General features: G+C 38.3%; 2 protein-coding genes across 3 annotated transcripts; both read left to right on the top strand.

Annotated features, from left to right (window-relative positions):
- Positions 1-4931: 4931 nt before the first annotated feature.
- On the top strand, positions 4932-89337 carry LOC102236070 (nucleolar protein 4-like). Of its 2 annotated transcripts, XM_023338332.1 has the most exons (11): positions 4932-5983; positions 16560-16712; positions 18666-18777; positions 21942-22057; positions 48373-48526; positions 74076-74491; positions 78229-78420; positions 79238-79426; positions 80140-80253; positions 81397-81634; positions 82657-89337. In XM_023338332.1, the coding sequence occupies exons 1-11, from the start codon at positions 5564-5566 to the stop codon at positions 82896-82898; spliced, it is 2346 nt and encodes a 781-aa protein (XP_023194100.1). In that variant the 5' UTR covers positions 4932-5563; the 3' UTR covers positions 82899-89337. The 2 variants fall into 2 exon arrangements, with proteins under 2 accessions (XP_023194100.1, XP_023194169.1); XM_023338401.1 differs by lacking the exons at positions 4932-5983; positions 16560-16712; positions 18666-18777; positions 21942-22057 and adding an exon at positions 30516-30697.
- A 1796-nt stretch (positions 89338-91133) lies between these two features.
- LOC102236328 (tyrosine-protein kinase SRK3-like) lies at positions 91134-112157 on the top strand. The gene is made up of 8 exons (XM_005801927.2): positions 91134-91883; positions 97356-97477; positions 98379-98545; positions 103441-103588; positions 104964-105122; positions 106225-106406; positions 107546-107702; positions 110939-112157. Exons 1-8 carry the CDS (start codon positions 91510-91512, stop codon positions 111136-111138), a joined length of 1509 nt encoding a protein of 502 aa, XP_005801984.1. The 5' UTR covers positions 91134-91509; the 3' UTR covers positions 111139-112157.
- Positions 112158-112717: the final 560 nt, after the last annotated feature.

Below are 112717 nucleotides of genomic sequence, written 5' to 3'. Positions count from 1 at the left end.
CGGTATTTGTATTAAATAAGAAACGCAATTAAAATTACATGTGAATAAGTTGCTAAATATATGCTGCGCCTCCAACTACTTCCGGTTGTCTTCTTCGTGGTTTACGCATATGGCAACTTCCGGGTTTTTGATCGTCTGACGCGAAACAGGTGTTTCCATTGTAGTTTTGTGAAATAAAGAATTTCGATACAAAACAACCAACTCATCTTAGCGCCAGAACTGAAAGAAAATCAAATGGGTTTTTTTTTTTTTTTTATAACTGTCGTGTTTCTGTTGAGCAAATTTATTTAAACTAAACGCTGGCACGAAGCTAGTCCGTAGCAAGCAGCTACTAGCTAGCACCAGCGTTTACCTAGCAGCTTCATGAGATGGAGGTAGTTAGGTAACTAGCAACTACCAGAAACTGGTAGTTGCTACCAGTAGTTGATTTTTTTTGCTGTATAGAAATAGTTTCTTTTTCCCCGCAAAACTGCAATGGAAACACGTTTTCGGATCTCACGAAGACAACAGGATAGTTGAATTATTATTTTAATAACTTGAGTGATTTTAATTGAGTTTTGAATTGAAATACCGCAGCTGCGAAATTATGTTTCTTTTCGACAGTGGCGGAATATAAACGACGTTTTGCGTGTATTTGTAAAGTGGCCGCAGTGATAACTACAGGTTCTGTCTCCGTTTCTCTTTAAATTGTGACTCAAACACATCAGGAAAACCTTCCGAAATGTTGCAAACTTTCCACCTGACGCTAACTGTAGCATAAACTGCGGACCAAACAGCCTAAAAATGAAAACAATGGTTTCATTTGTCAAAGAAACGCCAGCGGACAGGTGAGTCCTGTGAGTTTCTTCGTTTGGTCTTTAGTTCCTCTTTGTGAGTTTTTTCCCGTTGGCTTTCCTGTCCCAGTGCAGCTGATTAGACCAGCGGGACAAAGTCCGACCGCAGACTTCCTCCTGCTGGATGCATAGACATGTTTCCTCCCCGATGTATTTGCGCCGTTCAGCCATAAAACCCGCTATCTTGGTCGCACACATGAGCCTTGAGGAAACGCTCCGTTTGAGCCCAGCGGCAGATTCCGTTTATTTAACCTCCATTTTCCTTAATTTGCAGTATTTTGAGTAAAAAACACACCCAATTCCAGCCAAAGTTGATCACTTTTGTTTGTTTTGCTGATTGATAGATAAATCTGAATAAACGTAAATATATTAAAGATGGAAGGAAGAAGGATAAATGCATCAAAATAAAAATAAACGCAACATTCCACCAAATATTAGAGTAACACCACATGCTGCTACCACCAAAATGAAAAAAGGAAGTAATAAAAGAAGGGAGAAAAATAAGGAATGAACGAAAGAAGGAAAGACAAAATGAAAGGATGATGGAAGAAAGGCCAGAGTTTTTATTTCCTGTCTGAATTTGAAAATGAAGTCAAATCAAGAGCTGAAGATTGTTTTGAATTTCTAACATGGAGGAAATAAAAACTTTTCATCATCATTCCAACCTTCTTCCCGTTGAACCAAAACTTTTTACATCAGAATGGAAACTGAGAACTTCCGGCTAATTCTGCTGATCCGACCAGAACCAGAACAAACCACGCAGCGCCTGTTTGTGGCCATTAGATGGCGCCACTGACCAAAGGTTCTGAGATCAGAGCGGAAACTGCAGGACAAACTTGGTGAAACATTTGATTTAACTCAGTTAATGGAGAGCGTTGCATGTTGGTCATTTGAAGATACACTGTTAAAAATTATCAGCAATAATTAAGATTATTTAAAGAAAAAGATGGCGGTTAAACTTTCAAAATAATATATTTCACCATTTATAAATGTCATAGTATAAATATTTAATTTGAAGTTATACATTTTTAGTTAATCAGCTTAATACTTTGCCTCAAACTAAATAATTAACTCTAAAGTAAATATTTAATTTTTAAGCTAAATATTTAGCTCCAAACTAAATATTGAGTTAACAAGCTGGTTATTTTTTTGCTAAATTTACCCTCAAACTAAACATTTAACTTTAAACAAAATATTGAATTAGCATTCTAAATGTTTAGTTTACAAAACAAATTTTTGGCTCCAAACTAAATATTTAGCTACAAAGCTAAATATTTAATTTGAGCTACATTTATAGTTAGCATGGTATATGTTTAGCCATAAACTAAACTAAGCTAAACATTTAGCTTCATTAGCAAGCTTAATATTTAGCCTACTAGCTAAATATTTAGTTTAGACCAAAGTACTAAGATCTAAACTAAATATTTAGAGCTACATATACAGCTCTAACCTGAACAAATAGCTTGCAAACTAAATATCTACTTTGTAGCTAAATATTTAGTTTCAGAAATGTTTTAAAAATGTATTTTCATCCAGGCTAGCAGAGTTTGTGTTACGTTGTATTTTTACCCCAGGAAAACAGAAAAATCTGGTTAACTGGGAGTTTCTATAGATAATCTGAAATATCGTTTGGACTTTCAGCGTCGGATTCAGCTACTGCAAATAAAGATTAATTTATTTTAGGCGTTTTTACACACATTCACCTCATTATTGGTGAATGATCACCAATAATGCTCACTGGTTGTTATTAAATCTGTGGAAGAGTTGGTGATGTTATGTTTGCAGCGGTTTTTATTTCCGTCCCACTGCGTCTGTTTTGTTTTTGTTTTGTTGCGCGGCTGCATGTCGGTGTGTTTGCAGGTTCGGCGGCTCGGTTCGGGTCCCAGCCAGGAGTCACCAGCAGACCTCTTCACCAACGCCCACACACACTCCCTCCAGCTGACTGGCGCCATGGCAACCAGCAGAGCCATCCTGGTCCTGTGTGTGTGTGTGTGAGAGACCAGGTGTGTGTCTCATCGGTGCTTTTTTGTGTTCTCCATCGTTTCCCTGAGGGACACAGATGTGCATCAAGCTCCACATGCATGAGGCAGACGAAGAGCAGATGGTTGCTCTGCGTTTATGTTGCTAATGTGCGCAAATCTTTGTCTGTAATTCGCTAATATTGAACAAAATAAACACAATTTCCCAATTATTGTGTTTCTATTAAGTAAGAAATTAAGTTAAAGTCGCACATGAAAAAGCTTGTTGGAGTCATGGTTGTCCAAAGTGCGGCCCAGGGGCCATTAGTGGCCATTGGACTGGTTTTAAGTGGTCAAAAATGATCCAGATTTGTCCCGTTGATGCAGATCGAGACTGTTAATATTTTAACAATGTAAAATGTAAAGTACAACAAAATCTTTGTCTTTCTATAACTCTGAAATTTCCAAGTTTTTTCTAGAAAATGTCTAAGTGTAATCTCAAAATATCTGAGTTTTTTTCTAGCAAATGTTTGCCCTTTCAAATTTGGAAAATTTTTTCTTTTTTTTTAGAAATTTCTGAGCTCAATCTCAAAAATGTTAAATTTTTTTCTAGAAAATGTTCAACTTTTAAAACTCAGATATTTCAAATTTTTTTCTGCAAAATTTCCTTCACGTTTTCAACTTTTGAAACTCATAAATCTCCATGTTTTTTTTCTTGAAAATATCTGAGTTTCATGTAATTTTTTTTATCTGTAAGGCCGTTTGTGCCTCAGACAACGGAAAGCAGAAGGTCGCAGTGAAGGAGAAGGTTGGACTGTTTTGAAACTTACTTTCACTTCCTAAAGTCGAGTTTATTTTAATCCTGCTGATCGAGTTGCTCTTTTCCTGCCGCCTTTCTGTTTCTCCTTTGAGGCGTTTAGACACAAACTTAACGGATCACACTTCGTGGTCGAATGTGTTTCCAAGCACGTTTATCCTGGTCCCTGGTTTTTACAATGAAGATAAATCAGAAGAGGGTTTTATTTTGTCCGAAAATGCATTTTTACTTGACTGTGATGGTTTTACTGGTTAGGCAAAACACATTTAAAAACATAACAATCATCCTAATTCTTCTTTGTTCTCTTCATCCTTCTCATTTCTCTTTAAAATCCATTAAAATTATTCACACCTTCACTGTTTTTTAAATCTTAAATACAAAATGTTTATTTTTTTAAAAAAACTGTTTTGGCTCAATTACCACGCTGCCTGTGTTGCTCTTTCATCAAATAATTTATTTTAGCCTTCATGCTCCAGTTAGCTATTAATTGTCTACTAAATTAGTTGAAGATTATCTGATCAACTGTTCAGTCCTATTTTTTAAACCTTCATACCTTCTCCCAGTGCTCCCAGTGCTAACTAGAAACAACCAGTCAGATCCAGGAGGCCCCCCTTTCTCTCTGTTACGATGCAGCTAGCATAGCATGTTGTGAATGCTAATGCTAGTTAGCATAGCCACCGATGACGGCGGATAAACTGCTTTTCTGTATCAGTAGGTTGTTTCTCCGCCGTTAGCACATTTAGCAGCAGCCAGAGGACAGCAGAGTATCCAACCATTGTACTCAAGTAAAAGTAGCGCTACTAAAAGATATTTTTACTCTAGTGAAAGTAAAAAGTAGACTTCGTCCAAGAAACTACTCAGGTACTGATCAAATTATCACTTAATATTTAAAAAGGACATAATCAGACGGTACAAAATATAAGTGTAAATTTAGGTATTTTAACGACCAAAATAATTCATATTAGTAATAGAAATAATAAAGATTTTTTCCAATCAGTTTAATCAGTTTCAATAAGAAACTGATGAAACTTTAATAAAAACTGCAGGTGTGTGTTTGTGTCTGGTGAATTTTTGGTTAAAACGTGTTTTTCATTCAGTGGGCAGAAAATCCACAAATTTCACTCAAAATTACTCAAGTAAAAATAAAAATATTCCTAAAAGGAAACCTTATTTCTTTAATGCAGAATTAAAGATTAATTGCCTAATAGTTATTAGTTGACGATTATCTAAATAGCCGATAATATTTTTGATGTAAAAAACAAAACAGGAGGATTAATACGTTTGTCCCGAAGTCATTCATGGTCTAAAATTGGTCAATTTAAGTTTGTTTGTATCTTTTCTGTTTTTTTTTCTTTGTTTTTGTTATTTTTACCGAGTGAAACACAAAAACCTGTTGCATGTTAAGTTTTAACATCTGCCCACGTCTGTATGTTTCTTTTTGTCTTGATTATTTCTCTGACATCCACTTCCTGCTTCTGGCTGCCGCGTGCGGGTCCCGCCGGACGGTCCGGGTTGGACCCAGTTGGATGTGGACGGTACCTTGATCAGGACCCGCTTTCTGTTCCCACCTCCAGCCCGGCGGAGGGAACAATGAGGCGCAGCGGGACGCTAACAGGTGTCCGCCATCAGCTGGAGGAGGAGGGCCGAACCGGACCGAACGTGCGGCCCGTTCGGCTCCACTAGCAGAGTCTTCCTCACGGGAGGAAGAGTGGGAGGCGCTGGCTGACATCCCCCACGGGACCGGGCCGAGCGAACAGGTGTGTCCCGGTACCAGCTTCCCGAACCGAGCCGGGGAGTTTCACCGCAGCTGGTGCGTAAATACCAGAGAAGAGGAGGAAGAGGAGGGTCCAAACTGACTAGTCGGAACAAATTCACGGGTTAGATCTTTTTTAAAATTATTATTTTTTATATACATATTTCCCGGTTTTGGACGGACTTGCAGTTTTGTCGGAGAAATGTCCAAAAGTGGGTCATCTGGTCATTTCACTATGACAACGAGAAAATCCGCCGGTGCTGCTGGAGACTTGGATCCCATCTCCACCAGCAGCAGCACCGGTACCAGCAGGCTGCCGACCCAGACCCAGCAGAGCAGCCGGAGTCCCGCCGAAAGCGACCCGGTTCCGGGCGAGGCTCCGGAGATGGTCGGGGAATTCCGGGACTGGTGCCTGAAAACGTACGGAGACTCCGGGAAGACCAAGACCGTGACCCGGCGCAAGTACGACAAAATCCTCCAGACGCTGCTGCAGGAGGGCGAGGAGGACGGCGGCCATCATCACATCAACGCCAAGTTCAAATTCTGGGTCAGGTCCAAGGGCTTCCAGGTGGGCCGAACCGGCCCGGAGGGACCGGTGCTGTACGTCCCCATCAAGGCAACGGTTAGTTCCCCTTTCTGTCTCTTTGTGTTTGTCCCATTTCAGGTGTGTGTGTGTGAGTGTGTGTGTTTTCAGATGATGTGGATGAACAGATTGGTTGCCATGGTAGCGGCAAACACCTGTGTCATTAGAGTCCAATTGGACCTGTCTGTGTCTGTTTGTTTTACAGTTTGGTAGTAACTAGTTACATTTACTCAATTATTTTTGCTTGAATAACTTATTTTAAATGAACTTTTAGGAGTATTTTTGCTACTTTTATTTGAGTAATGTTATTATGAAGGATTGCTGCTCTTACTGGAGTAAAAGTTCTGGATTTTCTTCCCACTGAATGAAAAACCAAACATGTTTTAACCAAACAGCCACCAGACACAGACACACACCTCCAGTTTCCGTTAAAGTTTCTGAACTTTCTTATTGAAAGAAACTGATTTTTAAAAATGTTCTTTTGCCTGATTTTGTCGTGTTTTGTTACTTATATGATTTTTTGTCATTGTAGCTGCTAGCTAGCAGCTACGTTTCTACATATAATTGCGCAACTTGACATGTCGAAGCTAGTTAGCAGCTGCGTTTACACTGAATATATAATTGTGCAATTTTTATCTTGAAGCTAGCAAGTAGCTGCTAGCTGGCAGCTAGCATCCGTGTTTCCGTTGACCATATTTGACATTTGACATTTCGAAGCTATCTTGAAACAATGCCGCCACCTCGTGGTAGCAGTGAGACATGACAGCCAGTGGGACTCAAAAACAACAGTAAAGTTTAAACAAATCAGTTTGAATTAAGCTATTAAAGTGAATTTTAATGGCTAACAGGAGAGGAAGGTTAAAGAAAACAATAGTTTGGAGGATTGAGTGAGTGAGAGTCGAACTCTGCTGCTTCTTCCAGCTGTATTTATGTTTCAAATCATCGCTGTGTTTATTCTGTTTTGCTTCTTTATGTGTCACACTGAGAGGGATGTGACCTTCCTGCAGCAACTGTCTATCAGGCAGCCTGTGTGTTTACACTCCAGCGAAGTGTGTGTGTGTCTGCGCGGCTGGGTGTGAGACACGATGATCCATTTATTACTCAGCTGAGACGACAAAAATGCATCCAGAGACGTGAAACGAAAACGATGAACAGGCTCCGGACTGAATCACGAATAAAAGCAAAAACAGGGAAATTCACACCTAATCAGAGTTAAACAGTGAGAAAAGGTCAAGAAACAAACAGCTTCTAACTCTTTTGTTTTTAATAATAGTCACCTTATAGACATCAAGTCATTCTAACTAGTGGTAGGTTGTATTTATTTCAGTCTATAATTAATTAATTGCATTTTTATCTAGCTATATATCGATAAAACAAGCTAAATTTTTAATTCAAAACCCATTTTTGTTGCTAAATTATTGAATAATATATATGAGCTCAACAGAAAACATATTAATTGATTTTAGTCTGTTTGGGCAATTCTAAAAATGTGTTTTAGTAGTGCAGTCGGGAGCAGTCTGGCTGCAGTTTGTAACTTTTACAAAAAATGTTTTTTACATTTTTGTAAAAACTCTCAGCATGTTGTGACGGTTTGTTATGAGACAGATAATCTGTGAAAAGATCGATCTGCTCCACCTTCTCCCTGAGCTGCCATTGAAGAAATGAACCGCTCACGACCACCAACAACCAATCAGAGCTAGGTCTTAGCGCTGTCAATCACTCTCATGAACTCGCTGATAAATGTGCTAATTCCAGAGAAGCATCTGAAAGTTACAGGAAAACCATTTAACTGCTGTTGTCACTACGCTAACTCGCCTTAGCATTGTGGATCTGCTGGTGGCGCGCACACATGCCTGATTTACAGTGCCAAGTCCTGCCTCCAAGCTCTGATTGGTTGTTTCTAGTTAGCATTGGGAGAAAGCAGAGGAGCCAGATTTCTTTTTTTTCCCACAGATTAACTATCTCATAACAAACTGGTGATAGTTTCAACAAATATGTAAATAATTTTTATAAAAGTTGCTGCAGCTTTAACGTTGTCAGTAGATCAATATCTGTACCAGTCCCAATATTTACAACAAATTCTAGATCGGGTATCAGTGACGATGTGCCTGATCTAGAAGGCCAGGTTTATTCAGATCTCTTCAGTCTAATTCTATGTTTTCTTCTCTGAGTGACATTATGCTTTTTTTATTTATTATTATTATTAATTCCCAATTTCATTTTCTAAACCATTTCAAAAATGGTTTGTTGCAGTTTATTTTTACAAGTATGACTAAATAGTCGATCTGTTGTTTCAGTTTCTGTCTTATTTATTTTCCATTAGCTGTTTTATTCCTAACTGACTGAATAAAACAAATTAAAGTTGTGTTTTCCAGTTTCATTGGCAGATTATTTCACTCATAAAAACAATTTTTTCCTAATAATCTGCAGGTGAAACTTTTTTATTAATATTTAATAATTATTGACTTAAAACAAGCTTCTCTGTCTTACTGAAAAGTTATTTAATGTTTTCTAAGATATTTTACTGGAAACTAAACCAAAATACTTTGTAAGATAAATTGTTTTTGCAGTGAACACTTTTGATTTTGTGTTTTTTGCAGTGCAGTAGAGTTCTGTTTCTATTTTCTAAGTTTGGGTAAAAAAACAACAAAAGAAAACTCAACACATAATTAAATTTTTTTTTTTTACCCCTCCAGGGGGTCTTTTGTGGGCTCTAGTGTCCCTTATATGACAGTAGGCTGACAGGAAACGGGGAAGGAGAGGGGGGAAGACATGCGGCAAATGTCGTCGGCTCCGGGAGTCGAACCCGCGACGGCCGCATCGAGGGCTCAAGGCCTCCAAATACGGGTCACGCTAACCGCTACGCCACCACGGCACATCCCACATAATTAATTTTAACAGCTTCTCTTCTATTAAAGTTTACGCCTTAAAAATGAGATTTCAACATGGAGGCTGGAGAAATACATAAAACAGGAGAACGGAGGTAAAAAGCTGCTCCATTAACTGGTTTTTAGTCTCTAACTGTGACTGGAAGCTAAAATGTTTTTGTTTTATTTCTGAATGCGCTCTCTCTCCTCCCGCCTCCGTTTCCAGCTGTTGCCATGGCGACGAAGGTAAAAAGAAAATTAACGCGAGTCTTAATTAGACGCCAAGGCTTCAATTACCTTCGTTCCTCCGGCCCACTCCTCCTCCTGTGACCTTCTCCTCGTTTCGCCGCCGCACCCGAAAGGCAGCGTGGCGAATCACCATGGAGACGGGGTCATCACAGGTCACCGTTAACCCTTTAGGGGTCCAGATCCACAGAACAAACAAACCGGACTCAGGGAGGGATAAATGTGCTGCGCTTTGTTTTATTTAATTATTATTTAAGTATTATATAAAACTGACATTTTTTTTAGCTTTTTTATTGTATTAAAATATTTTTTGTCATTAAAAAAAAACCTGGAGTTGTTTTGATCCTCTCATTCAAGAATCCTCTAATCTCCATGGCAACCATTCAGCTGGATAAAATGCCTACTGATTCAAAGCTCCGCCTATTTCTACACAGCTCCTCCCCTATTCAGCTCCTCCAGAGTAGCAGCAGCAGTTAGCCAACACCTGGTCCATTCAGCTCCTAAGAGCGGTTTTAAACGGCATCATGGAGAAACATTGTCGTGATGTCAGAAAGGGTTGGAGATTCTTAAAGAGACAGAGGCCCAATTTCAAGGCGTCAGATAAATCTATGATGCAAAGTCAAATGTCTTAAGTTGTTTTTGTTGTAGAAAACATTTTTGTAACAACAACAAATATTTCAGCTCAGGGAGGAGGTCGGTCTTTTCACAGATCGTCTCATAACAAACTGTCACAACATGGAGACAGATTTAAAGGGGCAGTGTTATGTGTTGAAATGATGGCCATTTTACAACATAATGAAGTAACTGTGTTACATTCAGTAGTTATAAAAATACTGTATATAAGAAATACGACTTCAAAGAAATATTACTTTGTAATTTATTGCCTTGAAATTGACTGCTGTCCCTTTAAAAACTTTTCTGAACTTTCGGGAAGACATCCCAACATGGCTCCTCTGTTAACCCTTTAACGTTTTTACCAACGTAGCTTTGAGAAGTAGTTCCTACAATGAGTTCAGCAGTTCCACCAGGTGGTTGCTAATTGCTGCTGGCTAGTCTGAAGGAGCACAGAGGGGAGGAGCTTTCTCCTTGAAGGCGGGGCTAGGTCCACCCAGGTGTTTTGGACAGCTGAATGGTTGCCATGGAGATTAAAGCTTTTGATTGCATGAAAGAATCAAAGCAACACTCCAGTTGTTTTCTAAAGTGATGTAAAGCTAAAAAAGTTGATTTTACTTCAGACTTCCCCTTTAATAAATATAGAAAACACATATTCTGAAGAAGTACCGGTTTTTCTGGCGGATTATTTCACTTATAACTTTGTAGAAAAACGTGTTGAGAGGATAAAGTTTGATTTCCGGATGTGTTTATGTGTCAGTCTGACGCATTTCTGTTTGGATGAGGACGAAGGCCAGTAATGATGGAGGGGGTGGGGGGGGAGTCTGAGCGTATCCTAGCAACAGGCTGTTTTGGAAATGGACGGGGATAGTGGGTCAGAGCCAGAACGAGATGGGAAATGAAAGGTTGACGTGGTAATTTGTGGAGGTGAAAACAATCAGAGAGGAAAGAGAGGAGATCATTTTTACAAAAAGAGCAGAAATGGTTATGTTCTGGTGGTACTGGTAAGGTGGAGCGCTCGCTGCTGAAGGTTGTGGGTTTGAATCCCAGAAGGACACATCTCCCTGAGGATGTTGGTTTTCTCCGGGTACTCCTGGTTCACACGGCAAGATTTTAAAATTGTAGGTAGGCCTGTCGCAGTTGGTTGAAAAATAAAGGAATTGCATCATAAATTCAAACAACTCAATAATTTCCATTTGTGTAATTTATAATGTTTCTCTTTCTGCCAAAAATTGGATGATGAAAGTCTTCAGTCTGGTGCTTTGTTCCCAACTAGCTCTTCATTTGTTTACAGAGACTTCATATTTAGTTTTATTTGTTGTTTATTTATTTTGTTGTTTGTTTATTTATTTTGGATATTTAAAATGTTTTCCAGCTCCAGTATTAAACGTTCATTAGAATTTAAAGTTGTTTGATCTTTGACAATCTGCTCTTTCATTATTTTGCAAAAACGGCAAAACTTCGAACACGTCCCAGGGAGGCGGGGGACATGGAGTCTGAGTGGACCGTGTTCCATGCCTCCATTGTCGAGGCGGCCGATCGGAGCTGTGGCCGCAAGGTTGTCGGTGCCTCTCACTGTGGCAACCCTCGAACCCGTTGGTGGACACCTTCGGTGAGGGATGCCGTCAGGCTGAAGGAGTCCTACTGGGCCTTTTTGGCCTGTGGGACTCCGGAAGCAGCTGATAGGTACCGGCAGGCGAAGCGGCATGCGGCTCGGGTGGTTGCTGAGGCAAAAACTCGGGCGTGGGAGGAATTTGGAGAGGCCATGGAGAAAGACTTCCGTACGGCTTCGAGGTGATTCTGGTCCACCATCCGGCGTCTCAGGGGGGGAAGCAGTACGGCACCAACACTGTTTATAGTGGGGATGGTGTGCTGCTGACCTCTACTCGGGACGTTGTGGGCCGGTGGGCAGAGTACTTCGAAGACCTCCTCAATCCCACCAACATGCCTTCCACTGAGGAAGCTGAGCCTGGGGACTCTGGGTTGGGCTCTCCAATCTCTGGGGGCGAGGTCGCCGAGGTGGATAAAAAGCTCCTCGGTGGCAAGGCCCCGGGGGTGGATGAGATCCGCCCGGAGTTCCTTAAGGCTCTGGATGTTGTAGGGTTGTGTTGGCTGACGCGACTCTGCAATATTGCATGGACATTGGGGGCAGATCCCCTGGTTTGTCAGACTGGGATGGTGGTCCCCCTGTTCAAAAAGGTGGACCGGAGGGTGTGCTCTAATTACAGGGCGGTCACACTCTTAAGCCTCCCTGGCAAGGTCTATTCAGGAGTCCTGGAGAGGAGGGTCTGTTGGATAGTCGAACCTCGGATTCAGGAAGAGCAGTGTGGTTTTCGCCCTGGTCGTGGAACACTGGACCAGCTCTACACCCTCGGCAGGGTCCTGGAGGGTGCATGGGAGTTCGCCCAACCAGTCTACATGTGTTTTGTGGACTTGGAGAAAGCGTTCGACCGTGTCCCTCGGGGAGCCCTGTGTGGGGTTCTCCGGGAGTATGGGGTACCGGGCCCTTTGATACGGGCTGTCAGGTCCCTGTATGACCGGTGTCAGAGTCTGGTCCGCATTGCCAGCAGTAAGTCGGGCTCTTTTCTGGTGAGAGTTGGACTCCGCCAGGGCTGCCCTTTGTCACCGATTCTGTTCATCACTTTCATGGACAGAATTTCTAGGCGCAGCCAAGGTGTTGAGGGCATTTAGTTTGGTGGCCTTAGGATCTCATCTCTGCTTTTTGCAGACGATGTGGTCCTTTTGGCTTCATCAGGTCGTGATCTGCAGCTCTCGCTGGAGCGGTTCGCAGCCGAGTGTGAAGCTGCCGGGATGGGGATCAGTGCCTCCAAATCCGAGGCCATGGTCTTGAGTCGGAAAAGGGTAGAGTGCCTTCTCCGGGTCAGGGGCGGTGTCCTACCCCAAGTGGAGGAGTTCAAGTATCTCGGGATCTTGTTCACGAATGAGAGAAGAGGGGAGCGGGAGATTGACAGGCGGATAAGCGCAGCGTCTGCTGTCAAGCGGGCGCTGTACCGGTCCGTCGTGGTGAAGAGAGAGCTGAGCCAAAAAGCGAAGCTCTCGATTTACCGGTCGATCTACGTTCCCACCCTCATCTATGGTCATGAGCTTTGGGTCATGACCGAAAGAACGAGATCGCGGATACAAGCGGCCGAAATGGGTTTTCTCCGTAGGGTGGCTGGGCTCTCCCTTAGAGATAGAGTGAGAAGCTCAGTCATCCGGGAGGGACTCAGAGTAGAGCCGCTGCTCCTTCACATCGAGAGGAGCCAGTTGAGGTGGCTCAGGCATCTGGTCAGGATGCCTCCTGGACGCCTCCCCGGTGAGGTGTTCCGGGCACGTCCCACCGGGAGGAGGCCCCGGGGAAGACCCAGGACACGCTGGAGGGACTATGTCTCTCGGCTGGCCTGGGAACGCCTCGGGATTCCCCCGGAGGAGCTGGAAGAAGTGGCTGGGGAGAGGGAAGTCTGGGCCTCCCTTCTGAAGCTGCTACCCCCGCGACCCGACCTCGGATAAGCGGAAGAAGATGGATGGATGGATGGATGGTTTGGTCTACTTTAATTTGACTCCAGTCCGTTTAACTAGAAAGCCTGGTCCATTTGGGAAAATGTGAATGCTAATCGAACCAAACCAGCCTACAAACCTTATTCTCGGTTTGGTTTGAATGCAAATGTGAATGCCAAGCGGACTGGAGACCGCTTCAAAGGCAGGAAGTGGACTACAGCGTAGGGCATTCTGGGTAAATACAACCAAACCAAATGCGTTAGCATATTGCTAGTGGGAGAAATGACTTGTGGTGTTTAGACAAAGACAAAAGAAAAATCCTACAACCGCTAAAATCTGACACTTCCATTTTGTTAACATTTTGTGAAGAAGAAAGTTGTGCTTCAGAGGTTTTTGTGTCGTTTCCTTCAGTGGTTCTTGGGGCAGCGCCCCCACAGGTGAGGAGAGGAATAGGTTGCTTAGAGTGATGGATTGGTTTGACTCAGAAAATGTAAAAGATTTTGCAATCGAACCAAGTCTTTGAGGTGGGAAAACACCCTTAGAGTAATCATGATAATCAGACGTCATTGAGAAGAGTCAAAAGTCAATAAAAATCTGCGATCCAGGCTTTAGACCAAATTAATAAATATTTGTGAGTGTTTGCCTGGTCACGTGGTGCGGTGTGTTTGTTTGGTTTTCCATTCACTCAGTGTGTCTGACTCTGACCTCTCTGCAGGCCCAGTAGAAAGTCTGCGGGGGTTTCTGACTGCCTTCCCTGCTTTAAGACGTCCCTGAAACACAACCTCTCACACAACACCTACATACACACTACATACATCACTCTGTGTGTGTGTGTGTCTGCTGTCACATACGCTACAGTCCCAGGCCGTGATGTGCCCTGCAACAGGGGAGAGGCAGGGGGAGTCCGCAGTTGTCCGCCATCTTTGTTCCTGTTTGGAAAGGCTTCTGCTCATTTTTCTCTGTTTATTTTAGCTTTTGTTGCTAAACTCTGTTAAAATCTGATGCTGCTAGTCAGAAGCTAATTAAACAGGAGCTGGAAGATGACAGTCAGGTCTACTGAAGTCAAGGATGAACAGCTATGTGTTTTGGTTTAGCATCATATTAAGCGCTGGCATCAGGCGTAGTGAAGGACAAACATGCCCTCGCTTTTCATGCATCACCACCAATCTTTCTGCGTGTGTGTGTGTGTCCGTGTCCTAAGGCTGTGCTGTATGGTACTCAGGCTCTCATTTAGCAGGCAGATGGAAAAGGGCAGTGCAGACCCGTCGTACTGTAAATACAAATCAGAAGAAGCACCTCACTCTGTCTGAGGTTACATGTCACCACAACAAACCGTTTCATATTTAGTACCGGGATCAACGGTTTGCTCCCTGAGGTTTGTTTTTGTTCTGCTTAAATGTTTAAGATAATCAAACAAATCAGATTTAACCTGATTTTAGATCATGGTTTGCAGTAGATGGTAGCGCTAACCCTAAAGCACTAATCATAAATATTAGTTCCACTAATGTTAAAATGTTACAGCAATACTGTATTTATCAATATGTAAGCTAGTGCTTAGAATTTATCTGGAAAATAAATTTAGGGAAAACTAAATGCACTATACATTGTCAAAGTTAGCATGATGTCAGCAAAGTAAAAAAAAAATTGCTCTGCCAAAATTTACAAAACTGAAACTTCAACACAAATGTCAAACTTTATCCAGCGGAGAGTTTACAAAACATCCAAGTAAAGTAGCTACAATATATCTGGAAAAATAATTTAGGAGAAGCTAAGTGAGCTTTCAAAGTTAGCAAAAAATTAGCTCCGCTGTTAGCAAAGCGTGGCCACCACTTACCACTTTCACTTAAGAGAAGGAATCAGATCAAACTGACTGAACTTCAGTTCACTGAGTTTATATGAGATGTTTTACACCAAGAAGGTGAGGACAGAACTGGTTTCATTTTCACACACACACACACACACAAACACACACACACAGACACTGATGTTTGCACAGCTATCTTTGCGGGGACTTTCCATTGACTTCCATTCATTTCTACAGCCTAAACCTTACCCTAACCCTATTTCTAACCCTAACCCTATTCCTAACCCTAACCATTACATACCTAACCCTAACCAACCAAAACTCAATTCATACCTTAGTCCTAAATCTGACCCCTGACCCAAAAACAGCGTTTCCCCTTGTGGGGACCAGGCTTTGGTCCCCAGACTTCGGTCCCCACAAGGGGCAGTGTCCCCCCACAACGTAGTATATGTCAGGAAAATGGTCCCCACAAGGTATTAGAAACAAACGCACACACACACCTGCTGTCTCTTTTGTAGCAGACAGGTTCCCTGCTTGTTCTCCGCTGGATGTTTGACCCAGTTTACTCTCTACAGAAACACAACAGGAAGGCCTTCATGACCTTTAAACTCTCATCATCCGTCAGCCCAGAAACATGCATATTCTCATGTTTCCCACACGGATCCTATTATGGTTAAACATGACTTGTAGCTCACATGAAAGAATAAATCCTCAAAGATTTCTGAACATCCTGTGTGAACATTCTGGACTTTGATGAGATTTTCATAGAGACACTGATGTTAATTTTATATATTATTTGTTTTATTTCTTTCATTTACAGTTAAAAATGTTGGTAAAAAAAATCTTATATTTTCTCAAAAGTCAATTCACATCACCTGAATTTTATGGCATAAAAATAAAGTTTATTCAAATCTCCATGTTTATTTTTTTAAGCTTTGATTTGTCAACAGATGTGAGAATTTTCAGATTCATCTACCAAATTATAAAATCTTTACTTATTTGCTTAAGCACTTTTTGGTATTGCTAACTAAGAAGCTAGTTGCGCTAACCATGAAGCTCTAGTCATAAACAGTTCCGCTAACGCTACACGCTATACCAAGAAGCTAATGCTACAGCGATAGATTCCACCATGTTGATGCCAGACGTGTCAATGACACAACAGTATCGTATAATTCCCTCCACAATGTCAAACCCAGGCAACCGCAGCCTAGCCCCGCCCGTTACCTGGCAACCGCAGTGACACTCCACCTGTTACCTACCAACCTGAGCTGAGCTCCAGCATGTTTGGTCAGCTGGTTTTCCTGCTGTATTTGCTGTACAATGGCTGCTGGAAAAGAGAAGAGTGTATTCGCCGGTGAACGTAAATGCTCCCTCATTTTGTTATCGCCTGAATTTACCACAAATGTCAAAAATATTATTGTAAATACTTCATAGCTCTACGTTTTCTCTTTCACTTTACATGTTGTGGTCGGGGATCCAGCTGGTTTATCTGGTTTCCAGTGAACCCAGATTTTATCTCCACAGTGTGTTCCAGCTGGCTCTCTGTTTCTGGACGATGTTTTAAAGTCTGTCCTCTTCCTGTCCCCAGTGTGTGGACGGCGTGTCGGGCGGAGACCCGTCCCTGAAGCGGGTGGCAGTGGTGGAGGATTTCTTTGATATAATTTACGCCATGCACGTGGAGATCGGCACCGATCCGGGAAAAACCCCCAGACACGCCGGCCAGAAGAAGACCTACAGAGCTGTGAGTGACGATTTCTCTCCCGCAGATCTGAAGCTGAACCAACGTTTCTCTCTGTTTGCTCCCAATTGTTTTCTTTAAAAGTTTCTGCTGGAAAGAAAATGGATTACCAACTTATTTTATTTGTTTTTTCCATTAAGTAAATGAAACCTGGAGAAGTAGGTTTTATTAATACATATTCTACCAGTTATGATGGTTGATCAACACCAGAAATGTTCGAATGTTTGCTGGTAAAAACTTTTAACTTTTAACTTTAATAAATGTTTGCTTAGAATCTGAAAATATCTTAACTGTAAGAAATGAAAAAGTTCATGTCAGTAATAATTTAAAGTAAAATGTGCTGATGACTGAGAACTCATCCAGTCAGTTTGCATTATTTATACCTAAAATAAACATAAACAGTCAACTGTGTTTCACTCAGACAGCTGCTCATGCTGCCCTCTGCTGGTCAAAACATTAACGTACAGCTACAATAAACTCATTCCTTCCTTTTCATAACTTTTCTACATAATATTACCTTACATTTTCTTCCATATATATTCTGTTTAGAAATATTTTAGATACCTTCAATTAAATAAATGACACTATCAACAATTAAGTGACAGAAGACAGATTTTTGTCATCAGAATGTAAATAATGTTTTTAAATAAATAAACATAAAAGATCATAAGAAATGATCTTCTTCAACAATTTATTCAATATTGTATAATTATAATGACTGAGAGAGTCAGAAAGAAAGAGATCTGGTGCAGCTTTACACTCGTTCTATATTTTATCTTTTGTGTACAACGGCATATCAGGGCCATTGTAGATGGAAGAAAAGTTAATTTCTGCCAAAAAATTCTGGAATTTTGAGATTAATTTCCAAAATTTACTTAAAAAATACAAGAAACTTTCTGAGCCCAAAAAGTTGAAAATTTGCAAGAAAAAACTCAAATGGTTCCAGCTCTAAAAATATTTTACTAATCTTAATATTTTTGCAGTTTGTAGCTTTACACTTATTCTAGATGTTTTATCTGTTGACTGTATATTAGGGGAAAAAAAAGAAAAAATCTGACCTTAAAGTCATAAAGTTTTGACTTTTGAAACTTTTAGAAAATTTCTGAGATTAATGTAAAAGATTTTTGAGTTTTTTCTTGCAAATCCACTTCTTTATTTATTTATTTATTTTTCTGTCTGTCTCATTAGTGACCCTAACGTGCTGCCATAATTACCTGCCTCTGTAGCTTTGTGATTTGTCACTTTTATTCATGTATATTTTTATAAACTGAAGCGAAAGTCTGTCTCGTTTTGCTTTTTGTCTGAAGGAGAGTAAAAGTTCACTGCAAAAACATGAAACCTTACCAAATATTTTTTGTCTAGTTTCCACTACAAGTATCTCAGTAAGCTTGAAAAAGGACAAAACTAACTTGTAAGTAAAATTTCAACAAGATATAGGAGTTCATTTTAAGTCACTAATTTCTTTATAAAAATAGTTTTAATTCCATTGGCAGATTATTTCACTTATAACAACACATTTTTTCCATATTGTAAGTAAAATATTCAGCAAATGGAAGTAGTATTTTTTTAAATTCAATATTAAAGAATTATTGACGTAAAACAAGCTGCTATAGTTAACCTAAAAAGTTACTTGTGAGTTAGTTTGTCTTATTTCAAGAGCAGTAAGATATTTGCACTAGAAACCAGACAAAATGCTTGGTAGGATTTTGTGCTTTTGCAGTGTACTGACAGCTTGAGTGACAGGAAGTTGCAAACATCTCTGTTTGGAAACTAAATCCAATTCTTCCCCATCTCTGCTTTACATCAGGACCAAGCTGCATCCTGACTGGACATTTCCTACATGTATTTTTCTTTCTGGGTTCATTTTTGAGTGAAAACGACTGAAATCCTGTAAAGTTTTGATGTTTTTCCATCAAAATGAAACTTCTCTTCCACTTCTCTTTGTTTTTGCCTCAGATCGCTGAGACGTACGCCTTTCTGCCCCGGGAGGCCGTGACTCGCTTCCTGATGAGCTGCGGCGAATGTCAGAAGAGGATGCACATCAGTACCGCCGGACAGGATTACAAAGGTACACGCCCATGCACACACACACCCCCACACACACACGCACACCCCCGCACACACACACACACACACCCCCACACACACACGCACACCCCCGCACACACACACACACACACACACACACACACACACACACACACACACACACACACACACACACGCACACCCCCAAGTACACACAGACACACACACACAGAAAGTCCCTGCAGCTTCAGAAATAAAAAACTTTACAAAATATTTAATCACATCTGTTTTCTGTTCCACACTGAAATAGAAAATGTTCTGTTTGCTGCTAATGTTCGGTTTCAGTAGCTCGGATGCTAATGCTAACAAAGCTGCTCCTGTTAGCGCAACATGAACACATGAATAGTCTGATCAGCGTCCAATCAGATCGTTCTGAAGCAGAAATTAACCCCTGATAAGGCGAAAGACGTGGCTTCATCTGCCATTGCTGTTGTTAGTTGATGTGTGCGTCAGATTTCCAGGCCCCCCAGAAACGTGTCATTATAAAGGTTCCTAATGGAACCTTTGTTTGTACAAAATAATAAAATTTAACACAATTAATCATATTTTTAACGCATTAAAATTATGTAATTATGAGAACATCAATTCATAAAAAAAGAAAGAAACACAGAAATTTTGTAGAAAAACTTTGAATTTTTTTAGTTTGAAAAGTTAAAAAAAAATGTTTAAATTCCAGAAAATTTCTGAGATTAATCTTAAAAGTTGTTCTTACAAATTTTAGACTTTTTGGGTTTGGGTTAGTAGAGAAATTTCCACTTTTTTCTAGAAAATTTCTGAGTGTTTTGCCCCGTTTTTGTTCTAACTGCAGCGACTCCAACACGCCGTCGTAATTATGTGTCTGTCTGTGATTTGTATCACGTTTATTTACTGCTAAAACGTGACGCCGCTCCATTTCACAGCAGAGCGTTCCGGATTGTTCCACCTTGCTCCAGTCAGGTTTTTGAGTAGTTGTGAAGCGGGGAATCTGGTTTTATATTTTATCACTCAGCCTCACCGTAGCGACTAATTTTTCAGAAATTTTCCTCTCTAAACTCATCCGTCTCTGGTGGTTTTCCCTCTTTTTAAAATTTTTCCGTCCTTGAATCCTGAATCTGGCCTCCAGCAACTCTTTGTGTGTTTTTTCCGTTTCTCTCTTCCTCCCTCCTGTCATTATCTCTCTCCATCCCCCCCTGCATCCTCATCCCTCATTAGATAAAGGAGTCATTGGAGTGTCCCGTCTCTCCTCAATTAGCCTAATTAATGGCTTTAACAATGAAAATGGCCCAGAAAACAGGATCATTTTCCACCGGGTCGGAGCGACGCACGGTGTGGGGACAAAATCACAGAAAAAAAAACTCCAGAGGAATTTAACAAAGAATTAGTTTGTATTTCTGATGTTGATTTTGTCTGGAGCTCATATGATTTAAGGCTGGGCGAACATAAAATATCAGTTTTCTGATTTTTTTCCAATTTTTTCTTTTGCTCAGTTTCTTTTCTAAAGTAGAAATGTCAGAAAATATTTCAATTATTCCTTCTTTTAGTTGTATATTGGAGTATTAGCACCGGACTACGAGAATTTCTATTTAATTACAAGAACATAGTCGTAATATTAGCAGAAATAGATCACATTTTACCAGAAAAACATCTGAAAATTACAAGAAAAATGTTGTTTTAATGAGAAAAAAGCTTCTGAGTTGTCAGGACCAGGAGTTCAGTCGGTTTGGTTCTTTATTAGAAATAAACTCGTTTGCAGAACTATTACAAAGTTCCGGTGCTGATGATAATTTGACGCCAATTTGTTAAAAACATTTATATTACGTATTACTTGTAGAACTAGTATAACTTCACGAGATGCTCAACATTCTTCACTTTAGATTTATTTTTATTTTTTTGTGATAGTTCTCGTAATGTTGGGATTTTATTCTCGTATGATTTTTACGTTTTTGTCACGTGACTTTTTTCTTGTAATTAGAAATAAAAACCTTTTGCTCACACATTATTTTTCGTCGTACAGTTTTTCGTAGAGCATTGGTGCAAAAGAAGAATCATAAATTTTTATTAATCAATCAAATTGATTTTTTCACCCTGTGCTCGTTAGAATCAGTTTACATCTGCAATAATCAGTGCGTTTTCAGAAACACACACTGTGTGTGTCACTCAGACAGGGAGCAACTAATCATCTCAAACACTGTGGGGGTTCGCACACACACCCACACACACACACACACACACACACACACACACACACACACACACACACACACACACACACACCTATGCAGAGGGTCTTTCTGTAAAGTTCAGCTGTAAATTATTAAAAGCCATTAATTGGAGCGGACCGGTTCTGGTTAATTGGTACCGGCATCAGCGGGTCGGACCGCAGGAACAATACCATCAGGTCCACTGATGGATGGATGGAGAGCAAGACATTTTCCCACCTTGTAATTTAAATAAACTGATGGTACTTCTTCAGCAACATTAAGGAATTATGGACTTAAAACAAAAGTTAGAAATTTGTGAGAAATCTTTTTTAAACATTTGAGATTATTTTAAAATTTTCTTCAAACTAACTTTGTAATTTCTGAGCACCAAAAGTTGAGTATTTGCGACACAAGGCTCAGACATTTTGAGATTAATTTTCTATTTAAATAAACAGAAAATCTTTGAGCTCAATGTCAAATATTTGAAAGAAAAAATTCTGATATTTTGATTAATTTCTTTCGTTCAAACGTCCAAAATTAAGGAATTATTGACTTAAAACAATCTCCTACTTCATGCTGAAAAGTAACTCTTAGTTAATTTTTGAAAACTTTTTTTCTTATTTCAAGTGTACTAACATATTTGCAGTAGAAACTAGACTAAAAATACTTGGTAAGATTTTGTGTTTTTGCCGTGTGGAGTCTGGTTTTGCACGGCTATATCCAGGAATTAAATACCTCCTAAAGCAAGTCAGAAAAATCTTAATAAAACTTTTCTGCTGTTTCAAAAGTCCTTTTATTACATGAAGTGACAAAACAATAAGCAGACTGGAAAATTAAAGTTCACCTGAGAGTAGATTGTTTTCCTTCATCTTTTTCTGCTTCATGCTGTTTAGTTCTGCGCCCTGAGCAGCTGTTTGGTTTCTCTCTGTGTCTGTCTGTTAATTTTTTGTGTTTTTCCCACCAGAGAACGACAGACCCACCTCTCTGGTTTCAGACGCCATCGACTTCAACGTTCCTCTCACCACCACCTACATGAAACAGATGAAGCTGCACTTCCTCAACAGCAGCAACAACAACAAGGTGGGTTCTGGTTCCCTCCGGCCCGCCGGCGCCGGTTCTGGTTGGGGCCAATCAGAGAGCAGGTCAGAGGTCAGAGAAGTTCCTCCGTCCACTGAGGGATTGTTAGTGACAGATGAGCAGAAGGAAGCCAGGAAGGAACTAAACTCTCGGTTTAAAGGAGGAGAAGAAGAAGAACCTGTGTTTTTAGTCATCCAGGATTAGTTTTAGTATTTTATTTCTCTCCCATAAGTTTACAGGACGTGTGAAAAATTATTGGAAAACTGATGTTGGTTTGTTTGTTTTTGTTGCAAATGTTCAGACACCAAAGGATAAATTTAGAAACAGAAATCAACATCAGTCAGCAAGATAAATATTTAACCTAAAACTAAATATTTAACCTCAAACTAAATATTTGACTTTTAGATAAATGTTTAAAGTAGATCTAAATACAAAGTTAGCCAACCTTAAACTAAATATTTAGTGCTAAACTAAGTACTTAGTTAGCAAGATAAATATGTAGTTATCAAGCTATATACTTAGCTACAAGCTAAGTATTTCACTCCAAACTAAATATTTAGGTACCAAGTTAAGAATGTGACCTCAAACTAAGTTTTTAGCTATAAACTAAGTATAGACTTAGCAAGCTAAATATTTAGATTAGAGATAAATATATACTGTAGTTAGTAAGTTGCGTTCTTAGCTTCAAATTAAATATTTAGCTTAAAGGTTAGTATTTAGTTAGGAAGCCAAATATTTAGTTCAGAACTAAATATGTAACTTACAAGCTAATATTTAGCATGAAACTAAATACTTAGTCAGCAAGCAAGCACCTTTTTTTTTAGATCTAAACTAAATATTTAATGATCAAACTTAGTATTTAGCCTGAAACTAGTTAGTTTTAAACTAAATATTTAGTCAATAGACTGTGTACATCCCTGGGCTGTGAGTATTATAATAGATTTTCCATGGGAAAAATTATTAATGAAATAATGTAACTGGCACGTTAAATCAATATAAAGGAATTATTGACCTAAATCAAGCTGAAAAGTTATTTTTAAGTTAGTTTTGTCTTATTTGAAGTGAACTAGGACATTTGCAATAGCAACGAGACAAAAATATGTGGTCAGATTTTGTGTTTTGTTCAATCTCTATTATTTGGTAAAAACCAGAAGTTTTCTGTTTGAAAAAGAGATGTTGGGGTAAAATCACAGCAGATTGCTGTTTTAATAAATCACCAGATAAAATGGCGTCCGTGCTGATGATGCGTGGATCTGAACCATATCGTTCTGTGTTTCTGAGCCGTTTGTTCTCCGTCTCATTATTAAGCCAAACTCGGTGACGGTTAAAGACTTCCTGCCTGAAACATGTTGAAAACTCCCACAACTGAAGTTGGACTCCATGTTGGAGAGGGCAGAGCTGCTGTCGTTTCCTGCGCCGCTCTCCATGACTATCAGCGCGCCACACACACACTCGCTGCGGTCGCCGTGTGTGTGTTGGCGCGTTGGAGCCGCGATGTCGTACAGGGGAAGCGAGGGTTGAGCTCTTTCCAATTAAGCGAAGCCTCTGAGCGTCGAGTTAATTAGTCGAGGAGAGAGATGAACGGCGAAGTGCCAATTTACTCTGGAATGCCGATACGTCTTTCTGTCTGCATGTCTCACACACATAACACCCACAAACACATAAAATGTGTCTAAAACAGTGCCAGAATCCTCCCCTTAAATTTATCTCCCACCAATAAACACAGTTTGACCTGAAAACTCACCTGAACCACCTGAACCGAGTCGGATGTTTGACAAACTGAACATGTTGCTGCTGAAGTGGTTCTGGATCACCGGTCTGATTTACAGAGAGAAGCCGACCAGTTCTGCTGTATGTTACCGTCTTTTTAAATCATACTAAATGAAGCGTGACCATTTCTGAGATTTGGTTTAATTAACAGATATAAACAGATTTTATTCTCATTCAGTTGTACATTTAAAATGTACATATCGAGCTAAATTTTATTGCAAGGCTCCAATAATAATAAAATAAGTAATAATAAAAAGTATCAATATAAGTATATACATATAATAATATGGAGTCACAGACTCGTTGCCCTAGCAACTGACCACAACGCCATTATTTCACAGGATTCAACACGAAATAACACTCCAACATTTCCCACACAAACATTCAGTTACAGTTTTATGTTTTCAGGTTGATGGTTAATTTGTGATTATTAATAAGTGATCGCTGTGGTAGATTAGCTAGCGTTGCTATTAGTTGAGCTAACACAGCTGTGGTAGATTAGCTAGTGTTGCTATTAGCTGAGCTAACACAGCTGTGGTAGATTAGCTAGTGTTGCTGTTAGATGAGCTAACACAGCTGTGGTAGATTAGCTAGTGTTGCTATTAGCTGAGCTAACACAGTGGTGGTAGATTAGCTAGCGTTGCTATTAGCTGAGCTAATACAACGGTGGTAGATTAGCTGCCATTGCTATTAGCTGGGTTAACACAGCGGTGGTAGATTAGCTACTGCTGCTATTAGCTGAGCTAACACAGTGGTGGTAGATTAGCTAGCGTTGCTATTAGCTGAGCTAACACAGCACTGGTAGATTAGCTAATTTAATCACCTGCTCTACTGATGATCTGTCAGAGTTGGAGTTTAGGTCGCCTTTTTTTCTTATTTTTTAACTGAACTGAAACTCATTGAATTCCACAGCAAATCTACATGTTAAGTTTGCCATAGTCAAGCTAGCATAACTAAACTACTTTCCTCTCCTTGCTATTTTCTTGTTATCTAGTTGACGTAGTGTTGACAATTTGTAGCAACGCACTGCTTCCCTTTTTTTTAAAATTTATATATCACGCCTGCATTTAAGATTTAGCACGTTATGTTGACAACTTGATAACTAAAACCAATGGTAGCTATCGTTTCATCATCTAATGTTTTAGCAATATAAAAAGTACTTGAATTACTGACTTAAAACAATCTCCTATATGTTGATGAAAATATACCTGTAATTTAGTTTGGTCTTATTTTCAGTTTAAGATATTTGCACTAGAAACTAGACAAAATACTTCATAAGATCTTGTGCTTTTTTGCATTGAGGCATAGGAAAGAATGTCAAATATTTTGATATTTTGAGGTATAAATTGTATATGGAACATTATTTAATTCGGATGGTTAGTGACATCATCTGTGATAAAAACCACGAAAACTTAAATTGTGTGAACTCAGTAGAAGATATTCATATTCAGTCAGATGAAGTTCATCGTTACATAACTAATTTAAGCGTTATTTTTTTTAAAGACTGTAGTCGTCCTTCAGGATATTTTCTCTGAAAATCTTTTTTCTGTGACCTTAAAGCAGCTTTAACAGTGCAAGGATGTGCCGCCATGTGCAGTCTGTACATGTCCACCCAGACGCAGCCGTACAGAAACATGCAGTGTGTGTTTCAGCGTGCAGAGCGCTCTCAACAAGGGAAGGTCACCATCTTTTGTCAAAGTTGTTCTTATGTGGGAGTGAGGATAAAGTTGAATATCTCACCAGGAGAAAGACACATTCCTGCTTTTACTTCTACCTTTATTTTTTACTCTGGAAATTAATTTCCTGGCGCATTAAATCTACCCAGAAGGTTTTTTTCTGATCATTTCAGGTGTAAGGCTCACTGAGATTAAAATCTGAATAATAAAGGATTTAGTCTGAGATTGTTACATAGTGGTTAAGACTGCCACTCTAAACTGTATGTAAATCTCTATTTGCAATATAGATCTGGACATTATGGCTGAAAAACACATCATGATATTAGCGTTTCATATTAGTCGATATTGATAATTATTACTTAGTTTTTTGTTTTAAATATCTTAAATACAGCCAAACTGTTGTCATAACCTTTCCTGTTTTATCCACAGTTTTCTCTAAACTACGTTGTTTTTTATTTTTAAGCAGTAATGAGGCGAAACTTTAAACTGCTGCTGCTCCAGTTACTCAGCAGGTTGTTGCTAGGTAACCAAAGAGTGAGTGAGTGAGTTAGTTGAAGCCACCAACCTAGCTTAGCTAGCTGAGAGGTTGATCCCCCAGAATGCTGTTTGGCCTGAACAAAACACATATTCTGTTTTGTGGAGCGAATTTGCAGCATTTGATGCTTGTTGTTGTTTTTGCTATTTGCTTCCATTTTCTGTGGTCGCGTTATTTTTCATTTGCAGTGTTATTCTGTTGTGTCTTTATGTTTTGGATTTATTCACGTGTTTGCCAGTGATGAACACTTTCCAAGCAGAAAGCTTCATCTTTAGTTTATAATCATTTCTAAAAGTCCAAACGTGAGAAAACGCAGCTAAAATGAACCCAAACGTGGACTGAAGGTGTCCAAGTCCTCCACTATTTCCATTAAAACACATCCCAGGCCTCCGACATTCGGCCCATCCCTTTCTCTCCTGCCATCCGCCCCTCGTCCCAATTCAATAAGAGGAGGAAATTAGCCAGCGTGCTTCCTGGCAGTGGGGGGGATGCAGACGATGTGGTGAAAGGGTGGAAATGTTTGAGGAGCGAGAGGAGAAGAGACCATGAAGAGAGGGAGGTTCTGGTGTGGAGAAGAGGGATAAAGAGATGGATGTAAGGACATGGAGAAAAGAGAAAATGTGCCTCTGATTGTGAGGGATGTTTATTTTTGTGGGGGGAGGGAGTTCAGAGAAGGAATTAAAAAGAATGACATGCTTCATTATTATTTGTAGCCTCCCTCCGTCTGCCTATTACTGCAGCTACCTCCAGAGAAAAGACGTTTCATTAATTTAGGGAGGAGGGGTGTGTGTGTGCGTGCGTGGGGGTAGGCGTGTGTGTGTGTGTGTGTGTGTGTGTGTGTGTGTGTGTGTGTGTGTGTGTGTGTGTGTGTGTGTGTGTGTGTGTGCGTGTGGAGGTGAGACACACTGTTAGATTAAGGTCTGGTTGAAAGTCTGAAACAAAATTACAGGAACACGGTGGATCCTTGTAACCACAACGGTCTGCCAATGCTAAAAACATTGATAGCTGCATATCTTAATAATTCAAACACCTAAATCTGTCGCAATTAGCAGTTAATCAATTAATTGCATAATAAATTAAATTGAGCCTGATCATTTTCATTCTGATGATTAATATTTTGTTTACAGATGCATAATCCATTTAATTAAGAATTTTGGTTATGAGTGTTTTTTATTCTTGTTTTATTTATTGTTTTTGGTTGTTGTGTTTTATTTTGGATATTTGAAATATCCTCTAGTTCCAGTGTTAAGTGTTCTGTACTAAATTGAAGTTTATTGGTCTGTAAGAGGTCAAACTTGCATAAACATACATTAATGTGCACAAATACACACTGTAGTAACTGTCTGATTCTAGCGTAGAAGCCAACATGTTTCTTAGCTCCATTCTAGCCAATCAGCACCAAGAAAAACAAATGGAGCTCCTGGATTGGCTGCTTTGAAAAACGCCAGCCAATAGCATGCCAAGTAGCATACAAGTTTTACAGTATTAAAGTTTTCTTAGCTGCATTTTTGTTTAGATATTTTGATGTGCTCTACTTTAAAGATCCAGTGAATAGACAAATAATTTCGAAAAATCCACAAATTGTGAAGCGCGAATACACCTCGGCCAAAGTGCATGTTTAGTTTGTAAAGTTTCTTCGTGCAAAGCTTTAGTTGTTTTATTTTATTTTTTTAAAATGAACTTGTTTCAAAATGTTAAAATGTATTTAAAATAATGAAACTTTGAAAGACCTTTGTCAAAAAATAGATTTTGAGAGTAATTTACAATGTGTATATAATAGTTGAACATACATTTATGAAACTTACTATTTCTTCAAATTTTACCTTTTCAAATAATTTTAAAATGGTATTTTTTTCAAAGTATTTTTTCACTTTTAAATCTTTTAAATTTTATTTTGTCAAATTATTTTTTTCAGTTTTAATTTTTGTTGATTTTTATTTTTTCAGAGTTTATTTTTGTCTAATTTCATTTTTGAAAAGATTTTATTTATTTTAAAGATATTTTTTATGAGTTTTACGTAAATCTGTTTTCCGCTCTTCTGGGGGCGGGACTTCCTTCGTACGGTGGCGGGAAAACGCATTTCTGCTTGTCGAGCGGACGTTAGCAACAGCATTTCTGTTGGCCGGTGTGGGCCAATAGAAACGTTCGGGCGTTTCTATTGGTCAGATTGGATAGTTACGAAGCGCTGCTTCTCGTTCTGCGTTGACTGCATAGACAACGGCAGGATGCTGAAGAGAACGAGTGAGTATAATCAAACCAAAATAAAAATAAATTCCTGCTGTTCTAACAACAAGAAACGAAAAATTTCACGACTTCAGTATTAACACTTCATGATTTTAGGAATTGTATAAATAATATCTGGTTTTTCGTAATAAAAATTCCACCCAAAGTGTTGCGTTTCCACCAGGGGCGTGACCTTTGACACGCGGTATCGTCGCGGCCATCTGCTGTGGTCCTTCGGTGTTCTCCGTCTAATAAAGCAGAAACGCCATGGAAACGGTGCTGCAAGGGAAATCCCCTCTGTGCTCTAAGTTCTCCTTATTTACTGTTTACTGGCACAAAAAGCAACAGTAGCTTTGTTTCACTGCGGATTTTCCCTTTCTGATGCATCCTGGAGGTAAAACCGCTGCCCCTTCCCTGACCAGATGAAACATAAATGCAGAAATAAGGATTAGGATAAACAAACAGTTAACACTTGTGCAGAAGAGGTTGGCGGGAAACAGTGGATGAACTTAAAGCCCAGAGGAGCTTTAATGTGCGGCTCTGTTTCCATGGTGTTTCTGCTTTATTGGTCTGTGCTCACCAGAGAGGCAGCCATTTGGGGATTTTTTTTTGTTTCACTGTAAATGAACAATATATATGCGGCATAATTCACTGTTTTTGGGCACTGACTCATTTTAACCCAGCCTGTGCTTCCACCCTCCGCCTGTAGGGGGCAGCTGTGGTGCATACTTTAAAAACAATGGTCCATCCTAATGTTAAATATTTTCCCAACATGTTCCCATTGTATCTTTAAAAAATATGGAAATATTTCTTCTTTTACTGGTACAAATTAATGCTTTTTCCTCTTCAGTTCAACTATACCTTGGCAATAAATGCTTTTGAGTTTTTTAGTCAAGTAGCCATAATAAAAGTTGAGATTTAAAATAAAATGAATGCAACCAGAGACGCACAGAGCAGAAATATGACACATCTTAAGGAAAACTAAGCCAAAAATGCAGACATTTGCAAACTAAATAATTAGTTTTAAACCAAACACTAAATTAGCTAACTAAGTATTTAGCCTTAAACTAATCAGCATAAAACCAAATATCTGGTTAACAAGATAAATGCGTAGTGTGAAGTCAAATATTTCATTAGCATGCAAAATATTTTTGCCTCAAACTAAATTGTTTAAAACAAAAATATTTAGTTTGCATGCTAAACATTTCAAATTAAATATTTAATTCAGAGCTAAATTTGGAGATTGAGGTTAAATATTTAGTTAGCAAGCTAAATATTTAACCTCTAAAAATATTTAGTTGGAAATAAGTATTCACTCAACAAGCTAAATATTTAGCCTCAAACTAAATAACACTAAATGTTTAGTGAACAAGTTAAATAATTTTTAGAGTAAAAAGATAAGAAAAAGTTTTATTGTCCACCAATGTGGAAATTTTCCTTCAAACTAAATATGTAGTTCTAAACCAAATACATAGATAACAAGCTAAGTATTTAACCTAAAATTAAATAGCTTAAAACTGGTGTGCAAAACATTTATTTAGCTTCTATTGTTTGAATCAGAAATATTTAGCCTCAGACTAAAGAGCTTAAAGCATAAATATTTTGCTTCAAACTAAATATTTAGTTAATAATCTTAGTATTCAGCGTTGCATTAAATAGCGTAAAACTAAATATTTAGTTTGCATGTTAATATTTGGTTTGAATCTTAATAACTAGCTTAAAACTAAATATTTAGTTTGATGTATAGGTTGAAATTAAATATTTAGTGCGCAATTTCAAATTCAAAATTATTTTACTAATCCCAAAGAATTAACAAATTAATTAATTAGTAGGGCTAATTATTTAGCTTACTAGTTAAATATTAGCTTCAAGCTAATTACATACAAATATTTAATTTGAAGATAGATACTTAGTTTGGTAATTAAGTATTTAGTTCGAAACTGTGACATTTATAAATTAATTATTAACATGGTGAAAACATGACTTTGAAAAATTAACCTCCATTTAAAAAAAAATGTTATTTGCTAAATAACCAAAATTAATAAATTTTATCTGTAGTTTTATCCATAAATTACTTTGGTCTGTTTGTTTTTCCTCCTGTGTTTTGGACCGAAGAAGCGGAAGTAGCTGGTCGTCTCGTGCATTTGGTTTGTAGATAAATAAACTCCCCCCGCCCCTCCCTCCGCGTGTTGACCCCGCCCCCGTGATGTCATCAGCCGTGGCCACGCCCCTTCTGGTTGCCACAGAGTCTTGAGGGTCCCGCTGAGTGCGCTCACTCCCTGCCTGTGTACAGCAGCATATACTGTCCATTTAAATTCACACTGTAGAGGGAAAAACCCGCAGAAAGCGAATGAATAAACATTTTTAGACATAAAAAACAGATAAAACAGATAAAAACAGACGACGGAGGTTGATGATCGTAATTTCGGAGAAGTGAAGGTAAGAAGGCGTCTTCGGCATGCGCTTTATTATTTATTTATCAGTGTGGGCTCCGGAGTGTTTTCCTCCGGTCGCGGTGCTTCCCGCATGCCGGTGACTGAGCCGCTGGTTCCGCTCGGATCGCTCCCAGAACCGCAAACGGAGCGGTAATTAGCGCCGGTTTGTTTGCGTGAGGAGTTGCTGCTGGCTGGGGTCGATGTGCGGGTTCACCGGGCCGCTGCGTCCTGCGGCAGCCAGGCTCCGGGCTCATCATCATCATCTTCATCATCGCTATTCATGAGCGTGCTGCTGCCCCGCGTGCTCACATTGTTCTGGGTCTGCTCCGGCGCGCGCCACGGTGTGTTCGTGGGACGTCCGCGCGAGCTTTTAATTGATGCGCGTGCGCCCGTGGATGGATGCGGGGTGGATGATGGGTGGGTGGTTGCTAAGGAATGACCAAGCACCGCACTGAGGACCAATTGGCGCCGCGTGCCGAGCATTCAGACAGCTTGCGTGTTTCTGCGTGTTTCTGCGTGTTGTGTCTTTAGTTTCCGGCTGAATCGATGTGAATATCATGAAGGCAACAAGTCAAAATGAGAATAAAATCCACCTTCCGGCCAATTTAAGTATCAAAACATGATTAAATTTAATTTGATTTGTTGCCTTGGTTCTGAAACTATTTTAAGTTTGACACAAACAACCAGCAGATTTCTTTGAAAGAACTTTAGACCCAAAAAATTTAACTAAATCTATTTTTTCCCCCTTATAATTCTGACTGAAAGACAAACGAACACCTGGAGAAACCATATTTAATGACAGACAGGTGACTTGTTGAACACATCAGATTTGTTTTTTAAAATTGTATTTTATATAACATATTGAAGTCATAATTCTGAGGGGAAAAAGTCAGATTTGGGAAATTAAAATCAGAATTTGGAGATTATTTCTATTGTTTTATTATTTGGAGTCAAATTGAGATTAAAATCAACTGTCCTTATAATTTACATATCAAGACCTGATCAAATTTTATTTAATTTATTGTTCTGGAACTGCATCTGTTAGACTCAAAATAATCATAAAATTTTATGGAAGAGCAGTAAAGCCAAAAAGTGAAGCAAAAAACTGATTTTTTTTCTTAGAATTTTGGACACCTGTGAGAAACCAGGTATAACAGCAGAGATGCAATTTACTTTTTTACATTTTATTTTATGTAGGCTTTAAAGTCGTAATTCTGAGAAAAAAAGTCATAATTGGGAGATAGACGTAATAATTTGGAGAGAAAAAGTAAACTTTTTCTTCGACTGATGTGAGCACATTTATCTCTGTGAACAAAGAATAACCTGTGGGGTTGTGTGTTAATATCTCACGCTCGCTCAGTACGTGTCCTGGCAATCGCTAGCAACTTCATCAAATAAAGCGACAAGAGACACATAAATGATTGAATGAACGATGGAGGAGACGATGCGGTGGCTCGTTTACCTGCAGACTGAGAAAAGCGCGCCACAGTGACAACGTTTTTAATGTTAGCCTAGCCATGGCTAGCTGGCTAGATGAGGCAGAGCTCTAGCTAGCATGGATGTTAGCCTGTGGTACAAGCAACCTTTTGCGTGACTTTGTGCCACCAACCGGAGCGTGGTGAGATTGATGGGAGCGCATATTTCTCTGTGAACAAAGAATAATGTGAGGCGTTGTGTGTTTACACCTCACACACTCGCTCAGTATGTGTCCTGGCACGTTCTAGCAACTTAGCGAAGCCTACCAGCCAACCACAGACCGGTCTTTTTCATCCAATCAGAGTATTCCTTGTAAATCCTGGATAAATAACAACCAATAAATAATAATACTGCACCAAGCGGTAGGCATTACTAAACCAAATGGGAGGATTTAGGAATATACAAGAACATTTTATACCCAAATAATATATTATTCAAGCATACAAATACGCAGCACTGTCCATATTTCTTTTAAGTTAAATATGACCAACATTACATAGTTTATTGTAATATCTACTGATTAATTAATTATTGTTTAGCTAAAGTGCAAATATGCATTTATTTTAATTATATTTTATTGTACATGCCTCTTTTAAGACTCTATAGTTGGTGTTTTAGTATCATGTCTTTCAATAACACATAATTACCTGCTCATGTTTTCAGATTTCCTCTCAACGTTTAATTTTTTTTGACACATAAACTCCTCCACCAACATTTAGCTAGTTTTCTGAGGGAAAACCTTTAATCCTCTCAGAGCAGCGCTCTGCATCCCAAGGTGCTGAATTTGATCCAGAACTGATAAATTCAGTCATTTCAGCGACTTTTGGTGGGAGAAGTGTTTGTCCACACGGCAGAGCGGACAAACTTCAGGCTCCCTGCTGGTAAAAACGAGCGTTTCTCTGTGTTTATGTGTCGGTTCCCGCTCTAAACGTTTGATCCATTTCTGCGGTGAATATTCTCTGATCTGCCACTTTTACAACCGAAGGTCAAACGCCAAGTTCTGCTGATTCAGGCGTCTGAATATTGACGTGTGAAGTCAGCACATTCAGCTGAGAATTCAGGTTTGATTTCACACAGTGGAGGTTCCTGCGTTAGCGTAGGGATGAAGCTCCAGCCGGCCTCGGGGATATGAAAACCCTGCGGCACACGAAGGGTTAAAGTGCCCCTCCCTGCCGTTAAGGAGGACGAGAAGAGACGCTCCTCAGATAAATCCCTATGCGAGGATCGACTCGGTTTCCCTCCGCTCCAAAATAACTCCGGTTTTCCCTGACCTGGCCATATGCACGACAGGAGGCCGAGGAAGATGGAGCGCTAATCTCCTCTTCCTCTCTATCCTCTTCCTCGCTCCTCTGGACAGGAGGCGCTCTATTTCTGTCTGCAGCTCCTGATTTCGCTTTTCTTCCTCCTTACGTTTGAAACAATTCCCTCAGAGTTCAGATTATACGCATCTGGCTATTTTTATTTTCCACTTTTTAAAAAAATTTGACTCTGAAATGGACACGAAGATATAGAAATATTGTTTCCAGTATTAGAAATTTAAAAAATAAGCAGGAATTTGCTTTAAAGGTAAAAAATAAAGTGGTAATTAATCAATCATTCGCTGCTCTTTCATCCAATTGACATGCAGATTTTGAGAACTTTAAAAATGTTGCAAAAAAAACCCAACCAATTATGTCATTTAATTTTTGAGTAAACTTTTAAAATATTGAAAAAAAAATACAAATCATGTAAATGTGCAAATTTTGAGTGAGGAACTATAATGTCTCAAAAAAATAAATAAAAAAATGCGACTCAGCTAAATTTCGTGCCAATTTTGAGCAAACTTAAAATATTGCAAAAGATAAGGGATGCATATTATTTAATTTTTATGCGAATTTAGAGCAGACTTTTAAAATGACGCAGAAAAGAAAATCCAAAGTAGCCATGTTTCCATCCACAGGCTACGCAGAACGTAATTTTGTCAGAAGTTGACGCTGTATGGAGGTTTGGACTTTGAAACTTGATTTTCGTGCCTCTGGTAAGGCACAGACCCATCAGTTTATGGGAGCATTTTCTGATTCTGATTAGTTGGAAAATTTGTTTCAGTCATTATTAGTCAGTGGTAACTCTAGACAGGTGGATTTTACCTTTGACTTTAAGGAACTCTGTTCCGTCTCTTGCAGTTTTCATGAAGTTTGTTCCAGATTTGTGGTGCATAGAAGCTGAAAGCTGCTTTTCCATGTTTGGTTCCAGAGATGCAGATCAGAACCAGACACTGTTCTGCTCTGCAGTAATTGATGCGACTAAAGACAAATGCATGGATGAGTTTCTCTAAATCTTGCAGAAACTTTACTCCTTTAATCCTGGAAATGTTCTTCAGGTGATAGAAGTCCGACTTTGTAACCGTCTTTATGTGTCTCTCAAGGTCCAGATTTCAGGCAGATCTCTGGTTTCCAGCTGTAAAAACTGAAGCTGTGCATTGACTCTAGATCTATAACTCTAGATCGTTCCCCTTTAGGTCCAAAGATAATAATTTCAGTTTTGTTTCTGTTCAGATGGAGAAAGTTTGATTTGGGTTTGGAGTCTCCTGTAGAGCCAGAAGTTTATGTGATTTTTTCTATTCTCTCTTGTCTTGTTTCTTTAAACGTGTCCTTCTTGTGTCTCTCATGTTTGAAACAAGCAGAGGTTAAATCAGCCCTGAAACTGAAGCAGTTAGATAAAGGACTCTAAATGGGTCTGAGGAGCTTTAAGCCTGGAGATTTGTTCTGCGTCCTTTGACCCCATCTCTCTGTGTAAACCCTGGATAACGACAGTTTAAGGGTAATTCAGTGTCAGTTTACAGAACAGCAGCGTGGCATTCAGGTTCAGCTCCGTTACTGATCTGAGGTGAGAGTCGAGTTGGTGAGCAGCGAGTCGAAGGAGCTCAGCAGCGTTTGCTGGGCGACGCCAACATGGTCCAACCGTGACCTTTGCCTGGACTAATCCTGGCCGTGTTTTCCTCGGATTGCTTCCTGGAGGGGAAAGGGGTTAATCGTCGTGCTTCAGGCAGATTTGTGACTGACCGGATTAAGTGGTGCGCAGAGTGTTGGACACGCCGCTAATCTCCACTATCTGTGCCCCTGTTGCTGTTGGGACAGAGGTGACGGACTGACCGGTCACAGGCTGCCTGACGTAGCCGAGTTCCTCCACTGGTTCACCAACTAGTTGCTCCTTTTGATTGGTTGGATGAGTTCTACAAGTTTATGATTCAAACCACGTTTTATTCTGTTTTGGGACTCTACAGTCATTAAAAGTGACCTATTACACTTCCTTGAGCAGGTTATAATAGGTCTATGGGCTACACAAAACATTTTAATCACATTTTCTGTGGGGTTTTAGTCTGCTCACTTCTGCCTATGTTGAGCTGTTTAAGAGTTTCTGTCACTTTAAATCCAAATAATCTGCTGCTGGCCACGCCCCCTAAATTAAATGTTTACACTCGTACATGAAAATGTCCGCAAACAGATGCACAATTATTCAACCGTACAGTTTTGAAAAGCAGAAGTGGAGCCTCCTGCACAACCAACAAGAATTCAGCGAGTGGTTTCTGGATTATAAGTCAATAGCAACACTGTGAAAGTGTATTTTTGGTCTAGCCTCTAGTGTTAGTACACTTGAAACAAGACAAAACTAACTTACAGGTAACTTTTTAGCTTGAAATAGCAGCTTGTTTTAAGTGAAAAAGTCCTTAACATTGACAAAAAAGTAGTGGTTATAAGTGAAATAATCACTTAGTTTTGTCTTTGAAATAAGAAAAGCTAACATACAGGCTTATATTTCTTGCTGAAAAGTTGCTTGTAAATTAATTTGATCTCATTTCAAGTCTATTAAGATAGTTACAGTGGAATCTAACGTTTTTCCAGTGAAAACACTTTTGTTCCAGCAGCCATTGTACAGTGCATACAGCTGACCAAAAGTGTTGGAACTCTGCCTGGAGGCTAGGTAGCGGGCGAAGTTCCGTTGTGGTTCCTAGGTAGCTAGCAGAGTTCTGTTGTCGAATGTGACTTAATAATCGGGAGGTTTTTGAAACTTCTCATTTTCCAGACACCAAAATAATATAAAGTTATTGTCAGAAATTGGCTGTCTTTTATTCTATTCTATTTTATTTCTTTGTATTTCTTATAATTTAAATTTCATTTTCTTTTACATTATTCTATTTTGCATTTCAGTTGTTGTAGTTTTTTGTTGGTAAATAGTTTACCGTTTTATTTATCTCAGTGCACAGGTCTATTTCTCATTTCTGAAGTATTGAAATTGGCATCATGACTTTATGAGTTCATGTTTTGTAAAATTTGCTTCCTTAGGAATCAATAAGCATATAAAAACTAACTGGGTGGTTAGATGAGAACTCAGTAAAGAACGTTTCATTCTCGACTTTAACATCCCCGTTTGCTCTTTGCTCTCCACGCCCTATTATGTCAAACTGTATGGAAACCTTTGTTAAAGCCGAAGTTTTCTTGTTTGTTTAACAGTTTACAATAATTCACTCTCTTTATGAGTCACTATTTAACCAAGGTTGAGAAAGTTGGAACATTGTTTTCAATCCATTTATTTAGCAATACTTTGAAAAAATATAATTTATACACAGAAATATCCTCTATAGTCAATGCAAAGGTAGAGACGGATAAAAATCAAATGACATGCTGAACATTCTGTTTACTATTTTAGTTGTTCTGGTTGTCTTGAACAAGCACGTAGAGCCGTTTGATTGGGAACCAAAGTAGCAACAGTAGCTGCCTTTCCATTAGAAATATGCGAGAAATTTGGCCGATATTCCGCTAATGTAAAAAAATAACATTTTGCAATTACGGCGTTTCCATTAAATTTGAAGGGTAATTAAAATCACAAATGAATACGTTTGTTAATGTGATACGTTATTAAAAAATACGACATGCCATCATCCTCCTACTACTTCCTGTTTTCTTCTTTGTTGTTTCTGCCTGTAGCAACATCCGGTTATTGATCATGTGACTCGTTTCATGTGTTTCCATTGCAGTTTTGCAAAATATAATAATTTCAATAGAGCCTAAAAACCCACCTCAACCTAGCACAAAAACTTAACAAAAAAAATTGGCTTGTTGCCATTAAGAAAATTAATTTTTGTAATTCCAATTTGTGTAATTTTATTGTCAATAAAAATGCATCAAGTGATGTTTCAGCTCTTATTTTTAAATAATTTCTCATGTGATTTTAGTTAGTTTTCAGAACCTCAACATTCCCAGTGACAGTCACCTACAGCCGGTGTTCCCCAGGGCTGCGTCATTGGCCTGCTGCACTTTACAATTATCCTATTAGATCTTTTCTGTTTAGGTTTTGGTTTTTCATTTAAAAAGGTCAGTTAAAAAAACCTCCGTGTTTCCATAGAACAAATTTATTTTCATAATTTAAATCTGCGCAATTATTGTCAATATAAATGCAGTTATTGTTACATTTTTCGCTGCTGTCAAACCAACCAAACTTTTTGATCAACCTGTTCCCCTCCTCGCCTGTGGGGGGCGCTGCACCAAGAACCACTGAAGGAAACAACATGAAAACCTTTGAATACTCTGAGCGCAACTTTCTTCTTCAACAAATGTAAACTAACATGGAGAAGCTTCAGAGTTTGAAGATTTCTCTTTACTCTTTGGCTAAAAACCACAAGCCGTTTCTCCTGCTAGCGCTAGGTCTTTGGTTGTATTTACCCAGAATGCCCTGTACTGTAGTCCACTTCCTGCTTTTGGAGCAGTCTCTGTTCTGCATATTCATTAGAACCGCACCGGAGTTCACTTCAGCCAAACCGAGCCGTAGATTTGCAGATTGACCAGAGTTCGATTTTTTTCGTCACATCTCTGCAACCGAACCGGACTTCCTAGGCAAACGGACTGGAGTTGGATTAAAGCGGATTAAACAGAGCTGGTGTGAATTATTCACCCTCACTACGCTGTGAGGTGAGAAAGGATAAAACACACACACACCTGACCTGCTTACTCTACATAAAGGCAAGGTCAGGATCTGTGTGTGTTGACAGAGATACAGCAGTCTCTGTGTCACCGCTCCTGGGCCACACACACACACCCACACACACCCATACGCGCACACACACACAAACGCGCACACCCACACACCCCCACACACACATTCAGAGGGTAATGACCTGCATCTTGTTGTTTTGACTAATCAGAGAATGTTTAATCCAGTGTGTGGCTGTGTTGGATGTTCTGCTGAAATCGTAGCTGCGCCTGGTTCTGCTGCAGATCCGAGTTTTACTCGCATTCAGAGTTTATTTATATCTACTAAAGTGAACAGATTCATATTAAAGTGAACAGATTCATTTTTATGCCCCTCCTGTTCCTCTGTTGTTGGGATTTAACTTGAAATGTTGGAAAAGTCTCAGATTATCTGAAATGGAAGTTTTACTTCTGTTTCTTTTCCAAAGACAGTTTTGACCTGAACAGATGCAGAAAATGCCGACGTTCTCAAATTTCCTCTTTACTGTCACAACGTTAAATATTATAGTTTAAGACCTTTAAAATATAACAAGCTGTTTGCAATAACTTTTTTTTATCATTCTCACCTTCTTGTTTCTTTTGGGCTGAAATGACTAATCAGATTAATCACGATTAATTGATTAACTAATTGTCACCTGTTTTAGTAACCAATTAATTGTTAACTAGAATATTCAGACTCCAGTTTACTGAAAAAACAACAGACTCAGAGCAGGAATTAAGCCAAAACTGTACAATAAATATATACATTTTGCATTTAGGAATAAAAAATATGACTAACCAAAAACTCCTCAAATGCGATAGTTTTAGCTTCAATTCTGTAAAAATCTCCCAATAAGATACTTTTTCTGTTCAGTTATTGATAGTTTTAAAATAAACGGATTAGATTGTGTTGATATGATGAGCAGAAAGAGCTGAGCTTTTCACACGTTGCTACAAATGATCAACCATTCACTATAGGATTGGTGTTATTGAATTTTAGACAATAACATTTTATTTTCTTATTTAAAAATGAATTGAAATATTTATTTATTTGCAATTTATAATATTGTGCAAAATTGGCTTGAGTGGCTAAACGTAAAATCCGCAGAAAGTGGCAATTTTGTATCAGATTAATTGGCAGAATAATTGTGAAAATAATCCATTCTTGTCAGAATACTCAATTAATTGCCTTAATAATTGATTAATCTGAATAACTGATTGATGGTTGGAATAATTGATTTTCAGAATGATGATTAATTACTAAAATGTTCATTATTTGCAGCCTGGTTTAATGATTTCTTAATTTCTATTCAGTATTTTAATGAAGAATAATCTGAATTTAAAGTCAGTTTTTTTCCTGACCCATCAGTGATTTCACTTCCTTCATCCCCTTCAAAACAAAACATAAATCTCTGCTGAGTCTTTGTCATAATGTTGTGGAGGAATTATTATTTTTTGTTTTAAGAAACTTCATTCATCACCAACTTACATGTTTTTTTCCTGCTCTGTCTGTACTCAAACATTATTGGAGTGATTTTCGGGTTATTGACGAATCTCCCGCAGAGCGTTTATCAAAAGCTCCGGACCAAAATCGAGCGGAGAACAGAGACGTTATGGATCGTCCGGATCGCGACAGAAAGCGCTTCTGAATCCGCAGAGAGAGAAAAACCTTCAGTTCGATAAGTTCTGGGCTAATGAAGCAGCGGGCCGGGCGATTAGCGCGGCGTCGGGTTCAGCCTGAGCCAAAACACTCGCCCCTTGCTCTCCTCATGTCAAAGTCATGTTTGCCCTCATCCTGTGAAGGTCGGCAGCGGCGTATCGATCATGGCTGGCCGCCTCCACCGTGCTTCAAGCTGGAGATGCTTTTTATAACCCGACAGGCAGACGGAACAGCGGCTCTGACCACCAGAACCTTTCTTTGTGTTTCTGGATGCTACAGAGGGTGCTGCATCAAATCAGAGTGTTTTAGTGGTTACACACACACACACACACCCACACACACACACACGTACATCCTCTTCATGGCTGCTTTTTTTCAGCAATCGATATTCTGCAGTGGAGCTCCTTGGCCCGCTCCAATTTGTGCACTCTGCACGCGTGTGTGTGTGTGTGTGCATGTGTGTGTAGCTCACCTTTTATCAATATCTCCCCCCTTCATCAATCTGAGAAAGAGAGATGCAACCTGAATGAGGGGTTCTGTAAAGCTCAATACATGTCTGTGTCTTTCTCAATGCCTGATCGTAAATTCCTCACATTTTACCACCAGATCCGCCAGGTTGGGTTCGGATTATACGCCATTTCCTGTGTGTGTGGGGGGGGGTGGGCGTGTGTGTGTGTTTGTGTGGTAGTCAAGCCCACCTAACCCAACACCAAGCCAAAGACCAAGACTCGCGCTACATGACACAGTAAAATGTGAAATATGATAAGAATTGCTTCTCCAGATATTAAACACTCAGCTGAAATAAATTTAATCAGCATCATTACCAATTCAAACTCTTCTTGGTTCTGCTTTGCTTCCACCGTTCAACACCCTGCGTCACAATACGCCGAGGCCTCACGCTGCCCCAGGCACGATGAAGCCCTGGGTGGTTGCCCATAATGCCCATGTCACCAACCACCACTGTCTGCACCATTAAATACAACATTTAACGCAATAAATTCTATATTCAGTGCTTTAAATATGGCACACATTACTATTATTGATGTTGTTTACTAATGATGCTGATTAGCTAACCAATACAAACCATTGTTTACTAACCATTTGTGTCAGGAAACAACATAAATGGTGTTTTTACTAATGGTAAACAACAACATTAGTTCACCATCAGTTGAAGTAATGTTTGTAAACAAAATGTTTACCTTTTGTTTACCAACACAAATTGTAAACAAACCCCATTTCTGTTGTTTGTTTACCACCAAACAACAGAAATGGTGTTTGTTTACAATTGGTAATCAACACTAATAGTGAACAACACCAACAATAGCAATACATGCTAGATTTAGGGCAATAAAAATAGCTGCACCAAGAACCACTGAAGAAAACGACACAAAAACCTCTGAAGACACTGAGCGCAACTTCCTGCTTCACAAAATGTAAACAAAAATTGAGTGGCGTCAGATTTTAGCCGTTGGATGATTTCTCTCTTGTTTTCAGTAAAACATCACAAACCATTTCTCCTGCTAGCGCTAGGCTAAAGTACACTTCCTGCTTTTGGTTTTGAGTTTTTTGGTCACACGCCACTAAACAAACTGGACTTTCTAAGCAAACGGACCGCAGTTGGATTAAAGCGGACTAAACATGCCGTCTTTCTCACTTTCATATATTTACCGAACGTTCCTCATAAACAATTTCTCATGTGACGTCACAATTCCCGGAACGTTGTAGCTGACAGCCATCTTGGTAGGCATCCATAGCTAACTGTTATGGCAGTCACTTCGGAGTTGCTATGGAAACAATAAACAAGCCGCATTGTCTGTTCCAAACGTGTCAATTCTGACAGAAGTAATTTTTGTAGGAAAATCTTTCTCTTGCACATTCGTCAATGTTGACTTTTTTTTTTTTTGTTGGTGTCAAAGTCATGGATGTTTTGTGCTGCGTTTGCCTACCAAGATGGCGGATTCTGAGGCTCGCATCACTTCCCGTTCAGACTTTGGGGAACTATGTGAAAAACTACTGAAGTATCTCCTCCAACGGGCAACAATAACAGTTTGTTTTATTTTGGAGTTTATTTACTGCATGTGCGTTGAAAGGCTGGTATCACCATAGCAACCAGTGACTCAGCATGTTCAGCGTCTGACATTTCTCATCAGGTTCTTCTCTTGTAATAATCCATCATCAATGAACAGAAAAAAAAGATGTGCTGGAACTGGCAGAAGCTTGTAGTCCCTTTGCCATGGCAACGACAACAAACATGGCAGTGGTTGAGTGCCATGAAATCTGGAATGATGATGATGATGATGATGATGTTGGCCAGGTTTCCTTAGAAACCAACAAACATGCTGAGGGAAAAAATTTGAGAAAAAGAGAAACGTTCCTTCACTTCTGATGGTCGCAGAAGGAAAACATCCCAGATAGAGGGCGGAGTCAGACCGGCGTGGGCGGCGGCAGCCGAGGATGGGGATGGGTCGGCGTGGCGACGGGATCGAGGGAACCAGAGAACGAGGGGGGAGGGAGGAAAGGGAAATAAATGAGGAGGAGATGGGGGTGCATCAGGCAGGGAGGTGGAAGGATGCCAGGATGAAAAGCTAGTTGGGCTTCAGGGTCCGGCTCTGCAGCATCGCGCTAAAACAAAGAAGACAAAGAGAAAAAATGAGAGAAAAACGGCAGCAGGCAAATCCCCCAACGCCAGGAGGAAACCACCGGCCGCTGCCGCTGAGCATGTTTAAAACGCCTTTTAAAAAGAAAAACCATCAAACTCTTTAACAAGAACGTGTGTTGATGAGGAACCAGTACAGGGGTGTCCAAAGTGGGGCCTGGGGGCCATTTGTGGCCCTTGGATTAGTTTTCTGTGGCCCCTGACTGCATGAATTTGGCCATCCAACACCAGAACTTGCTAAGCTCGGTGGAAGGATGCGGTTATCCTGAGGCCTTTTGTGAGTTAAAAATGTTTAAATTTGACAGAAAAGCTGGACATTTTTTGTCAACTTCACAATATTTCACAATAATTGACTATTTTATGTTGGTCTATTTCATAAAATCCCAATAAAGGTTTTGCCATAAAAATACTTCGGTTTCAACTTCTCTTTTAGAAAATACATAAATATTAGTGAAACTCATTTAGTAGTAAACAGATGTACCTTAAGTTAATTATGTTCTATAAACAATACGTAAACACCAACTACAAAGTCTTAAAAAATTTATATGTTAGCCTGAAAAAACCTTACTGAAAATTATTCTTAATTGTGCCTTTTGAGCCCAAAAGGCACAAATGACCCTGATCAGTGAGCATATTCTGATTTATTGAACAGTTTATTCTGGGTGGGTTTGTGTGAATTGCTGCTGGAACAAAAACAGGATTCACTGAGAGACGGTTTAATTTTTCTGGAAGAGGCAAAGTGAGGAGAGGAGATGAGGAGAGGCAGGAAGAAGACGGTTCCTTCCGTTTGTCCGGTGGCTAACCTGATTAGGTTTGGACTACAGAACCGGATCCGGCCGTTTTACTGGGGAAATCTGGGAACACACACACACACACACACACATGCCTACATACACACCCCCACACACACACACACACTGGTTTGTTTAAATCAGAAAGCAGAGCGACGTATTGGGTCTTTACTTATTAAAAACGTGGTTTTGAGTTGAAAACAGACGTGTTTTCTGACATTTTAATATAAATGTAGAATTATTAGGGGATTCTGACATCTGCTGGTTTAAATCAGTGATACTTCAGATCCGCTCTATCAGGATGTCCAAACTTTTTAACCTGGGCCAAAATTATTGAGTCAAAAGAACAAGTGGGCTAAGAAAACTAAAGTCAGGCAAACAAAATAGTCAATTTTATTCTTTTGTTGTTGTTGATAAATTTTGTTTCATGATAAATTGTCCCAGAAATTATGGCAATAAATTATAATATTGTTGTTTTGAGACCATTTTCCGATATTATAGTAATAATGGCATAACTGAAAAAAATGTTAAATATCCAAAATAAATAAACAAAACAAATAAAATAAATTATGAAGTCTCAGGAATCACCAGACTGAAGACTTTTACTATCCAGTTTTTGGTAGAAAGCCAAAAACAACAAATCAAAATTAAATTTAAAAAATGGTAAAATAAATTTTAATTTACCTGTTTTATTGTGGCAGGCCTATGTACAAAGTCATTATAAATCCATAACTTTGTTTTTTGCATGTCTGCTTGAACAAATTTCAAATTTGTTTCGGTTTATTTGAACAAATTTATTCTTAGCACAGCAACAGGATTTGGGTCACTTTCTTTCAAGATGCTGCCTATCGTTTACCAAGGTTAAAAAGTTTAAAAAATCTGATTTTGGATGCAGGAAAGTCGACTTTTCAGTAAAAAGTCTCAGGATAGACGTGAATCTGATAGATTTGTGTTGTACTTAAAATTATATTAGTGATAATTTTACCATCTTTTCAAATAAAAAGTCTCCATCTGCACCAACCATCATTCATAAGATGCACTTGGGGGCCAAACGAAAACACTCGGAGGGCCACAAATGGCCCCTGGACCACAGTTTGGAGACCCCTGTGGTGTGTGATCATTGCTGTTTATTTACATTTGAAAGCCTGAGGCAGGGCTGCTCATGTGGATGTTTACAGTGTAAATATGGTAGAGTTTGTTTTTTTTAATCACTTTGTAGCTTAAGGCCGTTTGAAACTGGTTTATATTTTTAATTTTCCTGATTTTTGCACATTTAGACAAATGACTAACCTGCAATAATTTAAGAAATACTTTCTGTGTTGAATAAATCCTGTACAAGAAATGTTGGGTTCCTATCTATTCTGGGAACAAACAAACTGTAATCCTCCTGAAGTCACATGTCTGCCTTGTTCCTGTCAGTAAATGTTTCAGCCGGAGGTAAAGACAGTGGCCCCTCGGTCGTGTGCAGAAAAGACGTTTAGAGGTGGCAGCGCTGCGGCTGACCGGCGGTGAGAAGGAGCTGTTGGGTCTGCTGTTGGTAGTATTTGAGCAGGAATTAAGAGTAGATTAGAGCGAGCTGTGATTTGATCAGCTGTCAGAGTTGATTCATGCTCCTCTGTGCTGGGAAGGAACGGCCTCGGAAAAGTCTCAGAGCTGATTAAAATGCCTCACTGAGAGTTCCTGGGATCGCTATCCGGCTTCCCTGCTTGCAGCCTCACAGAAAATACAAACTACAAACAATTAGAGCCTGACTAAAACTACAACTTTTAATTAGATTTTCATCTGAGAAACTAGCACAGAAGGCGTGGAGCTGCGCTAACCATAAAGAGCTAATCATAAACTTTAGTTCTGCTAATGCTAAAGCTCTAACTTTAATTCAGACTATCTCTACTGACAACAACACTCTGGCATCAATCTAATTTTAACTTTACATTTCACATTCTCTATAATGCATTTAGATATTTTATTTATGTTCACATCTTTTCCATGTTTTGGTTTGTTTCTTATTTGGCATAAGAATCAGCTCTGCAGATATTGTTTAGCCAAAGCACTAAACCTCTAAATGAAAATGTAGCTACACCAGTAGCACATCAGTGGATGCGCTACAGATGGTTGCAAAGTGCAATGAAAGAATTATTTATTTTTCCCCCCAGTTTTTTACAAATAAAATCTCAAAAACTTGCTTTCATTTGTATTTTCCACCCTAAAAATACAGCCAGAGATACAATGGATGGTTTTAATCAAAGTATATTCATATGTTAAAATGGCCTAGTCAAAGTTCAGACCAGCATTCAATCGAGTTTGTGTCAAGACCTCAGATGCACACAGAGTGTTTCATTCCAATGTAACCGAGATTGAGATAATTTACACAGAAAAAATAAACTTTAGTTTAATTCTCCAGATGTCCAGCAGCTAAGCTACATTTTTCAGATTTTTATTTTAATTTAGTTTTTTTTCTTCTACTCCACTGCTTTGTGTTTGATCTGAAATCTAAGTAGCTTCTTGGGGAAAACATGATAAACCTCTAGGGTGATTAATACTTACTTTTTCCTGTTTCTGTAAACAAAATCAGACAAAAGAACAAATGAGTCGTTTGGTGTCACAAAGAGCCGAGGTGAGAAATTTAGATCGCAACCGATCCACCTCGCACCTGAGGATGTAACACCTGGAATGACCCGTTTCCTCCGAAGCTCAGTGAGAAGAGCAGATATAACATCGTTTCTTTAACACGTCCTTGTTTTCTGAAAGCGCTCCGCCGCTGGTAGAGCGGGAAGTTTTCCTCTGAATGAAGGCGATTTGAAGCGACAGCATGTCTGCTGGTTCAGCCATGTTGGCAGAGAAAGTTCTGTTCACCAGAACTGAGTCACTGCTGAATCACTGAATCAGCACAGGTAGAAGGACGAACCTGCAGCTCAAACTCCTCCAACGTCTGATGTTTGTTTTTAGATCTTCACCAGGAACATGAGGATTATCTTTTATACTCTTAAACCAGATGAGGTGATATCAACAGAAACTGAGTCAAATGAGTCTATAGACATGTTGCATGTTATTGTTTACGTACAGAAGTTGCGCACAACGGCTTAGGACAAAAAGACGATTCTATTACATGAAAGAACGATTTTGTTAACCAAATAAAAGATAAATCCCTATTTATGTTTTGGATCTTTGATTATATAAAAATTTGTTTAAATTTGCCAGTTTTGGCCACTAGGGCAAAAAGTTTCGACACCCCTGATTTAAAGAGTAACTAAACCCTAAATCAACTTTTTTTTGGTGATAAAATGTCTGTGACATTTTTGAGTAAATTTGATTAAATCTGTAGTGTTTGGCCTAAATGCACCTCAGTGCTGCCCTCTATGGGTTGGACGCTGGGTATTGCAGTTGAATTTTCCTATTGGTTACATTGGAACAGGTTGGTTAACGTCTACGATTTGCGATTAGTGTTTTCATAAAAACCTCCAATAACAGAAAAAATACACTAGATTTATCTTTTTTTTTTTTGCATTTGTGCCTCTGGTAAGGCATAGACACTTGTGGGCAGGAAAGTTTGTCACGTCAGAATTTGTTCTGCGGTTTTTACACAGCTAACGTAAGAGCTTCCTTGAGAAATTGAGGAGGTTATTTTGTATTCAACCTTTTCTAATGTAATGATTCAAAATGCGTAAACAAAAAATGCTGCTGTCTTAAGTCAGAGGGTTTCTTTGATCTGCTGTAATACAGACAGCTACAGGAGATCATCTACAACAAGTGTTTGAATTTTTTTTTAAAATAAATTACAAAATAATTTATTCTCCTTTGGGATTAATAAAGTAATTTTGAATTTGAATTTTGATTGAATTCAAATAGAATTGATTTGAACTTTTTTGTTTTTCTGCGACAGAAAAGTGGGAATAAAAATAAATGTTTCATATCGTTTGCTTCTGAGAAACATTCAGTTTTCTGCAGTAAAAGTTGGACTCAACACCTCACTGCTTCTTCCAGGTTTACCGTCCAACTGTGACTGAAGTAAAACATTTATAAATACCTGTTTCATTTCTTCCTGAGCTGCATGAAGTCGCAGCGTTTTCTTTATGTGTAAATCAGTTTCTGCAGCTTCACTGAGAGGAGTCAGAAATCTCACTCTATGTCGTATTAGCTAACTCATGTTTTGGGTAAAAGCTTTCGTCTGGTTCTGAGTTGCATAAAGTGACGGAAAATTGCTTCTGATCCTTCCCAGAAATCCCCCTTTTCCCATAAAACGGTTTAATTTTGTTTTTCCCGACAGCAGTGAAAGTATTTCCCTGGAATCTGGGTTCAATTAAAGTCGCTTCCATCGATTCTGTTAAAGTGATTTTAATCCAAATTATAGTGTGGATCATTTCTGAAGGGTTTGTTTTACAGATAATATAAACACAGAGTCCGACTGGTCTCAAAACAACAACGTTACCATTTAGCACAATTCATTTAATATTTATTTTTTATTTATTACATTTTTCTTTGGGATCAATAAAGTATTTTTGAACTTGTATTTGAATTAAATACATCCTTTGGCGTAGATCCTTAACAAAATTAAGAAGATATGGTGTTTCATTTAAAAGTTTACATTTCTGAATGTAACATTTCACCAAAAGAATTAGCAATTTTTTTATTTAAAAAAAATTAGCATCCTTTCTGGGCATTGTAGAAAGAAAATAACATTTTCCAGGAAACAACTTTTATAACACAGTTTTTAATAAACCTGCTAATGTTCTTTCAGCTCTAAAAAAAATATCTGCCACAGTTTCTGGACGACCAAAACTGCATTTAATATTAATGTTCCTTTACTTCCTGTTGTCTTCTTTGTTGTTTCCTCCAGTAGTAACTTCCTGTTGTTGGTCATGTGACTCGTGATGTGGATTTTTTTTGCCATTGCAGTTTTGTGAAATACACTAAACCACTACATTCTAGCATAAAAACCTTTCATTAAAAAACATTTTTTATCAAAATTGTTGTGTTTCCTTTAAACAAATGTATTTTTGTAATTCCGATTTGTGGATTTTTAAAGGCAGCTATAGAAGCTAATGCTTGAATGAAGCTAAAGTGAAAAGAAAACGTGTTGATTCTGAGCATTTCTTTTCTCCTTTTGTTTTTCAGGATGACAGTTCACTGAGCAGTGAGGAGGAGGCAGAGATGAGCGAGCCCACATGGCTAGCAGCTGATCTGGGCGCGGTGTCGGACCTGAGCCCGGCCAGCCGCACGGAGAGGATCCGCCACAGTCCCCAGAACATCCACAGCAAGGACGACGACGGTAGGAACTGTCAAAAATATCGATTTAATTCAGCAAAATGAAAAGATTTGATTGGTAGGAGCAGGGAGCGCAGATTTGTGTCGGTGTTTCTGGTGGTTTTTGAGTTAAAATGTTTAGAGTTGAGAGGAATTTTCCAAATTTCCTGTCAACCCTGAGTTAGTGTTGAAGTTCAGATAATATTCCTGGTCAGGTTGGAAGTCCTGACTGATGCAGTAAATGTGAGAAAAACTACTGAATTCAATGTTTGGTCAGTTTTTGTGGATCTTTATTTTATTATTATTGTCTTCAACTGTCTGAAATGTACAGTACAGACCAAAAGTTTGGACACACCTTCTAATTCAATGGGTTTTCTTTATTTTCATGACTATTTATAAGGCAAGAAATCCCACTTATTAACCTGACAGGGCAGGTTGACCTATGAAGTGAAAACCATTTCAGGTGACGACCTCTTGAAGCTCATCAAGAAAATGCAGAGTGTGTGCAAAGCAGTAATCACAGCAAAAGGTTGCTACTTTGAAGAAACTAGAATATAAGGGCTATTTTCAGTTGTTTTACACTTTTTTGTTTAATTCATATTTCCACATGTGTTATTCATAGTTTTGATGCCTTCAGTGTGAATCTACAATGTCAATAGTCATGAAAATAAAGGAAACTCTTTGAATTAAAAGATGTGTCCAAACTTTTGGTCTGTACTGTATTTCCTTTCTTTTTCTGGAAATTTCTCTCAATCTGTAATGGATTCACACGTTTTTACGTTTTTACCACAGCTAGCACTAGAACAGAACAACAATGGACTGAACGTAAAGGCAAAAAATCCCCCGTTTTTTCCCCCAAAATTAGAGGTACATCGATAAATCTGCCCTGATTTCCTTAATTTTGAGAGATTGTTACATGTTTTGGGAGATTGGCTGATCCTTACGTGTGGTATTATTTCAACATTAACATAGATATGAACTTTGTCAGAACTTATTTGTTGTTTGAATACGTTTGGTTTAGTCAAAAAGTTATTTTCTCCAGATATTTATAGGTGTATTAAGTTTTGTCCCGCTGCTCTTGACAGTTGGTAGTTACCTAGCAACTAGTAACTGACAGCTCCTCCCCCTTTTGCTGTTGCCGTCGGTAATATATATATATATATATATATATATATATATATATATATATATATATATATATATATATATATAGCTATATAGAGAGAGATAGAATATAATCATAATAATTATTATTATTATTATCGTTATTATAAAAAATATGCAATCAAAATTACATGGACTATAACAAAATTGGATGAAATATAGTATTAGGTGGTAATTAGTGCCTATATATAATATAGGCATATCATATTATATATATGATATAGTATTATAATATAGTATATATGATATATTGTATTATAGCTATATAATATATATAATATTCAGAGAAATTAAGTAACGTTGAAATTAGCTTTGCTAATGTTAACTACACATATGCAAGCAAAAAAAACCCGTAATGAAGAAATTAATGAAATATTGTTACACCTTGGTCATGATGTTTTATTTCAGCAGGTACTGAATTATTCATTTTATTTGCATTTCACCTATTTCTAATCTCGTTTAAAGTATTATTACTAATAATAGTAATAAAATAAGTTTGTGCTTAAATGAAAAATCAACAGAATGTGCCATTTTCTTTATCCGATTAGTCACAATAATCGATCACTAAAGTAACCGTTAGCTGCAGTGCTACTCTGCTCTGACTCTCTGACAGTGGCAACAGCTGCAACCTCTGCTGTTGCTATGAGACTTTTATTAAACTGGTAAAAAGAAAAAAAATGACAGTATTATTTGTCTGAGACCTTGAATCCGACTAACGGTGATCTCAGCTGCTGCTGTGGCCGTTCTGACGCCCAGAGGTAAAGCTAGCTGGCTACTCTACAACCAGCAGGCTGTCAGAGCCTTTAGCTGGAGTGGGCCGCTCAGTTCAGCATAGCAGATGGTCCACACACACACACACACACACACACACCCACACACACACACACACACACACACACACACACACACACACACACACACACACACACACACACACACGCACACACACACACACACACACACACATTCACCAGCACATTACTGTAAAAAGCCCCTGATCACCTCCTGTTTTCAGCAGAACAATGATAAATGAGGGAAAGATGTTGGTTCATTCAGACTGACGGTTTGAAGACGTCGGTGTTGAAGGTTGCCTGAGATGACCGAACCGTCTGTGAAATCAGTCGGGAACTCGCATTGCTTTTTAGACAAATCAGAGTGAGAGGTACGTCCTGATTCTCCTTGGATGGCTTTACCAAAGTGGACTTGTCCGGAGAAAAAAGGAAGTTTGTTATGCTAGCACTTAGCATTCGTCAACAACTAGGCTCGTCACGGTAATAAAGTTATTGCGACAAAAAGACAATTATGTTGTTTTCTAAGAATATCATGGCAATGGTATAATAGGCCAATAAATTAATTAATCACACACTAAAGTAAAGCTAGCTCAATTATTTCTATTTGCATTATTTATTGCTTTTCTCTTTCTACCAAAAAATGGATGATAAAAGTCTACAGTCTGGTGCTTTGGTCTCAACTAACCTTTTTTAACAGACAATTTCAAAAAATTGTCCTTCAATCTTTATAAAGACTTCATAATTCATTTTATCTGTTGTTTCTGTTGTTTATTTCTTTTGGATATTTAAAATGGCTTCCAGTGTAAAACTTTTTCCTGACATTATCTAGTTGTCATACCGTTGAAAATTGGTAGAAAAGCACTTGGTCCCTTTATCGTTTATATATCATACATACATTTAATATTTAGCACATTATGTTGATAACTTGACAGCTAAAACCAATGCTTGTCATTGTCAGTGAACCATTTTCTCACATCCACCTCAAATTACGCTAGCTTGACTATGACAACCATAACATGTAGATGTGCTGTGGAATACTGAGTCGGTTCAGTTAAAACATAAAGAAAGGCGACCTAAACAGCAACTCTGACAGATCATCAGTGGAGCAGGTGTTTAAATCAGCTAATCTACCACCGCAGTGTTAGATTAGCTAATGGCAACGGCAGCTAATTTACCACAGCGATCACTTAATAATAATCTCCAAATAAACATCAAGCCTAAAAACATAGCACTGTAACGGACTGAATGTTCTGTTCTTTGTGTGGGAAATGTTTGAGTGTTTTTTGGTGTTGAATCCTGAAACGTATAGTGGCGTTGTTGTCAGTTGCTATGGCAACAGGTCTGCGTGTATCGACACAAAGTGAGAAAAATGAAGAAAGTGAGTGGCTTTCAGTTATTTTTCTGCGTTTTTCCCCTTTGCTGTGACACACTAAGTTAAAACCGACATCTCCAGGTTTCATTTTGTTAACAGATAATTTTATATTAGCAGCGCGGCTATAATGGAGGCAGGTAAAAGAATCGTGTTTTTGCCCTCCAGCGTTGAACTCAGGCGCTAAATGTTCGGATGTAAACAGTAACATGCAGGGGTCATTGTGTTTTTATGCTTTTCTTGATTTGAACCCCACCAGAGGAAAAGTGACTTTAATAATTGAGCTGCTGGCTTCACATGCTCTGAGGTTGAGATGCTTCTGTATCTTCAGGACTTCCTTAATTATTAACACCCTCCTCCACTGAGCCGGACCTGTTGTCTGGACTGGCTGTGTGTGTGTTGGTGTGTGTCCATGTGAGTTCGGTCTTTAGGAGCAATTAGCCGCCTCCCTTGCAATGGAGTGGTCCGTTCTCCTGCCTGACTGTAACGATGTCTGGAGCAGCCGGAGCTTCAGACCTCTGCACCTTTTACAACATCCTGCTAAACGCAACCAGCTCTGAAATCAGCTTGAGCTCAGCCCTTTAAACGCTCTCCAGTGCAGTGGCAGAATAAAATGAGGCGCAGGGCAGAGTTTTTCTCCTGTTGTTCTGCGATATGAAGCTTTTTGTGGAAAATGACCTAATGGAGTTTGCAGCAGTTGCAATTTTCTCAACCCATTATTATCACTCTTGCTCTCTCGGCCTGAGAGCAATGAGTTCAGGTCACTTATCAGTGGATTCTGGGAAACGTAGAAGCTGCTATTTATAGTTCACGATAGATGGTGATGGAAGTTAAATATTGCTGCTGAACATAAGTCTGTGTCGTCCTTTGGAGTCAAATTGCTGGGGGTCTTTGAAATCTTTACATGTGATTTTAGGTTTCTGGTCACTTTGGCGTCTGCTGGAGATGCAACACTTTCAGTGTCTATCAACTCAATCTGATTACGATTTTCAGGCCCACAATTTGATTCAGAAACCAGCTTTTTATTCAAATGGCTAAAATATTCTGTTTAAATGATATGACTGACAGGAGGAGAAGAAAATAGAAACAAATAGAAGATTTATGTGGAAAAAAAAGAACAAATTTTGATCTAGGTTTTCTCTGAACTCATTTATTGAAGCGTTGCATGTTGTTTACATTCGGAAATTTTGCACATGTGCACAAGAAACCCCAGTTCTTTTTCTTGCCATGTGTTTGCTGCAGTAGAAGAATTTCATTAAAATGAAACCCGGAGCTGAAGGTATTATTAATAGGCCTGTCACAATAACAAATTTTGCTGAGCAATTAATTGTCTCAAAAATGATTGCAATAAATAATAATATTGTTTGAAGACCTTTTTACACTGATTTAATGGAAATGACGTAATAATGCATGCAATTTCCTGAAAAAGATAGATACACTTTATTTTCAAAAGAACACTTAACACTGGAGCTGATAAACAAAATAAACAAAACAACCAAAAACAAAAATAAAATGGATTCTCACTCTCATTAACAAAAATGTACTTGAATAAAACCTAAACAGCATAAAGCCAAAGTGGAAATAAATACTTTATTCAACCAAGACCTAATTATTAATTTAGAGCAGTGTGCCACAGTAAAGGGAAAATAATGCATAAAAAACATTAAAAAACAACTCAAAAACACTCAAATTCTTCTTATTTCTCATACTCTGTGTCTGCTACACTACATGTAAACCCCTTGCCATAGCAACGGACTGACAACCCCACTTTATGTATCAATATTCAACACTAAAAAACACTCAAACATTTCCCACACAAAGAACAGAACATTCAGTCCGTTACAGTTTTATGTTTTTAAGCTCGATGTTTATTTGGAGATTATTAATAACTGATCAGTGTGGTAGATTAGCTACTGCTGCTATTAGCTAGGAAAACACTGCAGTGGTAGATTAGCTACTGCTGCTATTAGCTAAGATAACACTGCAGTGGTGGATTAGCCACTGCTGCTATTAGCTAAGATAGAACTGCAGTGGTAGATTAGCTACTGCTGCTATTAGCTAAGATAGAACTGCAGTGGTAGATTAGCTACTGCTGCTATTAGCTAAGATAACACTGCAGTGGTAGATTAGCTACTGCTGCTATTAGCTAAGATAGCACTGCAGTGGTAGATTAGCTACTGCTGCTATTAGCTAAGATAACACTGCAGTGGTAGATTAGCTACTGCTGCTATTAGCTAAGATAGCACTGCAGTGGTAGATTAGCTACTGCTGCTATTAGCTAAGATAGCACTGCAGTGGTAGATTAGCTACCACTGCTATTAGCTAAGATAGCACTGCAGTGGTAGATTAGCTACCACTGCTATTAGCTAAGATAGCACTGCAGTGGTAGATTAGCTACCACTGCTATTAGCTAAGATAGCACTGCAGTGGTGGATTAGCCACTGCTGCTATTAGCTAAGATAGCACTGCAGTGGTAGATTAGCTACCACTGCTATTAGCTAAGATAGCACTGCAGTGGTAGATTAGCTACCACTGCTATTAGCTAAAATAGCACTGCAGTGGTAGATTAGCTACTGCTGCTATTAGCTAAGATAGCACTGCAGTGGTAGATTAGCTACCGCTGCTATTAGCTAAGATAACACTGCAGTGGTAGATTAGCTACCACTGCTATTAGCTAAGATAGCACTGCAGTGGTAGATTAGCTACCACTGCTATTAGCTAAAATAGCACTGCAGTGGTAGATTAGCTACTGCTGCTATTAGCTAAGATAGCACTGCAGTGGTAGATTAGCTACTGCTGCTATTAGCTAAGATAACACTGCAGTGGTAGATTAGCTACTGCTGCTATTAGCTAAGATAACACTGCAGTGGTAGATTAGCTACTGCTGCTATTAGCTAAGATAACACTGCAGTGGTAGATTAGCTCATTTAAATACCTGCTCTGCTGATGATCTGTCAGAGTTGGTGTTTAGGTCGCCTTTTTTATATTGAACCAAAACACAGAATTCTACAGCACATCTACATGTTATGGTTGTCATAGTCAAGCTAGCATAACTGCCCTACTTCCCTCCCCTTCTCTTTTGAGTTTAATTGAAGCTTTTTCTTATCTAGTTGTCTTAGTGTTAACAATTAGTAGCAAAACACTGCGTCCCTTTTTCTATTATTCTATCATACGTACATTTACGATTTATTGTGTTAAGTTGACAACTTGACAGCTAAAACCGATGCTAGTCATTGTTGTTAAGTAGTTTTTTTCGTGATCTTGCGTTGCGCTGCGTCGTCTCTATAGTTTTATATGTAGATTAACGTATTTTAATGGGCATGCTTGTCATTATTTTGTTTATTTTATATTTAGTCATATTTAAATTACTTACAATATCACACTTGTATATATATATATATATTTTATAAATTTATATTTTCATGGTTATATTTGTTTTTACTAATATTTAATACTTCGGATAAAGTATCTTGTAAACATGTAAACAATTTCCCCTTGAGGTTCAATAAATAAATGTCGCCACTCCAGAGTGAAAGGAGCTCTGATGAAGAAAATGCTAAAACTGCACAAAAACCAAAGATTTCAGCTGGTTGTAAATTCTCGACCCACGCCTCTTTGTTTCTGTTCAACAAGCCCAGTTAGGTGTGTTTTCATTGAGACTTTGGGAGTGTGTGTACATTTCCACGGAGAGGTTTTAAGACCTTGACAGGACTGTGTGTTTTATTGCTTTATGGTTTTGGATGATTGAAGGTGTGTAAAGGTTGGTTCCATAAAAAGGGCTTCAGCCTGAAATTTGTACCCACGGTTGTTGACTTCCAACTCCACTGGGACACAATGTCCCACACCAGCAGCAGGTCCGTTAAAAATCACCAAAGTTCCTCAAAATGGGTCACAAAACAGTCTGTCAAAAAAACACTAACGTTGTTTTTTTACTTTTAGTTTGGTTTTTAAAAATCTCTGATAATGTTTCATTTTTGCAAAGAGTTTAATTTGAAAACATATTTGTGTTTTTTGTTTTTTTGCTGGACCAGAATGTCTGACTTTGACCCACTTTTGACTTCTAACTTCCTAAATTTTACCTCAGCAGTGGTGGACACACTTCCACTACACTAAAAAAAATTACTCTCAACTTGACTCAGTAGTGTCGACTTTAACTGTCAAGTTCAAAACTCTTAATAAAAATTATTGCTACAACTTCAAATAAGTTGACTTTACCAAGTATGTTTAACTACACAGAAGAATGGAGCTCCATCTTTTAAAAAAACGTTAATTTGCCAAATGTAATCAAATTAATTTTGTCAAACTTACTTTATTTGTCTTTGTAACTTAATTTGGTTTCTTTTGACCAGTTAATGCAATAAATGTAAGTTTTTAGTGTAGCTAGAGAAATTAAAAGAAAGCTGCCTCAAGTGGGCTTATCTTAAAATTTTACATTTTTATAAGTTATTTCTAAGTTATGTCAACATTGTAATGTTAATTTTTTAACTATGTTTTTTTTTTACTTTAAATTGTTCATTGTTTTGTTATTAATTATTTTAGTGAGTCTAAATGAGTTAAAGTTTTATGAATATTTTAATGGAGTAAATCTTTCAGTATTTTTGCTAGTTTCAAAAACCTTTAACGCTCTTAGCTTTTTAAATTCAGTTTTTTGCGATAAATCCTAAAGTGCTAATTTACTTGTCAGTTTTGTAGACTTTCAGTTGAATAAAGTTCAACATCTGTGTTGAAGTTTGTGTTTATAATTCTTCAAATAGTAAAAGGTTTATATTCATGCTCTTATTTTGAAGTTGGTGAAGAATGTTTCCTCTTATCACGTTCTCTCTTTTGTTTCCCAAAGATTTTGCAAACAAAAGCAAAATAAAAGACAGACAGAAGAAGACAAAATATAAACATAAATGCAATATGTAAGGGCATTATAGAGCATATAAGTTACACTGTAAAAAGCAGATTGGTGCTTGAGGGTTGTAAACTTTCAATGGTAGATTTAATGTTTAGCTGAGCTAAGTGCGCTAAATGTTTTCAAAGTTAGCTTCACTATTAGCATATTAGCAGTTACTTCACTGCTTAAATCTTCTTCACAAGAACTGAAACTCTTTATTTAAAGCTGCAGAATGTAATTTTTAAAAAGAACATATTTTTTTATAACTCTCACCATGTTGTGACAGTTTTAGACAGATAATCTGTGAATCAATCGATCTCCTCCACCTCCACCCTGAGCTGCTAGTCCTGTCTGAAGAACCAAAAACAACCAATCAGAACCAGGAAGAGGGGCTTAGTGCTGTCAATCAACCTCATGTAATTGTTGCTAAATGTGCTAATGGTGGAGAAACATCGATGCTAACTAGCCTGATCTTTCACAACAGGCTATGCTAGGGCCAGGGTAGCAGAAAACAAGGGTGATTGACAGCGCTAAGACCCGCCTCCTGGCTCTGATTGGTTGTTTCAAGGTAGCACTGGGAGCAATGAAGAGGAGTTAAATTTTTTCACAGATTATCAGTGATGACTTAGTGACAATTTCAACAAATATGTAAAAATCTATTTTTTATCAACATTATAAACTGCAGCCTTCAGGTAATTTATGATCCAGGAAATGTTTTTTCTTTTTCCAATGTTTTGTGTGAAACTTTGAAGCTTCTCTATGTCCAGTTATGCAGGTTCAGCTCTGAAATTTTAGCCATGGATATAAAACATGTCTGAAAGAAAATGAGTTGAGAACTGAGTGAAAACAAACGTATCAGAATGAGAACAACTGTAATGAAAAAGGGTAAAAACATTAAGAACAGAGATTTCCCCTGAAGGAGATGGAGATCAGACAGATGTTCATCCCAAACAACCCAGATGTTTTATCTCCAATAGTCCTCCATGTTTGTCTCCCTCCACTGCACTCACTTCCTGTCTCCTCCATGTCCTCGGGTGTTTCTCTGCCCTTTCCTTTCCCAGCAGTTGAAGACACAGCGTTTTGATCTCCTAGTATTTAAATCTCGTTTTATTGGATGGAAACCTGGAGATACCTGGAACTGTTTGGAGATAAATTCAGATGACAATAAAGAGACACAGCAGACACACCCAGAGGACAGCCGTTTGGTTTTACAACAGTCCGTGGCCTTGTCTCTGTGGACAGATAGGAGGGACGTACCTTCACCCCATAACCTTGAATGAATGAGTGTCTTTCTACACCAACTATCAACAGATCCTGCTGTTGAGCTTTTTTACATTCTGAATGGTTTCTGTTATCAAAGTTTGTCTGAAGAGTACGTTCTATTGGACAGAAAAACAATCTGACTAGCATAGCGTCATCACTAGCTGCGTGATGACGAAATTACGAAAATAATTTCCCTTAATGTAGAGACGGCAGTTTTGAAAAAAATTGTTTTTTGATAAAAAGTTTTGCCGCTTTGATGTTACTACTGGTGGAAACCATGAAGAAGATGACAGGAAGTGGTTGGAGGATCATGACTTATTACGTGAACAAACTTATTAATGTGTGATTTTAATTTTCATTCCTTATTTAATGGAAACACTGCAATTACAAAATTGTGTTTTTTCAACATTATATTATTTTAGTTTTGTGCACATTTGTAACACAGCTAGAAATGTAAACACTTTTATGAGATATGTTGATAATTCAGTCATGGTGCTAGCACTCATCATCTACCAGCCAATCAGAGGAGACGTCAGCGTCTTATTCAGGCGCCGGAGAAACAAGCCCCGCCTAGGTTATGTATGCAGCATTTTACAGAAATTGTTGTCGGCCATTTTAAGAAATGTGGATTCAATGATACACAACTTTTTATGAACTGAGAGAACTCTGGTGGAGCCAGCTGCACATTGTTAGACAAAAACCAAAAATAAACCACGATGAAGACCACTTCCTGTCGTTGTCGTTTTTGGTGTTTCCGTCAGTAGTAATCCGCTTGTTGATAACGTGATTCGTGTATCAATATGGCTGAAACACCTCCCCCCCCTTCCCAGCCATAAAGGTTTACAGAAAAACAGGACTTTTTTAAAATTGCCGTGTTTCGATTAAGCAAATATTTTCGTATTTTTAATTTGCGCAAATTTTTGGTCAATGGAAACACAGCTGGTGATAACATCCAGGAAAGTAAGGAAGCTACAGACAGAAGCACAGAGCCAGGAGTACTTTCTATGCAAAACAAAATAAAGAGAGAATATAAAGTTAATGATCCTATAGCTGCAATTCATCTACACATGATAACAGAGTGAGGAAACGAATAAGGCTCCTCTTATGGATGGTTGATACATAATTATGTTATCAGCTAATCTACAAACACTTTATAAAGCATTAATAACTGTTTATTAAGTAAACGTTAGATAAAATGCTGATTTGATGAACAGATTTGGCTCACTATTAGGCAAGAATCCAGTAGATTTAGTCGCCTTCTCACAGTTATTAATGATTTATAAACTGTTTAGAGATTAATTAATAACATATCTATTAACTATTTATTATAAGGGGAGTAAAAAACTCTGTCACCCTGCAGCAAACTAACAGTAAAGTATTAAAAGTGGGCATGGGTCGAATCTGGGAGGTTTTTCTGTATTTTCCTCATTTTTAATGTGAAAAATCTTTAGTAGACATATAGTTTCTACCGACTGTTGGGATTTCCAACGGGGTTTGACAAATTATTGTTTTAAGACTGAAGGTAGAAGAGTTTATTGCTCGTGTGTGGGCGGATGTAAATGAAGCTGCGATCATTTCTGCTAAACTCAACACATCTCCTGCTAAAAAACAAACAAAAGCAAAAAAAGAGGCTGTTTTTATCTGTATTTGCTGTTTTTGTTCTTATTGTTCAGAACGTTTCAGTTCAAAGGCGGAAAATGTGTTTTTTACATGAACCACATGAGCAGCTGATATTAATCCAACACCACGAGAGTCAAATGTCTTGTGGCCATTAGTATTTTCTTAAGAGCCTGAAACATATGATGTATAATGTCCCTCTTTGTTCTGCAGAATATTCTCAATTCCCTTCATATGGTTGTCAAGGAAACCTTTCCTCCCTCCTTCACTCCTCTAGATGAAAATGACGTGTAATTATTCATATTCAGGTAAAGTGTATAGTTTCCTGCAGGTTGATACTCTGATCAATGTCCTTTAGTTTGAAATTAATGTAAAACCGTCTCGGATACCGCTGAGATGACATCAGATCTCTGGACTGATTCTTCAATCTGAACTGTTCGTTCGCCAGCAGAATGACTGAAAAAGCTGAACTGGTTCCAGTCTCAAATAAAGAACGGGGATTTCTTTGTTTCAACTTCTCATTGGAATGAACAGAAGTCGCATCCGGGGTACCGCAAGGCTCAGTCCTTGGACCCCAAAGTATATTACATTTATAATTCCAGTAGATACATTTCTGAGTTTCAAGTGTTGAACATTTTCAACCTGTTGAACTTAGAAAAATTCCAAAAATTGAAAGTTTTCTATATTTTTTATAGAAAATATCTGAGATTAATCAAAATTTCAAAAAAAATTTTGGTGGAAATTTACTCTTTTTTGTTTTTCTATTTTTTACTTACAATGATTTTAGTTTTGTTTTTGTTTTTTTCCGTCTGGGACTACTTTTGACAATCTTGGCCATTGTGACAAAAAGTTTCAGAAATGGCTATTTATTGTCGTTCAAAACTTAAGAGATTTTTATGATGGTGTGTTACGACCATTGTAGATAAAATAACAAGTAAATAGAGGAATAGTACATTTCCACCAAAAAAATCAGAAATTGAGATTTGTCAATTAGAAAGATTGTCAAACATTTTCGATTTTTGGAATTTTAAGCCAAAAATGGCCAACTTTCAAAACTCAGAAATTTCAACGTTTTTTTGTAGAAAGTCTTTGAATTTTTTTGGTGGAAATCTCCTTTTTTCATATATATATTTATATATATGTATATACAATGGTCCTAATGCGCCGTCATAGAAAAGCATCTAGTTTTCTAGTTTGAACTTGATTGAAAAATTTATTATCAGCAGTAAGAACAGGATTTCAATCTTTCAAAACGTTTTCTATATTTCGCCAATTTTAATAAATGAAATAACAGTTGATTTGGGTGCATCAATTCAGTAAAAGTCTCTGAATAAACATAATTTTACCTTTTGCCTGCATCTGCTGGTCAAATCTGGACCAATCTCCAGCTGTAGTTGTGGGCCACACAAAATCAGTCCAGGGGCCACTAATGGCCCCCGCACCGCACTTTGGTCACCCCTGTTCAAGTTTTTTTTCCCTATTTTCTTTTTTTGTCCTTGACTTCTACCGACTCAACAATTTTGGCCCAAGTGACAAAAAGTTTGTACACCCCTGTTGTTGTAAATCTAGTTAGCTTAGCATGTTAGCTAGCTGCTGGTTCTGGACTCAGATTCAGATGATGCAGAGATGCCGGCGCATCATAAGTCAGAGCTGACATTGAGAGGGAGAGTGTGTGTGTGCTCCAGCAGAGTTGGGTTTTATGCAAATGCGTGTGTGTGTGTGTAGGAGTGGTGCATGGAGCGAGGTCGAGGGAGAGAGCCGCTCCATAGTCTGGGTCTTTGTGCTTCTCAAGCAGTCTGTGTGAGTGGGAGGCTGGCAGGGAGGGGCTGCCGGCATTATCTTTCACCTCTCAAGGCCGCAGACGGAGCCGCGAGAGATAAAGCACACACACACGCACACACACACACACGCACAGACGGTGCAGCAAGGGGCTGAGATGGACGGGAAGGAGCAAAGTGAGAGGTGGGGGAGAAAGGTGTGAGGAAGAGGAGCTGAGATGAATGGATGCTGGAAGAGGAAAACCAGCAGAAACAGAAACTTATTCTCCATGTTTCAGCTTCAGGTTCTGCTCCTTACAGCTGCGTTTCCATTCATTTCTGTCTATATTCTTCTAATGTGGAAAAATACACAATTTTGCGATGATGGTGTTTAAATTAAATAAGGAATTAAATAAAAATCACATGTGAATAAGCTAGTTTAATAATTAAAAATCATGGCAGCGACGGATGTCTACGAGATATGTTCAAACCTCAGCCGTGGCGTTAGCGATCATCAACGTTATAGTAGTACTTTTAATTTTTTCATACATTGGCTGGTTTATCGGTGCAGAATTTTAAAAAAGTCAAAGTGTTGTGTTTATGTAAACACCGATTCATTAATGGATACTCAGCAGAAAAAAATAATTTACTGTTGAACAACCAACTGACTCGAGTTTTTCCTCCCAACGTTTGGCGTCTCATTCAGTTGGGAATGAGACGCCAAACATTGTAAATCTAACAGCGAGAGATATGGAAAGCCATCCAGCTCAAATATATGTGAATTTTAACATGTAGAGAACAATTTGCTTGCTCGCTTTTAAATTAAATAAGAAACTAAATATCTTCATCTCTGAGTAAATGGAAAGTATCACAGTCTTCATGAGGAATATTTGCCGTTGACACACATCCTGCCTGAGGAAAATTCACTTGTTTTATCCGCAGGCGTTAAACCTGAAATTATTTATGTTCCTCAGTTACTGAAATATTTACACCGTTTCAAAGCACCATGATGTTTGTTTCATTTTAATGGGAGTTTTCAGACTGTTAACCTCTGTTGTGTTTTGTTTAATCATCATAGTTTATTTAGGACGATGTGGTTTTGTCAGTTTTATGAATCAAACTGAATATCTGGTAGCGTCAGCTGGGATTGTTTCTGGAGTTTAATTCAGGAAATCTGAAGAGTTAAAGAGAGAATCCAGCTGCAGGTTGGAGGGAAAATCTCAGATCTGAGACATGAAAACAGCTGAAAGAGGGCAATCTGAGGGGAAGAGTAGAGAAAGCTGCAGGTCAGCAGGAAACGCACCAGGAATACCCTCAAAGTGAGTTAGCATAGCGCTAGTTTCACTAAAAAATATTCTGTATTCAAATCTGAACCTTCTGGGAAAAATCTCTAAAACAAATTATGAATCTTAACTTCAAACTCGATTCAATTAAAAAACGTACTGTATTTTAGGAAATATTTGAGCTTTGGGGATTCCAATAAAACACCTCATTGCCATGGTTACGCATCATGGTGTGCATCACAAGCAGTGGAGGACACACTCATGCTAATCTGTTGATAGTGTAGCTGATTTATTGTTTAGTGGTTTAGAGCTAAATTTGTTTAGCTTACTTAGCTTCCCCTAAATTGATTTTTTTCTGATAAATTTCAAACGCTAACATGGCTGTTTTGTAAACTTTCAGTTGGCAAAAGTTAAACATCTGTGTTGAAGTTTTTGTTATTGTCTGTTAAGGATCCCTTAAGTAGTTATATGTTTATATCCAGGATCTTATTTTGAAGTCTGTTTTCACAGCAGTTCTGTTTCCTGTCTACATTTTCCCAATAATTTCATTTCAAACAAGAAACATACAGGAACAAATAAAACATGGACAGTAGAGAACATAAACATAAATATGTTATCTAAAGATATTATAGAACATGAAAATTATAAAATAAAATTTAATTAGTGCTTGAAGGCTGTAGTCCTTAAAGGGCAGATATAATTTAAAATGAAATAACTAGTAGCGCTTTAGCTTTATCTTCCGCTAAATTCTATACTGGCTTAGTGCTTTAACATTAATTGAACTAATGTTTATGTATATTTCTTTAGAGTTAGCATGGCTAACTCTTTAGCTAGCAGTGCCCACCATTGGTCATTAGTATTACTAATTAAGCTGCATATTGTTTTGTGTTTTTAAACCCGAAGGAAGGGGTAGTTTTTGTGTTTCACTACTCTTACATCAGCATCTCCTCTCCAAGTCAGTGAGATGTGCAGAACAGATGGCACTTTATCTGAATATCCCTGTGAAAACCACACACACCCTCCGTCCCCTGCAGTGTGTGCAAAGTAGGTCACAAGGCCAATGCTGACCATTACTGCCTCTGGACTGCGATGAGCAGCTTAGCTCACTGCAGCGACTCGCAGACAAACCAACAGGAAGTCAAGGAGATCATGAGGGAATCAGTACGCAGATCGGCATGATATCAGCGCTGACACGCCTTCACTGCATTCACACAGGAAAATACCAGAGGCTAACCTGCTCTGTCCAAAAGGCACAGGGAGAAAATATCAGAGAGTCTGAGGGAAAATACTCCTGAATAAAATGAAGGAAAGTGGATAAGTGGCTGGAGAAACGAAGCAGAGCCAGAAGGCAGAGGGGGAACAAGAGGAGCATAAAAAATTGGACGACTGCAGGAAGAAGGAGTGTCTTTATGCTCTTGTGAGACATCATGTGATTCCTCCCACCCTAAATATGTCCAAAAAGCCCCTAAAAATTACCCTCATTCTGCATGAGCTGGCTTCTCTGACTGCTGCTCAGTTAAGCGTTCATTCAGAGTTGATCTAATTCATTTAATATATTAAATAATGCAATTTTTTGTTGCAGAGCCATAATAAAAGCAGAAAGATGCGTTCAGTTTGGGTCGGTGATGTGATCCTCGTGCATTAACACTCGTCTTCCTGCAGAAACTCTGATGGCTCTGACATAATGTTATCTGATGAGTACAGTGCACAACAATGAGTCAAGGCTTTTAGCAGGGAAAGCTACACCCACTGAGCCCTGCCCCCTCTGCATCACTGCATGCACCGCTCCAACCTTCCCCCTCCTCATCCTCACTCGCGTTTTGGTTTCTTTTGTCCCGCTTTTTCCTCTGGCTCTCATCTCTGGTTCCTCCTTCAGTAAACGCTGGGTTCCTCTCCGCTCTTCCTCTAAAACTGTAAATCTGAAACGGATTCTCTCACTAGTTGGTAACATTTACTAGGAGTGGGAATATTTTATCATTAGCAAGATGATAAAATATAATTTTGCTAATGATATTTAGCAATTAATCAAATTAACTAATAACGTTCTATTCGTGTTGTAGTTTAGCCTCCGTCCAGTAGAGGGCGCCAATGGTCATTCTTAAGCAGAACCAGTTGCTAAGTAAATTAAAGATGGCCGTCTGAATCCCAGAACAAGAAAGAGAAACGTGTGGGTGAAAAATTCACTTTATGCTGTTTTCTGTTTGGTACGATGCAATATTTGGGTCGTTGTAGGTAGAAAGAAAAATGAAAAGGAGGAGTAAATTTCCGACAAAATAACTCTAGAAAAGTCTTGGAAATTTCTGAGTCAAAACTCTAAAAATCAAACATTTGGTAGAAAAAACTCAAAAATTTCAGAATTAATCCCCAAAATTTTCTAGAAGACAAACAAAAAAAAAATCAAGAAAATTTCTGAGTTTCAAACATTGAAAATTCACAACTTTTGTAAGTTTGAAAAGTAAAAAAATTGGTACAAAACGATCTAAGAAATGTTTACATTAATCTAGATTAGACTAGATGTATTTCTAGAGTAATCTCCAAAATTTTCTAGAAAAAAACAAGGAAATTTCTACGTTTCAAAACTTGGAAAAATTTTGACTTTTTGAAATTTGATAAGTTGAAAATTTGCAAGAAAAAAATACCTGAGAAATGTTTAGATTAATTCCCGAATTTTTCTAGAAAAAAAGGGGAATTTATAAAATATTTTTATCCATTTGACAGTCTTTGTAGTTATTTAATAAAGAATCATAAAAAATGTGCGTAATTCCTCATCCCTCGGATAAACTTTCCGTTTCACCTGCAGATACAAACTGTTCAATGAGTTTCTGTTTAATCGCATCATGTCTTGGATTTCACTTTTCATATGAAAACTACTTGCTACTTTCTAAATCTGCATATTTAAACCTAATTTTGATATTTCTATGTATTACATATTAATTTAACACTGATGTACTTAGTTGTCGCATTAGCGTTCACTTTTTAAGCAACAATCAGCGGATTTTTGTTTTTTATTGCAGAAATACAAAAATTGGGAGGACATATTAAATAGCTACGGTTCATTTTTGCATTTTGAATATTAGTTTTCTGTGAAACCTGCAGACAAGCAGATGTTCCACTGAAGAGTAATGCAGTGGAGCCAATGACCTTATTAGATTTTGTGTTTGTGTTACTTGTTGCTTTTAGCATTTTACCAGTGGTGGTCATTGTAGCTAAAGAGCTAGTTGCGCTAACCCTGAAGCGCTAATCATAAACATTAGACACGCTAATGATAAAACACTACACCATCACAGTATTAAGCAGAAGCTAACACTAGAGCGCTAAAGTCAACTGTGTTGATACCTACAATGCATCAATGACGTAACATAGTATTATCGCCCTCAACAGGACACACTGCATCATGGATGGTGACTTAAAAATAAGAGTAATAATATAAACATCTAACTACTTGAACAACTTAAAAGTCAACAATCAAATCTACATCACAGAGGTCAAACTTTATTAACTGAAAGTTTACAAAATAGCCAGGAAAATTAGCGCTTCAGGATTTAACAGGGTAAACGAAGCTAAGTGTGCTAAACATTTTCAAAGTTCACAAAATTCTAAAGCGCTAATTAGCACTCTTAGCGAATTAGGATTAGTGTTTCTTCTGGAGTCTTTTTTTTTTTTGTTTTGCAATTTTTGCAGATTATGCACTTTGTTATGGTTCAGTTTAATCTGATAAAATTGCTCTTTGTAAACTTAATTTCTCACTAAATTTAGGAAAATAGCAGAGTATCATCTGCATACATTGACAGCAGTTCTGTGCTCTCAGTTAGGTTGCATTTCTAAAAATGTAAACTTGATGCCAGTTATTAAAAAAATACTCATGTCTTTATATATTGAAATTAAATAAAAGTGAAGAGATTTGCCTTTCTGCATACAGTGACAGTTGTCTTTTCTGTGCTCTGTTGGGTTGCATAGTAAATATGTAACATTTTACACACCGTTTCCGAAAATGATCCAGCATAAAATACAAATAACTGGAGAGAAAATGTTGAACACTTTGATTTTTGTTTTTTTGTAGGTTGTTTTGAAAGAAATTTGAAATGTTTAGATGTCTACCTCCTTCATCTTGCGGATTTTACTTTTGTTTCTCCATCGGAGCGTCGAGCAGCAGCTTGGTTGTCAGTCCACCTGCCGAGGCGCTCCTGAACATGATGGACAGCAGGAAATCAGGAAAAGATGTGGGTGAAAGGGCAGAGTGGGATGGAGTGTGAGGGAGAAACATTAACGCTAAGAGCCAGAGAGTGTGGCGTGAGACGAAACTGTAAATGACAGATGAGTGTGTGTGTGTGTGTGTGTGTGTGTGTGCGTGTGTGTGTGTGTGCGTGTGTGGGTGCACGTTGTTGTCCCGTTGGCACCATGACGCTAGCGTTGTGCTCGTCCCTTCCTATTAGCTCGTTGACTGACTGCATTGCTCTGTTATTTCTGTATTAAAGCATGACTCAACCAACAGTGAAAAATAAATAAATTAAACTCCTAAGAACCGATGCAGGATTTCCCATCTTTCCGAAGCCTGGGCTGCCCTTACCCCTAACACTCACTGGGTTTTAGTTATTAGCCAAGGTTGTTCTGTCATTTGTCATCCAAAACTTTGGGTAATCCAACAATCATGATGAATTTATATCCTGGAAAATATTAAATGATTAACTATTTTGAAGCAGTCCAGCTTCTTGGACTCCAAATATTGGGAATATTAATGTAACCATTTATATATATTACTGGAACGGACGTCACATGACTACCGTGTGCGCGCCGCTACGCATTGAGTCTGGAAAATGACACAATAACGGACAGAATCTGAAAAAGAGATGCAATGATTTGTTGCGGTCCACACTACGACAACTAGATAGTGAAATGCAAGCTGTCACATTTCAAAGGTTATTGTTTTTGTTTTTAAATTGGCAAAGAAGTGGAAAGTAGCTCAGTTATGCTAGCTTGACTTTGACAACCTTCAAATTTAGATGTTCTGTGGAATTCGGTGTGTTTCGGTTCACTTAAAAAAAGGATAGTCAATATATCAGAGTAGGGGATTAAATTATTTAATCAACCTTCACTGTGTTCAGGCGATCGCCTATTAATAATCAATAAATAAACAACAAGCCTGAAAACATAAAAACTGTAAAGGACCGAATGTTCTGTTCTTTGTGTGGGAAACATTTGCGAGTGTTTTGATGTTGATGTTCCTGAAAATTAATGTAATCTCTGTTCTGTTGGCTAGTGGAGGTGTTGTCAGTCAGTTGCCATGGCAACGGATATGAGCATCACGTAAAGCTGACACAAATAGCACTAAAAAAGCAGAATATGAGTAGTTTTGAGTTTCTTTTCACCTGTTTTTTCATGTTATTTTGACTCTGGTTGTAGTGCAACGCAGCCACTGTAATTTCTGAAAGTTCAATAAACGGGAAAAACAGGACAAGTTGCTTCATTCGTTCATAAAACGTCACGATATTCATAACAGTATTCAAACTGGATTAAATAAAGTATATTGCAAAGTATGGCTGCTACAGCTGCAGTTGATTAAATTAATCAACCAGTATAAAAGAGAAAATAACATAACTGTGTAAAAAAACTCATAATTACTTCAAAAATTTGATACATTTCATTACATTTTTCACCAATGGCAATTGCAGTCCTGTTACACATGAGATATCTGTTGAAGAAAACAAAAGTGATTGACTTATGATCCACTGTTTACTATATTATTATAGCAATATAGTAGTATAGTACTATATTATATCATTTTGGTATGTTACGTATATACACATAACCTGCATCTTAACGAGCAAATCTCAATCTCGTTGTAATCTGTTGATGACAATGACAAATAAATCTTATCTTATCTTATCTTATTAGCTAGGTAGCATTAGCAGCCGCTAACACCATCGGCAGGAGTTCATATTAAATCAAAACAAATTAGAAGATACTGAAACAAACTGAAACGCTGAATGTTACTAATTGCGCAAATTACTGTTATGACAGGGTGGAGCTAGCGCTGTTAGCACCTCGTATGTACCATCTACCCAGGATGCATTGCAGCGCTAAATGGCTACATGTTTTTATTTAAATTGACAAAACCTCAAAAACCGAGAGTATTTTTACTGTGTTGTTTCATCTGAAATAAATTCTCAAATAAAGTCTGTTGTTGCTAATTGAGGATTCCTTCAGTGCTCGGACACAAACTAGGGTTTAGTTTGGCTTTGACTCGATGGGAAACATTCAGCGTGTGTGTGTGCGTGTGGGGATGTGTGTGTGTGTGTGTGTGTGTGTGTGCGCGTGTGTGTGTGTGTGTGTGTGTGAATGCGATACCTACAGGGAAGTGTTGTCTTGGGAACAAAGCTTCCTGAGATGAGGGCTAATTTGAATATGTGTGTTGGGGGTTTAGGGTGAGCAGGCAGTGGCAGTCTGTGACAGCAGCGTCTTTGTTGACTGTACCATCTTCCTATTTGACCTTCTACCCAACCCACCCCCCCTAACACTGAACAAGTCCTGTCACACACACACACCCACACACACACACACACACACACACACACACACGCTCACATAAAACCTACAGAGGCCATGTTTGTTCTCAGATTTTCTTGACCTCCCATTTTTCAGACATGTTTTATTAACTTGTAACAGAGAATTGTCCTTCAATTTTTATATAATTAACTCTCCTAATTTCCATGTTGAATCTGAATTTAGAAAAATTCACATTTTATTCAATGGAATATTGGAATTAATTCTGATATTTTTATAAAAACTGCAACAAAACAAGAACCTCTGCAGTTTTGCTAGCATCATGGTGGTTAATGAGTCACTTCAGCATCATCTTCACCAGTTTTTTAGCTCTTGTTTTGGAGTTGCTAGCAAAATCCTGTTCAGTCTCCCAACATGATGGCTGTTCAGTTCCCAGACTGTTAACTCTAGATGAATGTTGCAGCTTCAAAAAGTCTTGGCTGATTTATTTGTTTTTTTCTCCCACTAGCGCTAGGTGTAACTAGACCATCTGTGGTCCTACAAACCTCGGTCTCAGTTCGGTTAAAGTGAACTCTGGTGCGGTTTGAATATGAAAGACAAGCGGACCACAGACCGCTCCAAAAGCAGAAAGTGGACTACAGCGCAGAGAATTGTGGGTAAATACAACCAAAACCAAACGCTTTAGCGCTGGCGGGAAAAATAGTTTGTCGTCTTTCACCGACAGAAGAGAAATCCTCCAACCGCTAAAATCTGATGCCACTCCATTTTTGTTTACATTTTGTGAGGAAGGAAGTTGCGCTCAGTGTCTTCGTCTGAGGTGTTCATGTCATTTTCTTCAGTGGTTTTTGGTGCAGCGCCCCCACAGGTGAGGAGGGGAACAGGTTTCTCAAAGGGTTTGTTTGGTTTGACTCAGAAAATGAAATAAATAAATGTTGCAACTTTGATTCTCAATTAAACCGAATCTACCGAACTACCGGAGGTGAAAACGCCCTCAGGTTCAGTTGTTGCAGTGCGAGGCGATTCCTCCTCCTGTTTTCTGGATAATGAACAAATCAAACATCAGTGTGTGAATGTTGGACATCCATAGACCCGGCTGTGTCTGGTTCTGTTGGTGCCAGCTGGTCCTGCCAGACAGGGGCTCGCCGTCACCGTCGGGAGGAGGAGGGGTAACGCGCTCACTGTGTGGGGGGTGTCGGTGGGGTTGCTATGACGATGCCAGGAAAAACTCAAACCTTCGCCGGGTGTGGCAGCGAGAGTGAGGAAGAGCGTCCGCCGTGTCCCATCAACATAATCAGTGGTCAATGCAGCTACCCGCTCTCACACATGGAGGCGAAGGAGTTAGCATCTGCTACGGTTAGCTCAGGTTAGCTCCAGGGAGGGAAAACTGCCTCCAGATAGCAGAGCTCAGGTGAAATACGACGAAGGATGAGTCATTAGCGCTCCCTCACCTCCATCCATCCCTGAATCGCACATCTTCACACTCCCTGCCACTTTCTGATTCACTTTTCCCTCTTGTTTCTTCTTTTCCTCACACGTCTTCCCTGTCATTGAGTCTGTTTGGACTCTTTCTTTCCTTTCATTTCCTCCACTTCTTTCTTCTGCAGCTCTATTATCTGCTCAGATTTATCGGCCCTCCATTTTCCCCTAACTGACCACAGGGCTGGACAATAAATCAACAAAAATATTCTGCTAATCAATATCAATAGATAATATATCCATAATTTAACTGATCCAGAACCACACAGCATTCTGGAACATGTAGGCAGAAAAAAGACCGAATAGCCGCTCAACCTCTCAGCCAACTGAGCAAAGTGAGTGGAATCAACTAACTCACTCACTCTTCGGTTGCCTAGCAACAACCTGCTGGGTAACTGGCGTACCAGCAGCTTCAAGTTCCCCCATAACTGCTTAAAAATAAAAAACAACACGTGGAGTGAAAACCAGATTAAACAGGAAAAGTAACGCAGCCAGTTTGGTAATATTTCAGATATTTAAAACAGAGAAATAATCAATAATTATCGATATTGACTGATATGAAGCCGTTATATCCAGCCATTTTGTTGTTGAGCTCATATGTCTATTTATCCAATAATTTAGCAGCAAAAAGGAGTTTTGAATTGAAAATGTTGCTTTTTTATGTCTATCAAGTAAATTTTCATAAATTAGTTTGATAAAAAAAATTGTTATTCACTCCCACCTCTAAATAATCTTAATTATTTAGTAAATATTTTTAATAATCTCAAAACAAATGTTTGAAACTTGACTAAAAATTCAACCAGAAGCTACTAATTGTTTTATTTCTGCTCTGGATTCACAATAATATTATTATATTTTTATTTGCTTTTTAATATATTGAGGAGGTATTGCTCAAAAAATCTTTTACAAGGTGATGAAGATTGCTTTTATTTTTTATATTGCCAGAGTTTTTCTACCGTTGGGTTTTTCTCACCTCTCATCTGAGTGACGCAGCAACATAAAGGAAGAGAGCGCAGCGCCCGTTATTTACCACGCATCGTAAATTCTTCTTTATAAACGGTGGCAGCCGCCACACCTTCACCCAAACACAGAGGATCCTGAAGCACAGAGTGGCCAGCTTAAGGTCACGCTCGGGGTCAGTCTGAACACCCGACTCCACCTGAAGCCACCTGACTCCACCCGAATCCACGCAGGTCCAACTGACTCCACCCGAATCCACCTGACTCCTGTCAGCTGTTTTACAGTTTTCTGGAAGTTTGTTCCAAATTTGTGGTGCATAGATCCTGAAAGCTGCTTCTCCTCATTTGGTTCTGGTTCTGGTTCTGGGGATGCAGAGCAGAACCAGAACCAGAAGAAGGTTGATACAATAACAGCAGATCTTTAATGTATTGTGGTGCTAAAACGTTCAGTGATTTATAAACTAACAACAGTATTTTAAAGTCTATTCTTTGAGCTACAGGGAGCCAGTGGAGGGACTTTAAAACTGGTGTTATGTGCTCTATCTTCCATTAGTCCTTTAATCCTGGAAATGTTCTTCAGGTGATAGAAGGCCGAAGCCACCTGACTCCACCCGAATCCACCCAGGTCCAACTGACTCCACCCGAATCTGTCTAATGTCTATCATGGAAGCACGTCACCTTCATAATCCTTTGAACTCCTGATGGACTTAGAAGTAAAACATTTAATCGGTGTAAAATATTTTTAAATCTTATATTTCTCCTTCTTCTTGTGGCAGTAAAATAGAATTGTTGAATTATTTGTTTTTGTATTTGCTTACGTTTGTGTTTATTTTTACTTCAGTCTTTAGAAAATAGCTGGTTTTTGAGTGTTTCCTGCTACAGATCAGCTGTTTGCTGTTATTCTTATACCAGAGATGGAAAAGGCTCCCAGCGTGTTCAGCTGATTCACGTTTTATCTGCTGATATCTGAGAGCAAAGAGGCCAAGGTAACATGAAGAAAAGCCGACTAATAACACACCGACCTACATTGTTTATCCATAATTGCTTCACATATTTTCCTGTGGCTCGGCGGGAGGCGGGTTGTTCTGTTTTCTGAGCCACAAAGAGCCGTGGGATTGCTTTGGCGTCGGAGGTCAGAGAGGAGGACAGCGCGAACAGAGGCAGGGTCGCTGAAGGTTGATGGCTTACAGAAAGTGAAAGGAGAGGAAGCGCCACACCCTGTCCAGAAACGCACCGCCTAGACGCAGCCGCAGCACAGAATCCCTCCTGGTGCGGTCTAAGTCCTGAGGGGACGTTTGAATCAACTTAGCAGGAATTAGACCGGCCCCATTTCTTAAACGGTGCTGCTCCCTCAGAGCCAGGCTTCAGATAAATACGTAATAATCATAATTATGCTGATCCGCACCAGCTTGATGAGCGGGGTGAAGATCCTGAATCTGCCCCATAGGTTCTCTGCTCCCTTCCCCCCTTCTTCCTCTTCGTCCTCCGACCCGCCAGCCATGACCCCCCATCCTCTTCATCCTCCTCCTCCTCCCATCCTTCTGCTGACCTCTTTTCTTCTGCCTCTGTACCTTTCTTACTTCTACTTCCCTTCACTAATAAACAAAACCAATTTAGTTAACAAAGCAAAAACACAGAAGCAGTGGAGGAACAATAAGACTTTTATTCTAATTAATCCCCAACATAAGTAAGTCTCATGTGCCGTTACACTTCCCTGAACTTTGTAACTGACAGCCATCTTGGTAGGCAGTTTGTTCTCTCAGTGAAGGACTGTAGTACTGGGTGGTGTAGAGCTGGGTGGTGTAGAGCTGGGTGGTGTAGAACTGGGTGGTGTAGAACTGGGTGGTGTAGAACTGGGTGGTGTAGAGCTGGGTGGTGTAGAGCTGGGTGGTGTAGAGCTGGGTGGTGTGCTCTGTCCTCCTGGTTTTAGTCAGAATCTCAGTAGCAGCGCTCTGGATCAGACACTGTTGCAGTAATCGATGCATCTAAAGATAAATGCATGGATGAGTTTCTCTGAGACATTAGTCCTCTAATCTTGGAAATGTTCTTCAGGTGATAGAAGGCCGACTTTGTAACCGTCTTTATGTGAATCTGAAGGTTCAGATCCAGTTTTCTGGCCTGATTTCTAGTTTCCAGCTGTAATAACTGAAACTGTGCGTTGACTCTAGATCGTTCCTCTTTAGGTTTAAAGATAATAACTTCAGTTTTGTTTCTGCACCTGGAGAAAGTTGTGTCTCATCCACACACTACTGGAACTAGAACTGATGTCCAGCATGTGTGGGGTCTGCAGAGATGTTAGCTGCCCTTTTCTGATGGACATTTAGATTTTGGGAAGTTCTTGTGTAATGGGAACCGCAGCAGCTGAAAATGTAGCAGATGTTGTGATTTTTGTCGCCAATCGAACCGAGTCTGCCGGACCTTCAGGTGTGAAAACACCTTTAAGACGCCGTTGGAGAGTTTTACGTCTTTTTTTAGCTCCTCTAAGTTGAATTTCCGTCTCTGTTTCCACCTTCAGATGATTCGTCGTCAGAAAGCGGCAGCGGTAACGGCCTACCTGCCCTGACTCCACCCTCCTCTGCTGTGACGGACGGCGCCATTGTCAGGGAAACCGAGGTCGTTAACGGCGGCGGCTCGGCGCCGCTGGACTTCAGCAGGCCGACCTCTTCTTCCTCGTCGTCGGAGGACCAGCAGGCGGGGAACCTGAGCGAACGCCTGCCACTGCCTACCTCACACCTTCCTATCACCGTGTCGGCCGCCGCCGCCGCGCTGCTCGGCGCGCTGCACCCCAACGCGCCCGAGGAGCTGCGCAGGAAGTACCCGCTGGCCGCCAAGCCGCCGCATTCAGCGCTGCCACACGCACACAGCACGCACACACTGACACACGCCGCCGAGCTGCGACTGGACCCCGACGGCCGGGACTACGGCAACAAGGTGAGACCACAAACCTGATCTGCTGGGAGTTGAGTTAGCTCTGAACGAAGCACACAAAATTATTTATATGGAGCTACAAAGATAAATTCACTTACAAATCTTTTTTCAAACTTTTTTCAGTTTCTTTTTTTTTTCTTTAGAACAAACTTTTTATGGCCTCAGTTTAGCTCCATACCTCTGGCTTATCTACATGTAGTGGTATAAGTTATGCTAACTCCCGTATATCTACATCTATCATGTTGCTATCTATCGCAGCTTTCTGAGATTTTTTCCTCAGGATATTACAGTCAGAATTTAAAAATTAAAAATCAGTGGCCCTAATCCTCTTCCATACAGGAGAGACTATGATTTTTTATTTTATTTAGATTTTTTTGTTTACAATAATTTCTACTGGGAATTTTTCAGAACTAATGAAAAATCAATTCTAATTAATCTTAATAACAACAACAACAAAATGTAATTCCTGAGCAGTTTTTGCATATTCCCACTGGTGCTTTGATCATTTCTTTTGTGATGAAATTTAAATATTTGGGGTTGGAGAGCCTCCAAACCATTACCCTAATCTTTTGCCCTTTTCAAAGATTCCTAATCTAAGATAAAGATTATTTCAATTATCAATTATTCAGATGAATTTTTAAAAATTGACACATAGTGCAGATTTTTCTTTTAGCCAAATAAGCCTTTTTGATATAATATTAAAAATAAATGCAAAAACAGAGCTAACATTTTGTTATTTCCATTTTTTAGAGATGAAATGGTTGGAAAATCTCTAATATTAGTTTTTATTATATTTATTCTATATTTATTCTTACTGAAAATACAACAGATTATAGCAACTGCAGCTTTTCTAAGAAAAGACAGACATTGCAATACAAAAGCATAAAAATAAAGTAAAAGTCCGATTTTTTAAATGTTTTTATATAATTTAACTTCTTTTTTTTGCTCTATACGGCGAACAGAAGAGAATCTCTTTGAAAGAAAGTCATTTTCTCCTTTTATTCAGACTCTGGAAAACGCCGTAATCAGTGGGAGCGTGAGCTTTTCTGGTTAATTAATAAGGACACCCACGTCGCCTCGTTCTGTATTAAAACCCAGAATTATCTAAAAGAAATAAAAAGCAGGAGCTTCTCGTCTTTGTGCTGCAGCTGAAAGCCGAACAATAAACTCCGGCCTTGGAGGCGCCGTGTTTCTCCTGGACCCGGTTCGGACGCAGCGCGGCGGCTTCACGTTTCTCACATTCAGAATCGGAAACAAACGAGGCGGCCGCCATTACGGAGCAACAACACGTTTCGCTGCGTTGTGGGGGCGTTAAGTTCAGAGTGTCGCTCTGTTTTTCTCCTGGCTTTAAATTTGCTGACAGATTATGACTTTACATTCAATGTACAGTGGGGGGTTCAAAATGTGGCTCGTGGGCCATTTGTTGCACCTGGACTGATTTTTTTTTACAGCTCCAGACTGGAATTTAAAGGGAAAGTATTTTATAAAATCAACTTTTTTCAGCTTTACATCGTGTTATAAAACAAACCTTTCATTCTTTTATGCATGTTTGAGAAATCCTGTAATCTCCATGGCAACCATTCAACTGTGAAAAAGGCCTGGGTGGACCTAGCCCCGCCTTCAAGGCGCAGCTCCTCTCGCACTCAGCTCCTTCAGACTAGCCAGCAGCAATTAGCAAACACCTGGAGGAACTGCTGAGCTCATTATAGGAGCTGCTGGTAAAAACACTAAAGGGCTAATAGAGGAGCCATGTTGTGATGACTTCAGAAAGAGCAGGAGCTTCTTAAAGAGACAGACCCCTAATTTCAAGGTATTAAACTACGAAGTCAAATTTCTTCTAAGTCACTTTTTTATGTGTTTGGCTTTTTTTCCCCCAAGAACTGAAGGGAACACAGTGACTTGATTGTGCTATAAAATGGCTGCTATGGCCCGGAAAACATAATTTCTAATGTTTTTCTTGAAAACAGACATAAAATGTTTGTGAAGTTAATGCTCTTTTTTTAAAAAATTTTTTTGTCTTTTGAGAGATTGGTGTCAATTTGTGTTAGAAACAAAGTTCTTACTAAAAATAACTAATTCTAACTCTGGTTACCTGTTTGTCTGCAGATCATTGACTTATTCTGTGTAATAATACTCTTATCATTGTTATTTTATTTTATTATTACTGTTATTATAGTCGTTGCTATATTTGAGGACATATTTTTGTTATATTTTTAGTTCAATATTTTTAAATATGTTTTTAATATTTAATAATTTTATTACCTCACAAAAATAATAAAGAAAATAAATGTATGGTTTTAATAATTTAGATTTTTACTCAGTGTAGAATTTTTAAATTAAACTAAAATGTTTTATTTTTATTTCCAGATTTTGTTTTTTGCATCTCTGAGCATAGAAACCCGTCAGTAAAGAGTTTTTACTATTTGCTTCTTGAATTAACATTAAAAATAGGAAAAATCCATCAAAACAGAATAATATAAATAAAACATGGAAACAGGAACGGTCAGGTCTGAAGACGACAGGACATTTTTTTGACTGAAAGCTGTTTTGTGACTTTAGGAGCAGGAAAAGAGCAAAGCATCCGTTTCCATGACAACCGGCCTCGACACCTCGGTGAATGTTTGCAAGCTGTGAAGCTAATTTATACCTTTTCCAAAGCTACACTTTCTGCTGTTTGAGTGGGAAACTGTCAGGTAGAATCATTTTTCTTTTTTATAGGAAAATCCAAACCGACTTGATAAAAATAATCATTTAATCACATAAATGTATGAAATTACAGTTTTCAAACACAACCTGATGTTTTAACAACTTTATTTCTCTGAGTTATGATCAGTGCTGGTCACACTTCCACTAATGTGCCAATAGTGGAGCTAATTTTCCATCTAGCTCTTTTGCTAGCTTTGAAAACACTTAGCATGATTTGTGTTTTAGCATTAGCTTATAATAAATACTATGTTGATGTAGCTCTTTAGCATTAGCTTCCACTGAATACCTTGTTGATGTAGCTCTTTAGCATTAGCTTCCACTAAATACCATGTTGATGTAGCTCTTTAGCATTAGCTTCCACTAAATACATGTTGATGTAGCTCTTTAGCATTAGCTTCCACTAAATACATGTTGATGTAGCGCTCTAGCTTTAGCTTCCACTGAATACCTTGATGATGTAGCTCTTTAGCATTAGCTTCCACTAAATACATGTTGATGTAGCGCTTTAGCTTCCACTGAACACCTTGTTGATGTAGCGCTTTAGCATTAGCTTCTGTTAAAGTGTTGCTGTAGCGATCTAGTGTTAGCAGAACTAATGACTATAAGTGCTTTGGCAGTAGCTAGCATTAAACACTGTGTTGGTGTAGCACTTTAGCTTGTGTGGAACTCATGTTTATGATTAGTGTTGTGGGGTTAGCATAGCTAACTATTTAGCTAGTGGTGTCCACCACTGATTTTGATGATTTTCCTCCTTAACATTTAAGATTAGAATATTACATCAGACCAATATTAAATTTTAGTACAGAAAAATGGGCTTAATGAAAAGTATTCTTAGCACCGTTACAGATTTTGCTCCAAATAAAAAATTATTCTCATCAGAACCAATATTCTAATTGAACGTGACTTTATATGTCGATAAATATGAGAACAGAAAACTTTCGATCAGGACCAGGATTTTCACACTAAATGACCAAACCTCAGTCTAAACACGTTGAAAGAGTAAAATCGATTCAGAGCAGAACGTTTGTGTTCAGTCCCCTCAGTACGGCTCGGGGGGAAGCTACGACAGCATTAAGACGGAGCTGAGCGCAGAAGACCTCACCATGGGGCGCCACGGCAACCAGGTCGCCCCCGACGATGACGACGACGACCACGACGACCATGACGACAACGACAAGATCAACGACACGGAGGGCGTCGACCCTGAGAGATTAAAGGCCTTCAATGTAAGTCAGGAGGAAATCCAGCAGTTTGAACTAAAGTTTCTAATTTTTAGGGTAAAAAATATCTGAGAAATTCTTTAAAAGTCCACTGTCTATCAGCACAAAACATTTAGCACAATTAGATTAACTTTTCAACACAAATTCTAGCTTGCTACATAGTGGGTATCAAAATGTTGGAATTTAGCACTTTAGCATTAGCTTCAGCTAAATAGCATGTTGGTGTGTTGATGTAGCGTTAGTGGCACTGATGTTTATGATTAGTGGTTTTATTAGCACCAGGTCCAGTTGCTTCTGTTTATTGCCAGTAGGCTACCGTTGTTGGTAATCCGCTGCTACGCTAATAGCTGACCTAATTTCTTTCTGAGCACTTTAGCAGTTTTCTAATTTGGTAACAGTTAGCGCACTTAGCTTCCACTGAATTAATTTTCCAAGATAAATTGTAATCACTACATGGTGAGTATCAACATGGTTGAATTTAGCGCATTAGCATTGGCTTTCACTAAATAGCATGTTGATTTAGCGTTAGTGGAACTAATGTTTATGCTTAGTGGTTTAGGGTTAGCGCAGCTAGCAGTATAATTAGCGGTGCTCACCAAACGCCATTAGCCACTTTAAATACAGGTGCATGTATAATAAACACTCATAGACCAACTAATCAGGATGCTAGCCATACGGTACGCATGTTAAAAGAAATCACAATAATATTAGTTTTTGCATTTTTGTTTAAAAATAAGATTAGATGTGAGGACTTTAAGCCTGTTAGTTTCCTCAGCAGGGATAAAGGTGACTCCATTTTATCAGCAGCCATGCTGTGTTTCAGATGTTTGTTCGCCTGTTTGTGGATGAGAACTTGGACCGAATGGTTCCCATCTCCAAGCAGCCCAAGGAGAAGATCCAAGCCATCATCGAGTCCTGCAGCAGACAATTCCCAGAATTCCAGGAACGCGCCCGCAAGCGCATTCGCACCTACCTCAAATCCTGCCGACGCATGAAGAAGAACGGCATGGAGGTGCGCTAATCAGCAAATCAAAAAAGTTTTAAAAGCGGGGTTTTTAAACCCGAACCAGGGGTTCGGGTTTTTGTTTGTTTTTCTTTATCTTGGTATATTACGTATATACACATAACCTGCATCTTAACTCGAGTCGAGCAAATCTCAATCTCGTTGTAATCTGTTGATGACAATGACAATAAATCTTATCTTATCTGTTTTTTAGCTGAAATACCATTAACTTATTTATTTATTTATTGTAAATATAATACTTTTCATTAAAATACATATTTTCATTTGCTTATTCTAAAAGTTTAATGTTTTCCTGTTTTAAAACCTCAAAAAACAACAATGACGAGATTGTGGTTTTTAAAATTTCACTAAACAAAAACAAGCAAGCTTTACATGCTAGGTTTTATTTAACTAATACATTTATTTGATAAATTTAAATACATTAATTTATTTGTCAGTTTTTTTTATATTACTTTCATTTATTTTTAATACATACATATTTAAGGGTCATTTTGTTTTTCTCCATTAGGAGATTAAAGGGTAAAAAACGCCACAAACCTGAACTGACGAGGCTTTAATTATAATGTCTCTACTGCCCCCCTGTGGTCGAATCTAGCATTACTTCCAATGAACGGAAATAAAACCATCACATTTTTCTGCTTTGACAAGACAGAACTGACATAATTAGTGAATAAATGTCTCTAACGCCGCGTTGCTTCCAGACCCGCCCGACTCCACCTCACCTGACCTCGGCCATGGCTGAAAACATCCTGGCCGCCGCCTGCGAGAGCGAAACCCGCAACGCCGCCAAGAGGATGCGCCTCGAAGCTTTCCACGTAAGCAACGCTCCGGATTCATCAGCGTCTTTAACCATCAGAACAATTCTGGATCAGACAGAGAGAAATATCTGCTGTCTAAAACAAAACGTGTTAATGTTGAACTAAGTTAACTGAGTTTATCTAAAAATTTCTCTAAATAAAAGTAACTCAGTAGCACAAATAGACAAGTTTTTATTTACTGGGTATGAATTAAAAACTAAAAATAATTTAAAAATTCTACAGATTCTAGATGGTTTAAAATAATTTATTTAAAAATATTTTGTCTTGTCCTATTTTTCTTTTTATTTTATAATTAATAAAAATGTTTCTACTTACTGTAGTAATTTTTAAAATATTTTTTACATCTTACCCAAATATTATTTATTTGACCTAAAAAGGTTTTATGGTTTCTAGTTTATATAGTTTTTTGTTTAAATATTATTATTATTATTATTTATTTAAAAGCTATTTTTTGTTCTCCATGTCTCTTACCTTATAATAATAATAATTATTATTATTATAGTTTCAATATTTTCTAATTAATGTAAACTTATTTATTTTTAAATCTTCTATATGACTTTCCAATATTCTATTTTCTGTACGTCGTTACCAATAATAATATTGATAATGTGGAACTATTATTATTTAAAATGTTTTATAGTTTCTAATTTATATTTAATTCAAAAATACTTTGATCCCAAAGGAAAATTATTTATTTTATTATATGTGATTTTATATTTAAAGTATTGTTATTATAATTACTACTGCTGCTGTTATTTAAAGGTTTCTATTGTTTCTAGTTAATATAAAGTCAATTATTTCACATTTTATCCTATTTTTGTTATTATTAAAGGGTTTTTTGGACTGTCAACATTTTTAATGTTTAATTAATTTCCCAGGATATAATTATTCTCTTTCTGATCTTTAAAACAAATTTTTTATTATTATTATTATTATTATTACTATTATTATTATTATTATTATTATAATTGTTATTATTATCCGCCACTAGATGGCGCTCAGCTGTCTTCCTGTTTATGGTAGAGACTGTTATTCACCGTGTTTGGACCTGAACCGGGTCAGATGTTGACCGGTCTCTGTCAGCATCCTGCTTTGTTTTCATTAATAAACTCCCATATTTCCCATAATTCCTTGTGTCAGGATGAGCAGGTATCCCTGGAAAAGCCGTCCGGCGGCGGTGGCGGCGCCGCCCTGAGGGACCCCGTGTCCCTCGCTCACTCTGCCTACTCCTTGGCTGCATCAGCCTTCCCCTCCCAGGACTCGCAGCTCTACATCAACGGGGCCGGACTCAGCTATGGTTACCGTGGTTACCCGGGCCTGAGCGCCGCCATTCAGCACCCCGTCTCCCTGACGACCGGCACCACCACTCAGAGCAACGGTGAGCGAGGGATGAAGCTGGGAGAATAATGAAGATGATGAAAATGATGGGATTCCATGTCTGATACTGGGTTACACATCACTGTGCTGTAGGGCTGAAACGATTAATCGGATTAATCAAGTAATAATCAATTAATAATTAACTGGAGTCACAGGAAGTTACGCCTGGGGCTCGGGCTCCTGACCCCTGACTGGAGTATACAGAAAAAACCTGGAACTGAAACTATTAATTTAATTAATTGTGATTAATCAATTATTAAAAATAATCATAACTAATTTAGTTACTGATTAATTGGTAAATGTAATATATCAAAATAAAACTGAGCCTGAAACGATTAACTAGATTAATAGAGATTAATCGATTACTGAAATAATTGTCAAAAATGGAATAATTGATTAATTGTTAAATGAATATACAGAAAAACTAGGAATGAAATAATTAATGGGATTAACCGTCAAGTTATTTAGTAATCAATTAATGGTTAATTGGAATAAACAGACTAAAAAAAGACCATTTGCTAAAGGAACAACACACTCAGAGCAGTAACTAAGCCATAACTGTACAAAAATATTACATTTTGCATTTAAAATAAAAAACCTTTCCTGTACATTTCCTCAAGTGGAAGTTTTAGCTTCACATGGTTCAAATAATGTTTCCTCTGATGGGAGCTTTTTTCCTCCATGTTTGCTGCTATAAGGGAAACTGCAGCCGCAGAGTTTCAGCAATAACTGATCAAACTTATGGATTTAGCAACAGATTGTTCCACCTGATGGCTAAAAACAGGCAGCAAATTTAATGAAGCTTTTTAAAATAATTTCCCTGTTTTCAGCATCACAGTAATGAAGAAGAATGTATTACTGCCACCTTGTGGTAGCAGCCTTGCATTACAATGAAGCATCCAGCTGCCAGACTTGTTCTTATTAGCAGCAGAACATCACAGTGTCATGTTTTACTATGTAGCTGATTATATTTCAGCCGTTATAATCTTCGGCCTCATGTTTCTCTCACCATCTCCTCTCCAGGTCCCACAGACCTCAGCATGAAGTCGCTCTCCTCCACCAACATCACCAACTGCTCCTCTTCCACCACCACCAACAACCTCAGCGGGCGCGGCGGCGGTGGTGGAGGGGGCGGGGCATCCACACAGCTCAGCCAACCAGAGATCACGGCCGTGCGCCAGCTGATCGCCGGTTACCGGGAGTCGGCAGCCTTCCTGCTTCGCTCGGCCGACGAGCTGGAAAACCTCATCCTGCAGCAGAACTGAGGGAAACTGTGGGAGACGACACACACACACACACACACACACACACACACACACACACACACACACACACCTCACGTAATGCTTGTTTAGTGTCTGCTTCGCCTGTGATGAACTCCAGACCTCCTCTACTGTCGTCTCACCTGTGATTCGGATTCAGTGGAATAAAAACAGAAACAATCTCCCCACATCTAAACGGACCGACTCTGCATGTGGGAAATAATTTTTTTATTAATTTTTTTTTGTTTTGAGGAAAACATGGAGCAGAAAGTTTGGACTCCAGAAAATCCCCTCCTCTCCTGTCTGGAAGCGCCTCACAATCAGCCGGAGAGGAAAACTGATGGTACTTAAAAAAAACTGTCCAGATTAAATAGAGAAGTGTTTGTTATTATTATTATTATTATTATTATTATTATTATTATTATTATTATTATTATTATTATTATTTTCCAGTGAATTTGTTGAATACAGAATAATTTAAACTAATATCTGATGAGTCCCAGATGGACTTTTGATTTATTTTGTTTGTTCACTGCAAAAACACAAAATCTTACAAAGTATTTTATCCTAGTTTCTTGTTCAAATATATTCGTACACTTAAAATAAAACAAAGTTAACTTTCAACAAGAAATAGGAGCTTGTTTTAAGTAAATATTTCTTTAGTATTGATAAAAGAATTGGTTCCACTGGCAGATCATCTCACTTATAACAGGAGATTTTTTCCGTATTATAAGTGAGACCATCTGCCAGTAGAATTAGAATTTGGTTGCTAGGTGACGGGCTGGACTTGGCTGGCGTTGCTAGGTAACGGCACAGGGCCCTTTGACTCTGTAATAAGTGAAATAATGTGCCAATAGAACTAGTACTTTTTTATTAATATGAAGGGATTAATGACTTACAACAAGCTCCTACATTTTGCTGAAAAGTTACTTCTAAGTTAGTTTTGTCTTATTTAAAGTGAACCAAGAAACTTGGATTAAAAACTAGATAGAAATACTCAGTAAGATTTTATGTATTTGCAGTGTTTTTGAATTGACTGATTTAAAAACGCGGCACTAAAACTGGAGAAGTCTTTAATTTAAAGGAGAAGTGACAGATTTTTGTTGTTCGTTGTTTTGCTAGCTTGTACATACTTGCTCTCTGTGTCCTACAGCACTTTTCTCTCCTCAAACCTCCCGACTTTCACTGTTTTTTACCCAGGAAGCAACTCGCTGCTTACTTTATGCATCCATTTTTCTTTGAGCACCAGGAATTACCTCAGATCACACCTGCCGACTCCGCTTTCGGGTCCTCGACATTCCCAAACGGAAACCAGTTTACTCCGACTCCCCCACTGCAGAAATGAAGCATTTCAACGACTCGCTGACCTCTGAACTTTTCCTTTTCTCTGCGCGGGTTAGTTGTCGTGCTGCTGTAAATAACCAGTTTATCTTGAAAACTTGAAGAATCGGAGCTGAAGCCGGCGGGAGTGTGATAGTTCTGTCCTTAAACTGCGTGTGTATGTGGCGTGTGTGTGTAGAGGGGATGGAGTGGGAGGTGTGTCTCCTCTCTTTACAAACGTACACCTCAGCATCTTTGGGTTAAACATACCTCCTCCTTCCCATCCTCTCCATCTCATGGACCTAAACGTCCTCCTCTTGGTCTCCAGATGAGGATTCCTCTCTCTTTCTGTGTTTTGTCTTTTTAAACTCTGAAATGGCCATTACTATTGTTGTTACTGTTATTATTATTGTTATTATTATTACTACTCTGATAACTATATGAACGTTCATGTCGCTGCTGCTATTGAGAAACTGGACCTTCTGCCACAGACCTGAAACCTCAACCCGGCCGGGCGTGGCGACCCGGCCGAATGACCGACCGACTTTCTGCTGCCTCGACCGCGAACCATAACCAAACCACCGGGACTCTGTTAGCTTTTCTCCTCCGTCTCACACCGGCTGGTCGCCTCTTTGTTGCTTCATAGGGCTTTCTCCATGTTGTCTTTGTGACTTTCTAACTGTGAATCTCAGTTGTTTTGCATTGTTTTATTATTATTTCAGTATTTCCATCCTCCAGGGGTGCGGTAAGGGATGTGTTAGAGTGGAATTACACCATATTCCTGACGACCAAAACATTGATTATAAACTACTCAGCACCTGGGTGGAAAGGTCTGATTTGGACATAAATTGGTCACAGATAAATCAGAGATGGGGATAAAAAAAATGGGTTTGGTTTGTAACTAGTAGGAACATCTAAAACAGACAAAACTCAGAAAACATGTGAGGGAAACAGTTGGGGGCTCGTCCGGGATGTGATCCTCTCTTGAAAAATATGCAAAAGCATCATTTTGAATCATCAAGAGTGGAGGATTCTGGTTGAGGCTTTGGCTGTATGCTTTTTAGGATTCACATTGGTTGCAACATCTGGTAACTATCAAGGTTTGGATTCCCACCAAACCAGTACTAGTGCTTTCTTTAAACCAGTCTTTGTCCGATTCTGCCAATAAGAAACTGGTTCTGATGATGTTTGGATTTTAAAATGCTTGTTGGGATTGGAAAAAAATATATAAATGCAACAAAGGGACATAATTATATAGCCATGAGTCTCTGTTGCACAAAACAAACGTTTACCTTGGTCTAAGCCAAAATCTGTGAAGTCTGCAAAGCTTCTAGTCATTCCTCTCAAGATGGCGCCACTTCTGCCCTCTGGTGCTTGATCTCAGATCCCTGTCGCTGGGCCGCATGCGGACCAAATAATGTCTAATTTGGACCATTCCTGGGTGTTGATAGCAGCTTTTGGCCAGTGAGTTTGATTGTCTTTGAGGCTGCAGCTGCTTGGTGTAGCTAAAATGGGAAACAGGCTCTTATTCAAAACATCTAAAGCTAATTGATTAACTCATGTTTGATTAAGCCATAAAAGAGTTGCTGTTTCAGCTGGTTCTGCCCAAAAATACTTGGTCAGATCTTCTAAAAAGGATTCTTTTGGAATAATTTGCAACATTAGCAATAAGCCACTTAAGTTTTCATATGCAAACTTGAGTTTATTTTTTGGTTTAGATGTTGTTGCAGATTGTTGAATTTAGGAAGAGATGGTTTCAGCTGCAGCTGAACTTTTCACTCAATTTTTGCACAATGAGCCAAACATTAGTGATCTATAGTGTTAAAGGGGAGGCCTATGATTGTGTGAGGACATGCATGTTGTTTTTGAAATGCATTTGATAATCAGAATATGTTTGCCATTTTTTTCCATTCATGTGACAGGCTGCAAGCAGCGACAGCAAAAACTTAATTTAGATCTCCTTTATGTAGAATTTCAAATGATTATTTTCACAAGAGAGGAGGAATCTGTTTTAGTGCTCCTATTGCTGAATGGAAAACATGAGAGAGAAACAGTTGGGGGCTCGTCCAGGTGTGGACCTCTCTCGAAAAATATGCAAAAGTAAGATCAGGTTGGAAGGATAGAGAGCAAGAAAGAAGCATACCTTTAGTTCAGACATGTTGCACTGTAAATGTTTTTCATTAGGTTTGCAGAAGACATGAATAGCTACATTTCTGTGTGTTTGAGTAAAATGGTCATTTTTAAAGGATTTTTGCGTAACTTGATGGTCACACTTAGAATAGAGTAGTTGGATAAATATTTTTGCTACTTCTTTGCACTGGCTGAAGAATTTGATACTGAAGAAATGTTGGACATTAGATGGAGGTTTACATGGTAGAAGAACAGCCCACATGATGCTACTGCCATCATGGGTTTTCAAACCGTTTCAGGTTGTTTCCATAACAAACTCTTGTTCTTTGGGTCTAAAAGGTGAATAAAGTTCAGCTGAACTGGCCTGGTTTTGTTGACACATGGTTGGGGATTGGTCTTTGCTGTAGGTGGAAGGATATTTGTTTTGTTTTAGTCCATTGGACTAAATTCCTTAGACAGATGTCTGTAGGGTCTTGGTAAAGTCTGAGTCTAAATGATGGTTAGGATAAAGTTCTCCTGCAACTGCATGTCCCCATCCTCAATCAAAGGCCCTGATATTCTGCTACCATAAACCACCAGACGTTTACTAGAGCTTAAAACCTTTCAGAAACTCTCACCAGAAGAGCAAATGTAGGTCTGAAAACCAAGCAGCCGCCTGTTAGCAGTTTATAATCTTGTGTAAGTCATTCAAGTAGGTTTACCGCAAAACCAGACATCCACAGTGCTGCACCCCCACCTCTCCGATCAGAAATGATAATATAAATAATAATTAAAACACCAACAAACTGTGTTAAATACAACATAACTAATAGCAAAGGACAATCGATAGAAAGGTGGAGCCATAATCGAAGCATTTCCTCCAGGTGTTTCTGACTCCAGTGGCAAACAGCCAACACATTTCTATTGGATTTTTACTTTTTAATACAACTTTTGTTATAAAGGTTTCTATTCTTTAAGTATATTTTGTAGGGTGGTACAAGGTATTTTATCCCCCAACTCTCAGATCCAACACAGTACATTCCAAACACGGACCTGACCGGCATCATGTCTTTTATCAGAGGTTGTAATAACTCGAGCCAAACTGCATGACTTTGCTCTGCATGAACTTCTTAGCCTGTTCAAAATGAATGGAGCAAAATTTGGAAAATCAGGCAATAAAGACGGACCTTTTCTATTGTCCGTGTCCTACCCACAGTCAAAATCCTGTATGATTTGACATGAAATGAGTAACCCAGTTAGTCCCTCACATTCATCAAATGATAGCACCAAAACACTGCTAAGACCCTAAAATCCTCAATATGAGACTGAAGAGCTCACTAGACTTTACCAAGACCCTAAGGACCTCCCTTAAACCCTAAAGACATTGCCAAGACCTTACTAAGAACCTAAAGACCTCAAACATGTGCTACAAATCTCTGTAAGACTTTACCAAGACCTTAAAGACTTTACTAAGACCAAGAAGACCTTACAAACACCTGCTAGGACCCTAAAGTCCTCAACAAGATGCTAAAATGTCACTAAGACCATAACAAGACCCTAAGTACCTTACCAGGTACTTAGGGTACTTACTAGTACTTACTAAGACCCTAAAGTCCTGAACAAGATGCTAAACGTCTAATGAAGACTTCATCAACACCCTGCTAAGATCCAACAAACACTTCTTGAAAGTATTTTGTCCAAGTATGATCGTCAACCAGCGTAAAGAAATTCTGAGAGAAAACATTTAGTAGTAAAATTTTACAACTTATGTTTCTATAAATGCTTCTATCATTCAGGAAACCCAACAATCAGCATTTGCTAAACTGATCTATTAAGAAATACTTTCAAATTATTGATGAAACTTTTGGTTCTGATTATTAGAAATAATGAATCTAAAGTAGTATTCAGTATTAGAGATGAACCAAACAGCCAGAAATGTGAACACATCCCTTTGGACCGGGATAAAGAACTTGATGCCGGTTCAGTTCTGTCAGATGAATCCTCTCAGCCTATTTTTGGAGGCGGTACGTTTTTCTTTCTCCTCCTGACTTTGTACCGGCAAACAGCCAACACATTTCTACTGTCTTGCTTTCTTCTGCCAGGCCTTCGTACCTCCAGTAAAACCAATGTGAAACCTGTATTCCCCTCATTTGACTCAGTGGAAGTGTGATGTTTACATGTACAGATTTTTGCAGATCTCCCTGGCTTGATCTTTTTTGCGTTTTTTGTTTGCTTCCCTCCTCCTCCGTTCATCTCTGTCCGTCCTTTACAGCGAAGGGAAAGGCGACTGTTTTTGAAACGCCGCCGTTAGCATTATAAGCGGTGGAAGCTGATGTCAGCGCGGCGTCGCGGTTCTGGCTGGGGTTGAAACGTGGGTTGGTTTGTCTCCGATTGTGGGCACAGAATCACAGTGACCCTCCGCTGGCGTAACCGAGTCCAGAGGAGAGGACGAGTTCCTCAGCGAATGATAAGCCATTACAGACCGCGAGCTTCGGGTCTTTTAGTCTATTAGTGTATTTAGCAGAACTTAAAGAAAAACTCAACCTCAGGAAAACATGTTTTTGTAAAAACAAACCCCTCTGAAGGCCCATTTCCCTGCCTCTTCTTTGATACCATATAAATTATATCAAAAGTTCTTTTTATATTTACTGTTTATTATATTTACCAGTGGAAACCTTTTTTCCAGTACCTGCGCTTGAATTTTGGTCGTAACATACAAGAAGGGGAAAAAAGACAAAAAAAAAAAAAACAAACTGGGGAGTTTTTTCTGTTAACTGGCTGGGAGAGGTTTGTTTTACCCAGAAATGAGAACATATCACTCTGGTCCATGATGGGGAAAAAAGATCAGTGGTTTAAAAAAAGAAACTTTACTTTGTGTGATGTCATTGCTGAAGCTGAAATGTTTCTGGACTTGAAAGATTTGTGACTATTTAAGTTTGTTGATTTGTTTTCTGTTTCCTCCTGAGCTGTACGTCACAAAGCTAAATATACTAATAAAACAGTGTGCTAATTATGGAAACAGGCCGGCCTTCTTCCTTCCTTTCATAATGCCGCATGTTCTTCCTCTCTGACTTTTTCACATTTCTCACCAATAGTGCCAATATTTAAGTTATTCTGTACATTTTTCACGTATCTTCGTATAGGTTGGCAACAGAAGTGGTGAAAATGGTGGTCTTGCCACCTGGTGATAAATTTGTACTGGTACTCCCAGTGTTAAAGGGCTCTCCACTCATTTCCTATGGAACTTACGAAGAGGCAACAATCGCATGCCCTTATGGAAAGCCATCTAGTTCAAAAATATGTCTTTTAATGAGTAGAAAATGCATTGACAACATATTAACGTGTTTTCTGTGTATTAACATAAAATCAACGTATAAACAACACCTTGACAACGTTTAGATAATGTGTTATTGACGTGTTATCTACGATCCTTGTGTGTTGAACCCATCACTCATGAAAAACGGAAAAAGAACTAGCAAACTAGCTTGCAAGAGTATCTTAATTTTGGCTTGTGATGCGACATAAGAAAATTGAAAAAAAATTTCTGCCTTTGTTGCCATGAGGTGATAACTTTTGCCTGTTGCTTTCCGTGTGTCAAGTCCATTACAATTGATAGACGCAAAAAAGCTAGCTAGCAAGGATGTGTTAATTCATTTTGACTAAAATGTACAGAAAATGTTAATGTGTTGTCTATTTGTGAGAAGAGACATATTTTTGAACTGGATTGCTTTCCATACACCCCTTTAAACCAAGCGACTATTGATATTCATGCATTTGAGATTTTGTGTGCTACCTGAGTGTCGAATCCATCACTTACAGTCAGTGCAAAAAAAGCTAGTTAGGTAACAAGGATATATTAATTTTGGTTAAAATATACAGAAAATGTTGACATGTTGCCTACATATTTTTGAACTGGATGGTTTTCCATATACCCTCTTTCAGCCAAGCGAGTGGTGACATCCTTATATGTGAAATTTTGCGCTCGTAAACGTAGACATACAGATGCAGGTTAGCTATGCGACAAAAGAAAGTAGAAGAATTTTTAACTTTTGTTGCTGCCACAGCCCGGACTTCCATATGTTGAGTTTCAATGACAATCACTTGTCATTGTACATCGCTAAGACACCAAAAAAGTTAGCTAGCTAATCATTTTAATTAAAATGTACAGAAAATGTTGACATATCTAAATGTTAGAAGTCACATATTTTTGAACTGGATGGCTTTCCATACACCCTCCTGCAGCGACGCAACCAATGACATTCGTGCATGTGAGATTTTGTTTCTACATGAAACTGCCGATAAAGTAAAACTCTGTAATGTTTTAGAAATCTGGAAATCAATCCTCAAATATATATATATATATATATATATATATTTTAACATGTTTAGCAAATATTTTACTTTATATTAAACCGTATTATTCATTACACAATATTAAAATATTTGAAAATGGTGGAGTTATTTCTTTGGAAACAATATGGACCCAGAGGATGTATTAAATAAATCAGTTTATTCCCGCTGATATATGAATTTAATTTAATTTGTCATTGGTAAGATATTTTTCTGTAGTTAAATAAATTTCTCACTAAAAGGTGTTGAATCGTCTAAAGCAGCTTCAGATGTTTCAGCTGCTTCTTGTTTTAGATACAAGTTAAACCAGCAGCTCACGGAATAAATCTGCTGTTAAATGGACACATGAATCCGTGATGATGTCATTAATTCAACCCTCCTTTGTTTGATGAAGTGATGAAAACTTGCCGGTTTCTGCCCCTCCCGCCCTGTTTGCTGCACCTTCCTCCCTCCTCCTCCTCCTCCTCGGATGTTGTGCGGAGCGCCAAACCCGAACCTCTTTACGCACCGTCCCGCCTCACCTTCAGCGTCACCTCTGCGCCTCTTCAGCCGCGCTGAATGGATTAGCCTCCGGGAGCCATGCGGTACCGGCACCGAGCCCCCGCAGCGACCCGAGCCGCTTCGGATGCAGGAGAGTCCGGTTTCCGCATTCCCGCAGCCGCCGTGCGCACTGCAGGCGCGGAGCGAAGATCCATGATCTCAACAGAAAAGGAAACCGGTTCGTCCGGCTCGGCGGGCCGCCCCGCGCTGCGGATTCATTGTTACGTTCCCGGCGGACGGAGAGGCTGCTGACTGTGTGTCTCAGGCCCGGTTCGGAGCTCCTTCATGACCCGGGATGGAGAACTGCTGCCGCGCCTGCTGCCCCTGCTTCTCCCGGCTCTGGAACTGGTTCTGGCCGGCTCCCCGCTACCCGCCCGTCCCGAACCTGGTCATCGCCAACCCGGGGGCCCGGTCGGAGGAGATCCGCACCGTATCGGGGAACATCCGCGCCCCGTCGCCCAAGAAGCGGCCGGTGCAGCTGTACGCGGCGCTGTACGACTTCCAGGCCCGGAGCGACGACGAGCTGTCGGTGAAGGAGGGAGACAAGCTGTCGGTGATCGAGAAGCGGGGCGACTACGTGCTGGCCAAGAAGCTGACGGGAGCGCCGCAGTCCGGGCTCATCCCGGCCAACTACGTGGCTCTGCTGCAGGACGAGTTCGCCAAACACAAGTGAGTCCAACCGAACCTGATCTGGACCTGATCTGAACCTGTTCAGAACCTGATCTGGACCTGATCTGAACCTGTTCAGAACCTGATCTGGACCTGATCTGAACCTGTTCAGAACCTGATCGGTACCTGATCTGAACCTGTTCAGAACCTGTTCAGAACCTGTTCGGGCTGCTTTCCATAAAACATCTGGGTCATTAGAGAGAAAAAATCTAACAAAAGGAGGAGTACATTTCTATAAAAAAATAAAAATAAGTCTTGAGATTAATTTCAGAAATTTTCTAGAAAAAAGTTTTAAATTTGTAAGTTGAGAAGTTACAATTTTGCTAGAAAAAATTTTGACATTAATAAATTTTTGACAAAAAAACGTTGAAATTTCATAGTTTGAAAAGTTTCAGATTTGCTATAAGAAACGGAGAATTTTTAGATCATTCTGAAAATGTTGAGAAAGAAACTGGGATATTTCTCCGTTTTTTCTAGAATATTTGCGACTTTTCAAACTCTGAAACTTCTGATTATTTTTTTTCAACATTTCTGGGATTCATATAAAAATGTTGAATTTTGTCTTGCAAATTTGCAACTTTTAATACTTTGAAATTTCTTAGTTTTTTCTCAATACATTTTTATGAATCTCAAAGTTTCTGAGTTTAAAAAGTTGTAAATTTGCTATAAAAAAAAAACGGAAAATGTTCGACTGAGGTTCCCAGTTTTTTCTTAAGAATTTCCCAAATTAATCATGAATTTTCTTTTTACTCTTTTTTTTCTTCTATTTAAGCTCAGAAATTCTTGAGAAAAAACATGAAAATTTCTGAGTTTTAAAACTTGCAAATTTGCTGGGAAAGAAAACTCAAAAATTTTCTAGAAGGAACCTGGAAAAGGTTCTAAAAGTGAAAAATATTTGACTTTGCAACTCAGAAATGTCCTTGTTTTTTCTCTAAACATGTCTGAGATGAATAATTCCTGAGTTTTTTGGCAGAAGTTTACTCCTTTATTCCCAAATATAAAAATCTGTGAGAAACTCAAAGCTGCATTTAAATGTTAGACGCACTAATAAACCCGACAGACTGACAAAAACATTTTCCCTGAAGAATTATATTATTTTTAGTCTAAAATCTTCAATTTTACGCATAAAAACACGTCGACATGAGTGTAAGACCAGAATCCAGATTTTATGGAGTACTTTCCATGCAATCAAATACATTTATGGAAGTTAAAATGTAAAACTATCATCAAAAAACCAAAAGTAGGTAAAGTAACACTGTATACTTTACTAAAAGTAAAAAGTACTCACTACTTTTAGCAACACAAGGTGATAATGATGCGTCTTCTGTATGTTATGGAGGGAAGTGAACATCTCCAGCCTCTTTTATCTGTGCAGCGGCCATATTGGATTCAGGGTTCCTCAGTGGAAACTGTCGTCTGTTTTTGCAAACCTTCAGCCTTTTTGTCTTCATTTATCAGAAAATAGACGGCAGCGCCTCCTGCATTCCCGCCGCTGTAGTGAGCATGTGGGACGGTCCGATCGTCTGCACACATTTCCAACAATCAGAGCGAGAATGAGTGGAGGATCCAAACCTTGCATTTATTACAGCAGCCTGACGATATTAGTCCACATTAGACTCAGATTGCACCCTAAAGTGCCAGAAAACAATGATTGATGCCAATTATTGTCTCCCTTCAGGTCATTTTCTATTGAGACTAAATATTCCGTGTCATATGTACATATTCATGAATTTATTTGCTTTGTTGTGGCTGTAAAAAACAATTTTCCTCACAGGATGAATACAGTGTCTACAGTTAAAGAGCTAGCTAGCTCTCTGGTAGTAGATACTATAGCTGTAGCTACATATCTAGCTAGACAGCTGCCTCACTGCCTCGCTAGCTATATAGCTAACTCGCTAGCTACAAATCTGTATAGATTGCCAGAGATCTAGCTAGCTTCTATCTAGATAACGGCTATCTTTCTAGCTAAGTAGGTAGCTTTTTAGCTGCCTCGTTATCTATCTTCCTGTTCAGCTAGCGTTGTGACTACCTTGCTAGATTAATAGCGATCTTCTGTTGGTGGAAAATGTATGTTTGGATGTTTCCCTCCTGATAGTCCAGTAGATTTTGTTCTATTGGGGAAAAAACGCAACATTTGTCCGTGTAGCTAGCTAGAGAGCTGGCTAGCTACACGGCTCTCAAGCAAGAAATTCATTTATGGATGTTTACATATTTGCCAGCAGGCTATTGCATTGTTAGTTTGTTTTTTTTTCTTCCATGTTTTCTTCTCAGAGATTTTTGTTTTTTAGTTGAACTGAACACGATATATAAAATTAAACGTTAGGAAGGTTTATAATAATTAATCCTTTGTGAGAAATTAAGGTGAGAGTAAAAAGAAGGCAAAAAGTCACCAAACATTAAGTTAGTTTTGACTGAGATGATTATATAAAACATGAAATGTTTTCATGTTTTGTAGTTGTTTATACCATTATGTTATTATCACACCACATATGAAGCCTTAAGGTCAGAGGTCACAGTGACCAGCAACATCTTTCAGTGGAGCAGGACTCGTTTCTTCTTCTGCAAATGAGAGAAAACATGGCTGAAACGCCCTGCAGCTGCAACTCCTCCATTATTTATCCAGCCTGCATGGAGTCATCATGTTTCAGCAGAACGCTCTTTTTAAGGCCGACTTATGTTCACACCGCATACCCAACACACACACACACACACACACACACACACACCCACACACACACACACACACGCACACACACACACACACACACACACACACACACACACACACACACACACACACGCACCAGTTAGCAAACACAACCATTCCCACTGTGGAAAACATAAAACATGATGTTTGCGTCAGGCACTGGACCAGAAATAAAAAAAACAACTAAAAATACAAAAAGAAATAGTTTTGTTTAACCCGCACAACAATAAACCAAGATGCTAAATTTTAATTTAAACAATAAATCTGTCAGTTTTATTTTTCTTTTCTTTTATTTCATTTCATTTTATTATTTATTTTTTGAAAACGATTGATCAAATCATTGTCGATCCTAAACCTAAAAAGGGGTTTAATGATAAACCATCCAATTTTCAGAAAAAAAGAACAGGAGTTGGGTCTTTCTTTATAAACATTTGCTGTTTTTGACAATATTTAATATATATTAATTATACATTTTTAGCAATAACTAATTAATAAATGAATTAAAAGCAGATTTGCACCAAAGATGGCAGAGTTGTTACTTCTTTGTTTACGTATCCTCCGTTAGCAATCAGCAGACCTTTTCACTGATCACCAATCAGAAAAGACCCAGTTACTACAGCTGAAAACATCGACACTCTGCATTTATATATTCTGTGAGAAATGTTTATTATTGAAAACTTTTCTGTGCACAACCTGAAAGCAGTCGTTAATCTTTTTAAATCATGTCTGAGTTTTTTGTGTCTGTGACACTACTGTATAAAATCTACCCATAAATGGTGGCGGCGGCCATTGTTGTTGCCATAAACAGAGTGACATCAACGTTCTTCCTCTGTGCATCCGGGTCACTTTCGGGTCAAACCTTCTCACACAGAAGTCTGATTGCATATAAAAAGAACAAACCTGTGTGAACTCTCCTTCTGAGGGAATTCTGTGAAAACTTTGGGAACCAGATTGGACTCTGAACTGTGTTGGTGTTGTTTTAGTTGTATTTACCCAGAATGCCCTGCGCTGTAGTCCACTTCCTGTGTTTGGAGCAGATTCCGTTCCACTTGGCGTTCACATATGAATTCAAACTGAACCAGAGTTCACTTCAACCGAACCCAGACCGAAGTTTGGAGGTGGACCAGCGTTAGCTTAGCGTTCACACCAACCCAACCCAACTGGACTTTCTAGGCAAATGGATTGGAGTCGGGTTAAAGTGGATTAAACATGGCTGGTGTGAACGCACCTTTACCGTTCACCAATTCTCTTTTCTCCACCTCCAACACAGATGTTCCTCTCTTCTGACTTAGTGCTTTAAATTTCGACACTGAGCTCATTTTCGGTCGATGAACCGCGCGGTGCGTTCGGAATCAGCTGCGTCGCCGGAAACGTTTCCTGTTTGAAGTTTCCCAGCATCGTGTCTCTGACAGCGCTGTCAGATTCCCAGTATTTCACCTGAGATCTGCGCTTCGTGTTGTTAGTTTCTGTGAAACCTGAGCGCCACAGGGAGCGGAGCCGCCCGCCCGGATAACTCCAGGTAAACACACTTTCTGAAATCTGAGCAAACAGACCGGACCCGGCCGCACCGCTGCGGCGTTTTGTTACTGCCACACTCTGGAGGAGGAAACCCAGAAAAGCACAATTTCACTAAAAAGTTTCTGTTTGCAGCTCAGTTACTCAGTTTTTACTCTGTCCGCTAAACTTGTCCATTAATAATCAATTAATAACCGCACTGTAAATCAAAACAACTCATTGACGTCCATTTTCATGGTTTATGTTTTCTCTCTTTTTACCTAAAACTGGATGATAAAAGTCTGGAAAGGCGACTAGAGTACCAACAATTGTGCTGAAATAAGAGTATTAAATTATTTTTACTCAAAAGTAAAAAGTAGACATTGAAAGAAATTAATCAATTAGGAGTAAAAAGGTATATAGTAATACTATTACTACTAATAATATTAGTAATAATAATTCTAAAACATTTTTTAATTGCACTTTTTAAAGCAAATGTTTCAAAAAGCTTCACATAACAATAAAAATATTATTTAAACATCAAAATGACACAGAAAGTACAAATTCAGAGTGACTTATTTTTAAAAAATCAATCCTATAATATTTAAAAATTACAACATTAATTGGACCAAAAATACAAAATCATGTGGATTTTTTTTTTGGACCAAAAGGAAAATTATTTCTATGAATAAAATTACAAAAAAATCTATTTCTTTCAGTATAACACGAATAAAAACTGCAGGTGTGTTTCTGTTTCTGATATTTTGGTTAAAACATGTTTGTCTTTTATTCAGTGAAGTTACTCAAGAAATAAAATTACTTAAGTAAAACTAAAATGTACTAAAAATACTACTAAAAGTGTTCTTGTGGTAATTAATATATTTATTCTCCTCCAATGAAAGGTCTGCTCATGTCTTATGTTGTTTGTCTTTTTCTTTGGATGAAACTAACTTTGTTTTGTACGAAGATCAGCTGATTCTGTTATTACCAATATATTAAACAATCTCAAAACTACAATATTATCGTTTATCACAATAACCTGTGGGACGATCTATCGTCCAGTAAATCGGTTATCGTGTTTTTAGTTCCTGTAAGGAAACATTCCTGTTGTTTCTTTCATACTGACCGCCTGTCCCTCCACTTCCTGTCCTTCCACTTCCTGTCCCTCCACTTCCTGTCCTTCCACTTCCTGTCCCTCCACTTCCTGTCCTTCCACTTCCTGTCCCTCCACTTCCTGTTCCTCCTCTTCCTGTCCCTCCACTTCCTGTCAGGTGGTACTACGGGAACATAAACCGCGTGAAAGCAGAGAAACTGCTGCTCGCTTCCCAAAACAAAGATGGCGCCTTCCTGGTTCGCATCAGTGAGAGTCACAGCGATGAGTACACGGTGTCTGGTGAGTGGCTGACTCAGCATTTCCTCACATTCCCAGGATTAGTCAGCAGATTTACATTTTATCTTCATAATTCCTTCAATTTCAAGTTACAGGTTAGAAATTATTGATACTTTTTGTTGCTGAGTCACATTCATCACAATAAAAGCTTAAACTTTTAGGTTTTAGAATAATTTTTTAATGTTTCATATTATTTTATTTAATATTTATTTTTATGGTTTATTTTTAAAAATTGTTTTATTTTACTAAATTTACATAATTTTATTAAATACTTTCAATTTATTTGTATTTACTTCATTTCGGGGTTTTTTTAATTTTTTGTTATACTTCTAACATTATTACTTTTACTGTGTTTTATTATGAATATTTGATTTTTAAATACTTGGCAGGAATTTACATTCATCTTTATGAAATATAAAGAAATTTTATAGGATAAACTTACAGATTTCTTAGTTTCAAAATGTAAAGATTTTTAATTTCCCTTAATACTTTATTTCTGAACAAAGTAATAAATACTTTATTCAAAAATTAAAGTATTTTTGAATTTGAAAATTCCTGAGATTAATCTAAAAACTTCACAATTGTTTCTTGACAATTTTAAATCTTTCAGACATTTTTTTAGAACATTTCTAAGATTAATCTCAGAATTTGAGTTTTTTTAGCAAATGTTAAATTTTTCAAACTCAGAAATATTCTTGTTTTTCTAAAAAAAAATTCATTGATCTAAAAGTTCAGAGTTTTATTTTGACAGAAATTTACTCCTGTTTTGTCGCTCTGTTACGCCGTTCTTTAAGCGTCGATCTCGACTGAAGACGTTTAAAGACGCGTCTGTTTGCCTGGTTTACTGACCTTTGTCCATGTGAGCTTCCTAACTGTGACCTTTGACCCTGCTGCTGTCTTGCAGCGCGGAGCGAGGGGAAGGTTTTCCACTTCCGGGTGCAGCGCTCGGTGATCGGAGCGTACTTCGTCTCAGATAAGCTGTCGTTCGCCACGCTGGGCGAGTTGATCTCCTACTACCAGAAGAACCCGCGGAGCCTCGGGGTGAGCCTGGTGGAGCCGTGCGCCCAGCAGGTAGGATACTGTTTACGGTTTACTCCTCTGGCTAACCCTTGTCTCATACACAGGATTTGTTTTGTTTGATCAGGGTGACCCAGGCTGTTTAAAAAACAAAGAAACTGAAATTCACATGTTTCTGTTCTACAGTTTATCATTTAAAAATCTCGTTAATCAGTTTTGTTTGTCTGGAAGGTGAGAAAGTTTAATATTTCAGGTAGAAAGACATGAAGGCTGTTATCAATCTGGGAAGGATTATAATCTCATTTCCAAGAAAATTGTTCATCAGATTATTGGCAAGTGGAAAAATTTAAGACGGCTTCAAATCCACTAAGTGATGGATGTCACAGATAATTGCACCACATATGACGCATACGGGTGCCGCGCTAGAGCGGGCGCCAAAACGATGGCAGAAAATTTTTTACTGCTCAGCATTTCCTGCAAATATGATCAGTAACTGATTAGGCGCTCTCTGTTCGTCCACAACTCTTACAGACATGTTGCATGTTATTATTTATATCAACATGCACACAAAGCTGGAGGGTAAAGGGATGATAGTTTTAGCGGCGCTGCTGCAGTAGAACCAACCCGTCAACTAAACAAAACCTGGAGCTGAAGCTTTTATTAACTCAGTGCAGCGAAGGAAAAAATAACACAGAAAAACCCGTTAAAGAACGACTCAAAGCCACTCATTTCTCGCTCTCTGTGTCGGCTACGCTACATGCAGACTCGTCGCCATAACAACCGACTGACAACAGCTCCACAAGTGTGTCAACACTAAAAAACACTCCAACATTTCACACACAAACATAACATTCAGTCCTTTACAGTTTTATGTTTCCAGGCTTGATGTTTATTTTGTGATTATTAATAAGTGATCGCTGTGGTAGATTAGCTACCGCTGCTACTAGCTAAGCTAACACAGCTGTGATTGATTAGCTAATTTAAACACCTGCTCTACTGACGATCTGTCAGAGTTGGTGGTTAGATTGCCTTTTTTATATTCACTGAACCAAAACATCAAATTCTGCAGCACATCTTCATGTTAAGGTTCTCATAGTCAAGCTAGCATAACTGACCTACTGACCTCTCCCCTGTAATTTTACAAAAACATTTAAAACCAATTTAAACAGAAATTATTAGTAGAAAAGCACAGCGTCCCTTTTTGTTTTGTTTTTATATATCAGGCGTACATTTAAGGTTTAGCGCGTTATGTTGACAACAGAGCCAATGCTAGTCATTGTCGGCTAACAGGAAGCTGGCAGGAGGTTGACAAAAATAATCATTTATATATTTTTTGTGCAGTTTTTCCACAATTACTGCTATGAAAGTTGTTTATTCAGAAAATGACATATTTTAGAGTAAATATAATCCAATTAAAGATGATTGAAATAGTAAAGTAGTTGACAGTTATTTCATGAATCGGTTCTGGGGGGCGGTTCTGCATCAGACATTTTGTTTCTGTTTGTGTTTTATGTGTGATTATAAAATGAAAATCACTAAAAAAAATAAATGTTAATTTAAAAAAAATCTGTGATTAATAATTTCTGTCATGTATGTTTTGTTTGGTCCATGAAGAAGAAAAAAACCCTAGTATGAACTCCGAGGCATGGAGCTGGAGGAGTTATGCTGTGGGACTGTCTCTTTTCACCTTGACTCAACCCTGAACTCCTCTGCGTCCCACGGTGTATTTAGGTTTTCTTTGCTTTCTGGTTAGAAACGCTGCGTTGGGATCAGTAGATTTAAAAAAGCGGGACGGTTTAAGTGTCGGCTCTGTGATTACGCAGCTATTTTTAACTCCCACCAAGCAGCTTTCCGTTTCCACGCCTCATCAATTCTGGAGCCAACCGCTCAGATTTCCTCCATATCTGCTGAAAAACAGAAAACTCCAACACAGTTATTTAACTTAAAACACAGAGGATGAATAAAAATGTGCAGAGTGAAGGTCAGTCGGTGATTCCTCCTCTTCTCTCTTCCCTTCCAGCGGAAGCTGTGAGTCTGAGGCGGCGACACGAAGCAGAAACGTCTTTAAATGTGAACGTGGAAGCGCAGACAGAGGAAAACATTTTTATTAGGTGTGAGGAGTGGCAGAGCGACTCGGCCGTCCTTCATGCTTTGCTGCATGACGGCTGAGAGCGCCGAGCCGGTTTGTCTGCTTTTCCCAGACTGGGAATGTTGACCCGGCACATGCAGGGAACGCCGTCAGCGCCCGCAGCGTTCCTGCTTCCTGTAGCTCAAACCAAAGCACAACGTCGGAAATATTTCATAATTTAATGCTGGAAGTCATTCCTCACTGTCTGTCACCAAATAACCAGAGAAAAATAATTAGTTTGCTACACGCCAGAATATTGTTTTATTTTCAAATTGCTTCTTTAAAGGAGACCTATCATGGAGATTCACACTTTGCACGTTTTTAAACTTCCATTCAGGTTTCTGCTGCCTCTAAAAACCAAAAACCAAGAGCTGGAAAAAACATTCAGCCGTTTTTTGACAGTAACTTCATGTTTTTTAGTGTCTGGAAAATGTAGCGATCTCAGAGGAACTCTGACCGTTACCTAGCAACCACGGCGGAACTCTGACTGTTACCTAGCAACCAGGGCGGAACTCTGACCGTTACCTAGCAACCACGGCAAAACTCTGACCGTTGCCTAGCAACCACGGCAGAACTCTGACCGTTGCCTAGCAACCACGGCAGAACTCCAGGACTTTTGGACATAAAATCTTGTTCATTTCAACTTTTACTTTTTCAAATATTCATTTTCGTTTTTTCATTTTCTATTTTCAAATAACGTGATCATATATGTAAAGAACCTGGTTCGCAATATGATTTGCTTTTGATTAATTTAATTTTAATAATGTTGTATAAGACTGAATACTGAATGTTTTATTTCTTTAATATTCATCCAGTTAACAAGCCAAAAGTGGCAAAATGTTTTGTTTTTAACTTTAGTAAATTTCTTTTTTTTGTTTAAATGTTTCAGGTCCTCCCATCTTAATTTCATACAAAGATAAACTGAGTTATTAAACGTGAGAAATTGGAAAAAATCTCACATTTCTTCAAATTACGTCATAATAAAATCTTTTTCATACAGACTTGACAGCAATTTAATAAAATAATATTCATGACTGAGTTTTAGATAAACTGTTCTTCAGCAGTAAACGGGTCACTGAACTTATTTTACTGATTTTATTGTAGCAAACATGTTTCTAAGATTAGTCACACAGTTATGTAGCGTCATTTTCAGAGGAATATTTTCTGATTTTTCCCTCCACTTTGTGATTATTTCCTTCCTAATTAATGCTCTGTTGCACTTAAATAATCTAAGTTTATTATTTGTCTTTAATCATAAAATCAAGGTTAAAGTTTTGCCGTTTAACTGAACTTTAACAGGTTGATTCTTGTTTCATTTCTGTTGATAATTTTGTTCTTTTAAAGTGAATTTATCGAAGCATTCATGGAATTGTGACTGAAATGTAAGAATGTGAAAATAAATGTTCTTAATTTCAGTATAAATTTATTTTTGATTTGTTTTTAACTTTAATTTTTCATAATATGAAATCAGTATCCTTTGTTTTATTTATAATCACAGAAAATGATTTATTAAACAGTTTTCTTTAATCATTTGTTGAATAATTTAATTTAGTAGCATCAGATTTTTAACTACAATAAATGTTTGTTTCTCATTGATGCCTGATTAATGTTTATTTTGGTTCATTCTCCCCATTAATATCTTAAACACATTGATGGATTATCAGAAAATTTTTGTCAGCAACAGTAAAAAGCAAAACCCTCAGTGACCTCAACTGTCTGTGACTAAAACCCACAAATATTTAAAACCGTCTGGAAAAACGTTTATTACTGCCTAAAAGCTCAGATACCAAATATATCTCAATATTCATTAATATGCAGAGTGGAAGCCATTTTAGTAGCATGGCTAGCACAATCTGCAATTTCCTGAGAACATTTTAGATATGCTTTACAAAAACAAATCTGCAAATATTTGATTTTTCTGCAAATAATTTGGTGAGACACACAAATAATCCAGTAAGAGGTTTTGATCCAATATCCAGGTTTTATTAAAAGGCTAAGTTTGTAATGACCTCTAGGAGTTATTAATATGTGGAAAAGTGAAAAAAAAAAAATTCTGTCCTTTTTGGAGCTCCATACGTCAGCCATACTTTCCAGCAGCGTTATTTACAGAAAAGAAATTCCTTTATTGTCACACAATGGGGAAAATGAAAAGCAAATTCATAACAGAACATAAAATATGTAAAAACTGAATATAGAATAAAAAACTGGGCAGTAACTACAAAACTTCAACATAAATACTGTCCAGTTATTTTAAAAAACGTACTCTGGTAAAAAAGGAATGTGAGTTAATTTAAAAACGGTTCAGAATATTTGCATCTTTGATCATTAAAAGAAAACAGACTTTTATTTAAAATGAGTAAAACATACAGACTGGTGGTTTTTGTCTGTTTCTGAAAGAAAACAGCAGATTCAGCTAAAAACAACCAAAGGGCTAACAGGAAGTATCGTTTTCTACATCGAAACTTCAAAATAAAGTTCAGAAATACTCTTAAAAAGAGACACCGTGCTGAGACAGAAATTTGGAGGAGCTAACACAAGTAGCAAATTATTTGAAAATTTCCAAGAAAAACGTCAAAATTTAAGATTAATCTAAAAAAAATTCTAGAAAAGCCAGAATTATCCTGAGTTTCAAAAGTAAAACATTTTAAATTCTTGGAAATTTTCCACTTTTGAATTTTGGAGTTTCAACGTTTTCTTGGAAAGTTTCTCAGATTAATCTGAAAAATGATTAATGATTAATCTGAGGACGACGCGCAGACGTTCTGCTCCTGTAACAAACTGCGATGAATGTTTGAAACGTTTTGTTTGTGTTTTGGCGCAGCGGGAACTCTTCGACATGGAGCCTTGGGAGAGACCGCGGGAAGAGTTCCAGCTCCACCGCAAACTGGGAGAAGGAAACTTTGGACAAGTATGGGAAGCCATTTGGACCAAAGAGAACCGGAAAGTGGCCATAAAGATGCTGAAACAAGGTACAGGAAGACTTTGATTTCACTTTTTCCAAAATGGCTTCAACTGAGGCAAAACCAGCATCTGATAACAGCTTTGATTGTTTTTTCCTTAAGTTTAGTTGAAATTATTCTCTGCTGTTTGACCAGAATAAAATCTCTACATAAAGTCGTTCAGAATTACTTTCATGAGAAGTTAATATTTTACATCTTAATGAAGCTGCTGCTGGATTTAATGTCCTGTAAAAAGCTGATCGGTGGTAAATATGGCATCAGACAAACTGATTCCCAGTGAATCATTAGTTAGAAATGCAGAAGTGATGAGTTTATTGGTATATTGTGTTTTAATGGTGTAAAGCATAAAAAATAAGTTTTAGAATTTTATTTCCGTAGTTCGTTCTGGTTTTTGCAGCAGAGTTTATTTGGCATTTTTATTTTCCATTTCCTGCTGGCTTGAGGAGAAAAGCATCTTTATGAATTAAATCATGAAATAACATTTAAAACAATTATTTTAACTTATATTTGATATTAAAAATTATTAAAGAACAGAAAACAAAAATTCTGATTATGAAAATTTAAGCCTGGGATTTTTTTTTTTCAATCATCTTCCCTCCATCTGCCCCACAGCGCCCTCTGGCGGCCAGCAAGTATTTTTGGTCTAGTTTCTAGTGAAATATTTTAGACTTGAAAGAAGAAAAACAAACTTAAAATGAACTTTTCAGTGAGAAATAGAAGCTCATTTTAAGTCAGTAATTTCTTAATATTGACTTTAAAAACGTTCCAGCTCCACTGGCAGCAGATTCACTTTTTACAGGACATTTCTAACATGTTACCAGTAAAAATGAGTGAAATCTTTTGAGGAAAAACTTTGGAAAGCTGAAAATTTCCTAGAAAAAACCTTTTTAGATTAATCTTGAAAAATGTTGCTAAAATATATCTGAATTTGGAAAGTCACAAATTTACTAGAATTCTTTTGAATTAATCTGAGAAATCTTTGTGAAAATAAATAACATTTCTGAGTCTGAAAAGTTGAAAATTTGCTTGAAAAAACTCAGAGATTTTTACATTAATCTCAGAAATCTTATTGAAAAACAACATAAACATTTCTGATTTTCAAAAGTCAAAAAGGTTTCACTTTTAAAACTCAGTCTTTTAAAAAAAGTTTTATTTTTAGAGGATTTCTGAGTTTTGTTTTTTTTCCGGAAATGTGCTCCTCCTGTTTTCTTTCTTCCAGAAAAGCTGCCGTAGTTTCTCATAGTGTTTCATGAATGTTTCGATGCTGTTCTGCACAACGTGCAACATTACGATGGAACATGAATAGCAAAATATAAGAACATTCATTGAAATAAATCAGTAAAAGGCCAAGCGCAGCTTTGATTGTTGGTCTTGTTTTTCTCAGAGGACACGAAGCAGGACGAGTTTGTGAAGGAGGTCCAGGCGCTGAAGAGCCTCCACCACCCGAAGCTGATCCAGCTGCTGGCCATGTGCTCCAGAGGGGAACCCGTCTACATCGTCACCGAACTCATGAGCAAAGGAAGCCTCAAGTCCTACCTGGACTGTAAGTACACCTGTATGCCAGGGTGCACAAACTTTATGTCACAAGTTCTCAAAAAACAACTAAAGTAAAATAAAATAGTTAAAGTAGTTCTTTTGTTTTTATGAATATTTTGTGTTGTAATCACCATTTTCTATTTCAAAAAATTATGTTGGTAATAATTTCACCCTGATTACAAATTAAAGTCTCCATGCGGATCAAATTTGTATCAGTCTTGAATTGAAGTCGGGGACCGCAAAATTCAGTCCAAGGTCCACAAATGGCCCCCGGGCCTCACTTTGAACACCAGGTTACAACCATGAACCTGAACATTTATATTTCTATGTTGCTTTTGGTTGGGCTAAATTTTCAGTTAGCGCTTTAGCTAACTTTGAAAACGTTAGCGCACTTAGCTTCCCATGTTTTAATTTTTCTGGATAAATCCTAAAGCGATAATTTACTTGGATGTTTTGTAAACTTTCTGTTGCTATTGGTTCTCAAAGTAGTTAGCTGTTATATTCATGCTTTTATTTTGAAGTGGGTGAAAATTGTTTATGTAGCAGCTTTACTTCAAACAAGAAACATGCAGGAACAAAATAAAACCGACAAAAAACAAAACAATATATCAAAATAAATTCAACACCAAAGGGCTTTATGGAACATGGTTTCCAACATGGTGGAATTTAGCGCTTTAGCATTAGCTTCCACTAAATACAGGGCTGGTGTAAAGCTTTAGCATTAGCTTCCACTAAATACAGGGCTGGTGTAAAGCTTTAGTAGTAGAGGAACTGATGTTTATTTTAATTTAACCTTTATTTAACCAGGTAAGTTGATTGAGAACACATTCTCATTTTCAACAATTTGTTCAGAAAACATTTATGATTAGCGCTTTAGGGTAGCGCCGCTAACTTGTTAGTTAGCAGTGTCTAACTGACTAACCAGCTAATCATGCTAGAAAACCATATTCTGCACCAGAACATGGAAAGAAATAAACATTTTACACTAACATTGGCAAAAATGATCTTAAAAACTGTCTAGGTTCACATAAAACCATCTGTAGGAACTGAATTTGCTCCAGCGTCGGCAGCGGTTTCCGTTTGGTCTGATTGTGAAACTGTGTTTGCAGCTGAAGAAGGAAAGCTGCTGAAAACGGCTCATCTCATCTACATGAGCGGCCAGATCGCAGACGGTATGGGCTACCTGGAGGACAGACACATCGTCCACAGAGACCTGGCCGCCAGAAACATCCTGGTGGGAGACGACCTGATCTGCAAGGTGGCGGACTTTGGACTGGCTCGGATAATTAAGGTGAATCGGGTTTTATCTGATTCAAACAGAGTCTGGATTGAATATTTCACTTCAACACTTAAAGGGGAGAAATCATGAAAAATTCACATTTTGGACATTTTTGTGTTTCCATTCTGGTTTCTGCTGCTTCTGAAAACAGAACAAGTGCAAAAAAAAAAAATCTGTTTTTTGAGATAAATTAATGTAAGAGATAAATCTGGAAAATGAAGTTTTTTCTAAAAGCTCCAGAATGTGATGTCACAAATCAGCAGGCAATACCCCGTTACCTAGCAACCCGAGCAGAACTCCGTCCGTTACCTAGCAACCCGAGCGGAACTCTGCCCGTTACCTAGCAACCCAAAGAGAGCTCCAGCACATTCGGTCAGCTAGCTTCATGAATCTTACCAAATATTTTAGGTCTAGTTTTTAGTGTAAATATCTTCGTACACTGTAAATAAGGCAAAACTAACTTACAAGTAGCTTTTCAACAAGATATTGGAGCTTAATTTAAGTTTTAAAAAATCCCTTAATACTAATGAAAAAGCAGATATTCAGTCAACTGTTTCATCTGGCAGATTATTTCACTAATAACAAGACATTTTCCCCTGGAATAAGTAAAATAATCTGCTGATGGAAATAATCCTTTTTCATTAATAACTTAAAATGACTCCTATCTTGCTGAAAAGTTACTTATGAGTTAGTTTTGTCTTATTTCAAGTGTTCTAGGATATTTGTTCTAAAATCTAGACCAAAACCTCTTAGTAAGATTTTGTGTTTTTGCAGTGCAACAAGATCTAGGGAAACTTGTTTTTAGTTGCATTGATTACTGCAACAGTGTCTTCAAAGGTCTGACTAAAAAAAAAATCAACCAGAACCAAACATGGAGAAGCAGCTTTTAGCTTTTATGCACCACAAATGTGGAACAAACTTCTAGAAAACTGCAAAACAGGCGACTTCCTAACTTCCACTGATTTAAAAAAAATCTAGACTGAAAGCCAGATGTTCAGAGCTGCTTGAACCATAACAGTTAGTTAGTTAGTTAGTTAGTTAGTTAGTTAGTTAGTTAGTTAGTTAGTTAGTTAGTTAGTTAGTTAGTTAGTTAGTTAGTTAGTTAGTTTAACTAACTAATGATTCTGATGTAACTGTAACGTTTGCTGCAGGACAGCGTGTACACTGCCAGCAGAAACACAAAGATCCCGGTACGGTGGACAGCGCCTGAGGCGGCGCTGCACCAACGCTTCTCTGTCAAATCAGACGTCTGGTCGTTTGGCGTGCTTCTGTATGAGATGATGTCACGCGGGAAAATGCCGTACGAAGGTACAGTAGCCATTTCCTGCCTTTGGTTCATTTGTGAACAAACCAGTTTGATCTTCAAACGAAGGAACAGTGAAAGTGTTGCGATGCCCTGCAGGAGTATTCATACCCTAGAAACGTTTTGCTCTGTTGGACCACAAACCTCCGTGGATTTCATTGGTATTTTAAGTGATAGACAAAGTAATGCATAATTATAAAGCTTAAAAGGAAATTAATCATGATTCTGAATTTTCTTTTCCATTTAAAGATGTGATTTATAGTGTGTGTTTGTATTTAGCCCCTTTGAGTCAATACTTTAAAACAAAAAATGCTGCAACAGCAGAAGCAAAATACAAACTCGCCCCAGAAAACGTAAGTCCTCCTGACCACCAGGGGGAGTCTGGAGTAGATAATGTTAGCTACTTAAATATGCTGCTGTTCTATAACGTTATATCCACTTTTCTTCTGGACATCCTGTTAAATTGTGACAATCCGACTTTACTGAGTCTGGTGCCATATGATTTGGTGGCCGACTCCCCCTGGTGGCCTGGAGGACTAACGTATTCTGGAGCAAATCTGTAGCTTTTTATACTTCTTGCAGTTTTTATTATTTGCTTTTATTTCCTGTAGTAGCTGCTTTTTTTGGTCGTATTTGATTTTTTTTTAGTGTTTTTATATTTTGGAGTTTGCGTCATTCATTTTTTGCAGTGCGTTTCACTGTTTACCTTTCACTGCAGTGACAGCGGACGCTTTTTTGGGGGTTTGTTGATATGCATATTTATAAAATGAGTCAGATTGCCAAATATTCTCTATTGGATTTAGGGCTGGGCTTTGACTGGGCCATCCTGACACATGATCTGAACCTTTTCTGTGTTAAACTCCAGACCTCCTTTATCAAAGTCCCACAGCTTTTAGATTTGTCTCTGATTCAACATCTGAGTCACATAATTAGCTTATCAGCAGGAATATGTCAAACCTGAAAGCATGTAGAGTAAATTTTAGTTAATTTTTTAACTTAACTTTAACTTAACTTAAACTCTGATAAAAAAAATCTAATCAGTCAAAATTAATTAAATTCAGCTCACTCCATTTTTTAGTTTGTCTTCCCTGTTTTTCTGGTTTTGTTTTTTCCATTCGTTGGGAAGGCGGTGATGAAGAACTAAAAACAACAACACGTCGTATCAAAACACATTTAATGGAGCAGCTTGTTTGCAGGAAATGGTCTGAACTTTTAGGACAGTTTTCCAGTTTTAGTCGCCCAATGGAGAAAACGACAGTTGGTGCTTTGATTGACTGGAGCAAAAACAGTATAAATAAATAGAGAGACAGTTCAAGGTTACTATGGAAACAAACAAAGTTTTGATAATAATCTTATAATAAAACTTCCTGAAATGTGCAGATTTGCTGGGATTTGTGAGCAGAAATCATCTCCTCTGCTGCAGTTCAGCTAACTGTTAGCCAGAGGGAAGCAAAGATAAAATCACATTCAAACCAGCTGCAGTCCACAGAATGATGTAGCGGCTCAAATGCTCTGATCGACCTTTAAACCGCCGTATTTACATTAGAAAAGCTCAGCACAGCGAACAGCGGAAACTAAAACCTGAAAGTCTTTGTTCCCACAGACCAGATAAAAATGAATTATAATGATAATCAATGCACCTTGATTAGCGTTGTTATTTTAAAAATACCCTGTGAGGAGAAGTATGGCAAGCTGTTTCGTCATATAGTTCAGTAGGATCTTTAAATCAGAGATTTATAAATTGTTAAAAAGATCATTTGAGATATTCAAACATCTCAAACTTGTTTAGCTTTAATATCTAAACAAAATATTTAGTTTCTTTACTTAGTTTTTTACTAGTTATAAATGCAACTTATAACTAGTGTTTTTTCATCAATATTCTAACATTATTAACTAAAAATAAGTTTCTGTTTCTTGCTGAAAAGTTGCCTGTAAGTTAGTTTTGTTTTATTTCAAATATACTAAGAAACTAGACCAAAGTACTTGGTAAGTTTTTGTGTTTTTGCAGTGTAGTTGTTGATTTGCCATCCAGAAATCACTTGCTTCATTCTTGTTGGTTGTGCAGGAGACTCCAGTTCTGCTTTTCAAACCTGTATGGTTGTACATGAGTGCAAACGTTGAGTTGGGGGCGTGGCCAGCAGCAGCAGTTTGTCTGGTTTAAAGTGACAGAAACCCTAAAACAGGCAGAAATGAGCAGACTGAATGATTTTGTGCAAAATAAAATGATAAAGAACATGATTTGTTTTTACAGTAGATCTAACCCAACCTGTTAATGGAAGCATGATAAGTCACCTGTAGTTGGTAAAATAGCTCAGTGTAAATGGATGGACTAGTTCTTCTGTTGTTACTCATTTAAGAACTAGTTTGGTGTCTTTGTGTTGCTGACCGAAAACAAAACAACTTCTAGCAAAAATGTTAATTTCATTTTTCCCGAGGGTTGGGTAGTTGACTCACTTTTTGGAAAGAATGTACTTTAATTTAAATAACTTTATTATAGTATTGCTCCTCTTTGAGTTAAATTTCTGAATACTCTGTTCACTGAATGAAGAACAAAACCAAAAGTTCACCAGACACGAGTTGCGTTTCCACAGAAATGAGCAATTTGACTTTTAGAAAATAAATTCACCTAATAGAAACACGGCAATAAAAAAAACTCGTTTGCTACTAGAATTTTTTTTTTTGTTGTTGTATCAAAATGAGTTTATTTCATAAAACTGTGATGGAAACATTTTTCTTGCTCCTGATCGATGACAGGATGTTACTACTGGAGGAAACGACAAAGAAGATGAACAGGAAGTGGTTTTTAATAACATATCGCCTGAACAAACTTATTCACATGTAATTTTCAATCACGTTTCTTATTTAATGGAAACAATTAAACAAAACAAAGTTTGTTTTTTCAGCATTAGTAGAATATCAACAAAGGTGTGAACACATTTGTAATGGAAACACGGCTAGTGAGCTCCTCTCTACGCGTTTTATATGCAAAGAAATTGATTTAGAAAAATTTCAACAGTTTGTAATTCTTTGATTTATTTTGATTTATTTATTTTTTGATCTTTAAAATACCAAATCTCCAATTAACTTTATATTTCGATCTGTCTGATGATGTAATTTTTGAAGCTTTTTTACCAAAACACTTTATTTTAATTTGGGTTATTTAATGTTTTCTATTCCAGACATGGCTGTGTTTATGTATTTCAACCTCATCTGTTATCGCTTCATGTCTCGCTTTGTTTAGGAAAAAGCAATAAGGAGGTGATGGACATTTTGAAATCGGGGCATCGGCTGGGCTGTCCCGACCGCTGCCCTCCCAATATTTACCGGATCATGAAGGACTGCTGGCACACCGACCCGACCCAAAGGCCGTCGTTCCACGCCCTGCAGAACCAGCTGGACGCCATTTATCAACGCATTTATTACAAAACCGTGGAGGTTTAGAGGCGAACGTCGGTCTTCCTCTGCTGGCTGGGAACCTGCACAAACGGCAGGAAGTGGCGAGGCAGAGCGATGAGGACCGTTCCTCTCCGTGTTTCTGTTTGGGAAAATGAAGCAGCGCAGCGACCCAAACCAACATGGAGGACAAACTGCACAGAAACCCAGCGGTATTTTAGAGAGCGGAGTCTGTAAATACACCAGAGAAACTCCTCAGACTGTTTTTAAACTCCACTCTTGTGTTTTAGAGGCTGTAATAATGGAAATCGTCGGTATGTGCCATGCTGGACGTCCTGAGCCTGAAGGGGGAATGTTACGGTTTCACTTCTGTTTCCGATGCAAAACAAGTCGTGAAAATGGAGATTTTGTGCAATAATTAAACGAAAGCTGAATTTTTAGCCACATTAGACTAGAGAAAGGGAAATTAATTAGTTTCTTAGCTTGACTCTTTCTGCTTTTGAGCTAAATATCTTGAAGAAAAGGTTTGGTTTGCTGTTAAATGACTGTTTGTTTTCATCAAACCGCATCCAGACGTAACGATCACTGAAACCTGCGTCTCCTTTACATTAAAGAGATCAGGAATAAAATGTACGGAAAATAACAAGTCTTCCTCTGCTAAGAGTTTGGTTTAAAGATCAGCGACAGCGCATCTTAAATTTAAATGTGCATTTATTTTTGTTTAGCTTAGCTTGGCTAGCAGCCTAAGGAACGTAGCCGTAGTTAGCCTCCCAGATAGCCCCTAACTTAGCTCCAATGCTAAGTCCTATAGCGCACGTGGAGGAGCTCAGTAGCTGCGTTTCCATTAAAAATATGCACAAAACTTTGTCAGTAATCAATAATGCTGAAAAAAAACACAACTGTGGTGTTTTCATTAAATGAAATCAGAATTAAAATCACATGTGAATAAGTTTGTTCACTTGATAATTCATTTAAAGACGTGCTGCTCCGTCTACTTCCTGTTTGTCTTCTTCATGGTTTCTGTCAGTGGTAACATCTGGTTGTTGATCATGTGACTCGTGATGCGAAAAAATTGTTTCCATTGCAGTTTTGTGAAATAAACAAATTTAAATACAGCTGAAAAAATCACCTCATCCTAGCAACAAAACCTTTTATCGCTTCATGGCATGTTTCTATTAAGCGAGTTAATTTTAGAAATATAAAATTGTGCGTTTATGCAGTGAATGGAAACGCAGCTACGGTTTGAGGTTTAGCTTGAATTTCTGCTTGTTGGCTTACAGCTCTGTTTGCAGCGCTAAAATCTAAAATCTCCAGTTTTTCTGCAGTAACAGGCTGAAATCCTGCGGCTGAATCCTCCAGGTGGGACCAGGGTTCTTATTTATCATGCACTTAATGTTTACTGTTACTGAGTTATTGTTTTGAAGCTAGGGAGCATGCCAGCTTGCTGTGTGGTTTGGTACATGTAGTCCTTAGCACAGTTAGTGTAGCCTGCTGCATTTAGACCCAAACTGATTCTCTGACATGGGCTGAAATATTTATTGTTCAGAGAAATGACTTGTGCTCCAGTGCTGCTCTCAGGACAGACTGTAAGAAGATCTATTTTTGTATTTTTGTTTGTGCACTTCTC

Source organism: Xiphophorus maculatus, chromosome 1 (genome assembly GCF_002775205.1).
Source record: "Xiphophorus maculatus strain JP 163 A chromosome 1, X_maculatus-5.0-male, whole genome shotgun sequence".
NCBI classification, from domain to species: Eukaryota; Metazoa; Chordata; class Actinopteri; order Cyprinodontiformes; family Poeciliidae; genus Xiphophorus; species Xiphophorus maculatus.
The sequence above is the reverse complement of the archived record's forward strand: the minus strand, read 5'-3'. Positions and strand labels throughout refer to the sequence as shown.

Excerpts from the sequence above, each read along its gene's own strand:
- LOC102236070 (XM_023338332.1), top strand. The coding sequence starts at position 5,564 with ATGTCCAAAAGTGGGTCATCTGGTCATTTCACTATGACAACGAGAAAA. Across the intron at positions 22,058-48,372 it reads ACAGCAGCAACAACAACAAG|GATGACAGTTCACTGAGCAG; the intron begins GTGGGTTCTGGT and ends TTTGTTTTTCAG. Across the intron at positions 80,254-81,396 it reads TGCGCCTCGAAGCTTTCCAC|GATGAGCAGGTATCCCTGGA; the intron begins GTAAGCAACGCT and ends TCCTTGTGTCAG.
- LOC102236328 (XM_005801927.2), top strand. The coding sequence starts at position 91,510 with ATGGAGAACTGCTGCCGCGCCTGCTGCCCCTGCTTCTCCCGGCTCTGG. Across the intron at positions 91,884-97,355 it reads GACGAGTTCGCCAAACACAA|GTGGTACTACGGGAACATAA; the intron begins GTGAGTCCAACC and ends ACTTCCTGTCAG. Across the intron at positions 106,407-107,545 it reads GACTGGCTCGGATAATTAAG|GACAGCGTGTACACTGCCAG; the intron begins GTGAATCGGGTT and ends CGTTTGCTGCAG.